We start from the raw sequence: 116,406 nt of genomic DNA, 5'->3' as shown, positions 1-116,406 counted from the left end.
GGGTCCCACCATCCTGTCTTCTTTAATTTTGTACAAACTTCTTTTCTTTTGTTTGCATAGTTGAGGAGGGTGCCTGTGATTAGGGTGGAGAGGGGCAGGCATGGAGGAAGGTGGGTGGGACACATGTTTCAGGGTTTTTTTTTTCTCCTGTGTCCACAGGGGAGCAAGAGGACCACTCCTAGGTGTCAAACTACAGCAGCACCTGGGGGTGGGGGACGGCCATTTGGTGACACCTTAGAGATCCCAACGTGAGGACCAGTGTCTCAAGGGTGTTCCCTGAGTGGTTTTGATAGTTCCCAGAAGTTATGGGTTTTGTTGCTCCAGGGTTGGGAGAAATCTTTCCAAGATCTACAGGCCAAGAAACATGTTGCAAAGCTTGGCCAGGAGAGTGGTCCAACCTGTTCTGCTGTCCATTCTCTGATGAGGCGGTCAGCATCCCCTGTGGCCTCGATGAGCTGGCCACCATGCCCCCGCCATGTGCAACTGGGCATGCTGTCCACTGCACGGGCGTCGGCAACTGAGGAGGCCCAGGCCCGATACTCACACTGCAAGGAAGGCCAGACCCCAACATGAGTCCAGCAGCCTAAATAGGAGTCCCCAGGAAACCTCACTGGGGTGACTTCAGTCCTAACTCTTGACCCAGTCAGTGCAGTGCCTTTCCATCTGTCAGCTGCACCAGCTAACACATGCCAGTGAATGCAAGCTGCATGGTCAGTTCTACTCCAACCCCATCTCATGCAAAACAGCTGCCCCAGCCTGACCCAGTCAGCTCATCACAGACCTGGTTCTCACACATACCAGTGGGTTCCATGGCCGAGTTGGGGTGACCCCAGTCACCCCAACCAGGCTTCTAGCCCTGGTCTTTGCACATGCCAACTTCCTGCACCGCAGCCTTCCCAGCCCATATCCTGTCTAGGTCTCGTGCACACTTGTCTGTGGTGCAGCTTAGCTCCGCCCCGCCTGCCCCTAGACGATGCTCACGCATGCCAACAGGGTGCCACCACCTTGTCCAGCCTGGCCCAGCCCCAGACCTGGTTCATACCTGAGGTCACCAGGTGCTACAGCCCAGCCTGGTCTAACCTGCCTGGCCCAGCCCAGATCTCACACTCACCAGCTGGGGCTGCAGCCAAGCAGGGAAGTTCCCTAAGCTCCCCTGCCAGGCTTGTTCCCAGCAACAGATCTTGCATGTACCAGCAGACATGCAGTGTGGCTAGCCCCCAGTCCTGGAACTTACCAGTGGGTACTGCAGTCTAGCCCAACTGGCCCGTACCCTTCCCAGCACTCACCAATGGGTGTTTCAGCCTAGCCAGCCTGGCCCACCCCTAGACACAGCCCTTTTTTTTTTAATATTTAAAATTTATTTTTTCATTGGAAAGTCAAATATACAGAGAGAAGGAGAAGCAGAGAGGAAGATCTTGTGTCTGCTGGTTCACTCCCCAAGTGGCTGCAGCATCTGGGACTGAGCCAATCTGAAGCAGCCAGGAGCCAGGAGCCTCTTCCGGGTCTCCCACACAGGTGCAGGGTTCCAAGGCTCTGGGCCATCCTCCACGGCTTTCCCAGGCCACAGGCAGGGAGCTGGATGGGAAGCGGGAGGTCCTGGGACCTGCTATGTGGTGCTGCAGGTTATACTGCCACCTGCAATGCCAGTACCCCAGACAGGCAGCAGTTCAAGTCCAGGCCGGGATGCTCTGTGATGACCCAAGTGCTTGGACCCCTACCACTCCAGTGGGAGACCCAGATGGAATTCCTGTGTGCTGGCTTCAGCATGGTTTGCTCTGGCCATGGCGGCCATCTGGGACGTGAGCCAGTAGCGCTCTCTCATTCTCTGACTCTGTCTTTCAAGTCAGTCAGTCAGTCAATCAATGAATCAATCTTTTAGAAAGAAAGAGTAAGATAAGCATTGTGGCAGAGTGGGTTGAGCTCTGGTTCATGTCCCAGAAAAGTGTAGCAGTGAATGGAAAATCATGTCTTCCTCTTTCTGTAACTCTATGTTTGTAACACACAAACACAGCTTCTGAGAAGAAAGTTAACTGCGACCTGCAGGGGTCTGGATTTCCCTCGCTAGGCCCCCTGGGTTTCCCTGGGCCCCCTCGCTAGGTAGGGAGTCGGGCATCCAGCAGGTGCTCATGGAGGTGCCCCGCAGCCGAGCATGTCAAACCCATGGGAGGCAGCACGCGCGCTTGTGGCAGAGGGACCTGAGGGCACTGAGACCTGTAGCTGGAAGGGCTCAAAGGTTGTCCATGTTGGCCCAGCCTGGGTGGGAGGTTAAAGGTGAAACAGCCAATTCTGTCCGGTGGATCAAAGGGTCACAAGTAGGTGACCTCTGCCCCGGACCCCGTGTGAGAGCAGCCAGCCGCCACCTGGCAGCCAGAGGAGGTCTGTGCAGGCAGCAGTGTGTGTGGAGGGGTATACATCACTCTCCAACCCTTGGCTTTTTGTAACTCTCCCTGCAGCCTTGCGTAAAGGGTTTACCTGAGACCAGGAAGCAGGGGCGGGATGCGGGGAGAAGGGGCGGCTTCCGGTTAGGAGGTTCAGGTGCTGCGGGAGGACTCCAAGCCTGGGGGAAGGGCAGCTCTGCCTGTTCCAGCACCCCTCCCCCACCACCCACCCTGACATCTGTTGTCTGTTTGTTTTTGGCTGTTTGTAGGCACCTGGCAAGCCCAGGGAGGGGGAGGCGGAGGGGGAGGGGGAGAGGAGAGGAGGGGGAGGAGAGGGAAGAGCTGTCTCCTGCAAAGGCTCCTCCCCTACTCCAGCCCCTGGGGAGGGGGCCGATTTTCATAAACAGTTCCCTTGCCTTCCTGTGGTCCAGAGGCAGGAAGGGACAGAGGAAGAACCCGGAAGTCACACCCCCACTCTGCTCTGAGCCAGGTGCTGGCAGACTTTGACCCCACCAGCTCCCCCAGCCTCACTTTCTCCCTTTGTAAAGTGGGCAAGTCAAGGCACTGCCTTCCACGTTCTGTGATGCCTGGAGCGTGCGCCCGTATCCTCACTGGCCTGCCTTCCCTGCCAGCCTAGGGGTTGACCCTCACCCACGGGCTTGAGCTGGAGGGAGCTCTGGGTGCAGACTCAAGGCCAGACATGGTCGGAGGGGGCCAAGGACTTTCTGCCCATCTGCTTCCAGAGCCTCTCTCATTGAACATGGCCTCCCTGTATTCTATGCTAAAGTTTTAAAAAAGAATCCCTCTGGGGCCAGCACAGTTAAGTCATCATCGCTTACAATGCTAGAATTTCCCAAGAGTGCTGGTTGGTGTGCTGGCTGCCCCGTTCTCCATCCAGCTGCCTGCTCACGTACCTGGGGAAGCAGCGGAGGAGGGCCCAGGGCTCCGTCCCCTGCACCCACGGGAGACCCAGATGGAACTCCTGTTTCAACCCACATGGACCATTGCTACCTTTTTTATATAGAGAGGAGGAAAGACAGAGAAGAAGGTCTTCTGTCCGATGGGTCACTCCCCAAATGGTCACTCCCCAAATGACCAGAGCTGAGCCAATCCGAAGCCAGGAGCCTGGAGCTTCTTCTGGGTCTCCCACGCAGGTGCAGGGTCCCAAGGCTTTGGGCCGTCCTCCACTGCTTTCCCAGGCCACAGGCAGGGAGCTGGATGGGAAGTGGGGCAGCCGGGACCCAAGCTAGCATCTACATGGGATCCTGGTATATGTCAGGATTTAGCCACTGAGCCATCCCACCAGCCCCCAAAATAAATCTTTGAATGAATGATTAAGTTTGGGGGACGGCCTTGTGGTGCGTCAGGCTTAGCGTCTGCCCGCAGTGCCCACATCTATGAGCGCCGTTTCAAGTCCCAGCCGCCCTATTTCTGATCCAGGTCCTTGTACCCACACGGGAAACCCACATGTAGTTTCAGGTTCCTGGGTTGGCCTGGACCACATCTGGCTGTTGTGACCATTTGGGGAGTGAATCAGCAGATGGAAGATTTCTCTCTTCCTCCCTGTGTCCCTCCTCTTCCTCTTCTTCCTCTTCATTTCTCCCTGTCCCGCTCTGCTTCTCTCTTTTCCAAATAAGTAGAATAGATCTTAAAAGAAACGGACAGGGGCCCAGCACAACGACCTAGTGGCTAAATCCTCGCCTTGCACACACCTGGATCCTATACAAGTACCAATGCATGTCCCGGCTGCTCCACTTCCCACCCAGCTCCCTGCCTGTGGCCTGGGAAAGCAGTGGAGGACGGCCCACAGCCTCGACCCTGCACCCGCATGGGAGACCTGGAGGAAGCTCCTGGCTCCTGGCTTCAGATTGGCTCCTGGCGATTGTGGCCACTTGGGGAATGAACCAGCTAACGGAAGATCTTCCTCTCTGTCTCTCCTCTCTGTAAATCTGACTTTGCGATAAAAATAAATCTTAAAAAATCGGAAAGGGAAGCAGACAGGTCTGCCCCGTACTGACGGGCTCCCTAGCTGTCCCTGGACCAGGCTTTGCCAGCAAGCAGGAGCTCATCTAGGTGGCAGGGGCCTGAGCCTGGAGCCAAACAGCCTGCTGCCTTCCGCCGTGTGTCAGCAGGACGCTGGTTCCAGAAGCGGGGCAGTGGGGACCCTGTCTGATATGTCCACCACGGGCCATGGAGGCGGTGGCACCCAGCACCCATGTACCCAGCGCCTGCCCGGCTGTCATCATGAGGTGGGGGTGGCCGGGAGCCTTACTGAGAAGTGGGGCTGCTTTCCTGCCTCTCCCTGCAGGCCTCCGCAGCTGGGAGGGAATGCCCATAGAAGTCCATTGCTGGGAGGGCCCAGGCTGCAGGGGCTGGCTGCCGAGGACAACGTGGCAGGGGCTCCCCACCCATCCCTGCAGCGGGAGACGGGGGGGGGGGGGCCCTCTTCCCCGAGAGCTTGGGGATGGACAGAGAGGAGGCGGCTGCAGCTCGCAGCTGCCAAGAGCAACATCTGGAAAGTTTCTTAGCAGCCTGCCCCCCCACCCCTCAGACGCTGGGGCAATGATGAGAAATGCAGGCTCTATCTCAGACACTCACTGAGAGCCAGCCGGGGCTGGGGGTTGGGGAGTGAGGAGGCAGAGAGGGGGAGAGGACGGCAGAGGCCCAAGGAGGGACGGAGGGTGGAGGGCAGGCTTGGGGCTACAAGGTCAAGGGCTCCCTCCACCCAGAGGGCGAAGGATGTCGTGGCACAGGCCCCTGTCCACCACTGCCAGCCTGGGCTATGTCCTTCCCGGCTAACCCCACTGGGACAAGGACTCAGGGGTCAAGGGTGCGACACAGGCCAGAGAACCAGGGCTGTGGGTGGGGAGCAGAACCAGGCAGCCGGAGCTCCATTCCCACCACGCCCGGGTCCCTCCGTCCCGTGCCTCGATTTTCCTCAAATGTAAGATGGGGACAGCGCAGGTGTCCTGGCCTGGAGGTGCAGCAGATACAGCTGGTGCTTCCAATAGACCAGCGTCCCCTCTCTATCCGACTCCGGCTTCGGGGTCCCAGCTCCCTCTGCCTCTGATTCATTTTGGCAAAGCAACAGATCAATGGTCCAAGAGCTTGGGCCCCTGCCACCCACATGGGAGACCCGGATGGAGCTCCTGGCTTTTGGCCTGGCCTGAAGTTGACTGAGCTATTTGGAGAGTGAATTAGCCAAGGGAAGCATTCTCTCTGCTTTTTCTTTCTGTGTTGCTATGCCTTTCAAATAAATAAAAGTAACTAAATAATTAAATAATCTTTGGCGTAAAAGAAAACCAACCACGTAATCACTTACAAATCAATCAACTGAACAAAATGAGATGAGGGGGACTGGTTGGCAGGTGGTCCAGCCTAAGCCTGCCACCCCCTGGGTGGGACAGCATCATGGTCCATGAGTCCTGGCCTCACTGCTAAGGCTCGCCCCGCGAGTGCAGTGGGCTCAGGGGCCCGGGGACCCAGATGGAGTTCTAGGCTCCCAGCTCTGTCTTGGGCCAGCCCCAGCTGTTGCGGGGATTTAGGGGTGCTGGTTGGGCTGTGTGTGTGTGTGTGTAGTGGGGAGGAGGGCCAGCCAAGGAGAGCTCTGTGTCCATCCGTTCATCTGCCCTTCACGGCAATGGTGCGGGCAGCGGCAGCCTCCGTGGGCTCCGAGGAGGGCGGTGTCTCGTGACCCTGTGGTGAGTGGATGTGGCTCCGAGCTTCAGCCTCTTCCTTCTCCTTTCTCAGCCCTGCCTGGAGCTCTCCGGGCCAAGGGCCTGTTTCCTTCCTGTCGCACCTCACCGGGAGGCGCCTGCCTCCTCCACCACCCGACCCTGCCCTCCACCCCCAGACTAGGAGACTGCATGTCCATGTCCCTTGTCCCTTCCACATGACCCGGCAGAGACCTCGCAGTGGCCTCAGAAGCCAGAGGGTCACTGGGTGCTCTGTAGTCTCTGGGGACATCACCTTTGTCTGACAGCCTCAGGACACACCCGCCCCTACCCAGCAGACGGCCGGATACGTCTGTGGCCTTGACATGGCCCCCTTCCCAGGTCCCTGGGGAGATGGCAAATTGCTGAGCCAGCCCAGGCCGAGAGGAGGGGGGCACTTCCTCCCCAGCCTTCAGGTCCCCACAAAGAGCTGAGATTTCCGCTCCGATAGCTAGCTTGCCCGCCCCGTGTGAGCCGGAGGACCCAGGCTGCTTTGTGCCTCACGGCTGGGGCAGAACACCTGCTTTCCACACGTTGTCTTGGCAACCCACACCTCATCACTGGGCAAGAAGGTGTATGCAAGCCAGCTTGGCCCCAAACCAAGGAGACGGAGAGGGCAAACTCGGGGGGCAACAAGGGACAGAGTGTCGCATGAGTGCTGAGCTCCCTTCACTTCTCAGGAGAAGCCCCCACACCCCCTCTTTCCCTTCCAATCAGACACCCAGCTTAGGATGCAGCAACCGAGGGGGAGCCCCAGGGCATGCCCAGAGCGCTCTGTCCAACGGGACTTCCGCAAGCACATGGGAACATGGAAACCTGTGTTTATTTTGGTACAAAAAAGTTTGTTTGAAGTCCATGTACACTTTTTTTTCATATTCTGAATTTCTCATGAACTTTTTGAAGATTTCTAGTATATGTGCCTATGTGTGGTGTGCCAACTTGTAGCATTTATTTTTAAAAGATTTATTTATTTATTTTAATTGGAAAGTCAGATATACAAAGAGGAGACAGAGAGGAAGATCTTCCGTCCGATGATTCACTCCCCAAGTGGCCACAATAGCTGGAGCTGAGCCAATCTTAAGATTTATATATTTATTTATATGAAAGTCCTGGCTTCAAACCCATCCAGCTGTGGCCATTGTAGCTATTTGGGGAGTTAACCAGTGGGTGGGAGATCTCTCCTTAAAAAAAAAAAAGTTTTAAAAATGTATTAATTTTTTTGAGCCAAACATGGTAGCCTAGTGGCTAAAGTCCTCGCCTTGCACATGCCAGCATCCCATATGGGCGCCGGTTCGTGTCCCGGTCGTTATACTTCCCATCCAGCTCCCTGCCTGTGGCCTGGGAAAGCAGTGGAGGACGGCCCAATGCATTGGGACCCCGCACCCGCGTGGGAGACCCGGGAGAGGCTCCTGGCTCCTGGTTTCGGATCGGCTCAGCACCGGCCACTGCAGCCACTTGGGGAGTGACCCATCGGACAGAAGATCTTCCTCTCTGTCTCTCCGCCTCTCTGTATATGTGACTTTTCAATAAAAAATGAGAAATATAAAAAAAAACACTTTTCATTTGAAAGATATAGCAAGAAGACATGTGGAGTGGGGAGATCTTCCATCCACTGGTAGACTCCGTCAAATGCTTGCTGTGAGCCAGGTTTGGGGGGGCTGAAGCCAGGGGCTCCAGCCAGGTGTCCCCCATGGGTGCCTGGGACCCCAGCCCTGGACAGTCCCTGCCGCCTCGCAGGGCGTGGGCCTGAGCTGGGAGCTGGAATCAGAGGACTTGAACCAGCCTCCAGCACCCGTGCCACCAACACCTGCCCTACAGACATCTTATTTTTCATCGCTTCATATGTTTTTTGTTTCTGAATTGAAAACACAAGTGAAAAATTCCCCAGGGGACGCAGTGAGAAGGGGCCTACTTTCCCTGTCGCCCACTTCCCCTGTCTGAGGGCGACTGCTGTGACCAGTGTGTCATGCTGCAGCTGGAGGTGGCCGGGGAGTCCACCGGCAAAGGCGAGTGTATTTACATAGTCGCAGTCTCAGATACACCTGCAAGCCATGCACATTCCTAAACTTGGCTGTGTGGTTTTTCTTTTTTTTTAACCCAACACGTTGCAGACCGTCTGACCTCATGACACGCAAGGCTACTCCACTCTTCTCCTTCAGAGGGGTCAAAACTTTTTTGTTCTTTTAACTTTGTAGACACTCTTTACGGAGATATAATATGAAGGTACTTTAAAAAGAAAAAACAGCACCCAATGTCCAGTAGCGTGGCGACTAAAGTCCTCGCCTTGCATGCACCAGCATTCCATAGGGCGCCGCTTCTAATCCCGACAGCCCCGCTTCCCACCCAGCTCCCTGCCTGTGGCCTGGGAAAGCAGTGGAGGACGGCCCAAAGCCTTGGGACCCTGCACCCACGTGGGAGACCTGGAGGAGGCTCCTGGCTCCTGGCTTTTCGGATTGGCTCAGCTCTGACGATTGTGGCCACTCTCCTTCTCTCTGCATATCTGACTTTCCAAAAAAGAGATTTATTTATGTTGGAAAGGTAGATTTACAGAGAAAAGGAAACAGAATGATCTTTCTCATCCACTGGTTCACTCCCCATGTGGCTATAAAAGCCCAATATGAGCCAACCCAAGCCAGGAGCTTCTTCCGGGGCTCTCTTGTGAGTGTGGGGGGGCCCAAGCCCTTCCACTGGCTTCTCAGTTGCATTAATAGGGAGCTGGATCAAAATTGGAGCAACTGGAAAAAAAATGGAACAGCTGGGACTCCAACTTGTGACCACATGAGATGCCAGCGTCACAGGCTGAGGATTAGGCCGCTACGCCATCACACCAGCCTCTATAGCCTTAATTGTATACTTTAATTTCTTGTGAGAGTAGGATAATTATACATATGTTGTAAAAATTAAAAAGTACCAACTGATGACAGAGTGAGAGAGACCTTCTTCCCAGCTCATCTCTCCAGAAACCCACGTGTCTCTCCTTCCTGCCGTGCGCTGGGTGATCTGACGGGCACACAGAACCACACTCCCGGGGCCAGGGAGGTGAGACAGGCTGAGACATCTCCGGCCTCCGGAACATTGCATGGCACATGGCAGGCTGTTTCATCTTTTAGTTTGAAAGTTTTATTTATTTTTATTGGAAAATCAGATATATATAGAGGAGAGACAGAGAGAAAGATCTTCCATCTGCTGATTCACTCCCCAAGTGGCCACAATAGCTGGGGCTGAGCTGAGCTGAAGCCAGGAGCCAGGAGCCTCTTCCAGGTCTCCCATGCGGGTGCAGGGTTCCAAGACTTTGGGCCGTCCTCCACTGCTTTCCCAGGCCACAGGCAGGGAGCTGGGTGGGAAGTGGAGCAGTTGGGATTAGAACCGGCGCCCACATGGGATGCTGGTGCATGCAAGATGAGGACTTTAGCTGCTAGGCTGCTGTACCGGGTCCTGGTTCTTTCATCCTAAGAAGGGTCCAGGGCTGGAGTGTGGCACAGTGGTTAGGCCACGTCTGGTATGCCAGGAACCTGCATCTGGGTACCTGGTTCAAATCCGGGCTACTGCACATCCGATCCAGCACCCAGCACATGCGCACCCTGGCAGGCAGCAGGTTTAAGGTGGCCCCTGCCACCCACCTGAGAAATGGGGGTTTGACTTCCCAGCTCCTGGCTCAACCCCATGCAGACGCCTGACTGTTGGCGGCATTTAGTGGGTAGGCCACGGGTGGACGGTCACTCTGCCTACTCGTTCTGTCCCTTTGAAATAAAACAAAAACATGAAAAATTTTAAGTTTGAAAAAAAGTTAAACAGTAAGATTATTTTGGTGCCAGAAAGTTGGGATCTGTTTTTTTTTTTAAACAGGATTTTCCACCGACTGGTTGCAGTAACTTTAGTCATGATATATACACGTATAAGCTAACTCTACACAACCTCTGTGACCCACCAGCAGAAAAAGAATGAAAGAAAAAGGCCTGGTCGACCTTTATGCAAAGTTGGGGTATCCCGGGAAACCCTCCCTGGCAGAGCCCCGGCACCTGAAATTGGGGTGTCTCCAAAGCACAGGGCGGCGGGACACGGGAGGCACTTTCTGCAACACTTTTAGCAGGTGGCCCATGGCTCCCGGCTGAGTGAAGAAAGGGGTATTGGAGGCTTGGGGTGTCCCCTTCTTCCAGTCCCAACGTTTGGGCCATGGGGTCAGGGGCACGTGCCCAACTGAAGCCCTGGTGAGGTTGAGGGGTACCGTGACCACACAGGGCTGCATGACGTCACGCGCCGGCGGGTTCTCACGGGTGGGGGCTGGGAGACGCACGGGATAGGGGTAGGGGAGGGGGATGGTCGGTGTGGACAAAGAGACTCCCGCGCACCGCCCCCCGGTCGGCCCCCGCGAGCGTGCGCGCGCGCCCCGGGGCCGGCCGGCCACATCTGGAATTCATTGCAGCAGCGCCGGAAAGGGGAGGAGAGGTGGGCGGAGCGAGCAGGGGGCCGAGGCGGCGGCTCTTCCCAAGCCCCGGGGACGCCGCCGAGCCCGGCCGGCAGCCGCAGCCCCAGACACGCCGCCCCGGGGCGGAGGGGCGACGCAGATGCCAAGGCCTCCCCAGGTGAGCGCGCAGGGTGCAGGGGCCATGCCGAAAGGGCGTGCCCCGGTGCCCTGAGGTCGCGGGATCGGAGCCGGGAGGCCGGGCTGGGGGTGGTGGGTGGTGTTGGGGGAGAGGGACCTGGGCGCGCAGGCGCCGCGCGTGTCCCCGCTGCACGGACGGGCCGGTCGCCGTGCGCCCTCGCCACGACTCCGGGCGGCTCCCACTGATCGGCCGCGAACCCCCAACCCTGCGCTCGCCGCCTTTCTCCGGGGGCAGGAAGTTGGCGCCGAGAAGGCGGAATCTTCGGAGCGCTGTCGGCTGGAGACTTCGGGAGGCTGGACGGTGTGCCGGGGCTTTGGGTGGGTGGCTGGAGAGTTGGGGGGAGGGATGAGGAGTTGGGGGCGGACTGGGTTTTGGAGGGGAGATGGGCAGACACCCCTCCAGGCTGTCCGGGGCCGAGCGGGAGGGAGTGATGCCGCACGCGGTGGAGCCTCCAGCCTAAGGGGCGAAGGCACACACCTCCCGAGGCAGGACAGCAGCTCGCCCGCCGGCAACGGCTGGACTTCGTGACTCAGTTTCCCCGCGCTGTGCCTCTCCTCGAGTCTCCTCCTCCCTCCCCCTTGAGGGGGGGCGTGGCTTTGTTTCTGGAAGGGAAGATTGTCTCCGTGGCTTCGGGCGCCTGCCCGTTGCCCTGGTCGGGCCCGGGGATGGGTGCTTGGATAAAAGGTGCGCGCGGCGCCGCAGGTCCCCGCGTGGCCCCCTCGCCCCTCGCCCCCTTCTTAGGCACGGGGTGACTCACCCGGGGATTTCCACCCCCTCCCACTCCTTGGCAGACGCTTCGGGCGCTGCGCACTGAACCCACAGGTCCCCGGCGTGACGCCGTGCCACGCCACGCCACGCCACGCCACGCGGGCGAGGCCCTGGGGACCCCGCCGACGGCACCTCCCGGGATCGCCCCATCTTCCTCCTCCCCAAGTCTTCCCGGGAAAGTGCGAATCAGGCCCTCTAGTGGGATCCGGGGGAGTCTCTTTCCAACCCAACCCCACCAAGTTGGAGGTGTGCGGGTCCCGCGCGCGCGTGTGGCGCGAGGAGGAGGCGCGGCCCCAGCGCCAGCGAGTGCGGATACCGCGCATTCCTCGGCCAGATAAGGAGGCCGAGAGTGCGGCGCGCAGGGCGAGGGGCGGGCCCGCCGTCGTCTCCGTGGAGACGGGAGCGCGTCTCTGCGCTCCCGCCAGGGCTGCACGGAGGCCGCGCGGCCGGTCTCCGGGGCTTCTGGGTCCCTTCCTTTTTGGATTCATTCCTGTGCTCGCACACACCCCGTGTCATCCCCGTAGGAGGCTGCGAAGGAGAGACGCGTGGGTCGCTGCCGCCGCAGCTAGACAGGAAGCACCCCCCCCAAAACAAAGTTTCATGATTTCCGATTGTAGCTGGGCTGTGAAGATGATACAGAATGCTTGGAGAGCCCGGTGTGCGCGCCAGCGGCCTTTACATTGAAACTTTGGTGGATGGAAACTGGGGGAAAGAATGAGTGTATGAGATGGCTGAGGCTGCCAGGTGGGGATGGGGAAAGGCATTGCGCAAGGGAAGGAGGCCCGGGGAGTGTCCCTGGAGGACCACGGCTGGGAGGGCCTGGGGGAGCAGGGTAGGGAGCCACGGAGGAACCGTGCCCCGTGGGAGCTCCGCCTGGTCTGCCTGGCCAGCAGAGAGGGAAGGCAGAAGCCCAGACAAGCGGGCGGGGAGGAGTGGGGATGTGACCAAGGGGTATCTGGGGGACCAGCAGGAAGTGGCACCACAGCATCTGTCATTTTGGAACTGAGGGAGCGGGCAGGGGCTTCCTCCAGCTTTTCCCCTCACCTAATCTCTGCCCACACAGCTGTGTGTCCGGGAGCTGCCTCCTGCACGCCCACTCTGCCATCCCCCCGCACGCCCACTCTCCCATCCCCCCGCACGCCCACTCTCCCATGCCCCCGCACGCCCACTCTGCCATCCCCCGCACGCCCACTCTCCCATGCCCCCGCACGCCCACTCTGCCATCCCCCCCGCACGCCCACTCTCCCATCCCCCCGCACGCCCACTCTGCCATCCCCCCTCACGCCCACTCTCCCATGCCCCCGCACGCCCACTCTGCCATCCCCCCTCACGCCCACTCTCCCATCCCCCCGCACGCCCACTCTCCCATGCCCCCGCACGCCCACTCTCCCATGCCCCCGCACGCCCACTCTGCCATCCCCCCGCACGCCCACTCTGCCATCCCCCCTCACGCCCACTCTCCCATCCCCCCGCACGCCCACTCTCCCATGCCCCCGCACGCCCACTCTCCCATGCCCCCGCACGCCCACTCTGCCATCCCCCCGCACGCCCACTCTCCCATGCCCCCGCACGCCCACTCTGCCATCCCCCCCGCATGCCCACTCTCCCATGCCCCCGCACGCCCACTCTGCCATCCCCCCCGCATGCCCACTCTCCCATCCCCCCCGCACGCCCACTCTCCCATCCCCCCGCACGCCCACTCTGCCATCCCCCCCGCACGCCCACTCTCCCATGCCCCCGCACGCCCACTCTGCCATCCCCCCCGCACGCCCACTCTCCCATGCCCCCGCACGCCCACTCTCCCATGCCCCCGCACGCCCACTCTGCCATCCCCCCGCACGCCCACTCTCCCATGCCCCCTCACGCCCACTCTCCCATCCCCCCGCACGCCCACTCTCCCATCCCCCCGCACGCCCACTCTCCCATGCCCCCTCACGCCCACTCTGCCATCCCCCCGCACGCCCACTCTCCCATGCCCCCTCACGCCCACTCTCCCATGCCCCCGCACGCCCACTCTGCCATCCCCCCGCACGCCCACTCTCCCATGCCCCCTCACGCCCACTCTCCCATGCCCCCTCACGCCCACTCTGCCATCCCCCCGCACGCCCACTCTCCCATGCCCCCTCACGCCCACTCTCCCATGCCCCCGCACGCCCACTCTCCCATCCCCCCGCACGCCCACTCTCCCATGCCCCCTCACGCCCACTCTGCCATCCCCCCGCACGCCCACTCTCCCATGCCCCCTCACGCCCACTCTCCCATGCCCCCTCACGCCCACTCTCCCATGCCCCCGCACGCCCACTCTCCCATCCCCCCGCACGCCCACTCTCCCATCCCCCCGCACGCCCTCTCTCCCATCCCCCCGCACGCCCACTCTGCCATCCCCCCTCACGCCCACGCTCCCATCCCCCCGCACGCCCACTCTGCCATCTCCCCGCACGCCCACTCTGCCATCCCCCCGCACGCCCACTCTCCCATGCCCCCGCACGCCCACTCTCCCATCCCCCCCGCACGCCCACTCTCCCATGCCCAGCATCCCATCACTTGCCCTGCTGGGGCCTGGACACACCCCTCCCCCCAAAGGGTGACTCAGGAGTGGCTGGGGGCACAAGTGAAGGAGGGGTGACCCCCTGTGGAAGGCGGTCCTGATTCTGGGGGGCCCCAGGAGGCCGGCCATGCAGGCTGTAGATTCCCCAGGCTCTCCCGCCAACCCCCTCCTGTTTCCCCTCTCTGGGAAGGCTGGGATCCTTTCCTTAGCAAAGTTGGGAGGTTGGGGGGGGGGAGGCAGGCGGGCGTAGAGCTGGGCTCCTTCCCCTCCCATCTCACTGGGAAGCAGCCCTTCCCTGCACACATACTCCTGGCTTGCCTGCAGAGCGCGGGAGTGCTACAACCCCCACCAACCCAGTGGCAATAGGGGTATCAGAGCTTTGGAGGGCAAGGGGGTGCCAGAATTGAGCATGTCTCTGATTGCTCCAGGAAGTGGCATTTAATCTTTACCACTGAAGGTGGACTGGGGAGGGGTAGCCCCGCGGGGTGAGGGGCCGACTGGGGGTGACTCATCCTGGCTGCTGGCCCACCCCCAGTGAGCCTCCCAGGCCTAGAATGGGACTTGGATCCTCAGTTAGGAACCCCAGGAGGGGCATGGGTCGGGGTGGGGACAGTCTGGGGGCGTCCGCTGGAGGTGACCCAGCGGCCAGGGCAGCAGTTCAGACTCCTCCTGCCCCCTCCCTGGGGACACCCACACAACCCTAACTTGTTCCCTAAGGAAATAAGTGAAACCTCCTCCTGGCCTCCACTCAGGCCCGCCCCCTTGCCCCACTGGGCCAATCAGAGGCAGAGGATGCAAAGCTCGCAGGCCAATGGGCAAGTGGCTCGGTGGCCCTGGGGTTGAAAACTGGGCCAGTCAAGGTGCAGGCCTTTTCCGGCCCGACGGGTGCTACCCAAGCCAGCTCCGAGGACAGGCGGCTGCTGCTGCAGCGGGCCGGCGGGCAGAGGGCATGGGGCAGCGCTGGGTCCTTGTCCGGCTGGGGAAACAAGGGGCCCTCTGTGTTGGCTATCAGGGCGGGGCCGAGGAGTCCCAACAAGCGCTTCTCTGTTCCTAAAGTAGGACGGATGTCCCTCCGCCATCGGGGGTGGCGTGGGGGAGCAGCTGTCTCCCTCAGGCCTGCAGCCAGGACACCATGCTCACCCCGCCCCAAGGGCTGGAAGCCCCCCACCACCCCCTGGAGGAACCTACCTAACCAGCGTTTGCTGCAAGGAGCCTCTGGCGCGCACACGTGGTCCTCCCAGGCCCCACTCCACCGCCTTCCCCAGCCAGGGCCTCCCACCCCCACAGCGGCTCCCTCCCCAGTGGTTTGGTCCAGTGTCCCTTGAAGGTGGTGGGTGGGGGCGTTGACTCGGTCACATTCGTGGAAGTCAATCCGTGTCCCTTGCCTCCTCCCCCTCCCCCTAGGGGCTCTGCACAGTTCACGGGCCTGCAGCAGTGGCTGCCCCCATCCTCCCAGTCCATCTCCCCCCACCCAGCCCTTCCCACACCGGATGTGACTTGAGAGATGAGGACTCCACCCTGCTTGTTCCAGGGGCCGCACATCTGGAGCTCATCTTGCTGAGGAGGGGCGCCAACACCCTGCCGGCTCCCCTGCACCCCGGGACTCCACGTCCTCCGCCCCCTCCCACAGCTGAGTGGGTGCTCATGGGAACTGGCAAGGTTGGGGACCCAGAGTCTCTGTGGGGGCACCCTGACAACTGGGCAGAGGAGAGCCCATGGGGGGGAGACACGTGCTGAGTCGACTCATGGCTTGAAAAGGGTTTTCCGGTCAGATGGGAGCCTCCCGCGGGCCACTTGCTCGCCTGACCTCCAGGGTCATCCCCAAGCTGGAAGATGAGGGTGACCCCTGGCAGGCTGGCATCTCAGGGCCGCCCGCCCCAGCGACTTTCCCCGAGACCCTGGCAGTGCCCGTGGCCTGCAGGCTCCGACTCGGCCCCAGAGCCCAGGCAGTGGGCAGGAAGGAGCAAGTGGATGGGGTGCTGTGCTAGCTACAGTGGCGGGAATCTCGCTGACCCCGGGGAGCCCTGTTGGGGGCCAGGGAGAGAAGACAGCTAGCCCCCTGCCCCCTGTGCCATAGAACCCACTCAGCACTTGCTGGGTGGGGGGTGAGGGAACGGTAAGTGTATCTACCTCGGGCCCGCCCCCTCCTGGCTGTCTTGGGACAGGGGGTAGCTTTGGGGGACCCGGAAAGCAGGGGTGCTGTGCCTGGGGCGGGAGCTCTGACCCGTCTGTGTCTGTGTCCCAGGCAGTGACAGCCTCCATGGCCCGGGCCGGCCGCTAAGCCCCACCATGGGCAACCTGTACTCGGAGTACCTGAGCCCTGACAAGGTCCTGCAGCACTACAATTTCACCAAGGAGACGCTGGACATGCAGGAGACTCCCTCCCGCCAGGTGGCCTCGGCCTTCATCATCCTGCTCTGCTGTGCCATTGTGCTGGAGAACCTGCTGGTGCTTGTGGCCGTGGCCCGCAACAGCAAGTTCCACTCGGCCATGTACCTCTTCCTGGGCAACCTGGCGGCCTCCGACCTACTGGCCGGCGTGGCCTTCGTGGCCAACACCTTGCTGTCGGGCCCCGTCACGCTGAGCCTCACACCCGTGCAGTGGTTCGCCCGCGAGGGCTCTGCTTTCATCACACTCTCGGCTTCCGTCTTCAGCCTGCTGGCCATCGCCATTGAGCGGCAGGTGGCCCTGGCCAAGGTCAAGTTGTACGGCAGTGACAAGAGCTGCCGTATGTTGTTGCTCATCGGGGCTTCGTGGGTCATCTCGCTGGTGCTGGGCGGCCTGCCCATCCTCGGCTGGAACTGCCTGGGCCAGCTGGACACCTGCTCCACCGTCCTGCCGCTCTACGCCAAGCCCTATGTCCTGGCCGTGGTGAGCATCTTCTCGGTCATCCTGCTGGCCATCGTGGCGCTGTACGTACGCATCTATTGCGTGGTCCGCTCCAGCCACGCCGACGTGGCTGGCCCGCAGACGCTGGCGCTGCTCAAGACGGTGACCATCGTGCTCGGTGTCTTTATTGTCTGCTGGCTACCCGCCTTCAGCATCCTCCTGCTGGACTATGCCTGCCCAGTCCGGGCCTGCCCCATCCTCTACAAAGCTCACTACTTCTTCGCCTTCGCCACCCTCAACTCGCTGCTCAACCCTGTGATCTACACGTGGCGCAGCCGGGACCTGCGGCGGGAGGTGCTGCGGCCGCTGCAGTGTTGGCGCCGGGCGGCCAGGGTGCCGGGCCGGCGGAGCGGGACCCCAGGGGGCCACCACCTCCTACCCCTGCGAAGCTCCAGCTCGCTGGAGAGAGGCGTGCACATGCCCACATCACCCACGTACTTAGAGAGCAACACGGTGGTCTGAGGGGCTGCCCCACCCGAGGCCCCCTCCATCCCCACCCTGGTCACAGCTGGAGTGGCCAGTGTTTAGGGGTGGGACAAGAACTTGGCAGGTGCCACCCTGGAGTTCCATCAAAGGGCGAAGGTGACAGCAGGTGGCCATGGAGGGCGGAGGCAGTGGATGGAGTCTGTCGTCACGTCCTGGCCACTCTGCCGTGGCCCACCCGCATTTCATGGCTGGCTGTCTCCTGCCACCGTCCCCCAACCTTGGGCCTCTCATTTGCTGTCCCCCCAGATTTGTGAGGGTCCTGACCATCCTCCCTGTCTCAGGTCCCCCTGAATCCACAGCTTCCCCAAATCCTATCACCTGCCACTTCTTGCCTGTCCCCCTTTCTGATGGGTGGGAAGGAAGCCACTAGCTATGTGGCGGAGGTGGTGAGGGGAAGGTACAGGGACAGGCCCAGCCCCTGTCATCCCCCCTGTCGTTTTCAGACCTCATGGGTTCATTTGCACTAACTGGGGACGCGGAGGAATCACCCAGGGCTGGAAAAACCGGTTTGCAGGGCCCGTGGGCGGGCACAGTGCAACTTAAAAGTACCTGGGGGAGGTGTTTCTAGGGGACCCTCACCGCCACCCCGCCCCAGAGATCCCACCTCCACCCAGGTACCAGATCACCCAAGACCGTGGCAGCCCTGAGCCGTCGCTGGTCCTCCGTGTTAGAGGGCAGGGTGGCTAGGGATGGCTCCTGGGGACACCAGCTCTCCCCTGCCCCAGCAGAAGGACCTGGAGAGCTGCTGTAGGTGGGTGGGAGGGACTTAGCGGTACGAATTGATATTTATGTGTGTCCGTGTGCTCGTGTGTGTGTGTGTGTGTGTGTGTACAAGTGTGTGACATCCAGACCCTGCGGCGTGGCCTGGCAGCTCAAGTCCTCGTCTTGAACGCACCCCAGGATCCCATTTGGGCGCCGGTTCTAATCCCGGCAGCTCCACTTCCCACCCAGCTCCCTGCCTGTGGCCTGGGAAAGCAGTGGAGGACGGCCCAAAGCCTTGGGACCCTGCACCCGCATGGGGGACCTGGAGGAAGTTCCTGGCTCCTGGCTTCGGATCAGCAGCTCCGGCCGTTGCACTCACTTGGGGAATGAATCACTGATTGGACTGAAGATCTTCCTCTCTGTCTCTCCTCCTCCCTATATATCTACTTTGTAATAAAAATAAATAAATCTTTTAAAAACAAATAAACAAAAAGGAAAACCAAGTGTGTGACATCTGTGATCTCTCCCTGCCACCTGTGCCCCCCAGCCCCACCCTGCAGCGTGGACGCTGAGCTGTCTCCCCCAGCCCCATTGCACGTCCCTGCCCCTGACCTGGCTGCCCAAGGGCAAGGGGTGCTGCTCTGCTCAGCCCTTCAGCGACGCCTCTTGGGTTCAGAGGCTGCAGCGTGTGCAGGTGGACTACGGGGGCCCAGGAGCCAATCGTGGGGCGTGTTGGGGGACTTGTCCCCCTCCCCCAGACTGCCCTCTCCCCTCCCCTGAGCCCCGGGGACTCAGGCCAATAAACTCTTGGTGTGCTGCCTGTGTCTTCCTGGGGTCGAGGCTTCCCTTTGAGCGGGCTCCTGGGTCCGCACCACGCCCCGCGCCTTCCCCGTGATTGGGGGGCGTAGAGGAAGTCTCCCGTCTTGGAAGAGATCCCTGAAGCTGAAGGTGGAGCCTGAGACCCCAGGGCACCCCAGGAGCTGGAGAGGGTCCTGGGTGGGCGTGGGGGAAGGTGGCTGCAGCAGACCTAGGAACACCCCCTCTCCAGGTCTGAAGGTCCCCCAACCCCCCGGGAGGCGGCAGTTGTAAACTCACACCACGGCCCCTCCACGGTGCCTGGGTTGGAGTACACCGCTGTGGCCCAGCCAGCTCCCTGGGGAGGTACTGGGTCCTCACCACCCACGGGGGAGACCCGGACACAGTGCCAGGCTCCTGGCTCATTCTCCACCCTGCCTTTTAAATAAAGGAACACTCTCGAGAGCTGTTGGTTCAGAGAGGTTAGGCAAGCTGCTCATGGTCACACAGCCCTAGCCAGGGCAACACCTGCATGTCTGATTTCCATATAGCCCACTGGGTCCGGATCTTGCAGGGGAAGGGGAGATAGAGAGAGGCCCTTTAAGCCTCTTGGCGGTGGCGACAGGGAGGGTCCCAGGTTCACCCAGGACCAGGAAAAGCCCGGTAAGATGTAGTTATAGGTAGGTGACGCTACCTTCTCCCAAAGGCGGGGCCCAGCAGCAACTTTGAAAACAGGCCTGCAACTGGCTCCTGCATTTTATTTGAAAGGCAGAGTTACAGTTAGAAAGGGAGGGAGAAATCCTTTTTTTTTTTTTTTTTTAAAGATTTATTTTTATTTTTATTACGAAGTCAGATATACTGAGACGAGGAGAGATAGAGAGGAAGTGGAGCTGCCGGGATTAGAACCAGCGGCCTTATGGGATCAAGGCGAGGACCTTAGCCACTATGCCACGCTGCCAAGCCCCCTTTTTTTTTTTTTAAGATTTATTTATTTTTATTACAAAGTCAGATATACCGAGAGGAGGAGAGACAGAGAGGAAGATCTTCCGTCCGATGATTCACTCCCCAAGTGACCACAACAGCTGGTGCTGCGCCTATCTGAAGCCAGGAGCCAGAAACCTCCTCCAGGTCTCCCACACGGGTGCAGGGTCCCCAGGCTTTGGGCCGTCCTCCATTGCTTTCCCAGGCCACAGGCAGGGAGCTGGATGGGAAGTGGGGCAGCCGGGACTTGAACCGGTATTTCCACCATGGGGTGCTGGTGCTAGACAGTGCCTCGGGGCTCACTCTGAGGCCTGGGTGTGGACGGTGGCTTCTGGGTCCAGCAGTGCAATGCTTCCTGGCCTGCGGTCCCCGTTGGAATTCCCCTCTAAGGGTTTCCAGATGACTTCTGCTAGGAACCCTGAGCTGTGGCCGATTGTGGGCTGACGCCAGGGAATTGTGTCGGCAAGGGAGGCAAAGGCCACTCCAGGTGAACATGACCCCAGTACCTACCTGCTTCTGACCCCTGCTTCTCCAGGCCCCTGCTCCAATGCCACGCCCTCCCCAGCCGTCCCTGACCTCTCCCCTCCCGTCAGCCCCTTGCCCGCTTTCTTACCTGTGTCAGCGTATCCGTCTCGCTGCGTGGAGATACCAACACCTTGCAGACAGACCTGCGCCTGCCCCATGCATCGGTAGCGCTCCAGCGTCTGAAACAGTCCATCCTGGGACTCCTGCACCTCCCGCTTGCCTTGCCTGCAACGCTCACACACACTAGGTCCTCCTGAAACGGTGAATGCGTGGAAGTCGGGGTGAATGCTAGCCCTGCGAATGGGAAGTGCTGGGAAGAAAACAAGGAGTCGCTGGTGTCCCAAAGCGGCCACGAGGGCCTTGCTTGCAGCGCCCCAGTTCAAGTCCCGGTGCACGCTGTAGGGGACAGGAGGTGAGGGCTCCAGTGCTGGGACCCTGCCGCCCATGTGGGAGGCCTGGGTGGCTCTTGGCTTCAACGAGGTCTGGCCCCATTGACGGCTCTCTTAGCAGATGTGTGTCTGTCACGCCACAGCTGCTGGGCCGAATATCCATTGCTGAACAATGTTTTGAAAACCCTCGTGTTCCTCCAAATCCCGACAGCCAGTGTCCACTCTCCCTGAGTTTTTGTGAAGGGATTGTTATATCTGACAAACAAAAGGGGGGAGCGTGAAACTGGACCGGTTGTGACTTATTCTGGTGGCAACTGTGGCAAGATGCGCACACACTATGGAGTTAGAAAAGCCAGATTCGGGCCCAGCACAGCGGCTGAAGTTCTCATGGGCACCAGTTCATGTCCTGGCGGCCCTGCTTCCCACCCAGCTCCCTGCCTGTGGCCTGGGAAAGCAGTGGAGGACGGCCCAGAGCCTTGGGACTCTGCAACTGTGTGGGAGACCTGAAAGAAGCTCCTGGCTCCTGGCTCCAGATCAGCTCAGCTCTGGCCGTTGTGGCCACTTGGGGAGTAAATCAATGGATGGAAGATCTTTTCTGTTTCTCTCCTCCTCTCTGTGTATCTACCTTTCCAATAACAATAGCCAATAATAATAGCAATACTATAAAGGCCAGATTTGAATCTGGAATCCAATGTGCTTGGGCCGGCCGCCTGACACTCTCAGGTTCGCCACCTGGAGAATGGTCCTGCTCATTGCAGCCTTGAAGGCAAACCCGTGCACAAAGCCACTGTGGAAACCCCGCGACTTCTTTAAAACAGCAGCTGTTCCCTAACCCTAGGACCAGGGACTGAGCCCAGAGAGCATCTTCCTTGACCCACAAGAAATCTTTAAAAATTTTGCAGAAGGGATGGCGTGCTAAATACAGTGGTTAGGTAAAGCCGCCACTGGTGATGCCAGCATTCCTTACTGAAGCTCTGGTTCCAGTCCCGGCAGCCCCGCTTCCCATCCAGCTCCCTGCTTGTGGCCTGGGAAAGCAGTGGAGGACGGCCCAAAGCCTTGGGACCCTGCACCCGCGTGGGAGACCCTGAAGAAGCTCCTGGCTTCTGGCTTCGGATCGGCTCAGCCCTGACCATTGCAGACATTTGGAGAGTGAACCAGTTGAAGGAACACTGATCTTCCTCTGTTTACCTTTCAAATACATAAATAATTTTAAAATAAACATTTTAGGAGTTTTTGAAAAACGGACCTTAAAGGTTTCATGGGTACAGACGTTTCTGAAATGCATGTGTGGTATTTTTCCATATAGCGTGTGTCAACAAATTTTTCCAAGGCCCCGTGTATGCATGCGTTGCAGTGCGTTTTTTCCCCCTAATTAAAAAAAAAATGTATTCACTCATTTGAAAGGCAGAGGAGAGACAGAGATCACCCCCTGCCGACGACCTGTCAAGGGCTACAGGAGGCTGGGTTTGGGCCACGGCAAAGCCAGGAGCCAGGAACTTCCTTTTGGGTCTCCAGTGTGGGTACCAATGACTCAAGTACTTGGGCCATCCTCTGCTGCTTTCCCAAGCGCAGTAGCAGGGAGCCAGATGAAAATCAGAACAGCTGGGACTCGAGCTGGTGCCCTAAATAGGGACACCGGTGTCGCAAGAGGTGGGCATACCTGCAATGCCACAGCACCAGCCTCGCGTTTTGGTGGGATTGTTTTTAGGTTGCCAGGAAAGCATTTTATTGGAGGAAACGTGCCTAGGCCAGGCCTCAGGTGCCCGCGGAGTGGGATTCGCACCATGCGTCTTGTGTTCCCCTTCACGGCCAGTGTGGGAGGCAAGCAAAGCGACCCAGCATCCCACACCGTGCAGGTGGTTCTGCAGCCTGCGACACAGTCTCCTAGGGCTTGAAGCTTGGCGGTGCTGCTGTTTGAAGCAGGTGTCTTTCAGGTTCTCCCGCTCAGTGCAGATACCTCAGTCAGGGGGAGGGGAGCAGGTGCAAACTTCCAAAGACCTCTGACTGGAGAAGCTCCCCCTACTCATTCAAGTGGTTTAGATGGTGGGATCATTGCCTTTGCCTGGGGGAGTCAGCTGTAGGGGTGTGGTTAGTGCAGTTAGCTGAAGGGATGGGGGCTCCTCAGGTGGAAACCCTGCAGGTCAAGGCCCTTATATCCACCAGCTCCGGCAAGCAGGACGAGTTTCCTTGCAATTCAGCTGCAGAGCCTGCGCGTCAGCCTTGGGGCTCTGCAGGAGGAGGGCAGTTCTGTGAGTGCTGAGGGTCCATTTTCTGCTCTGAGGGCCGGGGGCTTTTGTGGGTGGGGACCTGCAGGGGGAAGAGTGGGGAGAAAAGGGGGCAGAAGTGTCCCGGTGAACTACGTGGTGCGTGCTGTTGAACGTGTGGCTTCTCTTTAAGAATGTGTTCTGTTTGGAAAGCAGAGTTTGGGAGGGAGACGGATGGAGGCGTGCCATCCCTTCCCCAAATGGCAGCAGCAGAAGCTGCATCCTGGTCCTCCACGGGGGTTCAGGGGCCTCAGCCCTCAGGCTCTCTCATCCTTGGCTAAGCTTGCCAGGATGCGTGAGCAGGGAGCTGGATGAGCGGCACCCATGTGGGATGTTGGCGCTGCAGGCAGTGCAGCGTGACCCGTGGGGCCACCGTGCCGCCCCTGCAGCTTCCTCCAGGCCTGACACGCATGTTGTGTAGATTTGTGTGTTTGCCTGGGGTTGGAATGTATTTCTTGTTGACATTGTGCCACAAAGTTCCATGAATGGTCTTGCCGCTTTCCAGTGCTTTGACAAAGAGTAGTTCTTTGTGACATGAAGTATGAAGAGCCGTTCTCAGCGGTCCGTCGCTCGGTAGTCTTGCTGACACGCGGCCGCGTTGCACAGGGGTGTGTGCTCTGTGGTTTCTTCTGGGCTAAGAAGGATTAGAACTGCGTGCTCAACTGATCTCAAGATGTTGGCTATCCGACCCTTTATTGAAAAACTGTTGCAAAAGTTAACTTAGAAGCCCAGTGTGATGGCCTAGTGCCTAAATCTTCGCCTTGTACTGGCTGGGGTCCCATATAGGTGCCAGTTTGTATCCCGGCTGCCCCGCTTCCCACCCAGCTCCCTGCCTGTGGCCTGGGAAAGCAGTGGAGGACGGCCCAAAGCCTTGGGACCCTGCACCCGCGTGGGAGACCCAGAAGTTTTTTCTGGTTCCTGGCTTTGGAACAGCTCAGTTCCAGCCTTTGCAGCCACTTGGAGAGTGAACCAGTGGATGGAACATGTGTCTCTCCTTCTGTGTAAATATGCCTTTCCACTTAAAATTTTACGTGAGAATTTATAGCTAAAAAGTTCGAATTTCATCTGCTGGTTCACTCTCTAAATAGTAACAACAGCTGAAACCAGGAGCCAGCTTCCTCCAGGTCTCCCTTGCGGGTGCAGGGTCCCAAACACTTGGACTATCCCCGCTGCTGCCCCGTGCGTGAGCAGGGAGCTGGATGGCAAGTGGGGCAGGTGCTTCATGAATGGCTCTGCTGATGGGATGCCAGCACTACAGAACAGGCTTGGTTTACTCCACCACGGCGCCAGCCCCACTAAGAAGCTATTGGACCTCTGGGTGTAGAATTGCATGTGTAAGTCAGATACATAGAGGAGGTTAGACGGAGGAAGATCTTCCGTCCGATAATTTACTCCCCAAGTCACCACTTCGGCCAGTGCTGTGCCTATCCGAAGCCAGGAGCCAGGAGCCTCTCCTGGGTCTCCCACACGGGTGCGGGGTCCCAAGGCTTTGGGCCGTCCTCCACTGCTTTCCCAGGCCACAGGCTGGGAGCTCGGTGGGAAGTGGAGCAGCCGAGATTAGAACTGGCGCCCATATGGGATCCTGGAGCTTTCAAGACAAAGGCTTCAGCCGCTAGGCCACAGCTCTGGGCCCTTGTTTTTGGATCTTACTGTTCATGACATGACCTTCAGCTTTGGCCCGTTGTGAGTAAACGGTATCTTGGTGTTTTTGTGGGAGGACAAGCAGTTATTCCAGGACCCAACGGGCTGGATGCAGGTGGGAGGACTTGGCGATGGACCTGACCCTCTTGGCATGTGTGTGACATCGCATTGAGCTTTGTTTGCATCCCTGGGTGAGCCGGGGCAGCTGTGCTCATCAGCCAAGCCTCTTCCGTTCAGTTGAACCAGCTCTCTGGATTGAGGGCCTTGGGGGCGGGGGGAGCAGGGAGGGTTGGGTTGACCTTGAAAGCCCTGGGAAACTACTCAGGTGCCTTCAGTGAGGTGGAGAGGAAGTGGGGTAGTTTAGTGGTAGCTTGGGTAGGCTGCAGCTGCAAAGAGGGGTGGGGAGAGGCGCGAGGGGAGGCCCCGCAGGGGAATCCTGAGTTCCTGTTCTCTGGGAAGGCCCTAACTCTTAGTGGGAGAGGGCTGAAGTCCTGGCAGCCAGTCCCTCCTTCAGAGGTGGCTGAAGGAGCCCAGGGGGTGGGGCAGGGGCCCCTCCCAGCACCCTCTAGCGAACCAGTATCCTGGGATCCCATGCCTGCCTGCCTGGCTCGCAGGACCTCAGGGTCCTGTGAGATGAGAATGGCAAGCATTCCCCCGTGGAGCCCCGGAGTGGCCTCCTTAGGGCCTGGTGCCTAGGCCTTGATGTAGTCTGACCTCCTGGGGCAGTGCAGAGTGTTTAGCCCACGCGGTGGTCACTCCACTGCCCGCTGCTGCCGCTGCGCTGCGCTGTGCATGCAGTAGCCTTTGTTCTGGCAGCTGCCGGCACCTGGGCAGGGCTGGGCAGGGCTGGGCAGGGCTGGGCAGGGCAGGGCTGGGCTGGGCAGGGCTGGGCAGGGCTGGGCAGGGCTGGGCTGGGCAGGGCTGGGCTGGGCTGGGCAGAGCTGGGCAGGGCTGGGCAGGGCTGGGCTGGGCTGGGCAGAGCTGGGCAGGGCAGTGGGGAGTGTTCCTCCAGGGCAGGGAAATCAAGCAGCTTGCAGCTGAGACCTCTCACCAATTTCTTGAAGTGATTGATGGATTGGTTAGGAAGGCAGAGCTTTCACCTGCTGGTCCACTTCACAAATGCTGGCAAGGGCTGGGGGCTGGGCCAGCCAAGCCAAAGGCCCCGTCAGATCTCCCAGGTGGGCAGCAGGATGAAGCAGCTTGAACGTCACCTGCTGCCTCCTGGGAGGAGGGGGTGTGTCAGCAGGAAGTGGAGCAGGGCTGGGATTCCCACTGCTTTGCGATGGGCTGCAGGTGGCCCAACCCCCAAGCTGTGGCCTCACCTGCGGCCACAAGGCTAACCCCCCCTACAAGCCTTTCGGGTAAGTGGGTGGTTGGGGTGGGTGGGTGTCTGTGTGAAGGTAGCGGTGTAACGTGGGGTGTGGAGGTAGCCTCGGTAGCCCCTGATCTGTGCTCTCGTCAGCGGGGCACCCGTGACTGTGCAACCCCCTGATCTGTGCTCTCGTCAGCGGGGCACCCGTGACTGTGCAACCCCCTGATCTGTGCTCTCGTCAGCGGGGCACCCGTGACTGTGCAACCCCCTGATCTGTGCTCTCGTCAGCGGGGCACCCGTGACTGTGCAACCCCCTGATCTGTGCTCTCGTCAGCGGGGCACCCGTGACTGTGCAACCTGTCCTGCCCTGCGTCTCTCCTTCCACCCACCTGCCCACACCCCACACTCGGCATCACACACACCACTTGCGCCCACCTACCCCCAGTCTTGGCCCTCGTGACGATTTTGGGAGAGACAGCAGATGAAGCTCTTTGCTTGTAACTCTGCCTTTGAAATGTTTGTGTATAAGAGCCAGGATAAGGGGCCGAGGCCATGCGTCTTGCACGGAGCAGGTTGTGTAGGTAAGTGCCAGTCACTCTGGAGGGAAAGTCCAGTGGCTGGTGAGCGATGCTGGGAAGGAAGGCAAAAGTAGCCAGAAGCGGCTTTCTGGATTTTCCTATTGTGTTCAAAAATGTCACTGTAGACACCATCTTGCTTTGAGAGTAAGCAAAGTAGTTCTCAAAGTTGATGAAACTTCAGCACCCTGCTCATGTACCTGGGAAAGCAGTGGAGGAGGACCCAGGCACCCATGGGAGACCCTGGGGAAGCAGTGGAGGAGGGCCCAGTGCTCGGGCCCCTGCACCCACGGGAGAGATTGGATGGAGCTCCTGGCTTTGGCGCCCTCCACATGCGCCCCTCGGGTCCTTTGGGGAAGTGAGCCAATGGTGGATCAGCACTTTGTCTGACATCCTGCCTTTCAAATCATGTTGAAGGAGAGAGATCTTCCATCTACTGGCTCACTCCCCAAGTGAGCACAACGGCCGGAGCTCAGCTGATCTGAAGCCAGGAGCCAGGAACTTCTTCCAGGTCCCCCACGCGGGTGCAGGGTCCCAAAGCTTTGGGCCGTCCTCCACTGCTTTCCCAAATCACAGGCAGGGAGCTGGATGGGAAGTGGGGTCACTGGGATTAGAACAGACACCCATATGGGATCCTAGCATGTGCAAGGCGAAGACTTTAGCCCTAAGCTTACTGTGTCTAAAGAACTTACGTATTTCAAAACGTTAGAGAAGGAACTGTCAACCATGCACATGGTTGTGCAATAGATTTTTCTGGAACTTTTCATTTGTAAAACCAAGACTTAAGATTCTCTGAAAACACCCCTTTCCTCATTCTCTCCAGTTCTTGGTATCCAATATTTGTGGCTTTGTCTAAGAGCTTTGGCTACTCTAAGTTTCCTTTTTTTTTTTTTAAAGATTCATTCATTTTATTACAAAGTCAGATATACAGAGAGAAGAGGAGAGACAGAGAGGAAGATCTTCTGTCCGATGATTCACTCCCCAAGTGAGCTGCAACGGGCCGGTGCTGTGCCGATCCAAAACCAGGAGCCTGGAACTTCTTCTGGGCCTCCCACATGGGTGCAGGGTCCCAAAGCTTTGGGCCCGTCCTCGTCTGCTTTCCCAGGCCACAAGCAGGGAGCTGGATGGGAAGTGGAGCCGCCGCCGGGATTAGAACTGGCGCCCATATGGGATCCCGGGGCATTCAAGGCGAGCACCTCAGCCGCTAGGCTACGGCGCCGGGCCCCAAGTTTCCTTTTTTTATAGCAGATTTATAAAAAGGAGAGCCAGAAAACTGTGATCCACTGGTTCACTCCCCAAGTAGCCACAATAGGTGGAGCGGAGCGGATCTGAAGCCAGGAGCTTCTTCTGCGTCTCAAAGCTTTAGACTGTCCTCTACTGCTTTCCCAGGCCACAAGCATGGGGCTGGGTGGCAATCGGGGTCTCTGGGACATGAATAGGAACCTAGGTGGAATTCTAGAGCTTGCAAGAAGAGGATTAGCCAATGGAGCCGTCGCACTGGGCCTTCTTTTCATTTTCAGTCAAATCTTAGAGAAAAACCAGTGACAGAGGGAGAGGAGGAGAGACAGATGTATCTCCTGTCCACTGCCCAGGAGCCTGGCACTCCAGCTGGGCCGCCCGCAGGCTTCTAAGTTGATCGCAGATTGCAGTTAGCACTGCAGCCATTCTGCCTCAGGTTCTGTTTGCTGTTAATGCGCGTGGGGAGGCAAGACGGGCCACCCAAGGACTAAGGGTGGGCCGTGCCGCTGCTGTGAGGCCCAGCCGGAGCGCCAGGCAGGAGATGAAGCCCTGGCTTAGCCAGCCCCTTTTGTCCTAAGGCAAGCTGGCATCTCCAGCTGCCGCTTTGCCCTGGAGAGGAATATGGGCTGCTGCTGGCCTTGGCTATTTGTGAATAATGCTGTAACAGGAGTATGCTGCTCTCAAGATCCTGTTTTCAACCCTTTTTAAACATATTCCCAGAAGCCCGTTGCTGGATCATATGATAATTCTATTTTAAATGTTTTGAGGAACTCTCTCTCCCCACCCATTCAGTCTTCCCAGAAGGGTGTATGGGTTTACACTGTGAGCAATACAGCAGCGCTTCCAAGCTCTGTATCACCAAGGCGTAAAATGAACAGCGTCACGTTGCTATTAATGTTGGAAAGGCAGATTTAGAGAAGAGACAAAGATCTCCCATCTACTGGTTCACATCAGCTGGCCACAATGGCCAAAGCTGAGCTGATCCGGAGCCAGGAGTCTCCTCTGGGTCTCCCGCGTGGGTGCAGAGTCCCAAGGCTTTGGGCCGCTCTCCACTGCTCTCCCAGGTCATGAGCAGGAAGCCTGACTGGCTTGTGTGGGACACTGGTGCTGGCAGGTGGAGATGAGCTTGCTGGGCCACCATGCTGGGCCTTCTTGTGGTTCGGATTCGGATTTTCCTGCTGATGAGGGGACGTACTCCTGCTGAGTGTGCGTGTCCTGTGGGGAACTACCCACTCAAATCCTTCATCCACTTGTGCAGAGTTATTTGTGTTGGTGGTGGTATTAATTTCCATCTGTGCCATATCTCCTTATCAGAGTTGATTTTTCTCCCATCCAGCTTGTTTCCTCTCATTTCGGTTTCCCCTGCCAGCCATGTGTCAGCCGAAGGGAGTCCCATTTATCCTGTTACATTCCCTGTGTGTCTGACATGGCCCTGAAGCCACTTCCACACACAATATCCCGACACTTCCTCTCATTCTTCCCCGCTGGGTCTTACCTTTGGGTCTTTAACTCAATATATTTATATATATTTGATTGCAAAGTCAGGAGGAGAGACAGGGAGGGAGATCTTCCATGCTGACTCACCCCCCATGTGGCCGCAATGGCCGGAGCAGAGCCAATCCAGAGCCAGGAGCTTCTCCAGGTCTCCCACGCAGGTGCAGGCTTCCAAGGCTCTGGGCCGTCCTCCACTGCTTTCCCAGGCCACAGGCAGGGGGCTGGATGGGAAGTGGGGATGCTGGGATTAGAACAACACCCAAATCGGATCCTAGCACATGCAAGGTGAGGACTTTAGCCACTAGCCTACTTTGCCAGGCCCTCAACATAATCTTTTTAAGTGATTTGTTCGCAAGGTTGAGATCCAGAGGAGTGTGGGAGGAGAGCTGGCCAGCTTGCATGCTTTGCTGAACTGTGGATTCAGGCAGAAACTTGAGGCCTGGGGAAGCACATCTGGGCCATCCACGTGGAGGGGGGATCAAGCCTCTGGGGTCGTTTTCCCAGGTGTGTTAGCAGGGAGCTGGATTTGAAGTGGAGCTGCTGGGATGGTACCCAACGCTCTGATGCAGAATTTGAGCCTTGCAAGTCACGGCTTAGCCCACTGAGCCACCAGGCTGACCCCACGGTGAAAGACAGGAACCCAACTCTGTTGGGTGTGAGGCTATGGCGCCTTTCCCGCCTTGTTAGGGCGACGGTCTCTTGAACACTGGGGCTTTGGCAACAGCCAGGTGCCCCTGAACATGCCAGGTGGTCCTAGGCACTCGCTCTGGACCCCGGGCATCCTCCAGTAGGTTCTTTTTTGTGGATGTAGATGCCCAAGGTCACGATGGCCAGCTCCCAGAAGCGGGCTGTGCGGGAACTGGGGACTTGAACTCCGGCTTCGCATGTCCCTCCCTCCCTCCGACCCTGCAGGGGATGGCAGAAAATGAATGAAGGAATGAATGAACGGCCCTGCAGCTCCCGGTCCAGAGGGAGCCAGCCAGGGCTGCTGCCCGGGCGAGCCCACTGCTGGGCGCGGCCGGGGGTGGGCAGCGCCGCGTGCGCATGCGCGCCCCGCCTCCCGCCGTCCCCCTGCGCCCGGCCCCGCGTGGTACGCGCCGGCCTCTGGCTGGCCGCCCCTCCCCGTCGGTTTCCGCGCGAAAAGCCGGGGCGCCCCGCACTGCTCCCCGCTCCGCTGCCGTCCGCGATGCCGGCCCGCACCGCCCCCGCCCGCGTGCCCGCCCTGGCCGCCCCGGCCATCGCGCTGCCCGACCACGTCCGCCGGCGGTAGGTGCTGCGCGTGGGGGTGCGGGGCGCCGGGACTCGGGGTGCGGGGAGGTGGGGGTCGCGTCCCCTCGGGGCGCTGACAGCCGCGCACGCATGCGCCGGGCCGCGTGGGGCGCGCGCCGTGGGGTGCGCGCGGTGGCGCCCGGCGGTTGGCGCGGGGCAGGAGGGCACTTCCGGGCGCGCGCGCGCCTCCCTCGCCGTTTGGCGCCAAAACGGGTTGAGGGGGGGCCCCTCCGGTAGCTGCCCTGGTGACGCTCCCCCCGGCTCCCCGGCAGGGAACCCACTCGGCAGGTTGACTTTGTCCCGGCGCGGTGGTGGGCCGCCAGCCTGGGCGCGCAGGAAGTGGGCAGCCCCGCTGTGGTGGCCTCCGGACACCCCCAGGCCCTCCCTGAGACCCCGCGGCGTCCGCTTCCAGCGCCTGACCTTGCTCGGGCTCGGGGGGCTCGTCCCCGGCACCCCCGGAGCTTGGGCGTCCGGATCGTGGCCTCCGAAGGCGGTGGGGGTGGGCGCGCCATGGTGGGCCCCCACTTGGGGGAATCAGGGGGTGTGGGGGCTCCCTCCACTCACTGGGTCACCTGGTGGGAACTCTGGGGGGTCCTGGCCTTGTGGATGAAGCGTGCTCCACCCAGGGGGCCTGTGCCACGGCCGGGCGGCCTGCCGGCTGCTGAATGGACTTGGTCTGGGAACTCCATGTGCGCCCCAGTGCGCCCTTGTGTGTATAGAGGGGGTGGTGGCCCGTGCCTCCCCCAAAGAACATCCATCTTTTCCAGAAAGCCTGTGCCCTGTGAGGTATGCCAGGCAGGCCTGGACGCTTCCCTGGGCGGGGTGGGGGGGCGGTCATGCCAGACTTTACAGAAACCTGACACGAGATGGCAGGAGGCCACCCTGTTCCTTTTTTCTTCAGATGTGTGGAAGTTACTTGAGAGAGTTCCACGGAGATGGAACCAGGGATAGATGTTCTCATCTGCTGGTGGACTCTCCCCGTTGCACAAGGCCACCGGCAGGCTGGTCGGGTGGCAGGGCCCGGGGCCATCTTCCATGGCCTTCTCATGGTGGTGATGGGGGGCCTCCCGATGCCTAGCAGAGCAGCCTGGACGCCCAGCTAGTACCCTTGTGTGACGCCGGCGTCCCTGGCTGTGGCTTAATCCGTGCACCGTTAAACCACAGCCAGGGCGGTTGGTACCGAGACCCATCCCGCTCCCCGCCTCCTCCCTGCCTCGTGCTCCCCTTGTGTGAAAGGCAGAGATCCTTCCATTCCCTGGTTCACACAGCCTAGGGCTGGGCCAGCCTCGAGCCAGGAACCCTGAACCCACCGGTCTTCCTCCTGTGGAGTGGTGGTGGCCCAAGGGCTGGAGCCCCTACCGGCTCCCTCCCGCAGTGGGCTTGGACCACCCACCCCCGGGCCTCCCTGCGTCCTGGAACTGCCGCCCCAGAAGGGGTTAGTAAGAGGACCTGGACCGTGACGACCTTGAACAAGCCTCTCCCACGTCCCTAACTACGTTGGGCATACTGCGAACTCGTCAGATGGCAAGAGTAAGCATGGTTTTCCAAGGCCCCACGTAAGGTGGCCCACAGCTTCTTTGGCCTCGCTCCCATTTTGCTAATGGGTCACTAAGTATGGGAGATTCTCCATTGTCCTATTAAGGAAAACCCTGGGTTTAAGGCTCGTTTGAAAGGCAGAGTCCCAGAGGGACGATGGTGCTTTGGCATTCACTGGGTCACTTCTCAGACGACCCGCTGCGGACAAAGCCGGGAGCTTCTTCCGGGTCTCCCACGTGGGCGGCAGGGGCCCCAGCACCCGGGCCATCCTCCGCTGGTCTCCCAGGCCCTTAGGGAACTGGATTGGAAATGGAGCAGCCCAGACACGAACCCATGCCCCTATGGGATGCTGGTGTTGTGGGTGGGTGTTACCCCAGGCTTGGACCAATGACATTTAGTCCCCAAGAGTTCTTGCGAATGGGTCAAGGCGTTAAAGGCTGGGAAGCCTGTTAGTGGACAGGGCCTGGTCAAGTGTCTGCTGCCCGCGTTGGAGCGTTAGAATCCACAGTTCGCTTTAGGTTCCTCGTGGTAGTGTTCTTAAAACTGCCTGTAGCACTTGGAAAGGTGAGAGCTTCCGTTCACCGGGGTCGCTGCCCGCATGCCAGCAGCAACCGGGACTTACCTAAGCTGAAGCCAGGGCCCGAGCCCTCGGTTCAGATGGCCCCGCGTGGGTGGCTGGAACCGTGGACTTGCTGGGGTCAGAACACAGGGGACACTGATAGAGAACCCGGAGTGCCAAGCCACATCTTCCTTGCTGTGCCAAGCAAGCCGCCTCCCGTCTTGGCTTGTTGGGTTGCGTTTCTTGTCCCCACTGGGCCTATGTGTGAGATTGATTCAAGTGTGTGGGCTGCCACATGTGCCCCGCCTCCCAGCTGCAGTAAGCAAGAAGGTTGGACGTACAGCCAGGCCAGTGGTGAACCGGCACCCTACACGGCATCCTTGGTGGGTGTGTAAAATACACCTCCAGGCTCCTGTGTATCGTGTCTTTCTAGGCGAGCCAGTTTCCTTCCCAACGTTTTGTGTTGACACTGCCGACAGCCGGACCACCTGCTGCCCACTTGTCCCCCTGCTGCCCGTTTTTCATCAAGAGGGCAGTGTCGTTGCCGTCAATCATAAGTGGCTTCCAAACATGTGCCCTGGCTGGTGCATGGAGCTCGGGGACCCCACACTTTCCCAGCCTGTGCGTGCCTGCAAGCTGGCCAGCCAGTCTGCCCGTGGGCATGCACACCCCATACCGGGCTGCTCCCACAGCGCTGGAAGGCGGCAGGCCGGCCCTCCAGCCCCGCTGCTTCTCCAAGCTGGCCAGCCAGTCTGCCGGTGGTCTGGGTTCTAAGGATGGGGTGGCTTGCTGCACGGTAGGGGCTGCCTCTCATGCGAGAGTCGATGGGTGACTTTAGGAATCGTGGTTGTATCTATGGAGTCCCTGGTTGGTAGCTTTATTTTTCTTCCTCCTCCCTCCCAGGTATGACTGATTAGCCTCTAATTACAGCTCTTATCTCTCGGCCAAATGAGTGATTACATTGAGAGCTCCCGGCCGCTCCCAACAGGGAGTGTAGGATGGCCCCCTGTCCCTGTTCTGCTCCCCTGCTGTGGGGACTGAGCGCTTCAGGCGCTGCCCTACCTGGTCCACGGCTAAGGTCTGTAACCCCCTGGCGTCTCCCTGGCCAGGCTTCCTGTTGGTCCGTGCACTGGGGAGGAAGGTGGCTGCAGGGTGTTGAGGTGTCCAGCCTTGGTCACTTGTTGAGGGCGACCAGAGTGTGCAGATCTGACGCCCAGGCAGCCATTAGTGGAGGGTACGCACCAGTATGCTTCAAGATGTTCCTTACAGGAATCGGGGCCTGGCGTGGCCTAGCGACTAAAGGCCTTGCCTTGAACGCAGTGGGATCCCAGATGGGCGCCGGTTCTAATCCCAACTGCTCCACTTTCCATCCAGCTCCCTGCCTGTGGCCTGGGAAAGCAGTGGAGGACGGCCCAAAGCCTTGGGACCCTGCACCCGCGTGGGAGACCCAGAAGAGGCTCCTGGCTTTGGCTCAGCTGATCTGTGGTGGTTGCGGCTGCTTGGAGTGAGTCAGTGGATGGAAGATCTTTCTCCTCTTTCTATAACTGACTTTCTAATATAAATGAATCTGTAAAAAGGAATTAAAAGATAAGTTTGAAAGCGGCGAAGCTGTGGCACAGGGGGTTGATCGGCTGCTCGTGTTGCCTGCATCCCAGTCAGCCGCAGCTGGAGTCCTGGCTGCTCCACCTGCCACCCAGTTCCCTGCTTGGGGCAATGGGGGATGGCTGTAGCACTTTTGGGAGACCTGGGTGAGCTTCCTGATCTAAAGCTGACTGTTGTGGCTGTTGGCAGTGAACCAGCAGATGGGAGGTCGATCTGTCTGCCTCTCGCTCCCCATCATTCTGCTTCTTAAACCTTTTTAAACATTTAATTTTTATTGGAAAGTCAGATTTACAGAGAAGGAAGAATGGAGAAAAATCTTCGTCAGCTGGTTCACTCTCCAAGTGGCCGCAATGACCAGAGCTGAGCTGATCCGGAGCCAGGAGCCTCTTCCCTGGTCTCCAGTGCAGGTGCAGGGTCCCAAGGCTTTGGGCCGTCCTCCACTGCTTTCCCAGGCCACAGGCAGGGGCTGGGCCAGTGGGAAGCAGCCTGGAGCTCCGCCCAGGTCTCCCACTTCAGAGTCTTCCAGCCACGGGGCCTTACAGCATCGCCTGCCCTCCCGGGCACACGACCAAGGAGCTGGATGGGACTTAAACTGGCGGCTCCCTGGGGAATGTTAGTGCCCCGGTCATCTCTGACATGTCCTCGGCCATCAGGTGGCAAGGACGGTGACGTCAGGTCAGGTCCAAGTGAGTGTGGATGACAGGGTGGCGATGTGGTCTGTGTGTAGAGGACACATGGGTTGCCCACCCCCCATCCTTGGCCTCCAGCCGGCCCCTTGGGGAGTAACCGGCCTTGTGCTGGGCACCAGTGCCAGCCACTGTGCCAAGGCCTGCCATCCTGGGCGTGGAGCCCTGGACCTCTTGGCTCTGTTCCTGGCTGTCATCTCCCTTCTAGTACTTGCAGTCTGGGCAGTGGGGCCCTGGGAGAGGCTAGTTCCTCGCAGTTGTCTGTCCTAAGATTCTGTCGAGTCATAGGGCAGATCTTCCCAGATCTCGCACCTGCCGGTTCACTCCCCAAGTGGCTGGAGCCAGGCTGGTCAGAACACCCAGAGCTCTGGAACTCCTTCCAGTACTGCCACCATGGGGAGCTGGATCGGAGGTGGAGCTCAGACCAGGGAACCCCTTAGCAGATGGCAGCTTCTGGGCAGTAGGCTGACCCGCTGCTAGGACGGCTGTCATTTCTAGCTGTTGCTTCTTGGTCCTCAGACCTGCTTTCCCTACCGATCAGATGGGTCGGTGTGGAGCCCATGGACGGGTGCATTGGGTGCGCGGCAGGCATGGGTCTTACCGTTCCGTGGGTCAGGAGCCCGGCTCCGGCCTCCTGGGCCCGCCCCCTTCCCGAGGCTTCCTGCTCTCCCAGGGCCTGGGCCTCTGGCCTCGGTGGAGGTCAGTGCTGCCTCAGGGGGCCCAGTGTTTTGCAGGCGTGTCGCCCCATGCCCGGGGAGGCAGCAGAGGACCCCAGTGCCTGGGCTGCCACCATGCATGGGGGAGGCCCGTGTGCAACTCCAGGCTCCTGGTGTCACGGCGGCCATCTGGGGAGCGAGCAAGTCTCTCCCGCTGTCCTTGTAACTGTCCTTTAACGGAAGCACAGCTGGGGGGTGGTCTCTGGGCCGGGTTACCTGCCTGGCCAGCAGCTCCGTGACAAGATGGAGACCGACAGGCTCCCTGTTTCTACTTTGGTTTCAAGACATTCTCTAAATTTTCCTTTACAGTAAAAGGAAAGAAACAATGATCTTCCATCTGCTGGCTCGCTCCTGCCCCCCTCACCCCCAAATGGCCACAATTGCAGGAGCTGAGCTGATCCAATGGCTGGAGCCTCTTCCAGGTCTCCCATGTGGGTCAGGGTCCCAAGGCTTTGGGCCGTCCTCCACTGCTTTCCCAGGCCACAGGCAGGGAGCTGGATGGGAAGTGGAGCAGCGGGGACACATAGAGGATGCTGGTGTGCGCGGGCGGGCTAGCAGGTTAAGCCATCACGCCCGCCCCTGTAACAGCTGGAGACTGCATCAGGCTGGCTCCCTCTGCTGTGAGCCCTCAGCCCGGCTCCTCCTGGCTGTAGATGCCGGCTATCCTGGGGTGGGGCGGGGGCAGGGGCGCACGTGCGCTCCCCACATCTCCCTCAGTGCTGTTTCTGTGAAGCGGCTGTCCTGTAAATACATGACTAATCCCTCAGGGAAAGGAGGAAGCATGGTGAGTCACGGGGCCTGGGGCCTGGCAGGCGGCGATGTTACTCACGGCCCCTGCTGGGTCTTGCACAGCCGCCGCTCTGCTCAGGGGTCCCGGCGAGGGGCCATGGCGGGCCTTGCGGCAGGTAGGAGCTGCTGTGTCTCTCTCCCCAGGCGTGGGCTGCACGCGACATCCCTCCTGGGAGGCAGGCACACACCGAACTCTGGGCTCTCCCTGCCAGACGCCCCAGGCCTGCCCGGCTCCTCCTTCCTGTTCCGGGGCCAGGCAGGTTAAACCCAGTCTTCCCTGGGCAGGCCATCACCATCTGCCAGAAGGTTCCTTTTTCAGGCTTGGCCGGACTGGGTGTGCGGCACACTCCTGGGCGTCCATTAAGCCTTGTCCTCCAGCCCTGGGATAACCATGGTCGGGACTGTGCTGCCGTGTCCTGCCTGTGCCAGCCCCCGGGTGCTGCCATGACCATCCTGCCAGGAAGGTGCTCTGCGTAGTCCTGGGAGCCTTCTGACTGTGCATTTAATAGGCAGAGTTAGAGAGGGAGAGACAGATCCTCCATTCATCGGTTCACTCCCCAAGCTGTGCCAGTCTGAAGCCAGGAGCCGGGAGCTTCTTCAGTCTCCCCCGTGGGTGGCAGTGTCCCAGGCACCTGGGCCGTCCTCTGTGGCTTTCCCAGGTGCCTCAGCAGGGAGCTGGGTCAGGTGGAGCAGCGGGACTGGAAATGGTGCCCCATTAGAGATGCCAGCACTGCAGGTGGACATGTTGACCCCGCAGCACAGCGCCCAGGGCACCGTGGGACGTGACGCACAGGGTCTCACTCCTGTGAAGGCCAGTGATGAGTGCTCCGTGGGCACTGGCCGGCAGGTGCAGGGGAGCCGGGCTTCTGCTTGGGGCACCCTCCCTGTGTCCGTCTGCAGCCGGTGTGCTGGGCTGGGAGCGGCCTTTCCCCCTTGCCTCTCTGCCCTAGCTGGTTTATTTCAGGGAGGCAGGCCATCTTGTGATACAGCACTGGCTGCAAGCCCACGTGTGCCAGGCCGGAAGGTGAGGGCTGAGGTTGTGGGGGAGGAGCAGATGGTGTTTTGTGACCCCCTGTTTCCCCCGGGGGAACTGGCTCTGCCCTGCAGCGTGGCCCTGGTCTGTGCAGACCTCTCACAAGGCTGGTTGGTTGATTTGAAAGACGGAGTAGCATGTTTGTTCCCCGAGTGGCTGCAGCAGCCAGGGCTAGGCCAGGCATGTCGCAGGTGGAGCCTCGCCCACTGTGCCGCCGGAGCTGGCCCTGGTCTACACGGTGGTATGCCCTCGGACGGAAGCTCGTTGGTCCCGGGTAGAGAAGGTTGGCCTGAAGTCCCCGACAGGCTTGCACGAGGCCCCCAGCTGTGACCTGCTCCAGTCCCAGGAGCTCGAGAAAACGCCTTGTTGGGAAAGGCCTGTTGCATCTGGCCGTCAAACATGACTCCCCCCCACGGCACCCCCAAAGCACACCGTGTTCCCATGAGAGATGCCTTTTTTTTTTAAAGATTTATTCATTTTATTACAGCCAGATATACACAGAGGAGGAGAGACAGAGAGGAAGATCTTCGGTCCGATGATTCACTCCCCAAGTGAGCTGCAATGGGCCGGTGCACGCCGATCTGAAGCCGGGAACCAGGAACCTCTTCCGGGTCTCCCACGCGGGTGCAGGGTCCCAAGGCTTTGGGCCGTCCTCGACTGCTTTCCCAGGCCACAAGCAGGGAGCTGGATGGGAAGTGGAGCAGCTGGGATTAGAACCGGCGCCCACATGGGATCCCGGGGCTTTCAAGGCGAGGACTTTAGCCGCTAGGCCACGCCGCCGGGCCCGACAGATGCCTTTTTAAAAAGACTCGGTTTACTTGAAGGGGAGAAAAATGCTTCAGTCCACGGGTTCACTCCCCAGACGGCCACAGAGCTGACCTGGGTGGGGACAGAGCCAGGAGCCAGGGATCCCCATAGGCGCAGGGAAGGGGCCAGCCCCTTGGCCCGTCCTCCACTGCTCCCCGAGGCCCATAGGCAGGGGCTAGCTGGGAAACGGGGCAGCTGGGACACACGCCTGCTGCTCCTGTGGGACGCTGGCATTAAAGGTGGTAGCCAGCCCCACAGGTAGCTTGTCTGTGTGAACTGTGGTGGAACGTTCTAGATGTTAGAAGGGAGAAGGCCACCGTTTTCAAAGTCCTTTAAAACAGTGAAGATTCTTCTAGATGAAGAGTTGCCTAACAAGTGTTCTTTCTCTCCCCGCCCCCTCCCCTCTTTTTTTTTCTTGTTCCAGGCTCAAAGATTTGGAAGGAGACAGCTTGTCAGAAAAAGTAGGTCTACACCTTGACATTCGTCACCCAGCCAACTGTCAGGTTTCGGGGCTGGTGTCATTTAGTGTCTGATGGTGCGGCAGACAAGCTGGTCTGGGTCCCAAACCTTGCTGTTCTGGTAGCGCTTTCCAAAACGTTCACTGTATGAAAGGCAGATTGTGCTGGCTCACTCCTCCCAAGTGGCCGGTACCACAGCCCAGAACCTGAAGCTTCCTCCGGGTCTGCCACGTGGGCAGCAGGGTCCTGAGGCCCTGAGCTGTCTCGGCACTGTTCTCCCAGGCCACAGGCAGGGAGCTGGCTCGGAATCGGAGCAGCTGGGACTTGAACCTGCGCCCTAACGTGGCTTGCTACACCGTGGCACTGCTGTGGTCTGTTCTGATGCATACCAGTACAGAGTGAATCTCCCTTATCCTAAATGCCTGGGACCGGACGTATCAGATCTAGATCTGCTTAGTATTTTTGGAATATTTATACATCTACAAGTGGCCCCAACAGCCAGGGCTGGGCCAGGGCAAAGCCAGGAGCTGCAGCCAAGTGTCCCACACGAGTGGCAGGGGTCCAGGGCCTTGGGCGGTCTGCTGCTGCTCTCCCAGGCGCCTTAGCAGGCAGCTGGGTCAGAAGTGGATCAGCCCAGATTCAAACTGTGGCTCCCCTAGGACGCTACTGTTTGGCAGCTGCCTGACCCACTGCACACTGCCAGCCCCTGCTCCAGAGGGGGGCGCTGTGCCCTGGACAGAAGCTGATTTTTCACTGATGGATTTCCGGGGTGGGGTGGCAGTGGGGACGACCATGCTGCTGGTGGCTCAGTCCTGGCTGCTGCAGCCATTGGAGACGTGGCCGGGCGGCCTGCGGGGAGGGGGCGCAGGTAGAGAGGTAGGGTTGAGAGCCGGGTGTATCTTGGTCCCGCCAGGAATGCGTGAAGGAGAAGCTGAGTCTCCTGCATGAGTTTCTGCAGAAGGAGCTCCAGAGTCAGTTGTGTGACCTAGAGACGAAGTTGCGGAAGGAGGAGCTCTCTGAGGTGAGTCGGCGCTCTGCAGCCCGCCTCCCCGCCTTCCAGAAACACCTGCCGTGTGCCTGCGGGCCTGGCGTGGGACCCTGACCCCGCGTTGTGTCCCCCTGTGCTCACTGCCACTGGTTTGCATTCACTGCTACCCCAATTGTCCTTTCCCGCTGTAGGAGGGCTACCTGGCTAAAGTCCAATCCCTTTTAAATAAAGATTTGTACTCGGAGAACGGGGCCTTCAGCCGAGACGCCAAAGGCTGCGTAGCCAACGGGAACAGCCAGGCCAGCGGCCCGGAGAGGCGGGCAGGGATGGCGGAGCCCGGCAGCCCTGGCAAACCCAGCGCCAAAACGCGCACGCTCAGGAGAAGCAAGGCCGACGCTGAGGCCAAGTGTAAGGACGTGTTCCTGACCTTGGGAGGGGCGGCCGGGAGGGACGCGGCCTTTGGAGCCGGACACTGATTGTTGCATCCCCAGCCCCGGCCGGGGAGCCCTGCTTCCCTTCTGAGGCAACGCTCCCTAGCTTGGACTGCCGCCATCAAGGGGCATCTGGGGTTGTCTTGTTTTTAGGGTGATCTGACAATGCTCATCTCCCAGCAGAGCCGTATTTGGCCTTTAGATCTTGTCTCGGGGCCGGCGAAAGGCAACGTGGTGGTCTCAGCGCTGAGCAGGGGCCGCGGCGCCCCGTCAGCCGCGCCGTCACCAGGGTAAAAGGGCCCTGCTGTGGACTCGATTCCTGTTTGTGTTCAAAATCCTGTGATCCCTTGAGCATCCTAGAAGGGAGAGAACAGAATTCCTTCTGCTGTTTGCATCCTCCAATGGCTGCGACAGCCAGGACTGGGTCAGGCCGGAGCCAGGAGCTCCGTCCTGGTCTCTCCCATGATGCCAGGGGCCCCCCAGAATGCTCAGCTATCCCCTGCCGTCTTCCCAGGCCTGTTAGCAGGGAGCTCCACGGGAACAGCCGGGCTACGAGCTGACGCTCGGAGAGGCTGACCCATCAGCGCTGTGACTCTAGGCGACAGTCGACACTTGCTCGTAGGGCGGGCTTCATGTCCATGCCTGGCACTGCTCCAGCTGGGGCGGGTGTAACCTAGGCCAGGCGAGCAGTCTCCTCATGAGCCCCACTGTAAGTTGAGGACGTGTGCGTCTTCATGCTTGGTCAAAGACAAAACTTAGAGTGTTCTCTGCCCCCAACTACCACCAAAGATGGCCAGAAATACGTTCATCTACTTTTATTGGAAAGTCAGATCTACAGAGAAAGACAGAAGATCTTCCCTCCACTGATTCACTCCCCAAGTGGCCGCAGTGGCCAGAGCTGAGCCGATCTGAAGCCAGGAGCTTCCCTCAGGTCTCCCACACGGGTGCAGGGTCCCAAGGCTTTGGGCCGTCCTCCACTGCTTTCCCAGGCCACAGGCAGGGAGCTGGATGGGAAGTAGAGCAGCCAGGATTAGAAGCAGCGCGCATATTGGATCCCAGTGCATGCAAGGCGAGGAAAATCGCCACCAGGCTACTGCACTGGGCCCTACTTGCTGCTTCTAAAGTTAAACATACCTGTTGAAGTTTTGATGCTGGAGCAGGGTGACTCTTCTGGAAGTTTCTTAGAGTGCAGGACTGGAGCTCAGCTCTGACGCTTGGCAGCACACCTTCCAGAGGGGAGGGATGTCCTGTTTCCTTATCGGGAGCCGGTGGCCTGAGGTTGACCGGAACCAAAGCCAAATGGGGGCTCTGTCCTTGGCCCCCCGGACTTCCCGCAGTGCCCCAGCTCAGGGCCTGTCGCTTCATGGTGACTGTTTCTTCTCTTCCATCCCCCCTCCCCGACACAGTGGAAACCTTGCCCAGTCCCAGGGCTACTGCCCGAAGAACCACGAGGCAGACGACCATCACCTCGCACTTCACCAGGAGGTCAGCGGAGAGGGGTGGGCCGCGGGGCTCTGCGTGAACGGGGATGGTGAGGTGTGTCCCAGCCGTCCGGCTGGCTCAGCTGAGGGTCTTGACCTGGCCATGTTCACGGGCCATTTGTGAAGACCTCCTCTCTTGGCCTGTCCTTTCCCTGAAGAGCTCCGCTTCCTTGATGCTGTCTGGCTAGAATGCAGAGGAGAGATGGATGCCCATGTGGGATGCTGGCGCTGTAGTGCAGGGCTAGCCGGTTGAGCCGTCCTGGTGGCCCTCGTGCAGTAGTTTGTACATTTCGCCACTCCCCTTTGTCCGTTTCCCCATAAAGCGACAGGAGGGACTAGGGGCCCTGGGGGACCCCAATTTCTGGGTTGCGAGGTGGATGTTTTCAGCGGGTGTCCCCATGTGAGGCGCGTGGCTCCCTGTCCCGACACCAACAACCGTCAGGGAGCATGTTGGATGCTTCTGGCCGTCGCGTGACTACTGAACCCCAGTCGGGGCGCGTCTGTCCCGGGGGCGAGCTGGTCACTAGGCCTCAGTCTGAACTTGAGGAAGGAGTGCAAAATCAGACAAGCCCCCTCCCCTGCCCACCTGAGCTCGGGTCTGTGCAAGCTAAGGTCGGCTCCTCGTGTGTCGCAGCAGCCCTGCCAAGCGCAAGCCCGTGGAGGAGTCGGAGAAGGTGAGGTTGGATGAGTCCATTGACGAGGAGGACACGGATCAGGTAGGCTGTCCTGGAGCAGCGGGACTCGCTGGTGTGACCCGGCCCCGTGTGCCCTCCCGGTTAAGAAAAGCCCCAGCCAGGGCCAAGTCTGGAGGCAGGCAGTGGGAGGAGTTGTGTGCCTGTGTCAGATGCTGTGTGGCTTCATCAGTTGTGCTCACGTAGGCTTTTGTTGCCTGCACCTTAACCAGCAGGTCCACCTCACACCGTCGTCCCCTTTCCATCATAGTCACCAACTAGAATGTCCCAGCCCCAGAGGGGAAGTCACGTGAACCTAGGGAACGCAGGGTGCTGGGTAGGGTGCCCCTTGAGGAGAGCCTGCGCACATTGGGGTGTCGCCATCACTCGCTGATGCGAGTCCCATGGGATCACGCAGGCCAGCAACGGTGAACCTGGCTGTGGGCTGCCATGTCACCAGGGGATCCCCGTGCAGCAGGGCCTCCTGGGCCTTGTGGGGACTCCGGGGTGGGGCGTTGAGGCATTTCCCAGGGCTGGCTCTGAACACCAGGCACCCCCACCCGGCCCCAACCTTGTCTGTAGCTGCGTGAAGAGTGTTCAGTGTGGCCAACAGCCTGGCACTTTCTCTTCCCCCTCTCTGCCCTGTCCAGGACAAGCGACGGAGGTTGCGGTCCAAGGAGCGGTAGGCATGGTCCCGAGGTGCCCCGTCCCTCTGCCTGTGTGAGCTTGAGTTTAGAGGGGACTCCACAGAAAGCTTAGGCGAGAACTCGGTCACTGCCCTAGGAGGCCGTGCACCTGCCTGGGAGGATGCCGAGTGTGGGACCAGAGTGAGCTTTAAGACTTGTTCCTATTGGAGAGGCGGAGGTGGACACTGTCTATCCGCTGCTTCACGCCCCCTCACCCACCCCCCCAAAGAGCCTGCTTGCAGTGTGTGGCTGGGCCAGGCCAGAGCCAGGGGCCTGCAGTTCAGTGTGGATCTCTCCCATGTAGGAATGAAGGGACCCCCTAGTCATGGGCTGTCACACACTGTCCGTTAGCAGGAAGCTGGATTGGAAGCAGAGCCAGGGCTCGAACCCAGGCACTCCCAACGTGTGGTAGCTGTGGGTGTCCCGAGTGGGATCTTAGCCACCGTAGCAGACACCTGCCATCGCTCCCTACACAAAGTAGCGGTGGTCACCAGAAGTGGGTTTCAAGGTGGTACCCAGTACGGGATGTGCAGGGAGGCGCCTCCCCCGCCCTGAGACGCAGGCTGTATCAGGGTAACAGGAAGACAGGCGGTCCGGGAGCCCACGTCAGTCACCCCAGGGCGTCTGCTTTTCCAGAGCCCCAGAGCTTCCTCCTGCAGAGGAATGCGGAAAGGCGAGTCCGGGAGCCCACCACGCCGCCACTGCAGCCGACATGGAGGACAAGACCAGTAAAAGGGTAAAAATCCTCCTCACATCTCGGGGTGGGGTCGGGAGACGGCGTTGGCGGCCTGTGGGACAACCTTGACCTTAGCTCAGAACAAAACCTGGGTCACTTCTGAAGGATCCGTACTTGAAAGCCAGATAGACTAGAACACCCTTCTGGCCACATGGTCCCTCGCCAGATGGCCACAGGGGCGCCAGGTAGAGAACACAGCTGGGACCCGGGCCCTCTGCTGCCTGCCCGAGCTGAGTGGGGACCTGGCAGCCATGGCGGCAGTAGGGCTCGGATGTGGGGCTCCAGTGTCTCTGGCTGTGCCGTGCCCCAGGCTTGTCCCCTGGGAGCTGCTGGCCAGCCTCCCTGGCTCTTTACCATCCCTGGCTTGGCTGTGGAGGCAGCTCCGACTCGATGCCGCTGATGGGCATGGCAGGGGGTGCGATTATGGGGCACAGATCTGCTATTGAGCTCCGCCCCCCGTGGGTGCCGGGAGCCATTCGTCACGCTTGCAGAGCCGTCTTGGGCAGCACGCACCTCCTGTCCGTCCCCGGGCGAGCAGCTGTCGTCCTCCATCTGGGCCCTTGCAGTAGGAAGGGGGGCACTGTTTCTAACGTGACCAGCTTCTCTGCGCAAATCGCTGAGCATAAACTTGACATGGGTGATCTGGTAAGGTGTGTGCCTGGTTTTTCACTGAAGATTTATCTGAAAGGCAGAGGGGAAGAAAGTGGCATCTGGTTCACCCCCCAGATGGCTGCGGTGAGCTCGGCCCTTGCTCCGCTACCCCGATGTGGAGGGACGGGTGCCCCGAGTCCCTGGCCTGTCTGCTGCTTTCCCGGGTGCATTAGCAGGGCTTGGCTTACGCGTGGAGCAGCCGGGACTCCGGGGCTGTGATGTTGACGGCAGGTGTTGCAGGCACCTCACCTGCCGGGCCCCGTCTCCACGTGTCGCGTGGTCGTGGGAGGTGGCACCGCTCTGCACCCCCTGCGAGTCCTGGACCTCCTTTTGGTGTGACTGTCAGTAGGGGGACACAGTCCTTTTGCTTTTACATGTACATCCTTAAGTTCAGAAAATACTGTTGTGAAGGAAGATGGTCTTTTTAAACATCTGTTTTTATTGGAAAGTCAGATATACAAAGGAATACAGAGAGGAAGATCTGACTCACTCCCCAAATGGCCGCAACGGCCAGAGCTGAGCCAGTCCGAAGCCAGGAGCCGGGAGCTTCTTCCGGGTCTCCCACGAGGGTGCAGGGTCCCAGGCTTTGGGCCGTCCTCCACTGCTTTCCCAGGCCACAGGCAGGGAGCTGGGTGGGAAGTGGAGCTGCTGGAATATGAACCGGCACCCATGTGGGATCCCAGCGCGTGCAAGGCGAGGACTACAGCCACTAGGCTACTGTGCTGGGCCCCAAAGTTTCAAGTTTTAAAAAGTTGAAAGACAGTTGGAGGAGCAGGGTAGATGTCAATCCTGCTGCCACCGGCTCACTCCCTCGTGTGGCCACAGTGGTTCAGGGCTGAGCCAGAAACTGCGTCTGGTCTCCCATGGGGAGGGCAAGGGGCCCAGGTGCCTGGGCCACGCATCATCAACTTCCACCCAGTTCTGGGACACGTTTAGGAACTTTATTCCCACAGAACATGTCAGCACATTGAGGTCAAGTACAAAAAGCCCCTAACTTGTCTTGTTCTCTCTCCCTCAGAGAGAAAGGAGACGGCCTAGGAGTGAAACCATGCTGTGAGTACACCTGGTGTGCCCTGTGCCTCGTGCTGGCCAGCCTGGCACCATCACACATGTCCTGGGAAGGTGGCGGGCCACACCCAGCGTCCTGGGGACGCAGGCTTTGCTTCCTCCCCCCCGTGCCCCCCATTGGGGCAGCGTGAGGGCACTTCTCGGGTGGTAGGGAAGACGCCAAGCAAAGGCTTTGGTGCCACTTCTGTTCCTGGGACCAAATGTCAGACCCCACCCTCGGTGTTGGGTGTCCGCTGCTCTCGGGGGCAGGGGCTGGGCGGTCCCAAGGTCAAGGGGTGTCCCCAGCAAGGGGCTTGCTGCTGGCCGGAGCCCTTCAGGTTCCCATGGTGACACAGGGAGTCACAGGGCCAGGGCTAGAACCAGATGGGGTCCTTGGGCACCCGACACCCCCTCCCGCTCCCTCCAGGGTTTAAGGGCCCTGTGATTTTTAAGGGTCACGCTTAGGCCGTGTCTGTAACCACTCGCTGTGAGAAGGCTGGGGAACACAGCCCCAGAACTCGGAAGCGTAAAGCAGGCAGCATTCTGGGGCTTGGTCGCTGCTGGGTACAGCCAGGCTAGGTGGGGCCAGCTGCACTGACCGCCCAGACTGCGGAGAAAGCGGTGTGCAGTCGGGCCTCGGCCAGGTCCGCCACCAGGCTGGGGACCTGCTGCATTTGCTGGGGAAGTGGACACTTGGGGGCCGGTGCCCTGTCACCATCACGTTTTCAGTGGGTGACATGGAGCGTGTGGCAGTCCCTACTTATTGTAACAGCCCAGGTGCTGTGCCCCCCCACTGCTGGCTTCGAGCAAGCTGGGAAGCCCTCCTCCAGACTGGTCCGTGTGGCCTTAAATCCCAGCAGCTGTGGTCCTAGAGAGCAGGAGGTCCCGAGTGCCTGGGAGCCCCCATGACGGGAGACCCAGCAGAAGGGGCTGTCGGCTTCCACGGGCTGACCCACCTTGTGCCTGGGCCGTTTCTCATGGCAGGAAGCCTGGAGCAAGACTGGAGGAGGAGCCGGACCAAGAGGCCGGCCCGGGAACAGATGACAGAGGGGAGGAGGACACAAATGAGAAGGTGAGGCCCGAGAGCCCTGGTCCTGCAGGTCCTCCATCTCAGACAGCCTGTGGCCTGAGCGCCCTGGTCCTGCAGGTCCTCCATCTCAGACAGCCTGTGGCCCGAGAGCCCTGGTCCTGCGTGTCCTCCATCTCAGACAGCCTGTGGCCTGAGCGCCCTGGTCCTGCATGTCCTCCATCTCAGACAGCCTGTGGCCCAAGAGCCCTGGTCCTGCGTGTCCTCCATCTCAGCCTGTGGCCTGAGCGCCCTGGTCCTGCAGGTCCTCCATCTCAGCCTGTGGCCTGAGCGCCCTGGTCCTGCAGGTCCTCCATCTCAGACAGCCTGTGGCCTGAGCGCCCTGGTCCTGCAGGTCCTCCATCTCAGACAGCCTGTGGCCTGAGCGCCCTGGTCCTGCAGGTCCTCCATCTCAGCCTGTGGCCCGAGAGCCCTGGTCCTGCGTGTCAGTCTCGCTCTGACCTGTGGGCCACTGCACACTCAGGCGGTCTTTAAGATCAAAAAACCTTTTACTGTGCAAATATTTCAGTGCTCCAGAAAAGCAGGCCCGGGATCGGGGCCCTCTGCATGGCCCTTGTTCCTCAGCGATGACCAGCCCTGCAGCGGTTAGAGCTAAGGCCTGCCCCCTGACCTCACCCACCCTACAGGACTGGGCTATCTGGAGAATAGGCCCAGAGGCAGGAGGTTGTCAGTGCCAGCAGCCACGGCGTCTTGACTGCGCGTGACATTACCGTGTCTTCCTGGGCCGTGTCTGTTTCCCTCCAGCCCTGGGCCCAAAACAAAATCTGGGCGCTATCGAGCCACCACGTCCTGCAGTGTGGAGGCCTTGTCTTGTCCTGCTGCAAGCATCCTGGCGTGGACCTGCCCTGGGGCAAAGAACAAAGACCCCTGGGCTGTTGGTTCGATCCCGGGCACTGGCAGGAGCTGGGAGCCAGACACTTTGTCCAAATTTCCCCTGCGGGACTCGAGGCCTTGCCTGCTCCGGGGTGCCCGGGTCGGAAGCGGAGCCGCCGGGACTTGAGCTGGCTGGTATCCCAGGAGGCTGTTAGGCCAGTTTCTGTCATGTCCCCCCACACACCGCCCCCCCCCCCAGGTTTCTTGTCTTAGATAACTGACCTCTTGGGAATCATTCGAACCAAGTCTCTGGTCTTAAGATCTAAGATGTTAGATTCTGGGGGAACCAGGTGTTGTTGCCTAGACCCCTTCAGCCGGGTGTCAGTCGCGTGTCCCCCAGTCCAGACCCCGAAAGCTCTGTCCACATACAAAATACTTACACATAGCCTTCTCTCTCCACTCAGGAGGAAAAGAGGTATAAAACCACACCCAAAGAACCGTAAGTTCTAGAACATGAAGGGGACTTCCAGATGGCAAGGGTGGCACAGGACCCAGAAGTACTGGTTCTGTGTCGGGTGGCATCCTCGGGCAGTGAGGATGCGGCCATGCCCCCTTGCCCTGCTGGGCGGTTTGGGCATCAGTCGGGCGGGATGGATCTCAGTACGTCTGGAGGCAATTCAAAGAACAGGCTGTCTCGTGTTTTGTTTCTAGAACGGAGAAAAAAGTGGCCCGAACCAAAGTTGTGGTGAGCTCCAAGGTAGCAGGCGGGCCTTGGAAAGATGGAACGGGGCTGGGGTGGGGAGGGCAGCCTGGGGGCACCTCCCTGAGCACGTCTGTGGGTCCACGCCTGCCCCCCAGGCCCAGCCTCCCAAGTGCGTGCAGTGTGGGCAGTACCTGGATGACCCCGACCTCAAATACGAGCATCACCCCTCGGACGCGGTGAGTCCCTGGCCGTCCCCGCCCACCCTGGCCCGGCCCGGCCTCCGGCCCCCCGGCCTCACGGTCCCCCGTCCTGCAGCTGGAGGAGCCAGAGATGCTGACAAACGATAAGCTGTCCATCTTCGACGCCAACGAGTCTGGCTTTGAGAGTTACGAGGCCCTGCCCCAGCACAAGCTGACCTATTTCAGGTACGGGCCACACCTGCGTGCGTGTCTTGGTGGACGTGGGGACTCTGCCAGCTCGGCAGCTCTCGCAGGTGGAGGGCCAGGGGACCCTCCGGGTGTGCCTATGTGTGGCTTTGTCTCGGTGGTTGACACGGAGCAGTGTGGCCCCCGGCCGGAAGCGCTCGGATATCACGCAGCCAGGGTCTCTGGGTCCAGACATCCCGGTGACAGAACAAGCAAGCATTCCTGTCTGGTCACGCAGGTGGCTTTCCCTCCCCTGATGTGCTTGGTGCTGGAAGTGTTGGCAATTCTTTCTCTAAGCTAGATCTGGAGTGTTCTAGACGCATGAGTTATCTTGGGCCTGAAAACCTAGTCCAGACATCAAGTCTGGGTCCCTAGGAAGTTTATTTGCGTAGCCCATGGGGAACTTCAAACATGTCATTTTGCTTTTTGTCATTTTGCCTTGCCTGATCTGTAAAATAGGTTCTAGAAACGAGAACTCCCCCCACCCCATAACATCTTAATTTTGTTCAGGAAGCCTCATGGTGACAAGTAGGTAGGTTCCCAGCTGGGGTTCCCAGCCTGGTGCCTTCCAGAGGGTCCTGCTGCTCGCACAGGGCCGGGTTTGGGGTGGGGAATGGGGGAAGGGTGGTAGTGGGACAGGGAAGTGCCGCGGGTGGTGGAAGGGTGGTCCTGGCCAGGGGCACCCCCTTCCCCCTGGTGGCAGGGACGGCGGGCTCAGGGTAAGTGTGGAGGCTGTATGGCCAGCCTGGGAACATGGCTCGAGCAGGCAGGTTGACCAGTCGTGGCTCTAGGACAGGACCCCCGCATATGTTGTGACTAAAGCGCACACCTGTCCAGGGGGCTGATGGCTGTGTCTGTCCCACAAGCATCCCTAAGGTTCGAGTCCACACCAACACGGCCACAGCCATCCCTCCCTGAGCCTGGCCCCAAATGGGGCTGTGGAGCTCAGACACCGGTCCTTATGGAGCCCGCATGGAGCACATGGCGGCTCCCAGGGCAGGCGGTCATGCCCATAGCCCCCCTGTGGCATTCACAGAACAGGAGGCTCTGGGGCACGGGTGTCTCAGCCCCTCGTAAGCCTCCTGGAGAGCTGGGCCTCCGCTGAGGGGGCCTCCTGGTACCATCTCATGAGGCCTTCCCACCCCACCCTTGCTCGACATAGCAGAGGTGCCAGGCTCAGGGCATTCAGGTTTGGAGAGCTTAGGGGCTGCAGGCTGTTGGCTGCTGAGAGCCGCGATTCCCTCCCGAGGCCCCACGTGAGCGGCCTTGCGTTGGGGAGCATCAGACACAGATGCCCGGAGGTCCCCTTACGCTCGAGGCTGAGTCCCTCAAGGGAGGCACAGTGGCCTGGCACCCACCTTCCAGGATGGCCTCCTAGCCTGCTTTAGGGACGTGTGAGCTGTCTAGGAGATGCAGGTGGTATAAGGTACCACAGTGGCACGCCCTGGACAGGCGAGTCCACGGACATGAAGCATGTGGCTGGAGGCGGCGGAGTGAGGGGCTGCGTGAGGATGCTTGGGATGGTGGCTGGAGCTAGGGAGAGGCAGGGACCACGGGCAGAGCAGGCAGACCCCCCCGCTCTCCAGTTAAGAATTTGTTGACTTCATGTTCAGTTCCCTAACTGCTCATGACAGCCAGGCCAGGCTACAGCCGGGAGCCCAGAACTTAATCCAGATCTCGCGTGTGAGTGGCAGCCACCTCGTCCCCACTGCCTCCCAGGGTGTAGACGAGGGAGGAAGTGGGGCGTCTCACACGGCACCCTAACTCCGCTGCGCCCTGTGCCTGGCTCCTGATGGGCAGGTGGTGGGAGAGCGGCAGGGGCGTGCATGGGCAGGTGGGGTCCGACCGTGGACCAGGACACTGAGCTAACCCGGTGCCTGGCAGTCAGAAAGGGGCCCAAGTCTTGGGTCTGGAGCTCACACTTGACGCGTCTCCCCCCGCCCAGCGTGTACTGCAAGCATGGCCACTTGTGCCCCATCGACACCGGCCTCATTGAGGAGAATGTGGAGCTGTGTTTCTCAGGCTTCGCCAAGCCCATCTACGAGGAGAACCCGGCTCCCGACGGTACGTGCGCCCAGGAGCAAGGGCTGTGCAGCCACACTGCAGCTGAGCACCACCCGCCTGGTGGGCGTGTAGCCCTCCTAGGTGTTTTTCTGATATCTATCTGGTTTTGGACTGGTGTTCCATCCTGCAGTTCACACACTGAATGCTCAGTGGCCCAGGGCAGGTTAACCCCTGGCGCTTGGGCACTCGGCCCACATTTCCCGTGTGACTGGCGGGGACCGGAGCCATCCCCGGCTGCTTTGTAGGGTCTGCGTGGGCAGGAAGCTGCAGGCGGGCTGAATAGTCAAAGTGGCACCCTGCTCCCTGACTGTGCCAGCTTGCCTGGTCTTGGGCACCGGACGCAGATGGTGGCACTTGGCATGTCTCCTTCCTGGACACTCACCCGCTGTTTCCACTCCCAGGTGGCGTCAGTGGCAAGAACCTTGGCCCCATCAATGAGTGGTGGATCACGGGCTACGACGGTGGGGAGAAGGCGCTCATCGGGTTCAGCACCTGTGAGTACGAGGCCAGTCGTGGGCCGTCCCCCGGGTTGGAGGGACCTGCCCGCCCGCCTGCCCGCCCTGGGACGCCCGTCTGTTCAGTGCTACAAGCAGAGGTGGCGAGAGCCCACTTAGCTGATGTCTGGCCGGGGGGAGCCCTGGGTGTGGGAGCCCTGGGTGTGGGAGTGGCCGCTGCACCCTATTCGTGCGTGAGAACGGCTGGTCCCACCCGTGTGGGCACCATGGGAGGGATGGGTTCAGGGAGCTGTGCGGTAATTTAGCTTGCTGTGCACAGCGCTTGAATGTCACCCCAGCTCCGTCCCACCCTCGCAGCCTTTGCAGAGTACATCCTCATGGACCCCAGTCCCGATTACGCGCCCATCTTTGGGTTGATGCAAGAAAAAATCTACATCAGCAAGATTGTGGTCGAGTTCCTACAGGGCAACCCCGACGCCACCTACGAAGACCTCATCAACAAGATCGAGGTGAGGGGGTGGGGAGGCCCCTCGCTGCTGCCCAAACTTTTGGAGCTTCCGGGAGCACCAGGGAAGCTTCGTCACGTTTTTCCCTTCCTTCCAGACCACCGTGCCTCCCTCCTCGCTGAACCTGAACCGCTTCACGGAGGACTCCCTGCTGCGCCACGCCCAGTTTGTGGTGGGGCAGGTGGAGAGCTATGACGGAGCCAAGGACTTGGACGAGCAGCCCATCTTCCTGTCGCCCTGCATGCGTGACCTCATCAAGCTGGCTGGGGTCACCCTGGGGCAGAGGTGAGGGACTGGCCGGAAGGGAAGTGTGAGGACCGGGACAGGCTGTTCCGAGTTCTCACACAGAGCCTTCTGAAAGACGCAGACCGCCGTGTCCCCCCCACCCCGTGTCCCGCAGACCACCATCTCCCCCCCGCCCTGTATCCCGCAGGCGAGCAGAAAGACGCCAGTCCATCAGGCACTCCAACAAGGAGAAGGATAAGGGCCCCACGAAGGCCACCACCACCAAGCTCGTGTACCAGATCTTCGACACCTTCTTCGCCGAGCAGATAGAGAAGGACGACCGGGAGGACAAGGAGAACGCCTTCAAGCGGCGGCGCTGCGGGGTCTGCGAGGTACCTGGGGCTGGGCGACCTCGGCTGCCCCGGGCGGGGCTCCGGAGGCAGGAGAGCACAGGTGATGGCGCGTGGGACACACATGCATGAGTGGGTATGCCACCCTCCCGGGCGGGTAAGGCACAGAGGAGGCCGCCTGGCGTGGGGCCCTTAGAGGGCCTCTGTACCAGGTCATCTGACCTGTGAGCCCGATGTGACCTGACAGCCATGCAGCGGCCGGGCAGGCTCCGGAGCCTTCTGTGGTGCCCTTCCCCGCCCCCTCCTTGCTCGGGTTTCACTCCCCTCGTGTGTCTGGCGTGGGTCACTTGCAGACTTTGTTTGACGGTTGTTGGTGTCTTAGCCTGCTGTGTTGTCGGTTGATGGAACACTGAGACGATTCACCTTGACTGTTTTAACACCCATCACCCCCACCCCACCCAGTCTATAGGGGCCCCACACTTCAACACCAAAGCAGACCCCAATCCCTTCTGTAAAGTGCTGTGGTGTTGGCACGGAGCCCACGCACATCTTACCATGGACTTGGCTTCCTCTTGCGATGACTGAAGGCCCAGTGTGACGTCACGGCGGGCCCATGCCCTCCTCAGCACCTTTGGTTCCAACCTGTGGTTGGTTGAATCTTGGTGTGTAGAAGGTGCAGTGCGGGAGACGCTGTGCGGTATTGTATGTCGCTGAGCCTAGCTACTTGGAGGAGACGGCCGCGATGTGGGCCCAGAACACGGTGGCTGTCCTGGAGGGGCCTTGTCTCTGGTTCCTCTAAGGGACACGTGCACCTTAAAGCTGGAGTCCAGGACCCTCCGGGGCCAGCATCCCGTGTGGGCACTGGTTCATGTCCCGTCTGCTCCGCTTCCAACCTGATCTTGTGCAGAAGGTGGCCCAAGCCACCCACTTGAGTGACCCTAATGACGCCCCTGGCTTTGGCCCAGCTCAGCCCTGGCCTTGGCCGCCGTCTGGGGCGCAAACCCACGCTCAGGAGCTCTGTTCTCCTCCCTCGATAATCCCGACGTTCAAACCCTCAGGCAGCTGTGTGACCTGCTGTCCCGACGCTCTTCCAGGTGTGCCAGCAGCCCGAGTGTGGTAAGTGCAAGGCCTGCAGGGACATGGTCAAGTTCGGAGGCAGCGGCCGGAGCAAGCAGGCCTGCCAAGAGCGGAGGTGGGTGGGGCCGTTAGCAGATGTTGCCCTGCTGTGGGGGCGCACACGGGTGGGGCGGGCCGGCCCGTGAACCTGACGGCAGGCTGAGCTCAGCGACCCCACAGGTGCCCCAACATGGCCATGAAGGAGGCCGACGACGACGAGGAGGTGGACGACGACATCCCCGAGGTCCCATCGCCCCGCAAGATGCACCAGGGCAAAAAGAAGAAACAGAACAAGAACTGGATCACGTGGAGCGGAGAGGCCGTCAAGGTGACCCTCGGATGGCCCCAAGAGCCCTGCGTGGGGACTCTGCAAGGTCTCGTCACCAGCCCCCGAGGACGAGCCGGCTGTGCAGCCTGGCGGTCAGAATGGTCAGCCAAGACAACACCCGGCTTTCTGCCAGGAGGCAGCATGACCTGTCCAGGGGTTGAGGCCCGGCTGCCCGTGAGAGAGGCCCGGGTGGGATGCCTGGCTCCCCACTTCGCCCCAACCCAACTGTAGCAGAGTTCTCTGTGCCTCTATTTCTTTCAAGAGCTCTCCCACCTGCTGATTAACTCCCCAAAACAAAGCCAGGAACCCAGCACTCGATCCGAGCCTCCCATGTGGGTAACGGTCCCCAGCCTGTGGGCCGTCCTGCTTTCCCAAGCCGTTAGCAGGGAGTAGTTGGGAGTGGAGCATCCGGGACTAGAAGAGCACCATCCCGTGGCTGTGGCGTAGGCAGTGGTGTGCCCTGCTGGGCCACAGCGCTGGCCCCTCTGCCTCAAGGGGAGAGCATGGAACGCAGCTGGAGTCGGAGAATGGCCCTGTGGGGGCTGACGGGCGGGAGAGGAAGTGGGTCGGATTCTGTGGCAGGTGGGCCCCGGCAGGAGTTCTGCTAGCCAGGCTGCTGCCTGATGGTCGGCTTTACCTTGCAGGTCGAGGGAAAGAAGAACTATTACCAGAAGGTGTGCCTGGACGCGGAGACCCTGGAAGTGGGCGACTGTGTTTCCGTGATCCCGGACGACTCCTCCAAGCCCCTGTACCTGGCGAGGTTCGGCTCTTTGCCCCCTGGGTGTTGGTTGGGTGGCTTCCTCGTGAGACAGGTGGGAACACCCGCCTGACCTCGGAACCCAGAGAGCCCCATGCGCTTCGCAGTGCTCAGGGGAACAAGAAAGGCACGGAAACCCGGCTGCCGGCTGCCACGCACCCTGGGAAGGCAGCCGGGGCGAGGGTCGGGTCCTCGCTGCCTGCTGCCCGCTGTGGAGACCCTGAGGGAGTGCCAGGCTCCTGGTCCCTGCCCCGGCCACTGCAGGCATTCAAGGAGGACAGCAGTTGGTCTCCCTGCCTCTCGGGTAAATCCTAGAAATCTTAAAGGCGGGAGAACTCATGAAAATCACGCATACAAGGGACCTTGACAGAATTGTTGGGAAATGTAATGACAAATGATGCCTGTTTCAGAATCCTGCGCACCAAAAAGTTATCTTTAAATTGATTTTTCCCAGCTGTTTTTACAGAAATTTGTTTTTAGGGCTTGGCGGCGTGGCCTAGTGACTAAGGTCCTCGCCTTGATCCCATATGGCCGCTGGTTCTGATCCTGGCAGCTCCACTTCCTCTCTGTCTCTCCTCCTCTCAGTGTATCTGACTTTGTAATAAAAATAAAATAAATCTTTAAAAAAAAAATTGTTTCTATTGGAAAGGCAGAATTCACAAGAGATAGAAAAGACGGCTCTTCCATTTGCTAATTGACTCCCCAAGTGGCCATAATGGCCAGAGCTGAGTCTGGAGCCAGGAGCCCCCTCTGGGTCTCCCACACGGGTGCAGGGTCCCACAGCTTTGGGCTGTCTTCGATTACCTTCCCAGGTCACAGGCAGGGAGCTGGATGGGAAGCAGGGCCGCTGGGATTAGAACCGGCGCCCATATGGGATTCGGCGCTTTAACGGGGAGGATTAGCCTAGTTGTGGAAGGGCTGGTACTTCGGCGTACTGGGCTAATCTTCCCTGTTAAAGCCTGTAAGTGCCCCCTGGTGGGCAGGGTGGTATGTCTGAACTCCGGTCCGTGTCCTGCCCATAGAATCACGTCCTTGTGGGAGGATGGCAGCAGCGGACAGATGTTCCACGCGCACTGGTTCTGCGCCGGCAGCGACACGGTCCTGGGGGCCACGTCGGACCCGCTGGAGCTGTTCCTGGTGGACGAGTGTGAAGACATGCAGCTCTCCTACATCCACAGCAAAGTCAAGGTCTTCTACAAGGCGCCCTCAGAGAACTGGGCCATGGAGGTGAGTTCCCCGTCCCAGGCCACCGCTGTTGCCACCTCCCACGGGGCTCGGCTGACCATGGCCTCGCCCCCCACTGCACACAGGGAGGCATGGACCCCGAGTCTGTTCAGGCCGGCGATGACGACGGAAAGACCTATTTCTACCAGCTGTGGTACGACCAGGAGTATGCGAGATTTGAGTCCCCTCCCCAGACCCAGCCCACAGAAGACAACAAGTACAAGTGAGTGTGGGGCCAGGGGCCCCGGCAACCTGGCCCAGGGCCTGTCTTGGTCACTCGAGCCTTCCAGGAGCACCTGCCCACTCTAGGGGCACGTGCCTATCAGTGTGGGGGCGGGCGGGTCCTCCATCTGCCTCACGGCAGGCTCCCCGGTGCCCAGGTTCCCCCCATTGTCACTGGCAGCCAGGCCTGACCCACATCTGGCCCCCAAGCAGCGCACCGCAGGGGCTGCCTCTCTCACATCCTCCCCCTGCCAAAACCCTCTGGAAGTTGGGACAAGAGCATGCCTAGGCCTTCACTGCTCAACCTGCCCAGGTTGTCGTCCACCAGCCCCCTGGGCACTTACGGGAGGGACGGGGCTTGGTGCGGTACTTAGCACACTTTGGATCAGAGTGCCTGGGTTCGAGTCCCACCACTGCCTGCTCCCCTCTTGGGACGTGGAGGCCAGGTTCCAGACGTCTGGCTGCACAGGGTATTTGGGGAACATTGACAAATGGAAGATTGCTCCCAAGTAATTTATAAAAACTTTGTGAGAAGTTAAAGAGGGACTAGGCCTGTCCCTGCTGGCGCCGCTCTGCCTTGTTCGGGGGGCTGGGATCGCCCCCAGATTCCCTTCTGTGTCTCAGGGTGTCGGGCCCGGTCTCACGCTCCTGTGCTCCTCACTCTCCGGGCCAAGAGCTGCTAGGAGGGTGAGGTGCTGCGTGCCAGTCCTCGGCACCCCGTCCCTGTGCTCAGGTTCTGTGCCAGCTGCGCCCGCCTGGCGGAGATGAGGCAGAAGGAGATCCCTCGGGTGCTGGAGCAGCTCGAGGACCTGGACGCCCGCGTCCTGTACAGCTCCGCCACCAAGAACGGCGTCCTGTACCGCGTGGGCGACAGCGTGTACCTGCTGCCTGACGCCTTCACCTTTAAGTGAGTACTCGGCGGGCCGGAGAGTGCTGGGTGAGAGGGGTGCGTGGACTGGGGCCTCCTGGCACTGGAAGGAGAGATGTCGCAGTGCCTGGGGCAGCGCAGTCATCGGCTCCCTGGGTGCCCAGAGCTGACAGTTGCCCTACATTTCGGTCTCAGCCCCACACCTCCAAGGGGCTGCTGGGAGGTGTGACATGCCCTTCCTCCCTCGCCCACAGCCGCCCGTGGGAGTTGACCCACAGGATCCCCCGCCTCCCCCATGGAAGCGGGAGGGTTGCTGTGTGCTTGTTGCGGAGGGCGATGGGCTGGCAGGGAGCTGGGCTGGGCCATACCCGGGTCACTCCTGCTCCTGGCTCTGTGGCCATGGGACCATCACGGGCAGGCCCTGGCAGGAACCTGACCTTGATCTGGCCTCCCTTTCCAAGAGGCCAAGGCCGTCTGACTTGAGCCAGCGGTGGCGGTGGCCGGGCAGCCCCGTGTGAGGGTCTCCTGTCTGAGGTGCCCTCCCCACCCCCGCCCGCAGCATCAGGCCGTCCAGCCCCGTGAAGCGGTCGCGCAAGGAGCACCTGGATGAGGAGCTGTACCCAGAGCACTACCGCAAGTACTCGGACTACATCAAAGGCAGCAACCTGGACGCGCCCGAGCCCTACCGCATCGGCCGCATCAAGGAGATCTTCTGTGCCAAGAAGAGCAACGGCCGGCCCAACGAGGCCGACATCAAGATCCGGCTCAACAAGTTCTACAGGTGGGTCCGGCAGCGCAGCACGCACAGTCCGCACACATGGCACGGCCCCACCCCGGGTCCACAGGCACCCCTAGGTGTGGACACAGGACTGACGGGGAACCCCACAACCCGGGTGTTCGTTCACCCGGCCTTCTCCCCTCTTCCCCCGCAGGCCCGAGAACACGCACCGATCCACCCCTGCCAGCTACCACGCGGACATCAACCTGCTGTACTGGAGCAATGAGGAGGCCGTGGTGGACTTCAAGGCCGTGCAGGGCCGTTGCACCGTGGAGTACGGGGAGGACCTGCCCGAGTGCCTGCAGGACTACTCGGACGGCGGCCCCGACCGCTTCTACTTCCTGGAGGTGCGGGGGCCGGCAGGGTCAAGCGCAGGAAGCCAGCGGCCACGTTCAAGTTACCCTAGAGCTAAACACCCCGGTCTCTTTAAAAAGCGGTTGCTGGGAAAAGCACCACTTGGGTCCTAAGGCAGCTAAAATGTTCAGAACCATCGGGGTGCCCGACTCCCCAGCTCGGCGTGAGTTGACGAAAGGGGTTTCTCTCTCTGGGAGTTGCAGCCAGGACCCTCAGCCCCTTCAGCCCTCGGCTTCTCTCGTTTCGTACCTGCTCGTGCTGGGTTGAAGTGACACCTGTGTCGCCAGGCTCAGGGTGCACAGCCCGACAGATGCGCAGCTGCTGTGTGAAGATGGCTGTTTTTGGAAGGATGGAGAGAGGACGGAGCTCTCCCAGTCACTGGTTCGCATCCCGCATGGCTGCAATGACTGGGCCTGAGCCAGCCCATACCTTCTGAGTCTCCCATGGGGACAGCAGGGCCCTGCGTAGTCCGTGCTCCGCTGCTTTCCCGGGCCACAGGCAGGGAGCTGGATGGGAAGTGGAGCAGCCGGGACACGAACTGGCGCCCCTGTGGAACGCTGGCATCGTTGCAGGCGGCAGACCCCAAACACTAACACCTACCACTCGTGTTTCTGGGTGGAACAAGCCGCTGTCCGCCAGATGGGACACACATGTCCCTAGGCTGGGCTTCATTCAGGTTCCCAGCACTCGTTGAGTGGGTGCCTGGCCCAGCCCTGTCCGGCATCGGGGAGAAGTAGAGTGGCTGTGTTGAACAGGCCTCCCCGCTCTCCCCGACCAAGTCGCCTCCTTCCCTGGCAGGCGTACAACGCCAAGACCAAGAGCTTTGAGGACCCTCCGAACCACGCTCGCAGCCCTGGGGCCAAAGGGAAGGGCAAGGGCAAGGGTGAGTGTGCGTGCACCCCGGGCCGCCCCCCATCCTCAACTGTCCCGTGACCTAGGCGGCCCTCGTGCAGCGAGTGGGGACCCTGACCCCCTGTAATCCCCGCATCTCCCCAGGAAGAAGCAAGTCCTCTCCAACCAGCGAGCCAAGCAAGTCGGAGCTGGACATAAAGCTGTCGAAGCTGCGGACCCTGGATGTGTTTTCGGGCTGCGGGGGGCTATCGGAGGGGTTCCACCAGGCAGGTAAGCAGTGGGGTGCTTGTCCGGCACCCCCCACAGCCCCGGGGTGAGCCGGGCCGCAAGGCTCAACGCACGCCCACCTCTTGGCCTTCCCCCAGGCATCTCCGAGACGATGTGGGCCGTTGAAATGTGGGAGCCGGCGGCCCAGGCGTTCCGCCTCAACAACCCCGAGTCCACGGTGTTCACGGAGGACTGCAATGTGCTGCTCAAGCTGGTCATGGCTGGCGAGAAGACCAACTCGCTGGGCCAGAGGCTGCCGCAGAAGGGCGACGTGGAGATGCTGTGTGGTGGGCCGCCGTGCCAGGGCTTCAGCGGCATGAACCGCTTCAACTCGCGCACCTACTCCAAGTTCAAGAATTCGCTGGTGGTCTCCTTCCTCAGGTACACGGCAGGCCAGGAGCAGACCCCCGAGGAGTCCCAGTGGGCTCTGGCCCTGGCGCGGGTGGGAGTGACGGCCCCTGCACCCCGTCTCCCCTCGCAGCTACTGCGACTACTACCGGCCCCGCTACTTCCTGCTGGAGAACGTGCGAAACTTCGTGTCCTTCAAGCGCTCCATGGTCCTGAAGCTCACCTTACGCTGCCTGGTCCGCATGGGCTATCAGTGTACCTTTGGCGTGCTGCAGGTGTGTGGCTGGCGGGCAGGGCCACCACCCAGGCTGCTGCAGGCGACGCACACCGGGGGCCAGCACCCTGGCTGAGCTGCTGGCAATGCCTGGGGGAGGGGGTGTGTTCATGCCCCCCTGGAGCCTACAGGTGGCTCAGCGGCCACAGGGACCCCCACCCCAGGAGTTAGCCTGCTCAGTGAGTTAGGGACCCGCCCAGACGCACCGGGCTGACCGCGTGTCCGGCTCGCAGGCTGGCCAGTACGGCGTGGCGCAGACCCGGAGACGGGCCATCATCCTGGCCGCGGCGCCCGGTGAGAAGCTGCCCCTCTTCCCGGAGCCTCTGCACGTGTTCGCGCCCCGGGCCTGCCAGCTGAGCGTCGTGGTGGACGACAAGAAGTTTGTCAGCAACATCACCAGGTGCGAGGCCCCCGGGGGAGCTGGGTGTCGGAGGCTCTGAGATCCCAGTTCCCCGTGGACCAGGGCGTCCAGGCAGCCCCCCTAGGGGCCAGGAGCCCCGTCTGGGTCTCCCACGTGGTTGCAGGGGCCCCAGCGCTCTAGCTGTCCTGTGCCTTCCCAGGCGCATTAGCCGGGAGCTGCAGTGCCTGGGATGGTGGCACTGCAGGTGGTGACCGGACTTGTAATGCCACAACCCTGGTGTGAGTGAGTGTTTGCAGGGCATTCATCCCCCTTGCACAGAAGGGGGCCCAGAGACAGAAGTCTGCCCGGGTGCCCCAGGAAGCGGTGGGGCAGGGGTGGGGGGCCCGAGGCTGACAGCCCGCTCCCCTCGGGCCTGCTGCAGGCTGAGCTCGGGCCCCTTCCGCACCATCACGGTTCGGGACACCATGTCTGATCTCCCGGAGATCCGGAACGGGGCCTCGGCGCCCGAGATCTCCTACAACGGTGAGCCACAGTCCTGGTTCCAGCGGCAGCTCCGGGGCACGCAGTACCAGCCCATTCTCCGAGACCACATCTGCAAGGTAGTGCCCCCCCAGCACCCTTGGCAGGGCTGAGTCCTCCCCACACCTGGCACGTCCCTGCTGCTCCACAGCCCATGGCATCCCAGGCTATGGGTGGGGCTCACCTTGGGGTGCGAGCTGGGCGTCACGGCAGGTGACAGCAAGCCCTTCCACTCCCTCCCAGGACATGAGCGCCCTGGTGGCCGCCCGGATGCGATACGTCCCCCTGGCACCGGGTTCTGACTGGCGCGACCTGCCCAACATCGAGGTGCAGCTGGCTGATGGCACACTGGCCAAAAAACTGCGCTACACACACCACGACCCCAAGAACGGCCGTAGCAGCACGGGCGCCCTCCGCGGCGTGTGCTCCTGCGCGGAAGGTGGGGCCCGTGGTGGGAGGGCAGGGCGCCAGGCCCTCGCTCTGCCCGCCTGCCCCGTTACTGCAGCCCTGCCGCTGGCTTCTCTTTCAGCTGGCAAGGCCTGCGACCCCATGGCCCGGCAGTTCAACACTCTCATCCCCTGGTGTCTGCCCCACACCGGGAACCGGCACAACCACTGGGCCGGCCTCTACGGGCGGCTCGAGTGGGACGGCTTCTTCAGCACCACTGTCACCAACCCTGAGCCCATGGGCAAGCAGGTGGGTCGGCGTCGGGGCAGGGGGGCCCTCGGCCCACGGCCAGCGCCTGATCCACTGTGCTCCTGGCTCCCGTTCCCACAGGGCCGCGTGCTGCACCCGGAGCAGCACCGTGTGGTCAGCGTGCGGGAGTGCGCCCGCTCCCAGGGCTTCCCTGACACCTACCGGCTCTTCGGCAACATCCTGGACAAGCACCGGCAGGTGGGGAACGCCGTGCCACCCCCTCTGGCCAAAGCCATTGGCCTGGAGATCAAACAGTGTCTGTTGGCTAAAGCTCGGGAGAGCGTCTCAGGTACCGGGGCCGGGCAAGTGGGAGTGGGGGCGAGCAGCCAGCCACGGGCCTGGGTCACCGCCCCTTGCGTCTGCTTGCAGCCAAAATCGAGGAGGAGGAACAGAAGGTAGTTCTGGACTAGTCTGGCTGCCCGTCCCTGGGAACCTGTGGCACCCGTCGCCGTCCTGCGTCTCAGGTGGAGCCTGCCGGCTCACACGTGCGCCGGCTCAGACGTGCCGTCCGCAACCACGGCCGGCCTGAGCCCGCGCGGGACTCGCTCACCGGCCAGCGGCTTCACGGCGGCCCCTGTGTGGTCTCCTGTATGCGCTCTGGGTTCTTAAAGGTTTTTATATGCATATCAAATTGCCACCATTCGGGTGGGAATGAAGACTTTATGTAGTTTTTGTATGTTGTAATATTTCAAATAAATCTCTCCCTTAAATCGCTCTGGGGGTCAGCTCGTGACTGATGTTGAGGCAAATGGGGGGAGCCCAGGTGACACGGTGTGTCTTGGTGGGTGTCGGCTCCTCCTGACTGGGTTCTGGGCAGCAAGTCAAGTTTACACCGTGTGCCTATCAACGAAAGGGTGCCAAGGCCTTCTGGGCAGGAAGTGATGCTGGGTGACACAGCAGCCACTTTGGGACCCCAAGGACGTCTGGGACCATTGCACTGGGTCTTGGGGCAAGGGGGTGGGGGTCGCCGCTGAGCTGGGCATCCTGCGCTTTAGGTCCAGCTTGGTCCTTACTGTTGGATTCTGAAACTGACTGACTTCTGCCAACAAATGGGATGCAGGTGGAAGGGGTTCGGTTGTTTCACAAGAACTTGAGAAATGAAGGCGCTGGGCCTGGCGTGGTGGCCTCGTGGCTCAAGTCCTTATCTTGAACACACCGGAATCCCATATGGGCGCCAGTTCTAATCCCGGTGGCTCCGCTTCCCATCCAGCTCCCTGCCTGTGGCCTGGGAAAGCAGTGGAGGACGGCCCAGAGCCTTGGGAGACCCGGAAGAGGCTCCTGGCTTTGGATCTGCTCAACTGTTGCAGCCACTTGGGGAGTGAGCCAGTAGATGGAAGATCTCTCTCCTTCAACATGATTTGAAAGGCAGGATGTCAGAGAAAGTGCCGATCCACCATTGGCTCACTTCCCCGAAGGACCCAAGGGGCGCATGTGGAGGGCGCCAAAGCCAGGAGCTCCATCCAATCTCCCCCGTGGGTGCAGGGACCTGAGCACTGGGCCCTCTTCCACTGCTTCCCCAGGGTCTCCCCCGTGGGTGCAGGGGCCCTCCTCCACTGCTTTCCCAGGGTCTCCCGTGGGTGCAGGGGCCCGAGCACTGGGCCCTCTTCCACTGCTTTCCCAGGGTCTCCCGTGGGTGCAGGGGCCCGAGCACTGGGCCCTCTTCCACTGCTTCCCCAGGGTCTCTCCCGTGGGTGCAGGGGTCTGAGCACTGGAGCCCTCCTTTGCTGCCTTCCCAGGCCCAGTAGCAGGGTGCTGGATTGGAAGTGGAGTAGTTTACCCAGTGTGGGAGACCTGGAAGTTCCTGGCTGCTGAAATTGTTCCTAGCCTGACCCTGGCTGTCCTGGCCATTTGGGAAGTAAAGCAGCAGATCGAAGACCACTCTGTAACTCCGCCTTTCAAGTACATACTTGACTCTCAGGAACTTTACTCCCACAGCCCACAGGAGTAACAGCAGCAGCTGCCCCTACTCTAAAATGGCCTCGAAGATCAGTGTGCCCCCCTCCTGTCCAGATGGACCTGCTGGGCGCGGAGTGGTGCAGGCACCAGGGGGTGGGAACCCCGACAGACTGCTCACTCCTGCACCAGCTCCACTCACCCCTTGGGCGAAAAGAAGTTACTGCAAGGCAGCATCGCAGTCAGCGTAATGACATTTAATTTCCCCTTAACAAAAGAAATTATGTTGTCAGGAGTAAGATTTTATCAGGGTTGCTTGGTAGAGCCAAAAATACCTGTGCCCCCACGAGCCAGTTTTCTTGTCCCCTCTGGGGTCATTTGGCTCCTACTCAGATGCCGTGTGTGAGGGGGTTGTTAGCACACTGGCTTACGATACACCACCTGGCAGACTGGTACAGCGGTGAAGCTGGCATTCTCAATGCACTGTGGTTCAAGTCCCGGCAGCTCCACTTCCCATCCAGCTCCCTGCCTGTGGCCTGGGGAAGCAGTGGAGGACGGCCCAAGGCCTTGGGACCCTGCTCCCACGTGGGAGACCCGGAAAAGGCTCCTGGCTCCTGGCTGTGGATCGGCTCACTCCAGCCATTGCGGCCACTTGGAGTGAGCCATCAGATGGAAGATCTTCCTCTGTCTCTCCTCTCTGTATATCTGACTTTCCAATAAAAATAGGTAAATCTTCCCAAAAATTAGAGTAATAATTTCCTCCTGCCAATTGTTGGCACACAGAGTGTAAGTTCATATTTTGCATTTTTTTATTTGATAAGCAGATGTCCCATCTGACAGCTTACTCTCCCCAGATCCCCGAAATAGCTGGAGCTAGGCCGGGCAGCACCCGGCCGGGGTGCCTGCAGGGGCGTCTCCCCTCTAGCCGGGGCGCCTGCAGGGGCGTCTCCCCTTCACCCCGCACCCGGCCGGGGTGCCAGCAGGGGCGTCTCCCCTCTAGCCGGGGTGCCAGCAGGGGCGTCTCCCCTCTAGCCGGGGTGCCAGCAGGGGCGTCTCCCTGGGGCAGCACCCGGCCGGGGTGCCTGCAGGGGTGTCTCCCCTCTAGCCGGGGTGCCTGCAGGGGCGTCTCCCCTCTAGCCGGGGCGCCGGGAACCCGAGGGGAGCTCCCTCCGTCCCACAGGGGGCGCTGTGAGCACGGCGGCCGGGCCGCTCTGGGCGGCGAGGCGGCCACAGCGGAAGTCTCACTGCCCCCGGCTTCCGCCCTCCTGCCGAGCTCGGGGCTGCGTGGAGGAGAAGACGATGCCGACCGGAGACTTTGAGTGAGTCGGGGGGCGGTGTGGGGGGCGCCCGGCGGCCTCGGCGGCCCCGCTGACCGCTGCCCTGTCCCCCTGCAGCTCCAAGCCCAGCTGGGCCGACCAGGTGGAGGAGGAGGGCGAGGACGGTGAGTGCGGCCGGACCTGGGGTGCCCGGGGTGTGGACGCGTCCCGGCTGCGGTGAGGGGGCGCGGGGCCTGGGGGTCTGGAGGGTCTGGGGGCCCTGGGGGGCGCGGCTTCCGACGGGGGACCTTGTGGGGGACCCCCTTCCGACCGAGGGGCCCTGGGGCACGGCTTTCCCGCGGGGACCACCCTTCCTGCTCCGTGTCCCCCATACACCTGCGGATTCCCCCATATGTCTGTGGGTCCCTCCTTCCTCCCTGTGTCCCCCCATATGTCTGTGGGTCCCTCCTTCCTCCTTGTGTCCCCCCATATGTCTGTGGGTCCCTCCTTCCTCCGTGTCCCCATGTCTGTGGGTCCCTCCTTCCTCCCTGTGTCCCCCCATATGTCTGTGGGTCCCTCCTTCCTCCCTGTGTCCCCCCATATGTCTGTGGGTCCCTCCTTCCTCCGTGTGTCCCCCCATATGTCTGTGGGTCCCTCCTTCCTCCCTGTGTCCCCCCATATGTCTGTGGGTCCCTCCTTCCTCCCTGTGTCCCCCCATATGTCTGTGGGTCCCTCCTTCCTCCGTGTGTCCCCCCATATGTCTGTGGGTCCCTCCTTCCTCCCTGTGTCCCCCCATATGTCTGTGGGTCCCTCCTTCCTCCCTGTGTCCCCCCATATGTCTGTGGGTCCCTCCTTCTTCCCTGTGTCCCCCCATATGTCTGTGGGTCCCTCCTTCCTCCGTGTCCCCATGTCTGTGGGTCCCTCCTTCCTCCATGTCCCCATGTCTGTGGGTCCCACCTTCCTCCCTGTGTCCCCCCATATGTCTGTGGGTCCCTCCTTCCTCCCTGTGTCCCCCCATATGTCTGTGGGTCCCTCCTTCTTCCCTGTGTCCCCCCATATGTCTGTGGGTCCCTCCTTCTTCCCTGTGTGCCCCCATATGTCAGTGGGTCCCCCCTTCCTCCCTGTGTCCCCCTATATGTCTGTGGGTCCCCCCTTCCTCCCTGTGTCCCCCCATATACCTGCGGGGTCCCCCTTCCTCCACATGTGTGCCCGACCTTGAGGGGTCGTGACTCCCCACCCCTCTTCCCTGCAGACAAATGTGTCACCAGCGAGCTGCTCAAGGGGCTCCCCCTGGCGACCGGAGACAGCAGCCCGGAGCCGGAGCTGGTGCCGGGGGGTGAGTGCCCGCGCCCCTCCCTCCCTGTGCCCCCCTGCCCCGTGTCCTGGGGCTCAGCGCCCTCATGGTTCCCCCACTTCCCCCCAGCCCCACTGCCGCCCCCCAAGGAAGTCATCAGTGGCAACATCAAGACGGTGACGGAGTACAGGATTGACGAGGACGGCAGCAAGTTCAAGGTGGGGAGGGGAGGGGAGGGGAGCGTGACCCCCCAGGAACTGCAGGGGAGGGGAGGGGAGTGTGGCTCCCCCAGAACTGCAGGGCTGGGGAGGAGAGGGGTGCGTGGCCCCCCAGGAACTGCAGGGCTGGGGAGGAGAGGGGTGCGTGGCCCCCGGGAGCTGCAGGGCTGGGGAGGAGAGGGGTGCGTGGCCCCCGGGAGCTGCAGGGCTGGGGAGGGGAGGGCCCACCGACCGCCCCTCTTGCCGGCAGATTGTCCGCACCTTCAGGATTGAGACCCGAAAGGCCTCCAAGGCTGTTGCGAGGAGAAAGGTGAGGTGCCCCCTTTTTCTCCAGAGCCCTTTTGGGGTGGGGCGTTGGTATAACTTGCTGCACCAACTTGGTTGGTTCTGTGAAGTCCTGGGGGACTGGGGTGAGGTGGGGTACGGTTAGCAGTTACTCCTTTTCCATACCCCCAAACCACCCCCGACAGGAAAGAGCCAAGGGGCCTCTCTCGAGGGGGTCCCGGCAGCTCTCCCTGCCCCGTTAGTAGCTAACCCACAGCACACCTCCTACGGGATGGGTCATTCCCCCGGGGTTAGTGGGGACACAGGGCAGCAGCGGGGGTTTCTGGGTGCCTGCCCACTCGCCCACCCCTGGGTTCAGGTCTCTTGACCACCTTGGGGGCTGGCATGGTGCTTGGCCCAACCTGGGCTCACAGAGCAGGGCCTGTCGCCCCCTGCCATGCTGTGGGTGCTGTCGCCTGTCCTTGGCCTGACCCGGGCCGTGCCTGCTCTGTGCCTGCGGCCAGAACTGGAAGAAGTTTGGGAACTCGGAGTTTGACCCGCCAGGGCCCAACGTGGCCACCACCACGGTCAGCGACGACGTGTCCATGACTTTCATCACCAGCAAGGAGGTGTGTGTGGGGGACAGAGTGGAGCTGAGGCCGGGGGCTGTGGGGGACAGGGTGGAGCTGAGGCCGGGGGCTGTGGGGGACAGAGTGGAGCTGAGGCCGGGGGCTGTGGGGGACAGAGTGGAGCTGAGGCCGGGGGCTGTGGGGGGCTGTAAGGCGTCCCCTTGGGGACCCCACACACGCGCCTTCCACTGTTCACGCACACATGCCCTCCCCTGTCCCCGGGGCATCCCCTTGAGCCCCTGTACACACACGCGCCCTCCCGTCCCCAGGACCTGAACTGCCAGGAGGAGGAGGACCCCATGAGCAAGCTCAAGGGCCAGAAGATCGTGTCATGCCGCATCTGCAAGGGCGACCACTGGACCACGCGCTGCCCCTACAAGGACACGCTGGGGCCCATGCAGAAGGAGCTGGCCGAGCAGCTGGGCCTGTCCACCGGCGAGAAGGAGAAGCTGCCTGGAGGTGGGGGCCGCCACACTGTCCTGGGTGGCCGGGCCTGTGTCTCTGTGGCTGTGGGGTTCACACGGGACTATGTACCCCAAGTCCTTGAGCAGGGTTTGCTGGCTGCGCATTGGCTCTGGGTAGCCCCACTGTGGCCGTGAGGGGCGCTGGCCCTGTGTGGGGACCCTGGGCGTGGGGCGCAGGCCTGGCACGCTGCTGCTTGGTCTACAGAGCTGGAGCCCGTGCAGGCCGTCCAAAACAAGACTGGCAAGTATGTGCCGCCAAGCCTGCGGGACGGCGCCAGCCGCCGTGGCGAATCCATGCAGCCCAACCGCAGAGGTGAGGCCCTGGGCTGGGCCGGGCCGGGCCCCTGGGGGTGGGCGGGCACTCCTGGGCCTGACACTGAACTCCTGCCACACAGCCGATGACAACGCCACCATCCGTGTCACCAACCTGTCGGAGGACACGCGGGAGACCGACCTGCAGGAGCTCTTCCGGCCCTTTGGCTCCATCTCCCGCATCTACCTGGCCAAGGACAAGACCACGGGCCAGTCCAAGGTGGGTGGGTGGCCCGGGATGTGGGTGTGGGTGTGGGGACGCTGCGGCCCTGACCCGCCTCTGTCTCCAGGGCTTCGCCTTCATCAGCTTCCACCGCCGTGAAGACGCTGCCCGCGCCATCGCTGGGGTGTCAGGCTTCGGCTACGACCACCTCATCCTCAACGTCGAGTGGGCCAAGTACGTGGCCCCCTGCCCTGCCCGGCCCCCGGCCCCTCGCCCCCTGCCCGGCACGCATTCTGGGAAGCAGCTGTTTATTGGGCAGTTCACACACCTTTGGGGGAGACATCTCAGGATCCCGAGCCCCCCAACCTCATGTCACCCCTCCTCTCCCCAGGCCATCCACCAACTGAGCTGCTTGCTGCGGCGCCTCTGCTGGGACGCTGTGCGACAGATGCTGCCCTGGGGCGGGGTCTCTGAGGGCAGTAAAAGCCTTGAAGCGGCACGCGTGGACTGTTGTCATTGCGGCTGTGAGCTTTCTGCGTGGGCGGTCAGGCACAGCTCCGGGAGCTTGGGGGTGGCCACAGCCTCCAGGGCCATGCCTGGGCCGGAGCGCTGGCCCTGGGAGTCTCTGGGGTGGCATGGGCAGCGGCGGCAGCCCAGGCTCGGGGCCACGGCCATGTAGAGCAGAGGGTGGACGCACACCGCCAGCGGCGTGAGCACGCGCATCACCTGGAAGGCCAGGTAGGGCCCCAGCTCCAGGGCCTGCACGGCCTGCTGCGAGCTGGTGAAGTGCGGGCAGCGGGCCAGCCAGCGCCGCCGGGCGTCCACGTTGAGCACCTGAGTGATGTGGTAGGGCACATAGGAGCCAGCGTACAGGGCCACCCCGCCAGCCACCAGCGCCACCACCCGCAGCTTCTCGGGCGCGGTCATGCTGGGGCTGCGCAGCACGTCCCGGCCCAGGGCCCCGTAGGCCAGCAACGTGAGCAGCAGGGGCAGGCCGCCGCCCAGGGTGGCCAGCACCAGGCTGTAGACCCTGTAGGCCCCCAGGCGCTCGTCCGGCGCCGTGCCCAGGCACTTGGTGCAGGCCTCAGGAGCTGTGTCCTGCCCCGGTAAATGGCTGTCCTGGCTCTCCAGGCGGGAGAAGCTGAGTGTAGGCGCGGCCAGCAGGACTGCCAGGGTCCAGCCGGCCGCACTCACGGCCCAGGCGTGCTTGGGTCGCACATGGCTGCGTGTGAGGAATGGGTGCACGACCCCCAGGTAGCGGGTGAGGCTGATGCAGGTGACAAAGATGACGCTGCTCAGCAGGTTGCAGGTGAAGAGAAAGCGCTCCAGCAGACACGCCGCGGCCCCGTAGCGCCAGTGTTTGGGCGGGTACAGGTAGGCGGCCATCGGGGGCAGCGTCAGGGCGTAGAGCAGGTCGCTGATGGCCAGCTGGGCCGAGAAGACCACAGCCGGGCTCCAGGGCCTTGGCTCCCGGGTGCTGAAGCGGTACAGGGCCAGCCCGTTGCCAGCCATGGCCACCAGGAAGGTGGCCACCAGCAGGGGCCACAGGAAGTCCTCCTGGAACGCGCTGAGCTTGAGGGCAGCCTGGGTGGAGAAGTTGGCCGGGCACAGGCTGCCACCTGCAGGCAGAGGACCACCGGCTGAACCCAGGACTTCCTGCTGGGGCCCCTTCTGGGCAGTTTCCAGCACACCACCTCACCCAGCCAGTCACGTGGCCTGTGGTGGCAGTGCTGCCTTCCTGGCATGGACCTCAAGCATGGGGGGTGGGGATGTGCCCCAATTCTCCGCAACACTCTGTGTGGAGAGGACTCCCCAACCTTGACCTGGTAGGGAAGGGGCGCAGCCCAGCAAAGGCCCATCTGGGCCTGTCCCTGAGGTGTGGAGAGCAGGCGCCCTGCCCAGCCCGTTTGCTGCAGCTGGAGCCATCCCTCCCAGGGCCAGCTTCCCCCTGGCTCCCGGAGCACACGGGTGGGGGGGAGGGGGGCTGGTCCCCTTCCCACGGGCGCAGACCCTGCCCGCCCCGCTCCTCACCTGAACTGCGCGCCATGCTGCACAGCCTGCCGCCCTCCAGCCCCTGCTGAGCTGGCAGAGCTGGTCAGACGAACTTCCCCTTCGCCCCCGCCTGCCTCCCGGTTGCACCCTCCCCCAGGGAGGCGCCCTAACCCTCCCCACGCTCGACCAGGAGACGGACACAGGCCAGTTAAAGCCGTTTATTGGGGTGGGGAGCAGCTCCTTTATGAAAGGAAACCGAGGGCCGCATGGGTGGCGTCTCGGGCCCCAATCTGGGGCGTCCTGGGCACCTCGCACTCGGGGGCCTCACTTGGGGGGCCTGGCTCGGCCTCGCCCACGCTCCCGAGCAGCCCCGCCGGGCCCCTGCTTGGCCCGGGCACCCTGTGGACGACCCCAGGGTCTCGCAGGTCTGCGGTCAGCACTGGGGCGGCCTCGGTCTGGCTTCAGCTCCTTCTTCAGCCTCCGCTTTTTGCCAGGAGGCCCCAGGGGGCGCCGCTGCCTGGCCGCACCGGGGAACATGTCTGCAGAGGTGAGCAGAGGGATCAGGACGCCAGGCCACCCGCTCTACCCCCCTGGCTGCCCTCCAGGGCCGGCCACTCACCCTCATCAGGCTCCTCGCCCACAGCCTGGCGGAAATACTCGGCTTCGTCCTCTTCGTCCTCTTCCTCCTCGTGCTGTGCAGTGCCCTGCTCGGCCTCTGGCGCCCCAGGGTCTTCGGCGTCACTGTCCCCATCAGCACGGGCCCTCTTCATGCCCTTCAGGCTCTTCTTCCTGGGGTGGCAGGCAGCTCAGCAGGGCCGCAGGGTGGGCGGCCCGCCGGGTCCCCCCGCGTTCCCCCGGCCCCACACCTGTGTGCCTCACGCTGTTCCCGCTTGCGCTGCACGTTCTGGGCCTGCTGGGCCTGCCGCTGGGCCTTGAGCTGCAGCCGCTGCTCCTTGGCCGCCAGGATGGCCTGCAGCTCCTCCTCGCTCTTGTGCACTGGGAGGGGACACTGCTGGCTGAGACCCAGCCCGCCCCACCCCTGCAGCGGCCCACGCTGGCCTCACCCCCGGCGCCCAGCCACGGCCCACCCCGGCCTCACCGAAGCTGTGGAACAGCACATTGCCCTCGCCCACGCCCTCCTGGATCTTGATGAGCCGCAGTGTCATCCGAGGGCCGATCTGGGGGGGATGAGGGGAGCGTCAGGCGTGCCCCCCGGGCTGGGTGCTGCTGAGGGCCCGCCCCAGACTCACCTCAGTGAGGCGCACGGCGCTCTGCTGGGCCCGCATGTTGCCGCGCCCCGCCACGGCCTGTGGCAGCTCTGTGACGTTGTGCTCCCCGTCTGGCTCGGCCTCGCTCTCGGACAGCCCTGCACCCCTGTGGGGGACAGTGGGGCTCAGCGGGACCCAACGGGAGCCCCCAGCCCTCGGCCGCCTGGAGCCCCGCTCACGTGGCCAGCAGCTCGCTGATGTCCTGCAGGCGGCTCATGTTGGGGAACTTCTCCTGCAGCAGCTTCTTCATGCCCCGGCTGGCGCCCACAGGGACCACCTTGATGCTGCTGCGGGGGGCACAGGGCCGGGTCGTGTGTGGGGCGCCCAGGACCCCAGCCCGCCCAGCCCCTCCCAGGAGTGCGTCAGGGCGTTTACTTTGAGAGCAGGAGTCACAGACGTCAGCCTCCAGCTCGGAGCTCTCATCACCCGCACTGGGCGCCCCCTGACCCGCCCACCACCCTGGGCCACTCACTAGTGGCGGAAGTCCAGCTCCTGGGAGTCGGCATTGTAACTGATAAGAAGGCACCGTTTGATGGTGTTCAGGTTGACCTGCCAGAAGGGGCATGGGGGCCGTGAGCTGGCCCACCCGATAAACGCCCCGAGGGACCGCGTCCCTCCTGAGTCGTAACTGTACAACCCAGTGAGGCCCTTGGGCCTGGCACTGAGGCAGGGCTGCGAGCAGAGGCGCTTCACGGCCCCCCACCCCGGCCAGCACCTGTGCCCCGCGAGCCGCCCCTTTGTGGAGACACCTCAATCCCAGGGCCGCTGCCCCGCGGCAGCCTCAGTCTCCCCGCAGAGCCCCTGCTGCCCAGCCCACCTTGTGCACGTTGATGGAGGGAAACAGGTTCTGGAACATGCTGGCCATGAGTTTGACGTGCATGCCGTGGGGGCCGAAACTGTTGAGCACCAGCAGGGGCGGGTGTGTGAACTGCTGCTCGTGCATGCGGTGCCGGCGCAGGGAGGAGACCACGTCCCGCACCAGCGTGTACTGCGGGGTGGGGACAGTGAGCGGTGACCGCTGGGCCCCGCCGGCCCTCGCCCGTCTGCCCTCCCGCCCGTCCGCTCACCTTGTGGACCTGGAAGGTCAAGGTGGGGCCTCCGGGAAGACGCATCAGCTTCTGCAGGAGGGGGGAGCCAGCACGTGAGGGCGGCAGGGCAAGGGTGGGAACCAGGGGCGGGGTCCCCGCCGTCTCTTCAGAGCGTTTACTTTGAAGCCAGAATCATGGCAGTTCAGGGCGAAGGGGGTCATCATGAGACGGGGGCGAGGGCAGGGGGCGCGCTGCAGCCCCCACTCACCAAGTACACGGCCGTCTCCGTCTTGCTCAGGATCAGGAAGTGCGTGACGCCCAGCGGCCCCGCCACGGCCACGCAGTCCTTCAGGGAGTTCTTCTTCCGAACCTGGGGGCGGGGGAGGTGGATCCGAGGCTCGCAGCGTCGGCTCCTCAAAACGGGGTTCCTCTGCCCCTCCGTCACCCCGCTTCCATAGTCGTGCACCCCACCATGCCTCATGCACCCCGCTTCCGGCGCCGTGCGCCCCCCGGGGTGTGTGTATGGGGGCACACCCCGCCAGCTGCCCCTGGCTGCAGGAAGCGGCCACCCACCTGCAGGCGCGACGCGGTGAGCGGCTCCATGGCCCTCCGCACGTCCAGGCTCAGCTGCCGGACACTGCGGCCCGCGCGGCCACGCGCGAACACGAACGAGTGCGGCTGCGCCGCGTAGGCCTCGAGGTTGCGGAGCCGCGCCTGGGCGCGCGCGCGCTTCTGGTGCCGGGACTGCGGGGGGACGGGAGGTGGTGAGGGTCCCGGCGCGAGCACCCCGGTTCCCGACCCCGACACTGCGCACCCCGGTTCCCGACCCCGACACTGCGCACCCCGGGCTCCAAGGACCCCCCGACACTGCGCACCCCGGGCTCCAAGGACCCCCCGACACTGCGCACCCCGGGCTCCAAGGACCCCCCGACACTGCGCACCCCGGGCTCCAAGGACCCCCCGACACTGCGCACCCCGGTTCCCGACCCCGACACTGCGCACCCCGGTTCCCGACCCCGACACTGCGCACCCCGGTTCCCGACCCCGACACTGCGCACCCCGGGACCCCGGCCCGCGCTCTCCCCGGGCTCCCGGCCCGAGCAACCCGACCCCGAAACTCCGCGGCCCCCGGGCTCCCAGCACCCCGACCCGCGCCCCCGGGCTCCCAGCACCCCGACCCGCGCCCCCGGGGTCCCGCGCGTTACCCGCCCCGATTGCCCCATGGCGCCCGCCGCTCCACGAGGCCGCCTCGGCCCGCCGTTTCCGCTCGGCGCCTGCGTCGGCGTCCACTTCCGTCGCGGGGCCGTGACGTCGCGGAGGCGCAGGAGACGCCACGTGCCAGTTCCTACCGAAGCAGAGGCGGGGCCTGCGGCCAACCTGGGGCTTCTGGGGCCGCGGGTTCGAATCCTATCCCGCGCGTGTCTGCCAGCTGTGTCATTTTTGTAGCCACTTTCCGTCCCTCAGTCCTAAGGGATCTCAAAGCGACGATGATGACGTCCCCTCCGCTGAGGAGACGTCTTTAGCACACACACACCTGGGGGAGCAGCCCGTGGGGACAGGGAGGGTACGGGGCGGGGGATTTATGCGCATTCATCCCACACCAGCCCAACCCCATCCCCTGCTCCCCCGGAGCCCCTGGCTGCGGATGGTCTGAGAGATGGAAACTGCACGTCACCTATGGAAACAGGGCAAGGCCGAGGCTTGGCAAGCACTCCTCTCCTGCCTGTTGGCTCCAAGCCCCCGTCTTGGCCTCAGGCCTCTGGCTTCTTCTCCAGTCCTTGCTGTAGGGGGCAGGGCCGGACAGCCCTCTGCTCAGCTTCCCCCATCCGTGTCGTCTCCCTCGTGGTCCTCTCCGACTTCCTCCCCTCTCCCTGTCTCTCTTACCCCCACGTCTGTCCCTTCTCTGTCAGCCCCATCACGGGATGGTATCTCACTCCCTCTGCTGCTGATGGGGAAACCAGAGGGGCTGCGGGGGGAGCCCGGCCCAGCTTGGCGTATGGTTTAGGTCTGGGACATCCATTTCCTCTCTCAGCCGCAGAGGCCCCGCGGGTTCCTCACGAAACGGGTGGGGGAAGGAGACGATGCCCCCACAGCCATCCCGAGCTGAGCTGTGCCTCTCTGCTCGCCGGCCACGGGGCCGTGCTGCACACCAGGGACCCGGGCTGCGTGAGTCTCTCTCCCCACTCTTTCCTGTACCTGGAGCGGAACTGCCCTGTGTGTGTGTGTGTGTGTGTGTGAGAAAGAGAGCTCTTCCAGTTGCTGGTCTCCACTGGTGGCTGCGACAGCCAGGGGCTGCACCCAGGTCCCCCCTCGGGTAGCCCAAACACACGGGGTACCTTGCACTGCCTCACCCAGGTCATCATCGGGGCACTGGATGGAAGTGGGGCGGCCAGAGCACCCGCTGGTGTCCACATGGCAATGCGGGCGTGGTAGGCCCGCCGCAGCGCAGGCTGGCACACTGTTCATGCCTGAGTCTGTTGTCTTCAAACTTTCGATTTCTCGTTGAGAGACCGAGAGTTTCTCCTCCACGGGTTAATGTCCCTGGGGGCCCGCGCCAGGAAGGGCTGGGCCAGGCCCATTCCAATGACCTGGGCTGCAAGGTGGGGAGCGCAGGAACCTGTCTAGCTCCCGTTGGGGTGCCTGTCCACGGCCGTGGCTCTAGCCTGGGTGTTTGCAGGCCTGGGCCTGGGTCCGGGATTCCCCACTGTGCACCCCTTGCATGCAGCCTCCCACCCCCCGTGCCGCGGCGCCATGGCCGGAGGAAGGGCAGTGACCTGCCTTATCAGGCTCTGGTGGCCTGCGCTGGGGGGATCTGGTGAGTCTGCCTCTGTTCTCACATGGGAAATGCTAAATATTTACAATTGGGGATGCTGGGGGGGGGGTCGGGGCCTGGTCGGGCTTCCTCCCCAGCCTGCTGTCCCTTACCTCCGGCCAGCCTCGCCCCTGCTCTGAGTTTAGAGGCCCTCCTGGACGCCTGCAGTGCTGGTCCCTGCTCGCAGCTTTGCCGGACACTAGGGAGAGGTGAGAGGCTGGGAAATCTGCCAGTTTACGGGGGGGGATCCCCGACTTCCATCTGCCTGGGTGGGGGGCAGGGGTCCGGGGCCTTCCTCTCCCACCCCAGGCATAAAAGGCACCAGCTGTTGCTTGGGGGGGGGTTCAGCCTGTGCCTGCCTCACCCTTGGGATGCTGGGTGGTGCAGCTGGTCCTGGATGCCCACAGGCCCTGCACCCCTTGCCCCTTCACTTGTCTGCCCTCACCCCCTCCCCACCGTGCTCACAGGAGTTCAGGATGAGCCTCTGGGCCTTCGCACTTGCTGTTCCCTGGGCTGCGAGTGATGTCCCCGCTCTCTTGCTTCCTTCAGACCTTGGCAGCCCCCAAGCATTACCTATTCTGGGAGGCCTTCCGTAGCTCCTGGTGTGTGCAGCCGTTAGCATGACGTGGCACTCAGGACCCATGGGGGTGGTCGCAGGTGCACCTGACCCAGGCACGCAGGTCTCTGAGTGTGCCTGGAACTCAGGCCATGGTGGGGCCTGGGTGTAGGCTCCCCCATGTGGGTCCTCAGAAGCCCCGAGGGGACATGGCAGCCCCAGGGACACAGGGTTTGAAACATCAGAGGGAAGCATATGGACAAACTTGGGGAGCTAAGATACTGATGGGTCGGGGGGTGCCCAGGGAATCAGGTAATGTCAGACAGTGAGGAACATGCAGAAAGCTCACAGCAGCCTGGGGTGGCTGGAGGATTTTAAAGAAAAGTGTTAGGGGCCAGCATCACGACCTGGTGGATTAGCCACACCTGCAGCTGCCTGCGTCTGATATCAGAATGAAGATTCAAGTCCCAGCTTGTGGCCTGGGAAAGCAGTGGAGGACGGCCCAAAGCCTTGGGACCCTGCACCCGCGTGGGAGACCCGGAAGAGGCTCCTGGCTCCTGGCTTCAGATCGGCGCAGCCCTGGTCATGAGAGCTACCTGGGGAGTGAGCCAGCAGATGGAAGATCTTCACCCCTGTCATTCTGTCATTCATAGGCATGAATCTTTAGAGGAATCCATATCGTTTGAATTTCATTTGGAGGGCACAGAGACAAAGAAACTCCCCATGGGCAGGGTCACTCCCTCAAGCGGGGAGCCGGAGAGTTCTCACATGGGCGGTAGAGGCTGAGGGTGGCCTGAGCAGACAGCTGGAATACAGGCGGACACAGGAGCGCCCTGTGGGTGGCCCCAAGCGCCCTCAGGCTGCTGTGTGTGTTGGGGGCAGGGACTTCATTAGACCCAGGCTGCGGCTCTGGTAAGCAAACTGGGCTGCTGGGAGTGGGGCAGGTGTGACGGAGCAATGCAGGGTCTAAACAGGCCTGGCCTAGGGCTCAGCTCTGCTGCCTAGGAATGGGATGGTGGGGGGCATTCGGCCTCACCTCCCTGCTCTGCTGTATGGTAGCCACCCTAAGGTGCCTTCAGTGTATCTCCGGGTCTGGGCACTCGCCCCCGTGCCCTGGTCACAGCCACGGCCTCCTCCAGGAAGCCCTCCCTGTCTGCCCCGACCCCGTCTTGCTGGCCTCGAAGTTTTCCCCAATATCAAGTGTCCTCCCAGATATTCCAACGCTATAGTTGATTCTTGCTTACCGGGGCAGGGTTTCGTTTTAGGGGGCTGGGTATGGGGACTGGTTGGTCCCCAGGGGCCTGTACACAGCAGGCGGTCCAGCATGGTTTGATGGAAAGCTGCAGGGTGCCTGGAGCTGGGAGGAGAGCCCTGGGCGCGATCCACAGCCCCGCAGGTGCAGCTCCCCGCGTGTCCCCAGGCCTACACCTTTCCGACCCTCCCCTATGCCTTGCAGGTCAGCCATGGCGGCTCCCCGGCTGCCGCTGCTCCTGTTGCTGGGCGCGTCATGGTCATGGTCGTGGTCATGGGTACGGGCCGGCGCCCCCCGCTGCACCTACACCTTCGTGCTACCCCCGCAGAAGTTCACGGGCGCAGTGTGCTGGAGCGGCGCCGCGGCCAGGGCGCCGGGGGAGGCGGCCAACGCCAGCGAGCTGGCTGCGCTGCGGCTGCGTGTGGGCCGGCACGAGGAGCTGCTGCGAGAGCTGCAAAGGCGAGCCGCGGCCGACGGCGCCGTGGCCGGCGAGGTGCGCGCGCTGCGCAAGGAGAGCCGCGGCCTGAGCGCGCGTCTGGGCCAGCTGCGCGTCCAGCTGCAGCACGAGGCGGGGTCGGCGCCAGGGCCAGGGCCTGCAGCCACCGCTGCCACCACGGCCACCACCGCCACCCTGGCCCTGCTCGCCGAGCGCGTGCTCAACGCGTCGGCCGAGGCGCAGCACGCGGCCGCCCGCTTCCACCTGCTGGACGGCAAGTTTCGCGAGCTGGCGCAGCTGGTCAGCCAGCAGAGTGGCCTCATCGCCCGCCTGGAGCGCCTGTGCCCCGGGCAGCAGCAGCAGCAGCAGCAGGTAACTCCCCAGGACTGTCCATGCGCACTCAGCTTTGTTCCCTTAGGGAACTTGCCAAATGCGTACAGAGGGCAGCTTAACCGCTTTCTCCCCAGAGCCATGCTCTGGATACCTGGAGGCAGCGCCGGTGATGGCTCAAGCGCTCACATCCCTGACCCCCACGTGGGAGGCCCTAGGTTACATTTCCAGGGCTCTGCTTTGGCTCTTGCTTGCTGTGGGCACTTGGGGGGAGTGGGCTGGCAGCTGAGAGCACCCTCAAATAAATTAACAAACATGCTCCGTATGGATTTCAACATTTCATATTGAAACAAACTAGTTCCTAGCGTTTGCTCTCAAAAGTCCGAGAGGTGGGCATTTTCCACCCACTGGTTGACTCCCTCCAGGAGGCGGTGGGTCGCCAGCGTGGTGGAAAGGGGACAGAGCAGTCACCTGCTGCCTCTTGGGGGCACTGTGTGTGAGCAGGGAGACGGATTGGATGTGGAGGGACCCTCACCCCTTGGGCGCCCCGCAGGGGCTGAGGCTCAGGAGAAAGAGCTGGAGTGTGTAGGATTGACAATTTTTGCCCAGCCTAAGGGCAGAAGCACCGAGTCCTTTGTTTCGGGCCCATCGGGGTCTGGAGAGTCTTCCAGCACCCCGCGGCAGACCCTGGAGCAGGGAGGGACACGGCCTCCTGGGCCGTGGGCTGGCACGGCTATAGGTGACCTTCCTTGGTGACTGCAGGTCCCGCCGCCACCCCTGATACCCGTCGTGCCCATCAGCCTGGTGGGTGTTGGTACCAATCACACAAGCAGGAAGCCGACTCCAGCCCCGGAGGTGCAGACTCTGCGGCAGCAGGCACCCCTGGCCTCGCCTGTGGCTGCAGAGCCACCTGCTGTCCCCACCAAACCTGCAGGTAAAACTTGAGGGGCCCTGGCTGAGGGGCTGCGAGTCCAGCAAGGGACTGGCGGACTCCCCGACGATGCTGCTCCCTCTGTCCACAGGCCCGTGGCAGGACTGTGCGGAGGCCCACCGGGCAGGCCACCGGCAGAGCGGGGTGTACGAGCTGCAGCTGGGCCGGCACGTGCTGTCGGTGTGGTGCGAGCAGCAGCTGGAGGGCGGAGGCTGGACGGTCATCCAGAGGCGCCAGGATGGCTCGGTCAACTTCTTCACCACGTGGCAGCAGTACAAGGTGGCTGCTGGGTGGAGAGCCTGCTCCCGACCTGCCCCATCCCCTCCCTGACCCCTCTAACCCCTGCCACCCCTCACACACACAGGTGGGCTTTGGGCGGCCTGACGGTGAGCACTGGCTGGGCCTGGAACCGATACACCAGCTCACCAGCCGGGAAGACCACGAGCTGCTGGTGCTCATGGAGGACTGGGGAGGGCGTGGGGCCCGCGCCCGCTACGACAGCTTCTCCCTGGAGCCCGAGAGTGACCACTACCGCCTGCGGCTCGGCCAGTACCACGGCGATGCCGGAGACTCTCTTTCCTGGCACAATGACAAGCCCTTCAGCACCGTGGACAGAGACCGAGACTCTTATTCTGGTGAGAGAGCTGGGACTTTTATTCTTGTGAGAGAATGAAGGCAGGCAGAATCATTCTACCTGCCCACACTCACCCACTCTGGCTTGTATCAGAGTAAGCATTTAATCTAGCAAGAGAATAAGCAAAAGAACTTTTATTCTGATGAGGGGATGATGGGAAATCTAGATGAATCTACTGAAGCAAAGGCCTCTTACTTTGGTGAAAGCAGAGGGTGAGAGCCAGGAATGTTTTTCTAGAAAGGAAATAAAGATTCCCTCCCTTCCCCTGTAGCCTTTGCCAGACTCCTGGTTAGCAGGAAAAAAAAAAGTCTATGACTTGTACTTTGGTGAGGAGACAAAGAAGGAATTAAGACTATTATGCTGAAAGAGGGCAGTCAGGACCCATATTTTGTTGAGGAGATGGAGGAGCAGGGACTGGTCAAGGCTTTTATTCTGGTGAGGGGCCAAGGGATTCCACTCCTCTCTCTCTCTCTCCAGGGAACTGTGCTCTCTACCAGCGCGGAGGCTGGTGGTACCACGCCTGTGCCCACTCCAACCTCAACGGTGTCTGGCACCGTGGCGGCCACTACCGGAGCCGCTACCAGGATGGGGTGTACTGGGCAGAGTTCCGAGGCGGCGCGTATTCACTCAAGAAGGTGGCCATGCTGATCCGGCCGCTGAGGCCGTGATGGCCCCGGGTGGGGATGGGGGCAGCCGGCACGTGCGTCCCCACCTCTAGTCAGTGGGGTCCGGGAGCCGCCCTGTCCCCGCCCGCCCACACCCCGCAGTCTCCATCTTGGTCTTGTGTTTTAGAACAACGCAGTCTCGTCCAGACGGACTCTGGCTTGCATATGTGCCTTTGGTCACTCCTGGCGCTGGCCTTCCTCCGCCTCCTCCCCTGCCACCGCCTCCTCGTCCTCCTCCTCCTTGAGGTCCTCCAGGATAAGGTTGCCCAGCCCTTCCAGGAGGCCACACTGGCTCAGGCACGTGGCCACGGTGGAGCCGCTGCTGATGTGCAGGTTGCTAGGGTGCAGCACCTGGGGCAGGTGGTTCTGCTGCCGGCTCTTGGGGTGAGCGCAGGACATCCCTGGCACGTGGGGCTCTGGGGGGACGGGGGCACAGAGCAGGGCTGTCAGGGGAGTTGTGGGGGAGGGACCACAGGAAAGGGGGTGGGGAGGAGGCCCCAGCAGGCGGGAAAGTCACATGTGCTCAAGGCCCGCCAGCTCCCTGCCAGCTCCCTGCCAGCTCCCCCGAGGGGCCGCACCACAGCCTGCTGGGAGGTGGTGGCCAGGGCTGGCAGGAGCGGGGTGTCTCACCTCGGCGGTTGTAGCAGTCAGCGGCCGAGCAAGAGTGGGTGTGGGTGCTGCGGCGGTCGGTGTCCCGGTCCCAGCGTGGAGGGAGGATCCGCGTAGGATACACAGGAAAGCCACACCCATAGCAGGGGGACGGAGACCCCATCTGTGCCCAGCCCCTGGTGGTGGGTGGGCAGGCGGGGCGGTTATCAGGAGCGTGGCCAAGGCCAGGGTGGACGTGGCCAGGGTCTGGGGGGTGCGGCCAGCACTCACCGGAAGTTGTGTCTACACTTTGGGCAGTGGAACTCAGCCACACCCCACATCTTGTCAGCTGGCACTGGGTCGAAGCGCCTGCGGCATTTCCGGCACCGGGACACCTAGGGAGGAAGGCCGTGTCTGGGTAGTGGTGGTGGTGATGCCACTGCTGGCATGAGCTGCCCATCTTGGTGATCTGATAGCCACAAGAGAGGGGACATTGACACCATAGCAAGGAAGGAATGGGGGCTGGGGCCTCCCCTCCCCTCCCGGGGGCCCCTCAGAGGCCAGACCTTGTGAGGAGTCACCCTGCCCAGGCGGGACAGGACCAACGGGCCCTCACCTCTTTCCGCTGGGGCACGCGGCGCCACCAGACGTGGTCACAAGAGGAACAGGCAAATTGCCTGTCCACCGCAGGAATGAGGTCGTCCTGGGCCCGTTGGAACATGCGCAGGTTGGCCTGCGTCAGCGGCAGGAGGGAGGTGGCCACCTCCTGGGGGCAGGCAGGGCAGCCGTGATGCGGGTCGCCTTCCTCGCAAACCCTGCACCCATCCCCACGCAGGTTCCCCCACGCATGGCCTCCCCGCTCTCCTCCCCGGCCCACCTCACTGGCCTCTCACCTGGATGTCCCGGTCTTGCTTCATGTCTTCTGGGGGGTCCTGGGTGGAGATACCAGGGGGCAGAGATGGGGGTGGGGCGCGGAACCCATCTGGGCTGCCCTGCCCCTTCGCTGCTGAGGGAGGGCTTCATCTGGGCTTTGTGAAAAGCAGGTGCGGGCCAGGCCTCAGTTCCGGAGGGCAGCCCAGACACGCGGGCTCACCTGTTCTCTCCACGGCTCAGGTGGGGATGCAGAAACCTGTACCCCACCTGAGGGGGCTGGCCTGGACCCACCTTTGGCAGTCGTTGAAGTGTAGGTGGGGCCACACACACACAAACTCATCCATTGGTTCACTCCCCAAATGCCTGTATCAGTCAGGGCTGGGCCAGGCTGAAGCCAGGAGCTCCATCACGTGGGTCTCCCACGTGGGTGCAGGGACCCAGGCACTTGGGCCACATGCCTCCCAGGGTGCGCAGGGAGCTGGCTGGGACGAGGGGGAAGCACGCTCCAGCCGCGCACCCTGATCTGGGCTGCAGCTGTCCCAGGGAGCATGAGGCTAAACCTCCCCCCACCCCCGGACCCCTCTCAGCCTCTCTGGGAGGCCCCAGGGCTTCAGGCTGGTCCTTGGCCCTTGCCCTTACACAGGCACGGAGTCTCGTCCCAGCTGTCACTCCCCACATGGGGAGGGGCAATCAGAGCCCCAGCTGGGGTGATGTGGCAGGGTCAGACCCCAGCAGTGTGAACCCGCACCACTGTGTCTTGGTTTCCTTGTTTGACAGTAAAACGGTGATAAATGGTACGACCCAGCCTGGGCACTTGACGGGGCGGCGTGGCGAGCAGGTCCCAGACGTCACCAACGGCCACTCCAGATGAGGACCCGTGGCTTTAGTTCACTCTCATACAGTGTGCCAGAGGCCAGGTGGCCACGCTGCACACTGCAAGGCCAGCGCTTCATCTATTCTCTGCCGTCCTGGTCTTCCCTGGTCTGCTCCCTCCTCCCTGTCTTCCTCAAGCATGGGGTCACCTCCTCCAGGAAGACTCCTCTGACTTCTTGGGGGAGGGTCCCTGATGAGGGCATCGCCCTGGACCCTTGAGCACAATCAGCACTTAACAGGCACCTGCTGTTTGCAGGCTCCCAGGCCCAGCAGGTGGGGCTGAGCGTGGATGAAGTACAAGAGGGTAGGGGCAAGTCTCTGGGTCCTGAGCTGGGCCGGGTGGTGCCATGTCCCTTCCCGCCCATCACCCTAACCTTGGAGGGCCGGGGACACACTTACCTGGGCATCCAGGTCGTTACTGAGCTCCTGGCCATCTTGCTGTTTGACCCCTGGCGGGATTAGAGGAGGGCCCTTGAAGGGTGTTCGGGACCAGGCAGGGGGGTCCAGCCGGGACCCTGCCGGCCACGCCCCCTCGGCAGCCCCTTGGGTACCCAAGCTCACCGTATACTATGGAGCGACCCACCGCGGTGTGATCGCTCCCGAATCTCCTCATCAGAGTGCCGGCCTTCTTGGGCGACACCTTGCCATGGAACTTCTCCCGGAGGCGCCGGATGCTCTTCTCCAACTGGGCACGGAGGGGGACAGGTGAGCCCCGGAATGGGGGGGAGGGGTGAGCAGCCCCTCCCCCATCAGAAACGGCAGGAATTGAACTTTCCCCTGGTTTTGGCCTCGGCGCCCTCCCCCACCTCCCACCACCAAGGCCATTTCCTGGAAAAATCCAAAGTCCCTACAGGCGCTCGGGGGCAGGGACCTCACGAGGGGATGGATGGGACGCGCGTCCCGGCTTCCAGGGGGCGCCCAGGTAACCCCTGGCTTCTGACCCCTGACCCCGCGGCCTCCAAGGGGAGGCTCGTCCAAGGGGAGGCCGCGCTCCGCTCTCACGGGCTGCGGAAGGCGCGATCCAGGGCGAGGGGGCGCGAGCGCCCGCCAAGGAGGGACCTCAGCGATGGGGACTGGGGTGCCCCGCAGCTGCGAACCACCCCTCGGCGCCTGGCGCTGCCCCCTGCGGGAGCGGCCGTGGCCATCGCCTACCTCCACACCTTCCTGAGACATGGTGGCGGCGCGCAGGTCCCCGCGAGGGTCCGCACTGCGTGGCCCGGCCGCCCTCCTACCTGGGCGCGCCCGTCGGTCCCGCCGCCGCGCAGGGCAGGGGGCGGTTCCTGGCGGCCGGCTCCGCCCTTTCCTCCGGCCCCGTGTTTTCGCTTTCGATTCCACCTCGTCTCCGCCCTGGCTCCGCCTCTGGCGCCCCGGGCCGGGGGCTCCGCGCGCGGGGTCTGCGCCCTGCGGCGGAGCGCGCGCACCTTGGCGCGGGAGGCGGCGCGGCCTCCTCCGCAGCGGATCACATGTCCCCACGCTGCACGGGGTCCGCGTCTTCACGTCCCCCGTGCGGGCGGGGCCGCCTCCCGGGCCCCCAGCTCCCGGCGCGGCGGCGTTATCCCCTGGCGCCCAGTCTTGACCTGGTCCCTGGGACCTTTCCGAACCTCAGTGTATCGCTCTGCGAAATGGCCTGCATCCTAGAATTGAACCCAATAGACCACTTAGTAGCTCCTTGCAGGCCAGCTGGTCCCTGGGCCGCCCAGTGTGTGCCCACAGAAGGGGCAGGCAGGGTGTGTGAGGGACAGGGGGAGTGCTTGTGAAGAACACACCCTGATGGTGTTCATGGCACAGAGAGGAGAGAGATAGCACTCCCATTTGCTGATTCACTCCCTGAGTGTCTGCAATAGCCAGGGCTGGGCCAGGCTGAAGCCCGGAGCAGGCAACTAAGTCCGAGTCTCCCACGTGGGGTGGCGGGGGTCCAAGTCCTGTGTCACCACCTGCCGGAGCCAAGCCAAGCCGGGTACAGGGGTTAACTGTCAAGCCAAGTACCTGCCTTGGACTCTGCATTTCAAACTGCAAGTTTTCAGAGTCCCTCGGGCCTTCCCAATTCAAGTCCAGCACGGAGGCGGAGCAGGAAGGCCAGGGAGTGGGGCTGGGGGGAGGCGACAGGGTCTTAGCTCAGGGCTCTGAGCCAGCCATGGACCATCAGAGATGGCCACAGGGAGAAGGGACCGTGGTGGAGTCCCTGAGATGTGCAGTGTAGCTAGAAGACAGGAGGAGAGGCTGGGGGGCTTGGGGGGGCGCAGATTTTCAGCCCCAGCTCCTACCATGCCGGGGCCGTTTGGGGCTGAGTGGTCCTTTGTGGGGGATGCCTCCTGCATCTGCAGGGTACTGAGCTCCGACCCTGGCCTCCATGCTTCAGATGGTGTGGCATCTCCAACCCCGAATGTCCCAGACACGGCTAGGGCAAGGGCAAGTCGCCTGGCGGGACAGGATTGCAGCATTTGTTTCTCCCAATCCCACACTGCTGTCAATCAACAGGCACAGGCTCCTTCGCCAGACAGGCAAGTGTTTGCACACTGTGTACCAGCTACTACAGTATTTACAGAGAACCACGGCAATTCCTCAAAAACAGAAAAGCTCAGGGCGGACGTCAGATCCCAGGGCCTGGGTCTGAATTCCAGCTTCCTGCTGGAAGGGTCCTTGGGTTCCTGACACACACATAGGAGCCCAGATGGAGTTCCTTCCTGGCTCAGCTCTGGCTGGTATAGACAATTGGGGGAGTGAACCAGTGAATGGGAGCTCTCTCTCTTCCCACCTTTAAATAAATAATTCCTTGCCTAAAAATACAACTACCATCGGATTCATCAATCCCAATAATCCCACAACCAGCACGCGCCCCCAGGAGACCCATCTGGGAGACCCCGAGAGAGGTCCCAGCACTTCTGCCTAGCCAGCTCCAGCTTGGGAGTGAACCAGCAGGTGGAAGTGTCTTAGAAGAGATGCTACAATGCGAGGCGCCATGTGGTCAGCTGTTACATTGTATCGGTGCCCCTGTGCCTGGTGGTGGTAGAGCACCCTGCCTATGCAACACAAATGCCATCTTTCCCCACCCTCCACTTTCTTAAAAAAAGATTTATTTATTTTTATTGCAAAGTGAGATATACAGAGAGGAGGAGAGACAGAGAGCAAGATCTTTCATCCGCTGGTTCACTCCCTAAGTGGCCACAATAGCCGGAGCTGAGCAGATCCAAAGTCAGGAGCCAGGAGCTTCCTCTTGGTCTCCTACGTGGGTGCAATACGTCAGAATTGATCGAACAGACAAGAAGATGCTTACCATAGAAATGATTTTATTAAACTACACTGTGGCCATCACCCATGGTTTCAGAATGATGCATATTGTCTAAGAACATAGACTTTTATATTCTAGAGACCCAGTGTGACAAAGCCCTTGTCGCAAAGGCCAGGATAGGCAAGTTTTTGTTAATCACTATCTTGGAGGAGACTAGCAGTCTGTAAGGTTGGGTTTCGGATGTTACTTATTTTTATTGGAAAGGGATGTTAAATAAAGAAATTCCAAAGGGAAGAGCAGCATATTGGGACTTGGTTGTGTTAGGTTTTAAGTGCACTTACAGGTCTTACGTTGTTACACGCAGCTAATTCCCACAGCCAACCGGGAGCCGGAACACCAGACGCGATATTAGGAGGTTCTTTATTCCAGCAGGGTCGGAATGGGGACGCGGGTGGAGGGGGAGAAAACTGGAAGGGACATGTATCCTGCCATGGTGGTAAGATGGGGGGCTGCCAGGGCAGGGCAAGGGAAGAGGGAGGGGACTGGGGCAGGCGATGGGGAATGGGACGGAGTTGGCGGGAGAGCTAAGAGGAAGAGAGAGAGAGAGAGAGAGGGAGGGAGGGAGAGAGAGAGGGAGGGAGGGAGAGAGAGAGAGAGAGAGAGAGGGAGAGAGAAAGAGAGAGGGAGGGAGGGAGGGAGAGAGAGAGGGAGAGAGAGAGAGGGAGAGAGAGAGAGAGAGAGAGAGAGAGAGGGAGAGAGAGAGAGAGAGGGAGAGAGAGACAGAGGGTGAGAGGTCTCTGGGACCCTTTGTGTCATTCAGGTGAGCCTGCAAGTGGGCGGGAGTTGGGGGAAGGGACCTGGGAGAGGTTGGGGGCAAAACACGAACCAGCACCCATATGGGATTCCAGTGCAAGGCAAGGACTTTAGCCAGTAGGCTACCTCGCCGGGCCCAATCCAATTATTTTGAAAAGAAGAAAAGAAAAAAAAATCACATGCCAGAAACCCGGAAAGAGATCACAGAGAACAGGCATCTGAGGGGAAATGGCCTCTGGCGTTCTGTAACCTGAGCAGCCTGCAGAAAACGGCTGAAAGCGGAGAAACGCTTTCGCGACTGGGTTGGCGCAACCAGCGTCCGTGCTTTTCCAGGAATGCGTGCTGCTGCACACAAGTTGAACCACCTGTTCGGGGGCTCTGCTCCGATCAAGTCGCTGCGGGCTAAGGGACCCACCAGATGGTCAGTGGCTCCGCGGGGTGGGGGGTGGGGTCAGGCTGTCTGTGGGGCCTGGCGCTTTACAAGGAAGCATCCCAGCATCTTGAATGAACTTGCTCGCCCATCTCCCTCCCCCTTCTTAAGGAGATTTATTGGAAAGGCAGAGTGTTAGAGGGAAGCAGAGAGAGACAGACATCTGTTGGCTCACTCCTGAGTCCCTGAAATGGCCAGGGCTGGACTGGGCTGAAGCCAGGAGCCAGGAGTGTCATCTGATTCTCCCACATGGGTGCAGGGGCCCAAACACTTGGGCCATTTTTTGAGTTAGCTTCCCAGGAGCGTTAGCAGGGAGCTGGATGAGAAGCGAGTGGGTTGCTGTGTGGGTGGCAAGTGCCTGAATACTTGAGACCTCTGCCTACTGCCTCCCACCAGGAAACTAGTGCCAGAAACAGAGCCAGATGACAAGCTACTCCTCCACCTGTGAGCACCAGCATCCCATAGGGGCACCGGTTCTAGTCCCAGCTGCTCCACTTGTGATCCAGGCTTATGGGCTGGGAAGGCAGTGGAAGATGGCCCAAGGCCTTGGGTCCCACATGGGAGACATTGACGCACCTCCTGGCTTCAGATCAGCTCAGCTCCAGCCATTGCAGCTGTTTGGGGAGTCAATCAGTAGATGGAAGATCTTTTTTTGTCTCTCCTTCTCTGTGTAAATCTGCCTCTCCAATAAACAAAATACTAATAAATAACTTAAAAATAAGCAGATCCAAGACTTGAACCTGGGTACTTGGATCTGGACTGGCGAGTCCCAGGTTGCGGCCTGAGCACTGCCGAATGACCACCCATACGGTGACAGTCCAGCTGACCACCTGCTTGGGAAGGGGTGGGTCCAAGCACGCAGGAGGAGAGGTCCCTGGCAGAGGATAGTGCGTGCAAATGTCCTGTGGTTGGGACAATCAGCAAGGCTGAGAGAGGAAACCGGAGGAGACAGCGCCAGAGAAGTGAGGCAGCCTGAGTCTTTGCTCTTATAGAGTTATGTATTTATTTTATTGAAAGGCAGATTTACTGAGAGAAGGAGAGACAGAGAGGAAGATCTACCACTTGCTGGTTCACTTCCCAAGTGGCTGTATCAGGCAGAGCTGAGCCGATCTGAAGCCAGGAGCCAGGATTTTCTTCCAGGTCTCCCATGCAGGTGCAGGGTCCCAAGGCTTTCCCAGGCCACAGTCTCCACTGCTTTCCCAGGCCACAGGCAGGGAGCTGGATGGGAAGTGGGGCTGCCGGGAAATGAACTGGCGCCCACATGGGATCTCTGTGCATGCAAGGTGAGGACTTTAGCCACTAGACTACAGCACTGGGCCAAGTCCATGCTCTTTATTTGGGGGTTAAGCCAGGTGAGCCGGATCTCCTGGGAGACACCTGAGTCTCAGAACTGGCAGCCAGGGGTGGCCAGATGTTCCGAGAATTGCTGCAGCTGGTCCAGTAGCCTCCTCTTGGTCGCATTCTCTGCTGGCCAAGGCAGAAGAAATGTGCCCCTGGCCAGGACGTAGGTACGGCTGTGGGGTGGGTGAAGTGGGCCTGCTCCCCCCGGCAGCCTAGGGGCCCTCTCTCCGTACCCCTCTGTCCTCCCTCAGAGCTCTCACAGCCCCAGCTCTCTCTGTATCTCCACCCTGCTGGGATACCGTAACCTTTCCCTGGGTTCTGGCAGCAAACCGCAGTTAGCAACAGGATCCCCCAGAGTTGCTAAGTGTACAACCTGCACCCCTGCTTGGGGCGGCCCTGTGGACAAGCCCACTGGAGGTGCAGGCCTGGCACAGAGCAGAGGAGGGCACCCAGTCCTGACCGCCCCCAGGGAGCCCTACCACACACTCAGATCTGATCATCCACAGGCCGGATGTCTGAGCCATTGTCACGCCACCTGCAGTGCAGCCTGCGTGAGAAGTCGCCAGGCCGAGGCGGAAGCTTCAAGGAAGGATGCCTCCTGGGTTCGGCTGCATCTCTGGTGGTCCTGGCATTCCTGGCTGTACTCTCTTTACTCTTATCTTTATGGCTGGAATAATGCTATTGATGTGCGGCAAAGGCTCAATGTTCCTTTACAGTTCTATGAAGCCTTCTGACAGGAGACTGGACAAGGACAGCAAGCTGTATGGGGTAAAAACTATCAGGTCACTAGCTTTAATAAACCTACCTGGGACTGTTTTTGAGAATTCCTAAAAAGAAGATTATAGTAGAAATCTATAGCTTAAAAAGCCATACAGGAAGAAAAGCTAAGAAAAATAGACAAGTTAATATTAAAACCAATGTAAGGCACAAAACACAATGAGAGCTAACTGCTTAGTGATTAAAACTGCAGTTGGTGCCAAACTGCGTCCACAAGAAATAGCAACTGCAGTCTGAACAATCTTTTCTTGACAGACCCGCTTACCTCCCTGGAATAACTGTTTGTGGAAATGTAACCACATGAATAAACAAAGAGAATGTCCCTTTGCAATAATCTGTTGTATATAAGCTGATGCCTTACTTTTGCAAAATGCACTCAGATACAACTGCCTGGAGTTGTCGTGTCTGTTTGCCACTCGCCGAATCCTTGCCCGCCGTTCCCGAGGTCCTGTTCCCCTAGAACTGACTGCTCCCGGCCGAGCCGGTCCGTCGCAAGCCATGACCAGGTAGGACTTCTGTTTTGGCTACCCCAGGGAGTCCTGGCAGGTGGCATGGGACACAAACTTCTTCACCGTGGAGGAGGGCCTGGTTGGTGCCTGGAAAGACCCAGCAGATGAGGGGGCATGGCAGGGGCCTGCCCTAGACCGTCTCTTCCTCCCCTACCTGGTACATACCACTCTTAATGACGGCTTGGAGCCGCGTGTTGTAGTAGATATAGGGGTTGGTGACTGAGGCCTTCATAGATTCTAATTTTAGCTTGTCCACTGGGTGGGCAGAGGGCGGGTGGTGGGCTTGGTGTTGTCTCAGCCAGCAGACGGGTCTCCCCTCCCAACCCCCGTTGATTCCCACACTTATCAAAGTCCACACCAGCCTCACACACGGCCTCCTGCAGGTCCTCCTGCCTCAGCTGGCTGCCAACCTTCCTGAGGGACGGACACTGTTCTGGGGGACAGAGAGGGGAGAAGCCTGTCTCCCCTGCTTCAGCCCCTTATCTGAAGCCAGGAGGTAGGGCAAGGTGCCTGGAGCCTGCAGCCTGACAGTCCCAGGGCCTCCCTCCCGCAGATCTTTCGCAGGAAAGAGCTCTCAGTGGACAGGTTGTAGAAGGTGCTGCACCTGTGAGCTGCCAGTGGATGGGGACAGGAGACAGGTGAGAGCTCACTTAGCCACGTCCACAAATCTCCGCCCACCACAGGTCTGGCTCCAACCTCTTTCCACGCCCCACCGCCCCAGCCTTTCAGACTGGCCCTTTGTCCTGGTCCTTGTCCCTTGGCCTCATTGGGAGGGATTCCAGAAGGCCACGTCCCGTTCCTCATCCCCACAGCTGGACACGCAGTCAGCCCCAAGCCCCCTCCTCGCAAAGCTTGTGGTAGTCGTTGGAGACCAGGGCAGCCTGCAGCATGTGGTGCCCGCGAAAGCCCAACACCGTGTTCTCCTGGCAGGAGAGCCGGGGAGGGAAGGGACACTGACCTCGTGGCCGCTGACCATGACCTGGGGCATCCACATCAGAAGAGCCGACCTCAGGGTGCATGGCCCGTGTGCAAACACCCTCCCAGGCTGAGAGAAGGCCGGACGCTGGACTCTGTGCCCATACCCCACTGGGCTGCCCAGGGCCGCCCCATCTTCTCTGGGTGCAGGATGACAGCGCTGTCGCTAGAGCGGGTCTTGGTCCCCTACTGGAAGGCATACCTCTGCATGTTACTCGTGACCTGGGGAGGAGGGGGTGTGATTGGGGCTGGTGGAAGTCATTCTGGTGCAGCTCCAAACCCTAGCCCATCAGCGGGGGCCACGGAGGCCCAAGCCAGGCGGAGGGGTGGCTCGAGACCCCACAGGGACATGGCCGCTGGGTCCACATAGGTGCACCCAAAGGTCCAAGCACTTGGGCCGTCCTCTGCTAGCTCTGCAGGCCCATTAGCAGGCAGCTGGGTCAGAAGTGGAGCAGCCAGGACAGGAACTGGCACCCGTTGCTGAACGCGCTGCACCACAACACTAGCTCTGTTTCTGACAAGTTAACAGTCCCGTCTCTCAGGTGGCTCTGGAAAGACGACACACCCCTACAGTTCCTCAGTAAAGGACTTTGTGTCAAGTAGATGGTCCATGGAATGGCACGGAAGGAAAATGGGCAAGAGGATGCGGCGGGAGGCAGGCTGAGGTGGACAGGCCAGCTCCAGGTGGCCAGATGAGCATTGCTCTTGTAGATAAAACCTCCTGGCCCGTGGGTGAGCAGGATGAGGACTCGCTGTGTTCCATTGAGGCCACTGCCTACCCGCAGATGCAGAAGCTGGAGTTGGGTCGGTTCAGTGGGACGTACGCCATCGCCAAGTGGCTGCTGGAGAAGCGAGAGCTGGAGGCGGCTTCAAGTCCACTCAGGTGCTGGGGTCCTCGGAAAGTGGGGGACGGGCGCTGGCCGAGTTGCTGGAGCGCCTGGGGCCAACCGGAAGGAGCTGACCGCGGTGCTGGAGCTCTCCGGGGTGCTGTCTGTGGTGCTGACCTGGGTGCGCTGCATCCCACACCACAGACAACTGGGGTGGTCATCGAAGCGCTGACCTTCCGCCAAGAGGTACCCTTCGAAGGAGAGCAGGACCTCCACGTGCAAAGAGCTCAGAACGTCAAATGGCCCATCAACCGCAGCAGTGCCTACCAGCAGAGGCCCACAGAGGTAGGAGTGGCCGAGGGGCAGACGGGAGGACCACAGAGGTGGCACTTGACTGCGAGGCCATGGCCCTGCCAACCCAGCTCATAATCACTGATCTTATCTTTTAAAGATTTATTTATTTGGGGGCCCGGCGGTGTGGCCTAGCGGCTAAAGTCCTCGCCTTGAAAGCTCCAGGCTCCCATATGGGAGCTCGTTCTAATCCCGGCGGCTCCACTTCCCATCCAGCTCCCTGCTTGTGGCCTGGGAAAGCAGTCGAGGATGGCCCAAAGCCTTGGGACCCTGCACCCTCGTGGGAGACCTGGCTCCTGGCTTCAGATCGCCTCAACTCCAGCCACTGGGGCCCCTTGCGGAGTGAACCAACAGATGGCAGATCTTTCTGTCTCTCCTTCTCACTGTAAATTTGCCTTTCCAATAAAAATAAATACATTTTTAAGAGCTAAGGAGCTCAGGATCCTTACTGCAGGCATCAAGCCTGTGGTTCACCCAGTAAAGCCCACGTCCTGTTCCCAGCCCTAGACGTTCCTGTGTAAGTGGGGCAGACGAGACTGAAGAGACGTGGCCCACAGACTGTTTCGTGTGTTAAATCGGGGCTCGTACTATGGAGAACAGTACATAGAAGGGGGAGTAGGGATATGAGTGAATTGTACATTTAGACAAGGTGGGCAAGGAAGTTCTCCCCAAGAAGGTAACAACTGAAAGAAAAAAAAACATCAAAATACATGAGATTCAGCCAAAAAAGCAAGCAACCAAACAAAAGACAGAATGGATTGGAGTATTGAAGTTATACTTTCCAAGTTGGTGTCCTTATATAAGAGAGAATATATGGTATTTGTCCTTTTGTGATTGACTCATTTCGCTGAGCATAATGGTCTCTAGTTGGGACCACCTGGTTGTAAATAGAATAATTTCATTCTTCTTAATAGCTGAATAATATTCCATGGAGAAGACGTACCACAGCTTCTTTAACCACTCTTTTTTGGAAGCACATCTGGATTGTTTCCATGTCTTTGCTACTGTAGATTGTGCTGATGTAAACATAGGTTTACACATCCTCTTCTCACAAGCAGATTTCACTCCTTTTGGGTATATTCCTAGGAGCGGGATAGCTGGGTCATATGGCAGGTTTATTTGCACATACTGATTTGCACAGTGGTCGTACTCGCCTGCACTCCCACCAGCAGCGAAGGAGGATGCCTTGCTCCCCACAGGCACCTTAGGCCCCTGTGTCCCTTCCAAACCCCTTGAGCTCCTCTCGAACTCCACCTGCCCCGCCCCCTCCTCACCGTGCTCCCTCACGTCAAAGAAGGCATTGAACTTGTGTTTGATGGTGCTTTGGAAACTGGCTTCAATGACCCAGGTCCCCACACTGATAGCAAAAGTTAGGAGAGAGGCGACCGGGCAGGGGTGATCAGACACACACACACACCAGGGCTCACCACACGCACCTGACAAGTTCAGGGAGTGGAAGGAGTTGTTTCAGAAACCGTCTGAGGTCTGACAGTTCAGACTGATGAAAGGGGAAGAGGAGGGGCTGGCACTGCCCTCTGCTGGCCTGGCCTCCCAACTCTCGGCTCTGGGCCGTGCAGCAAAGCTTGATGTCCAGTGTGACTACTCTGTGTACAGGATCCATCTTGTGGTTCACGGCGAAGATTCGGTACTGAACTTGGGAAGATGCTGGGGTGCTGGGAGTGGGGTGTGGTAGACGTTAGGATTTGGGACAGTGTCTGTTGTGGGGAACCTTGGGCAGAGAGAGGCCTTGGAAGGTGGAGAAGACTTGAGAGGCATGTTGGATATTGGGGAAGGGTGTGGGGACCAGGATGGGTTAAGAGGCACTGCTAACCCTGAGCCACGTGCTTGGGGACTGTACCCAAGTGGTCAGGGGTGTAGATGCTTCTCTGTCTAGGTGAAGATGCAGCCACGCGGGCAGCCACCAGCACCACCTTCTCCGTGGACGGGGCATGGAGTTGGACGTCCAGTCGTCCTGCACGATCAGGTGCTGCTGCCCCAGTCTGTAGATTGCAGGGGACATCAGGCTCTCAGGAATCCAGGTGGAGGACAGTGGAGAGAGGTGCCCACACCCCTCAGGCTGTGTCAGGGCCTCCTTGCCTGGGCAGGCAAACTCCAGGGCCAGATCTTAGGAGGGAGAAGCAGCCAGGGCCCTGTAGGAACGAGGTAGCCTGAGCAGCTGTGCAGGCTGCTCCCAACACAATGGCGACCAGCCGAGGAGGGGGTCAGCTCAAGGTGCCAGCAGGGGGCAACCTTCGTCATGGGCACAGGGGCACCCTGTGGGCTAACGGTGGGCCCTTCTGGAAGTCCAGGTTTAGGTGACCTTGGATTTCTAAGTGAGATCTGCAGGTACACCCAGGCCCTAGAGCCTGGACAGGTACAGTACTGGGTGGGGTCTCCGTCCAAGGCTGGCCCCTGTCTCTACCTGCAGACCCCTAGCCTTGCTTTGTGATCCGCCCGCCTCCCTGCCCCTGGCCTGCCCCTCTCCGTGGGAGCCCTGGAGGTGGGGAGGCTATCGCCATATAGCGCAGGGTCAGGGACCCCAGGCTCCAAGGGAGGGCCTGGCTGGGATCGGCGGGGAGGAGCAGGAGCTGTGGCTTGCCCGCCCCGGCTCTGGTGAGTTGCCTTTGCGCCACCTCTAGTCTGAAACTGGCTGAAGTTTGGGATTGGGGGCAGGCGTGGGGGCTTTTCAAACACAGGCCATGTCAACATGCTATCTTATTTTGCAACCCAAACATGAATGAGCCAGCATCCACCCTAATTAGGGACCTTTTGGCAGCCCATAGGTTAAAGGCTTCCCTGCCCCAGGACCTTCCCTTAAAAAACAAGAATTGCAAAGGGCCTGAACAGTGGCGCTGTGGATTAAGCTGCCACTGGTAGCACCAGCACCCCATAGGAGATGCCGGTTCTAGTCCCGGCTGCTCCACTTCCCCTTCAGTTCCCTATTTACGGCCTGGGAAAGCAGCAGAGGACAGACCAAGTGCTTGGGTCCCTACGTGCAGGTGGGAAACCCAGAGGAAGCTCTCAGCTCCTGGTATTAGGACTGCCCAGCCCCGGCCAGCGCAGCCATTTGGGGAGTGAAGTAGTGGATGGGACATCTCTCTACTGCCTTTCAAATAAATAAAAATCAAAAATCATTTGAAATACACGGAGAGAGAGCTGCCCATGCGCTGTTTATTTCCCAAATGCCCTCAACGGCCAGGGCTGGGCGAGGTGGGAGCCAGTGTTGGGGATGCCAACTGGGTGTCCCAGGGGCCCAAACCTGGCTGCCTCCCAGGACGTGTGCTGTCGGGAAGCCGGGATGGGGAGCCGGGCTAAGACTGGAATTCCTGGTTTGCAATAGAGCGACTGGGGTTGCATCTTAGCTCGCCCTGGCTTCTGGTCTGTGTGCATGGTTTCCCTTTGCCTGCCAGAGATGCCCTGGCGTGGTAAATTGAGACCATTGTCCATTGTTCCCGAGACATGACAGGCCTCTGGGTGCAGAAGGCACCATCTGGAACCCAGGGAAGGAAACGCGTCATGCTGGAAGCACGCCTGGGAGAAGGCTCGCTCTGTCCACAAGTGGTGCCCGCCAGCAGCTGCGGGTGCCTGGTTAAGAGACTTGCAGCCGCCTGCATTCCTCAGAAACACTGGGGGTGGTGGACAACCGCTGTGACTCTGCTCCGCAGCCAAGCCTGCACCCCTCTCCCCGGCCCATGTCCGGCCTTGGCTGTGAGCCCGGCCCCCTGCTCGGCCTGCTGCAAACGCACAGATGAAATTCTCACTGGGGCAGTGTGAACACTTGTGAAGAACCTTCAGCCCCACCTGTCCCCCACCCCGCCACGCTGCAGGGGCAACTGAGGCCCGGTGGGCACGCACCCACCATCTAGTTCCTGTGTCTGGGAAACAAAGGGTGGGTGGGCAATATCCGCCCAGGGAGCCCTGCTGCCAGCCAGGGACTGTGCAAAGCGCTCCCTGCTCCTCCTGGGAGGCAGACACAGCAGTGGGCAGGATGGTCAGGTGCAGTGGGCTAAGGCCCCACTGCGGAGTCCACACCAGGGTCCTGGGGTCCCAGGCCCAGCTCTGCTCCTGGGAGGAACCCAGGCGAGGAGGAAGACCCCATCCAGGGCTGGGGACCCTGCACCTGCCTGGTTGATCCCGAAGAAGCTCCTGGCTCCGAACTGGCCCTGTGGGGAGTGAACCAGCAGATGGAAGAGCCCCTGTCTCCCTCCCCCTCTACTTCCCCACCTCCACATCTGCAGTTTAACAAATCCTACAAAAAGTGTGTGGGGGTCAGTGGCTAAATCCTCGCTTTGTAAGCGCTGGGATCCCACATGGGCACCAGTTTGTGTCCCGGCAGCCCTGCTTCCCACCCAGCTCCCTGTGGCCTGGGAACGCAGTGGAGGACGGCCCACAGCCTTGGGACCCTGGATCGTGTCCTCCGTTCCCCAGGCGTTTGGGAGAACCTGCCAAGCAAAAACGGTTTCTCAAACAAAAATAAAGTACAACAAAACGGAAAACCCTGATGATGAGGCTGGAGGACCCCTTCCCGAGCTGCGCAGGGGGAAGCTGGGGTCACACAGACCGTCCGGCCCCAGCCTGGCCCGGGGTCACTCGCCTGGCCTCGCGCGCCTGGTCAGCAGAGGGCGTCGGAGCGCCTCGGGCCTCCCGGGCAGGACGCCGGCCCCGTCCGCAGGAATGCGCCCAGCCGAGGGCGGGGACCTCGGCCGGGGCTCCGCGGCCTCCCCGCACCGCAGGTCCGCCCGCCTCGCCGCTCCCTGGGACCCGCGCGTTGGCACAGGTGCAGGCGGGGGCGGCGGGGCTCGGCGCCCAGGGCTGCTTCCCAGGAAAGGCGGGGCGGCGCTCAGACCTAGACATCCTGCTAACAGCACCCTACTGCGTGCCAGCACCTAGTAGGGTCTTGCTTCTGGGGAACCTCCACAAACAACAAAGTCCAGGCGGGAGGCGAGGCGCCTGCAGCCCCGGCCCAGCCTCCTGGGGATCCCCCTCCCCACCACAGGGAAACTTCTGGCTCCCTCTCTTGAACACCCCGCCCACCCGCAGGCCTTGCCCCCTAGTCTCCTTCCTCATCCCCCGGTCTCTGCACCCGGCCCGGCCCTCGGTCCTGGCGCAGAGAATTTTTCTGGCAAAGTTTGCTGCTGAGCAGGGGGAAGGCTGTCAGCACGCACATTTGGGGTTGATTACTGGCTGTGTGTGACTCTGGGTCTCTGGAAGCTGTGGAATTAGTGAAATCCTCCCCACTGCGGAGCTAGCTGCTTGCTTAGGGGGACTTGGGAAGTCCCGGAAGGCTTCCTGGAGGAAGTGGCGGCACCTGTGTTGAGACCAGAGGAGCTGCATCCGGTGGCCCATGTCGGTTCGGGGCCTAGCACTAAAGTCATTAGCAGAGAGCTGGACCAGAAGTAGAGCATCTCTTCCTCTCTGTATATCTGACTTTCCAATAATAAATAAATATATATTTACAAAATAAAAATAAAACAAGAAGTGGAGCATCTAGGCTGGCCTACACAGGATGCCAGCATCATAGGTGGTGCCCTAACCCACTGTCCCAGCACCCTGCCATCGCTAAGTACTTTGTTGTCACATAAGAGAAAGCATTGGGCTGTGTGTGCAGTAAGGATGGAAGCCCAGGCCACACGGAGAGGGACAGGTGCTGCGGTGTAGCCAGGACAGCCACGTCCTGTGGTGGGGCCCTGGCCGCTGGGGCCCTGGTGCTGACCCTGGGATGAGCCTGCAGCAGGCGAGGGCTCAGTTTGTTAAGTTGCTGTCACTCCCGCAGGAGACCTGGCTGGAGTGCCCGGCTCGGCTCTTGCTACTGATTCTGGGGAGTGAACCAGCAAGTGGAAAATGGTTCTCTCTCTCTGTCACCCTGCCTTTTAAATGATAAATACAGCTCTTTTTTAAAGATTTACTTTTATTTGAAAGGTAGTTTTACAGAGAAAGAGAGACACAGACAGAGTTCTTCTATCTGCTGGTTCTTTCCCCAAGTGGCCCCAATAGCCAGAGCTGAGTCAATCTGAAGCCAGGAGCCTCTTCCGGGTCTCCCACACGGGTGCAGGGTCCCAAGGCTTTGGGCCGTCCTCCACTGCTTTCCCAGGCCACAGGCAGGGAGCTGGGTGGGAAGTGGAGCAGCTGGGACAGGAACTGGTGCCCGCATAGGATGCTGGCACATGCAAGGCGAGGACTTCAGCCACTAGACTACCACTCCACGCCCAAGCTACTCATTTTCATCTGCTTAGCTCAGCACCCACTCAGAAGACAGTTGCATACGGTGTGGGGAGGCCTTGGAGGAAGCCAGGGCCAGAACCAGGCGTGGGTCAATGGGGCCTACTGGCTCGGGTAACTACAACTGGTACAATTGCAGATGCGCAGATTTTGGGGCCAAGCCGTGGCGCTTGCATCTGTGTGAGCTGGTGTGTGCGCGCAGGGCTCTTCCCAGCGGCCTTTTATGTAACAGCGAGAAGCAGGAGTGAGCCAGAGACCCTGCCAGCGCCAGCTCCCAGAGCGCACTGTAGATCCCCGTGCAGAGCTGCAGGCAGCAAGGCTGCGGGGGTGGCCAGGGGCTGCCCTCTGACCCTCACCACCCGGGGACACGCGGAAGCCGACCTGCTGTGGCTTTTACTGACCCAGCACGCAATCCCGACAACTCTCTGTCTTTTCTTTCGAACAGTGGCCAAAAACTCACAACTTCGAACTGACCATCCATAATGGTGGGTGCTCCCACCTGCTGCTCCACTCCCAGGCCGGGAGCCTGGAACTCCACCGCAGCCTCCCCTGTAGGCGCCGACGCCTACTCATCCTCCCTACCCACCCCACCCCATGTGCTAGTCAGCACGTAGCTGGCTGGGAGGCAGAGGTGAGGGCAAATCTAGACAGTCCTGATAAGGCACGCGGGAGTCCCCAGATGGTCACCGCTGTGCTAATAGGTGAGCTATGAGCAGAAAGCGAGAGGAGTTGGGGGCGGTTGCAAAGGCTGGCGTGGCTGAGATGGACCAGGACTGGGGTGTGGGGTGCGGGTGGTGGGTGCAGCCCTGGGGACCCAGGCGTTGGCATCCCAACACCTCCCTTGTGCACATTGGGCAATCCTTGCTGATCCGCACGGCGCGTTTGGCTCCAGTTTAACAGCCATTCTTCCCCTTCGCTGCATTTGTTTCTGTAGGGGTTACGATGATGCCTTGTGACATGGGACAGAAACACCACTCAGGCTGATTCAAGCAACAAAGGAATTTACCAGGCGGCTACTGAGGGGGAAGGAGCAACACAGCCACATGGAGGGGCGTAAGGTAGCTGTGACACCCCCTTGGAAGATGGTCAACCCCCCTCCTACCCTTCCCACCTCCCGTGCTGTGCCCCTCCTACGCCCCCAAAATAGAGTGAGCACAGTTTCCCCTTAGGGTTTCTAGGAAGGCTCTGCCGGCTTGGCAAAGTGGCTCTTCTGCTTTTTCTTATTTTTTTTTTCCTTTAGAAATGATTTATGGAAGGGAGTTTTGGAAAAAGCCAGGGAATGTTGGACATGAAATTCAAGACGCTGCAGGCTTTGGACCTGAGCTCAGCAGCGAGCTGGGAGCGCTGGATGGCTGTTGGTAATTCTTAAGAAAAAAAAAAGTTGGTTTTTTTTTTGAATTTTCTTTGGGGGAGATAACTTCCATTCACTGGTGTGTTCCCGTAACAGCCAGAGCTGATGTCAGCAGCCTGGAACTCCATCCCAGTCTCCCATATGGGTGGCAAGCACCCAACGACTTGATCATCACGGTTGCCTCCCGGGGGTGGGAGTGGGTGCTTGAGCAAGGAGCTGGGATGAGGGGGAGCCGGGCCGGGATCTGCACACAGGCACCGTGACCTAGGAGGTGGCTAGCTCAGCGGTCTCCTCACCCCTGCCCTGGATGCCCACACAGCTATGCAACATCGTCGTGGTGGCCCCAGGGGATGCATTTGCTTTTCTGCTTTGGCAACACACAAGTATGGCATCATGCAGGCTGCTGGGCAGACGGACAAGCATGCTGCGTGGGGGTCAGTGGTGACCACAGGGGCAATCCCAGATGGCAGCTGGAGGATCCCTTCGCCACACACAAGCTTGAGAGGGAGGGAAGATGAGCCTACACCCCAGAGCTGAGGTCTTGTTCGAGGACCATGGGATGGGCCTGGTGCGATAGCCACGTGGCTAACGTCCTTGTCTTGCATGCGCTGGGAACCCATATGGGCATTGGTTCTAATCCCAGCAGCTCCACTTCCCATCCAGCTCCCTGCTTGTGGCCTGGGAATGTGGTAGAGGAGCCTTGGGACCCTGCACCTGCGTGGGCCCGGAAGAGCTGGCTTTGGATCAGCTCAGCTCTGGCCGTTGTGGCCACTTGGGGAGTGAATCAGTAGATGGAAGATCTTCCTCTCCGTCTCTCCTCCTCTCTGTATATCTGACTTCCCAATACATTTAAGGAAAAAAAAAAAAAAAAGACCATGGGATGGGAGGGTTGCCTTCTGTTGCTGCCGATGGCTGGAGTCGCTGTAGTAGCTGTGAGGTTGCCATCCTAGAACACACTCAAACCACGTCTTAACCACAGCTGTCAGCCCATTAGCCAACTGTCTGGGGTCACCCATCGAATAACGGATCCAGCATTTCAACTCAGAGTCCAGGGGATGGTTCTAGTGTGGCTTTCAGGGCTGGTGCTGTGGCATAGCAAGTAAAGCCACCAGCTGATAGCAGCTTCCAGTACAGGTGCTGGTGCGTGTCCCGGCTGTTTTCCAGGTCTGATCTGGCTTCCTGCTAACGGCCTAAGCCTCAGAAGACCCTGACTGGGTCTCTGCCGTTCCTGTGGGAGATCCGGATGAAGTTCCTGGTTTGTAGCTTTGTCCTGACCCAGCCCTGGTCTTACCAACCATCTGGTGAGTGAACCAGTCAGTAGATGGGAGATTCTCTCTCTCTGTAACTCTTTCAAATAAAAAGATCTTTAAAATGTGGCTGGGTGGCCCAGCGCTCCAGCCTAATGGCTAAAGTTCTTGCCTTGCATGTGCTGGGATCCCATATGGACGCTGGTTTGCATCCCGGCCACTCTACTTCCCATCCAGCTCCCTGCCTGTGGCCTGGGGAAGCAGTCGAGGACGGCCCAAAGCCTTGGGACCCTGCACCCACGTGGGAGACCTGGAGGAGGTTCCTGGCTCCTGGCTTCGGACCGGCACAGCATCGGCCATTGTGGTCACTTGGGAGACACATTGTGTCTTACTTGGGACAGAGTACCATTCTGGTTTGGATTCTGGCTCCTCTCTAGACCCTAACTCCCTGCTCATACACACCCTGGGAGGCAGCAGTGAGATCAGCACGGAGGAGACCTGAGTGGAGTTCCTGGCTCTGGGCTTCAGCCCAGCTCAGCCCAGCCTGGCCCAGCTCAGCCCAGCTCAGCTCAGCCCAGCCCAGCTCAGCCCAGCCCAGTCCAGCCCAGCTCAATCCAGCCCAGCCCAGCCCAGCCCAGCCCAGCCCAGCTCAATCCAGCCCAGCCCAGCCCAGCCCAGCTCAGCCCAGCCCAGCTCAGCCCAGGGGCAGGGAGCGTAAGGAGGAAGACTCCTGTTTTCACGGACATTTAAGACATTGAGCTTCATTACATATTTGTTATAAATGCTAGCAAAGACACTTATTTTTTGCTGATGGGGTGTGTGGGCCCCTCAGACACGCGCGTGTGTGGTGTGTGTGTGTGTGTGTGTGTGGTTAGTGGGTAGGCATTGATTCTGACACCTCTGTGTTCCCAGGCCTGGAATCCTGTAGCCAAGAGGTTGGAGGGAATATTCTGTCTTGTTCTTCAAGGTCACCGCACGACTCCTCCTCCTCCAGGAAGCGTCCCCTGCCTTCCCAGGCCTGGACCTGGCTGCCCACTCTGGGGTCCTTACCCTGGGTTCCAGATTCTCTGTCTCCTCCCCCTCTTCCCCACCACCCCAGCCCGGGGCCTTTCTTGGGTTCCAGCCGTACTCAGACACAGGGAAACTGAGACTGTGTGTAGAATGAATGAGTGAATGGCAAGCGTGCACCGCCTATGAACTGGGCATGACCAGAGAGGCCTGGCTGTGCAGGGAGAGGGCCAGGCAGGGCCGGGCTCATCGTGGCCTCACCCGCGTGGGCAGGCAGCCACAAGCCAGGCACCGGATGCCCAGGCTGAGCAGGCGTGGCCAGCGGAAGAGGAGGCTGTGGGTGGCTGTCACGTACAGCTGGCCGGAGGGAGCCACCGTCTTGAGCACCATCAGTGGGCTGTAGCGGCTGTTGGTCTGTCTCCGCAGGGGCGGTCGGGACGCACCGATGACTTTGACGATGGCCTGTGGGGACGCAGCCCTGAGTTCTGGGACCCCTCCAGCCCAGCCTACCTCAGCTGCACCTGCCCGGCCACCCCCACTCACCCGGACCACGACCCGTGGGCTCTGCCCCACATAGCGAAAGAGCTGGCTGGAGGCCGGCAGGTAGACGTCCCGGAAGTAGTGCAGTGTGTCGGGGTCGGTGCCAGGGAACTCCTCACTGGACACCTGTGCCAGGAGCTTCCCTTCGAAGTCAGTGACCACGGGGCCTGGCTCCACCAGGGACACACTGGGGGCAGGCGGGGACAGCAGGGTCTGGCCCCCCACCCTCCCACCACCGCCCGGCCCTTCCTCCTCCCTGTCCTCTGGCTCCTGCACCCCCCAGCACCGCCATTCTCTTCCAACACCCCCGTCGCCTCCCATCTCACTAGATGTTGAACTGTCGCAGTTGGATGGCCAAACTCTCGAAGAAGCCCTCCAGGGCGAACTTGGAGGCTGCGTAGACATCGTTGAACACGACGCCTGCAGGGGTGGGGGTAGAGGCCTTTTGTGGATGCTGTGGGGGACGGGGTGCCTTTGGGAGGCAGAGCAAGGAGGATTTGGGATCAGGACTGGGTGCCAGGGGGGCAGGGCATCCTGTGAAGGAAGCACGGGGTCAGGAGGGAGTGTTCCTGTCTTCCTCACTCAGTCCCAGGAAAAGCCCCACGTCCCTCACTCCCAACCCCCTTGGGGGCCCTTGGGCAGGAGAATCCAGGGTTCCGGATGGCATGTTCCATTCAGTGGGGTCCCTGTGGATGCAGCTCCTGCCTGGCAGGTTGGAGGAGAGGAGGAGGGGAACGGGCCTAGGAAATGTCCAGGGTAGGAGATGGGAGACCATGGATTGGAAGTAGGTGGAAAACATCACTAATCCGTCCCTGTGCTGCTCTGCACTGAGCCTGAATCCTGAACCCAGACATCACTGAGTCAGTCCTAAACCCAGGTCTCGAGGGGCTCACGGGGTACACTCGACAAGGCAGCAGTCTCCGGAAAGCAACTCTAGGCTCACCCGAAATCTCAGCCCACACCTGTTTGCCATCGGACCAGCCTGGGGAGGGTTGCTAGGGCTCACCCTGGAGTCCCATGACACTGCTAACCACCACGATGTGGCCCCGTCGCCTCCTCTTCATGCTTGGAAGCACAGCTTTGACCAGACGGATGGCCCCGAAGAAGTTGGTGTCAAAGATACTCTGCATGGTAGCCACACTGAGTCCCTCTATGGGCCCCACCAGGCCCAGGCCAGCATTGTTCACTAGGAAGGGGACAGGGGACGCATGGTAACTTGAGGTTTCTCCCCACAACTCTTTCAGGGTCTCCACTCTGGGGGCAGCCCCTGGGTCACCCTAGCCTTTAGTCTAAGTGAAGGGCTAGCACAGGATGGACAGCTGGGGAAACTGGTGTTCCGTGAGCAGTTTCCCGCTTTTGTTGCAGGGTCCCTGGGTTCGTGGTGTGGGGAGGGAGCATTCCTTTCCAGACATGAGCAATGCGTGTCTAACCCCAAATGACGCCAGCACAGCCACACCCACCCTCCCTGGAAGACCATTCGGGGACTGCGAGTGGCATCTTCATCATCGTCTCTTCCCATGTGACTCATCCAAGTCATTCCCCCAGCCACATACAGTTTTCCCATATGTGAGAATTCAACTCCCACCTCCACATCTATTCCCAGTGTCCCTGCCAAGTGGACAGGGAGTCTGGGTTCTTGGCCAACAGATCCGCCCCTTCTAGCAAAGGTCACTCACAGGTTGCTGGCCAAGCAGGAGGGCTGGTACTTGGACTCAGGGGGTGGAGGGAGATCTCACCCTAAGCGAGGATGGGGAGAGGGACTCCAGGAACCCCCAGAAGTCTCACCCAGGACGTCCACATCGCCTCCTGGGATGCAGCTGAGACACTGGCCCACTGATTCGTCGCTGCACACGTCCAGGGAGGCCACGGTGAGCGTCTTCCCCAAGGCGTCCCCAGCAGCCTCCTCCAGTGCCCCCTTCTTCCCCAGGTCCCTCATGGTGGCAACCACTGCTGGCAGAGAAGAGTTGGAACAGATGCCAGGCTCTTGCCCAGCTGGGGACGGGTTTGCATGGGCAGTTGAGGAGGATTGGAGGCCTTCAAATGCGTGCACCGGGCTCTTCACAACCCCACACGCATGTGCACAAAGGCATTCGTATCTGTCCGTCTGCCTACCCCCATCCTCTCTTGATTCCTCCTTCCACCCACACTCTCATCCATCAATCAGTGCTGTCACCTGACCGTCCGTCTATCCGTCCATCCACCCATCCATCCAAAAATCCGTTCTTCCTTCATCCATGCTTCTGGCCCTCCATCTCCACGACCACCCTGCTGTCCACCTCCCACCCATCCTCCTCTTCTCTGTTCCTCCATCAGTTTGTCAACCTGAGCTCATGAAGGACACAATGGCTTCACACCATAAGGTTTGAGTTTGTTACTTAGCAACAGGTCCTAGGGGCGGTCCTGAGGCCCTAGGGGGCGGGACCATGACGAGCAGGCCCACTGTGCCCATTATGCAGATACCTATGGTGAAACTCAACACGGTAAAACTCCTGGCCCAGCCCACCTCTGGCAAGAGTTCGAAGATTCGCAGGCTGGTGTTGTGGCCCAACACGCTAACCCTCCAGCGCTGGCGTCCCATATGGGTGCCAGGTCACGGCCTGACTGCTCCACTTCCCATCCAGCTCCCTGTTTATGTCCTGGAAAGCACTGGAGGATGGATGAAAGCCTTGGGGCCCTGCACCCATGTGGGAGACCGGGAAGAAGCTCCTGGCTCCTGGCTTCAGATCAGCTGAACATCAGCCATGCAGCCACTTGGGGCCACTCGCATGTCCCCTACCAGCGGATGGAAGATCTTTCTCTCCTTCTATGACTCTGCCTTCCTGACAAAACCAAATAAATGTTTGAAAAAAAAAAAAAAATTGAACTTTGGTCTGTGTTAAGCTCATGCTGTTAAGTTCAGCTTCACCTACATGTTCACACACTCCTCCGTGTGCACGCACACACGCACACGAGGAGGGAGAGAGAGGGGGAGATCTCCCATCCTCTGACTCCTCACCCCCAAAGCCCAGAACTCCAGGTTCCCCACATGAACATCAGTGCCTTGAGTCCTTGAACCATCAGCTGCTACCTCCCAGCAAAGGCTCACCCCAGTCTGCTCGTTTCTAAAGTTACGGTGGTGCCGACTGTCACAGGAGTCACAACACATCACATGGAAAACACCTGGGACAGCTCTCGGCATGCGGTGAAAACGCAAGAAACCTCACCCTGACCTCTGCCTCCCTCCTGTGCCCACGGGGACACTGGTGGGCACACACACAGCTGTGTCATCTGGGGAGGGGGTGGTACGGCCAGGAAGACATTGTTTGGGATAGCCCCATCCCATAGTAGGATTCCTGTCCTGGCGGCCCCATTTCCGAGTCCGGCTGCCTGCTGGTGCACACCGTGGGAGCCTGCAGGTGTGGGGTGGAGCATCTGAGCTTCCGTCACCCAGATGGGCGATTCAGACGGAGTTCCTGGTCCCTGCTTTCAGACTGGTCCAACCCTGACTGTTGTGGGTGTTTGGAAAGTGAATCAGGGGGTGGAAGATCTCAGCCTCTTTCTTTCAAATAAACGAAGAATATTTTAAAAAGAGAGAGGGGAAAAAAAACCTCCCAAATCTCTTAAATGGAGGGCAGAGGCCTGGGAAGCGCCAATTGGGCCGAGCCTCTGACCCCGGCGGCCTCTTGCGTAGTAGCCCTTTAGCCTGCTTTGGCCCTAGCCTGTTCTGGGCCAGAGGTCTGCATGGTTGAGTGTTTCCTTCCACTGTGGCAGCAGGGCCAGGACCTAGAAGTTGAAACCACCTTCGAGGCCCCCAAGGTCAGGAGACTTAAGAGGCTTATCCCGGAGCAGGGATAATGTGGGGGAGGGATGGGGTGGGGTGGAACGGGAGGGGTACGTGATGGGGAAACCAAGTCTCCATCCTGGGAGAGCCTTGGAAGTCGTGACTTGCTTGTCTCCTGTCATGGCTTGCCGCCCGCTGCCACGTCTCACTTGCCCTACCAAGGCTCACCTGCCCGCTGCCACGTCTCACTTGCCCTACCAAGGCTCACCTGCCCGCTGCCACGTCTCACTTGCCCTACCAAGGCTCACCTGCCCGCTGCCACGTCTCACCTGCCCGCTGCCACGGCTTGCCACCCTACCACAGTTTGCCACCTCCTCCCACGGCTCGTCCACTCCTACCACAGCTCGCCCACCCCTACCACAGCTCGCCCACCCCCTAGCACGGCTCGCCCACCCCTAGCACGGCTCACCCACCCCCTAGCACGGCTCGCCCACCCCTAGCACAGCTCGCCCACCCCTAGCACAGATCGCCCACCCCCTAGCACAGCTCACCCACCCCTACCACAGATCGCCCACCCCCTAGCATGGCTTGCTTTCTTCCTACTACACTGTCCTCTTTTCTTCTTAAAACTTTTCATCCCACAAGTAGCTGTTTCTTCGGATCTGCTTCTCTCTGCTGTCTCTCCCCTTCCCCACTCCACCACTCCCCTGCGTGGCCACCACCCCAGTGGACGCCCAGAAATGACTCCTTGGAGGGAGAGGCAGTGTGCCTTCATGACCCTGTCCCCCTTACCGTGGTAGCGCTGCCTGGGGTCACGAGCCAGCTGCACGGCCAGCTCCAGGCCGATGCCCGAGGAGCAGCCGGAGATCAGGACCGTGCGGGGTGAAGAGGCCATGTTGATCTGCTGCCCGGACACATGACCTTGGCCGGCTGCACCTGCCCGGCTGCCCCAGCGGGACTCCTGTGCCCCCGCCTTAGCAGCTCCCTGATCTCCGGGCCCTCCCCTGCCGGCTGACCTGGAATAGGCAGCAAAGGATGTGGGGGTGAAAGCCCTCATCCCCTCTCCACCTGCTCCATTACTGACTGTTTTCTGAGGGCTTTTTCCTCTGGGTGGGGGGAAATGGGCCATTTTTCAGATTTTAAGTTTTTTTAAAAAGATTTATTTATTTTTATTGGAAAGTCAGATATACAGAGAGACAGAGAGGAAGATCTTCCGTCTGATGATTCACTCCCCAAGTGACCCCAATGGCCAGAGCTGCACGAATCTGAAGCCAGCAGTCGGGAGCCTCCTCCAGGTCTCTCAAGGCTTTGGACCGTCCTCTACTGCTTTCCCAGGCCACAAACAGGGAGCCGGATGGGAAGCAGGGCCTCCAGGATTAGAACCAGTGCCCATATGGGATCCTAGTGCGTTCAAGCCGAGCACTTTAGCTGCTGGGTCACCGTGCCAGGCCCAGGTTTTAAGTTTTAAAGTTCACTTTAACTTAATTGAAAAGGCGGGGAGAGAGAGACCTAGCACCATTGGTTCCTTAAATGGCTTGGAACAGCCAGGGCTGGGCTGGGCCAGGTGGAAGCCAGGACCTCCGACCCAGTCCCCGTGTGAGCCATCACTGCCACGCAGAGGGCCCTAGTGGGACGCTGGAGCCAGGGCTCGAACCACGCACTCCAGTGGGAACCTCAGGTGTCCCACGAGTTGTCTCAACCTCGATGCCCTGCCCCATCAGCCTTGAGTCTGTGTGTGTGTGTGTGTGTGTGTGTGTGTGTGTGTGTGTATTCATTCAGTCTTGCCTCTCTTCTGGTTGATGACAGAGTCCAGGCTATAGCTAGATGATGGCAGATTAGACCGCAGGGAGGACTTCCTGGCCAGGCAGGGCTGAGCGGGAGCCCTGAGGGGTGCCTTGTCAGGCCAGCCTCCCGTTATCCCGGGAGGAGGAGGGGTGGGGGCAGGGCCCCCATTCTTTCTCAGGCCGGATAGGGCCCCACCCACTCCTCTTCGGGGACACAGAGACTCTTTGTCTGCAGGGCCAGAGGCTGGGAGGCGGGCACTGCCCATGGGGGCCCTGCGGCGGCCGGGCAGGACCCAGGAGCCGCCCCTGTAGTTGGTCCCAACTTCATATCCTGCCTGTCCCAGCTTGTCCGAGTGAGCCAGCGCACGGAAGCGCTACCTGGCGCGAGAGGGGTGGGCGTGCGTCAGGGGAGGGGTGAGGGATTGGGGGACCCCAGGAATGGTAGCAATCTGTCCTTCCGTTCTGGGCAGCATTTAGGGGGCAGGCCCTGCCTTTCTTGTTGGGTGGGATTGCATGTGAGAGTTTGGGATGAGGCTGGGGCATCCATTCGGATCCCCTTCCCCCACGGGAGGAGACAAGGCTTGGGGTGCGCTGGGTCGCTGTGTGAAGCTATGCCTTTCTCAGACTCCAGGGTGAGCATGGGGCCTGACACGGAAGACCTCCTCTGAGGGGGCCTGCTGGGAAGAAAGGGTGTGGGGTCAGGCTGGGACCCCGGAGGCTAGGACTGGGTAGGAGTGACCCTGCACCATTCCACCGTGGAGTGGGACAGGACAGATCCGGCTCCCGCCCCGCGCTCCGCCCCCGTCGGCCAATCAGCGCCCAGCGCAAACTTCTCCAACTACCCACCCCGCGCCCCTCCCCGCCCCGGCTGTCGCCACCCTCGGCCCGCACCCCGGCGCCCCGCCTGAACAGAAAGCTGGAGCGCAGAGCGCGGCCCCGGGCGCGGTCTCCGACAGTCTCCCGCGAATACCGAGCGCAGCCGGCCGCCCGAGCCATTGGGAGTCGCCGGGCCCTGCAGCAGCCGCCCGCTCGGGTCCCCCGTTGCGCACGGGCGCCGCGCCCTGCAGCAGCCGCCCGCTCGGGCCCCCGCCTTGCGCACGGGCGCCGCGGGGATGGGCAGTCGGCGGGGCCCGGGCCAGCCGCGGGCCAGCCTCTGCCTGCTCCTGGGCGTGCTGCAGCTCCTGAGCGGCACGCAAGCCGGTGAGCTGGGAGGGAGGACGTGCGAGCTGCCCGGGCGCGAAGGGCAGAAAGGAGCGGGACCAGCCGCCTCCAAAGAGGCCATGGTGTGGTTTTGGGTAGGGGGGCTGGATGCGAAAGTCCGACTCTGGGCGATTTGTGGAGGGGTGAGGAACGGAGCGCCTGAGTTTACCGGGGGTGGAGGGCAGGCGTGCGCGTGTGCGCAGACATCTGGAGGGAAACCTTTTGCATGCGACTGTTGCCAGTGGTTGAAGCAGCTGGGTGACAGGGAGGTTGTGTGTGCTATGAGATACTCAGATGCGAGTGTGCAAGAGCGTCTGGCCACATCTGGCGCCGACACGGCATGGCTTGTGGAGAGCTGTGCTACAGGTGTGGTCGTCTCTGGCTGACCCTGCGCGGGGCGTGGCTGCTGAGGACAGGAGTGGCAGATGAAGGCGGAGGGGGGATGATGATGGGGAATGAAGGGGTGTTCTTAGAGAGTCCCCAGTCCCCTCTGTGTCTCCCCTAAGGGTCTCCCTGCCCCAAATCGGCGCTCGCTCATTTCCAGGGCCCCCCATCCCCACCCCTCCCCCACCCGGCGCGCCCCAGAGCCGTCAGCACCATGGACAGAGCCGCCCAGAGGGCGGTGGCCGAGGGGCGCGGCGGGGCGGGGCGCAGGGCGGGGGCGGGGTGACGAGTGCAACACCCACCCCCTCCCAGCTGCGAGCGCTTTAGATGTTTTTCCCTAGGAATTTCTCAGGGGGCCCCCCTAAGGGTCCCGGGAGCCCTCGCCAGGCTGGTGAGTCAGCGCTGACGCACGCCCAGCTGTGCACATCTGGCCTGGCGCCGCGCCCCGCCCCGCAGGGTTCTGAGCAGGGGGTTCCCCAGGGGTGCGGGAGAGGGAGGAGGTGGTGGCTCTCCCAGGGGTAGCCGCAGGGGGCTTCCCTGAGCTGAAGGATCCCAGGATAGACCCTCCAGGATAAATCCCCCCCAACAAGGTGAGCTTGGTTCCCCAGCCCCACACACCTCCCACCTCACACCCTGCTCTCTCATTTTTTCCAGCGTCCGTGGGAATGATCCCAAATTGGCCTGCGCCGGTTCCCACGCTCTCACATCCACGTGCTGGTTCAGGCATAGGCATCAGTCACAGTGGGAGCTCCCGGGGGCGCCACAAACGGGAAACACCTTGCCCACGCCCTGCGCACCCATCAGCTGCCAGCCACACCCAGCCACGTGGCCACACTGCCACACCATTAGGGCTTTTGTCACCCTCCTAACGTCTCAAATCCTCACCCTGGCAAACGGACAGGCTCACATCCCATGGCTCACATCCCATCATTCACTCACTTGGTCACACACACAGGTCACGCTGTGGACTGTTACCGTAACGGGCTCACCTGTGGCAGGGCTGGCTCACAGCCAGAGTCCACACTCACCTGGGCACACTCACCAATCAAACCGAGGCCCTCCATCACAGGCCACGTAGCTGCACACACGGACACCTTTACCCAGCTGTTCCCTGCTCCATTCAGAATCGCAGGGCAATGGTCACAAGCAAAGGCAGGTGCACACATTCGGCCGTCATGTCCTCTCACGTACCTGGAGACATCCCAGCCACACCCCATCAGCCTGGTTCTGGCTCGGTTCCCAGCGTCATCCTGGCAGCCGTGGCATGGGAATGGGGGCAGTGTATGTGGGGCTACTGTGGGCACAGGAGGACGTGGGCTGAGTCCCTGAGAGACCACCCACCTCCTGGTCCCTGCAGGGAGGACTCAATGGCTCTTGTGTGTACCCTTGTCACCAAGCCAGCTGTGGAAAGAAAGAGAGGTCAGTTTCTTCTGAAATGTCATTTACAGAGGAGACACGAGTTGGAGGCTGGAGCGTATGTGATTAGATGCAGGGAAGGTCTGGTGAGAGGCAGGGAGGGGAGTGGGACCCCTTCTCACAGCAGTCGGGCTGGGAGATCTGGGTCAGGGTGGAGGTGCCTCCGCGGGGGGTGAGGTCTTGCTCTCAGGCCTGGAGAGAGGGCAGCTGGGATGATTGTTCCATGGGGGAGTGACCTTTGTGGTCAGTGGAGCCTGGGAGCCCAGCTCTCTACCCCAAATGCCTCTTAATGATAGTTCGGTGCAGAGCAGGCAATTAGAGATGGGGGCTGAGGCGCATGCGGAGAGACACACATCACTTAGACATAGACACAGAGATGGGAAGAGGCAGTGATGGGAGAACACCGAGTGGGAGCGGATGGGGACATGGGGAAAGGGCGGTACAGAAAGTGGGGCAGGGAGAGGGTGGGAGGGGAGGAGAGAGGCCCAGCAAGAGGAAGTCTGGGCAGGAGGGGACGGGGCTGGGGGTGGCCGAGGCAGGGGCCCTGTGCAGCTTGGAGATCTGGGATGGGGTCCCTCATCCATGCCCCCCCAGCTCCCAGGGGTGAGCTCAGTCCATCCACCCCCTGGGATGGTGAGGTCGCGGCAGCTTTGGCCGTGTCTGGCTCCTGCCAAGGAGCAGGGTCAGGGGGGTTAGTGGGACGGTCCGGCCAGGGTCGGGGAGGGGACAGGCACAGGGCACTCTGAGCCCAGCAGTAGAAGCCCTCCTCTCCCCTCTACCGCTGCTGGCCCTCGCTGGGGCCATGTGGTCCCACTTAACACTGGCCTGGCTGCCTGGGGTGGGGCTGGGCAGATGGCCTGGATTCAGGTCTGTTGGGGCTGTCCCTTCTTAGACAGTGATAAGAGAAGGGGGGTGCAGGGAGGAGGTGAACAGAAAGAGGAGGCCATTGGAGAGACCACCGGTCAGCAGGGGGAGGTCAGAGGGAGGACGCTGGGCTGGGTAACCAAAGTCAGGGCGGGCAAGCCCAGAGTTCATGAGGATGGTCGCGGGGGCCAAGTCACTGGTGAGCGTGGATGAGGAGGTCAGGGAAGGTGCTAGCCAGAGGGAGGAGGCAGGGCCTGGACTCCCCAGGCAGCCCCTCCCTCAGCTCCATGCGGGTTTCCCCTGGCAAGGGGGCCGGCTGCAGGAAGTCGTCCTAGGGATCCAGCGCGGGGGAGTGGGGAGAGGGGGACAGTTGGGCTCTGGGGCATGGGCCAGGAGGCTTTGATTCATCCTTGAACTGGGTCAGCTTTTTTCTCACCAAAGAGTAAGGGGTGGGGGTGGGGCAGGGGAACACAGAAGTCAACAGGCTCATGCGGCTGGAACATCTGGGGCTGGGGGAGGTGCTGGGCCCAGGCCACCTCCTTCTGGAGCCATGATCTCACTGTGGGGGAGAGGGGGCAGAGGGCTGGGTCGCGACCGACCCCTATACCCTCCCCCAGACCTAGATGGATGGTGCCTGGAGTTTTGGTCTTGGTCTCACGCCTTCCCCCTGCTCTGGCTTCTCTCTGCAGCTGACCCTGTGGACGTGCTGAAGGCCGTGGGTGTGAAAGGGGGTCAGGCTGGGGCTCCCCAGGTGCCTGGCTTCTGCCCCCAGAGGGCTCCCGAGGGTGACCAGGCATTCGGAGTGGACAAGACCAGCATGCTTAGCGTCCCCACGAGGCAGCTTTTCCCAGGTGAGTTGGGGCAGGTAGGGGCTGTGGGCCCTCGTCCCCCAGGGGACATGCAGGTCTCCAGACAGCCTCCTGAGCTGGCGCTTTCCTCCGTCCACCCAGACGGGCCTTTTCCTGAGCAATTCTCTGTACTGATGACGTTGAGGGCCCAACCAGCCAACCAGTCGGTTCTTCTGTCTGTGTACGATGAGATAGGAGTTCGGCAGCTAGGCCTGGCGCTGGGGCCGGCTCTTAGCTTCCTGGGAGGCTCCCTGGAGGCCTTCCCCCAGCAGGTGCAGCTCATGGACGGCAGGTGAGTGTAGGCGTGTGGAGCGACAGGGGGGGCAGGGAGGTGGTGGGAAGCACCCCCCACTGAAGCTGGCCCCTTGCAGGTGGCACCGTGTGGCAGTCAGCGTCGACAGTGGGACGGTGACCCTGGTGGTCGACTGTGACCCTCAGGCCCCTGTGTTGCGCCGAGGGCTTCGAGGCATCAGTACAGCTGGACTCACTGTGCTGGGGACCCAGGAGGTCGGGGAGGACGCTTTCGAGGTAGGGGCCTGGCTGTGTGACTGCTCTGGGTTGAATCTGAAGACCTTGAGGGGGATGGTGAGCGTCCCAGGAGACAGCGGTGGGGAGAGTGCACCGGTGGGTGTGGGCACGGACGGTCGTTTGGGATGGAGTCCTTGTGGGATGCAGCCGGAACTTGGCCTGTGGTGGGAGGAGGATGTGGTTGTGGCCTCAGATGGTTCTGGTGGCTGTGGTGGCATGCAAGCCGGCTGTGCCTTTGGGCACTGACATGGCGTGGTGTCCTGTGACAGATACGTCACTCTGCAGAGTCCAGGGGCCTCATCTGTCTTGTGCCTCCGCTGATCCCAATGCACTGGGGGGGGGGGTTACCTGGTGCCAACGGGGGTGCTTCCAAAAGTTCGTGGAAAATAGGATGCAGGGGCTCGGCAGCGTGGCCTAGTGGCTAAGGTCCTCACCTTGATCCCATATGGCTGCTGGTTCTAATCCCGGCAGCTCCACTTCCTCTCTATCTCTCCTCCTCTCAGTATATCTGACTTTGTAATAAAAATAAAATAAATCTTTAAAAAAAAAAAAAGAAAAGAAAATAGGATGCAGAGGTTAATTTATTTTTGATGCTAAAAGGAAGCAAAGGCTTTCTCATTTGAATTTATTAACGAGAGCTTGAGGGATGAGGGAAGAAGAAAAGACACAAAAATGCAGAGTTCTCTTTGGCCGTTTTACTCCCCAGTGCCTGGAAGTGGCTGGGGCCAAGGATGGGTGCTGGGCACTCCATCCGGGTCTCCCATGCAGGTGTCGGACCCAAGCACATGAGCCCTGCTGCCTCCCGCAAACCTCAGACACAAACCTAGGCTCTCCGATGTTACTCGTTTTACTAAGACACAGAGACGTCCCCCATCTACTAGGTCACTCCTCAAATACACACAACAAGGGCTGCGCCATGCTGAAGCTGGGATCTGTCTGGGTTTCCCGTGTGAGAAGCAGGGCTTGGAAGCCGAGCCATCTCAATAGCGGGCTGAGTGGAGATCTCACCGTTCTGCCCAATGCCCAGCTCCAAGCGAACATCCTATGAACCATGCCCACCCCGGGCCGATGGGGAGGGGTCCAGCGAGTCGCTGAGCAGTGACGGCTGGGGTGACGCAGTCAGGGAAGCCCTGGCTGTTACAGGAATCCTAGCACTGCTTTTCTGGGCACTTGTCCCCTGTGGTGTCTGCTCACCGCAGAGCAGGAGCAGCTGTGCCTTTGGTGGGTAGGGGTACTTGGCAAGGTGAGCTCCGTATGCGATGCCCTGTTCTTTATGGTGGAAAGTGGGCTGTGATGGTGTCACCTTCTCCCTGTAGGGGTCACCTCGGAAAACTTATAGGGCCTGGGATGATGGTTCAATTGCTAATCCTCTCCCTTGAAAGTGCTGAGATCCCATATACGGGCACCAGTTCATGTCCCAGCTACTCCACTTCCCACCCAGCTCCCTGCCTGTGGCCTGGGAAAGCAGTGGAGGACGGCCCAAAGCCTTGGGACCCTGTACCCGCGTGGGAGACCCGGAAGAGGCTCCTGGCTCCTGGCTTCAGATTTGTGCAGCTCCGGCCGTTGTGGCCACTTGGGGAGTGAACTAGCGGATGGAAGATCTTTGTCTCTCCTCTCTATGGGTCTGTGTTTTCAATAAAAATAATTTTTTTTAAAAAAAGAAAGTTTATAGAAAGTTAGACGATAAGTTTTTCTTGGTGCCCCCAAACTGACAGGATTTTTAGAAAGTCCACAAACAGTGCATGTTATAAAAAAAAACTGTGTGGATTTCATCACGTGTGACGCCCAAAGTAGTTCATCTTTAAAGCCCACTTTTCTGCCAGCTCTCTCGTGTTGCCTCACATGCGGCAGGGATTCTGCCGGGGCAACCCCAAGACTCAAGATCAAGCAGAGCTATGTCGGGGAATGGGCCAGAGCCAGTGTGCAGCCGCACCCCCACCTTCTCTGACCCCCTCTTTCTTTCCCAGGGAGAGATCCAGGAACTTCTCCTGAGCCCCGATCCCCAAGCTGCCTTCCAGGCCTGTGAGCTCTACCTTCCCAGCTGCGACAAGCCGGATCCCACAGCCGCAGGGGTGAGTGAGCGCCCAGCCTGCGACTCCCTCCCTCCACAGGCCTGAGTCATCCTGGGCTCTGGGTCCCGGGAGGAAGTGGATCCTGGCTCTTAAACATGGGCTGTGCAACCTCTGACCCCACATCCAAGGCCTGAGTGGCCTTGACCCTGAATACCCTGTCACTGTGGCACTGTGGCTCCTGCTGGCCCAAGGGAGCTGCCGTTGACCTGGGGGGTCCTCTCCCCAGGCACCCCAGGGTGAGCCAGAAGCGTCTGCTGCTCCTCGACGCAAAGCAAAGGGGAAAGGAAAGAAGAAAGGGAGGGGCCGCAAGGGGAAGGGCAGAAAGAAGAAGAACCAGGAGGCTGGGACCGCCAGTCCACCTCCTGGCGCCCTGGAGAACCAGGTCAGAGACCCGCGCCCGCTGCCTCCCGCCATGATTGGCTCTGACCTCCAGCCCTTCTCCCCGGCTTCTCTCCGCTGAGGGGGTTGATGGCGGGTGGTTCTGTTTTTCCATCCCTGGATGCACAGCCAGATGAGTACCTTCAGCTTAAGAAGGGCTGCTATTCAATGGGACATTGTTAGTTGATTGGCGCTCTTGGTCATGGCTACTCCTGGGGCGAGCCCACACACTGGAAGGACCACTGGTCTTCCCTGATTTGGAAGGTCCTTGGAGGTTGTTCACTGGGGTCCGTATTGGGGCGTTCCTAGTGAAGTTCACTGTTGGAGGTCATCGACCCGAGGCCGCTGCTGGCTCATCAGCTTAGGGTTGATGACTGGGGGTCCTTAGCTTGGGGGCGGTTGTTGGGAGAACCAGCAAATGGAGGGAGTCATTGAGGGAGTGGTTTTTTGGGGGTCATCAGCTTGGGAGCCCCTCATGAGTGGTTAGTTAGAAAGCCCTTGCTTAGTATAATTACTGGCTTGTGACTTGCAGTTCGGCTCACTTTCGGGGAATTACTTTTATCTTTTTTGCTGGGCGGGTCACTGCTTGGGGAGCGCAGACCAGTGCTTCTAACTCGTGCGGCTTGTGAGTTGAGGATCACTGATTGAGAGGTGCCACTGGCTGTAGGAATAACTGAAACCCACCAGTGGGGGTCCTTGATACACAGGTCATCTCTCTTGACCTGGACCCCAGGAATGGCATGGCCCCTGGACCTCTGGCCTCACCCTCTTCCTCTGCCTTGACCCAGCTCCTCTGCAGCGGGCCAGGCCAGAAGGAGCTCCCCTCCCTCTCTGACGGTGGCCTGGCTGGCTGACCGCTGCACTCTGCCTTGGCCAAGGACATGTAGGTCAGGCTTTGGGAGTCTGATGACCCGGAGCAGCTGGGCCTTGACTTGATTTGAGAACTGGCCCAGCCCCACTTCTCCTCCATGGCCGACGGCGCCCCCTGCTGGTGATGGCGGTGCGCTAGGACCACTCACTGCTTCCGTTGACCTCTGAATGCCTCTCTGTTCCCCTCTCCAGACTGGGAGCTCCTGGGGGTGAGGGCAGCGTCCTCCTTCCCCCCTTCCCCTTCTCTTCATTGTCATTGGCCTCCCATCCCTGCTGCAGGCGTCCACTGCAGTCCTCGAGACAGCGGCTCTGAAACTGCTTCCCACCCCAGCACCGCTGGTCCCTGCCACCACCACCATCCCCACCGTGACTACCAGCCAAAACGTCAGCACCGCAGAGGTCGGCAGGAAGTGGGGGGGGGTGTTGGAAGCGGAGGCCCAGGGTTGAGGGGCTGTGGGTCCTACGGAGAAAGCGGGGGCCTGTTTCCATGTCTTCAGGAGAGCTTGGGGCCTGAGAGTGGACATGAGCTGGGGACCCCAGGGACTGAGGCAGCCGAAGATGAAGACGGCGATGAGGAAAGTGATCCCGGCATGGGCCCTGACTTTGGGGCAGCAGAGCAGCCGACTCTGACGGAGTTTCAGATCTTTCCTGTGAGTCCCGGGGGAGCTGGCTGGGGTGCGGGTGAAGCGACTCCCACCGAAGCCACCCTCGCTCTTCACTTTCCACCGACCTTGCCTCCAATGCTTTTGCAAAACGCAGTGCAGTTGGAAAGTATCAGCCTTGTCCCTCCCCTGTGCCAGGTTCTGTGGATAGGGCCATATGTTTGGGGACAGGTTAGGCTAAGCTGGAGGAGAAGGCCCAGGAAATGAAACTGCCTGCTTTGCAATGTTCAGGGCTGCAAGGGAGCCAGAGA

General features: G+C 60.8%; 8 protein-coding genes and 1 non-coding gene across 12 annotated transcripts in view; 5 read left to right on the top strand and 4 right to left on the bottom strand.

Moving 5' to 3' along the window:
• The first annotated feature begins 10,465 nt into the window (after positions 1–10,465).
• On the top strand, positions 10,466–17,397 carry S1PR2 (sphingosine-1-phosphate receptor 2). Its single transcript, XM_058657752.1, has 2 exons — positions 10,466–10,674; positions 16,257–17,397. The coding sequence occupies exon 2, from the start codon at positions 16,301–16,303 to the stop codon at positions 17,360–17,362; it is 1,062 nt and encodes a 353-aa protein (XP_058513735.1). The 5' UTR covers positions 10,466–10,674; positions 16,257–16,300; the 3' UTR covers positions 17,363–17,397.
• Positions 17,398–30,385: 12,988 nt separating this feature from the next.
• DNMT1 (DNA methyltransferase 1) lies at positions 30,386–61,650 on the top strand. Its single transcript, XM_058657609.1, has 37 exons — positions 30,386–30,569; positions 38,725–38,761; positions 39,672–39,779; positions 39,938–40,154; positions 41,584–41,662; positions 42,293–42,374; positions 42,980–43,011; positions 43,652–43,751; positions 45,421–45,455; positions 46,434–46,521; positions 47,814–47,848; positions 48,061–48,106; positions 48,208–48,288; positions 48,368–48,477; positions 50,423–50,541; positions 50,943–51,035; positions 51,354–51,505; positions 51,600–51,787; positions 51,936–52,119; positions 53,172–53,269; positions 53,374–53,521; positions 54,166–54,281; positions 55,301–55,505; positions 55,589–55,725; positions 56,458–56,631; positions 57,152–57,373; positions 57,525–57,717; positions 58,523–58,607; positions 58,721–58,846; positions 58,942–59,224; positions 59,325–59,466; positions 59,699–59,865; positions 60,248–60,425; positions 60,589–60,784; positions 60,875–61,041; positions 61,123–61,436; positions 61,506–61,650. Exons 1-37 carry the CDS (start codon positions 30,490–30,492, stop codon positions 61,648–61,650), a joined length of 4,962 nt encoding a protein of 1,653 aa, XP_058513592.1. The 5' UTR covers positions 30,386–30,489.
• A 2,497-nt stretch (positions 61,651–64,147) lies between these two features.
• EIF3G (eukaryotic translation initiation factor 3 subunit G) lies at positions 64,148–68,033 on the top strand. The gene is made up of 11 exons (XM_058658146.1): positions 64,148–64,253; positions 64,329–64,375; positions 65,443–65,526; positions 65,614–65,702; positions 65,953–66,012; positions 66,491–66,595; positions 66,865–67,054; positions 67,265–67,372; positions 67,455–67,591; positions 67,662–67,768; positions 67,926–68,033. The coding sequence occupies exons 1-11, from the start codon at positions 64,234–64,236 to the stop codon at positions 67,939–67,941; spliced, it is 963 nt and encodes a 320-aa protein (XP_058514129.1). The 5' UTR covers positions 64,148–64,233; the 3' UTR covers positions 67,942–68,033.
• On the bottom strand, positions 68,030–73,168 carry P2RY11 (purinergic receptor P2Y11). Of its 2 annotated transcripts, none has more exons than XM_004595733.2 (13): positions 73,028–73,168; positions 72,396–72,566; positions 72,091–72,192; positions 71,862–71,912; positions 71,612–71,782; positions 71,267–71,343; positions 70,974–71,081; positions 70,777–70,900; positions 70,626–70,704; positions 70,393–70,522; positions 70,146–70,315; positions 69,976–70,065; positions 68,030–69,153 (listed from the first exon to the last, which is right to left on the bottom strand). In XM_004595733.2, the coding sequence occupies exons 1-13, from the start codon at positions 73,043–73,045 to the stop codon at positions 68,048–68,050; spliced, it is 2,397 nt and encodes a 798-aa protein (XP_004595790.2). In that variant the 5' UTR covers positions 73,046–73,168; the 3' UTR covers positions 68,030–68,047. The 2 variants fall into 2 exon arrangements, with proteins under 2 accessions (XP_004595790.2, XP_058514132.1); XM_058658149.1 differs by having other exon boundaries at positions 68,932–69,153; positions 69,917–70,065.
• On the bottom strand, positions 71,974–72,058 carry LOC118760682 (small nucleolar RNA SNORD105). The gene has a single exon (XR_004996922.2). It is a non-coding gene; the product is annotated as a small nucleolar RNA SNORD105 (small nucleolar RNA).
• A 3,312-nt stretch (positions 73,169–76,480) lies between the features above and the next one.
• Positions 76,481–79,445, top strand: ANGPTL6 (angiopoietin like 6). Its single transcript, XM_004595732.2, has 5 exons — positions 76,481–77,250; positions 77,971–78,142; positions 78,231–78,418; positions 78,504–78,774; positions 79,251–79,445. The coding sequence occupies exons 1-5, from the start codon at positions 76,636–76,638 to the stop codon at positions 79,439–79,441; spliced, it is 1,437 nt and encodes a 478-aa protein (XP_004595789.2). The 5' UTR covers positions 76,481–76,635; the 3' UTR covers positions 79,442–79,445.
• A 111-nt stretch (positions 79,446–79,556) lies between these two features.
• SHFL (shiftless antiviral inhibitor of ribosomal frameshifting) lies at positions 79,557–83,067 on the bottom strand. The gene is made up of 8 exons (XM_004595731.2): positions 82,925–83,067; positions 82,334–82,457; positions 82,172–82,221; positions 80,920–80,958; positions 80,643–80,792; positions 80,318–80,421; positions 80,069–80,223; positions 79,557–79,854 (listed from the first exon to the last, which is right to left on the bottom strand). Exons 1-8 carry the CDS (start codon positions 82,943–82,945, stop codon positions 79,616–79,618), a joined length of 882 nt encoding a protein of 293 aa, XP_004595788.1. The 5' UTR covers positions 82,946–83,067; the 3' UTR covers positions 79,557–79,615.
• An 18,028-nt stretch (positions 83,068–101,095) lies between these two features.
• On the bottom strand, positions 101,096–106,044 carry RDH8 (retinol dehydrogenase 8). Its single transcript, XM_004595494.3, has 6 exons — positions 105,942–106,044; positions 103,175–103,336; positions 102,396–102,575; positions 101,716–101,809; positions 101,393–101,576; positions 101,096–101,311 (listed from the first exon to the last, which is right to left on the bottom strand). Exons 1-6 carry the CDS (start codon positions 106,042–106,044, stop codon positions 101,096–101,098), a joined length of 939 nt encoding a protein of 312 aa, XP_004595551.2.
• A 1,925-nt stretch (positions 106,045–107,969) lies between these two features.
• COL5A3 (collagen type V alpha 3 chain) overlaps positions 107,970–116,406 on the top strand; it is a 35,693-nt gene continuing 27,256 nt past the window's right edge. For 2 of the 3 annotated variants that reach the window (XR_009244477.1, XM_058658137.1), the window contains exons 1-8: positions 107,970–108,133; positions 111,487–111,648; positions 111,748–111,937; positions 112,017–112,173; positions 114,141–114,245; positions 114,472–114,627; positions 115,773–115,892; positions 115,991–116,143. Coding sequence is in view for 1 of the 3 variants with exons in the window: in XM_058658137.1 (XP_058514120.1) it covers positions 108,046–108,133; positions 111,487–111,648; positions 111,748–111,937; positions 112,017–112,173; positions 114,141–114,245; positions 114,472–114,627; positions 115,773–115,892; positions 115,991–116,143 (1,131 nt within the window). In the remaining 2 variants the exon portion in view is untranslated. The remainder of the gene's footprint in view (positions 108,134–111,486; positions 111,649–111,747; positions 111,938–112,016; positions 112,174–114,140; positions 114,246–114,471; positions 114,628–115,772; positions 115,893–115,990; positions 116,144–116,406) is intronic. The other variant, XR_009244478.1, reaches the window with a different exon arrangement.

The sequence above is a fragment of the Ochotona princeps genome, chromosome 33 (assembly GCF_030435755.1).
Source record: "Ochotona princeps isolate mOchPri1 chromosome 33, mOchPri1.hap1, whole genome shotgun sequence".
Lineage (NCBI taxonomy): Eukaryota > Metazoa > Chordata > Mammalia > Lagomorpha > Ochotonidae > Ochotona > Ochotona princeps.
Note: the sequence above shows the minus strand (reverse complement) of the source record. Positions and strands in the feature narration are given on the sequence as shown.

Bases quoted from the DNA above. Each gene is read 5' to 3' on its own strand.
- S1PR2 (XM_058657752.1), top strand. From the start codon at position 16,301: ATGGGCAACCTGTACTCGGAGTACCTGAGCCCTGACAAGGTCCTGCAG.
- DNMT1 (XM_058657609.1), top strand. From the start codon at position 30,490: ATGCCGGCCCGCACCGCCCCCGCCCGCGTGCCCGCCCTGGCCGCCCCG. The intron at 48,478-50,422 runs GTACGGGCCACA...CCCCCCGCCCAG, and splicing joins CACAAGCTGACCTATTTCAG to CGTGTACTGCAAGCATGGCC. The intron at 51,506-51,599 runs GTGAGGGGGTGG...CCTTCCTTCCAG, and splicing joins ACCTCATCAACAAGATCGAG to ACCACCGTGCCTCCCTCCTC.
- EIF3G (XM_058658146.1), top strand. From the start codon at position 64,234: ATGCCGACCGGAGACTTTGA. The intron at 64,254-64,328 runs GTGAGTCGGGGG...GTCCCCCTGCAG, and splicing joins ATGCCGACCGGAGACTTTGA to CTCCAAGCCCAGCTGGGCCG. The intron at 65,703-65,952 runs GTGGGGAGGGGA...TCTTGCCGGCAG, and splicing joins AGGACGGCAGCAAGTTCAAG to ATTGTCCGCACCTTCAGGAT.
- P2RY11 (XM_004595733.2), bottom strand. The intron at 70,523-70,625 runs GTGAGGCCGGGG...GTCCCCTCCCAG, and splicing joins TGTGCTGTTCCACAGCTTCG to TGCACAAGAGCGAGGAGGAG. The intron at 69,154-69,975 runs GCCGCCCCAGTG...CTCTGCCTGCAG, and splicing joins GGAGCTGAAGCCAGACCGAG to GTGGCAGCCTGTGCCCGGCC.
- ANGPTL6 (XM_004595732.2), top strand. From the start codon at position 76,636: ATGCCTTGCAGGTCAGCCATGGCGGCTCCCCGGCTGCCGCTGCTCCTG. The intron at 77,251-77,970 runs GTAACTCCCCAG...TGGTGACTGCAG, and splicing joins AGCAGCAGCAGCAGCAGCAG to GTCCCGCCGCCACCCCTGAT. The intron at 78,419-78,503 runs GTGGCTGCTGGG...TCACACACACAG, and splicing joins CCACGTGGCAGCAGTACAAG to GTGGGCTTTGGGCGGCCTGA.
- SHFL (XM_004595731.2), bottom strand. From the start codon at position 82,945: ATGTCTCAGGAAGGTGTGGAG. The intron at 82,222-82,333 runs GTGAGCTTGGGT...TAATCCCGCCAG, and splicing joins GGGTCGCTCCATAGTATACG to GGGTCAAACAGCAAGATGGC. The intron at 80,793-80,919 runs GTGAGAGGCCAG...GCCTGCCCCCAG, and splicing joins AGCAAGACCGGGACATCCAG to GAGGTGGCCACCTCCCTCCT.
- RDH8 (XM_004595494.3), bottom strand. From the start codon at position 106,044: ATGGCCTCTTCACCCCGCACGGTCCTGATCTCCGGCTGCTCCTCGGGC. The intron at 103,337-105,941 runs GTAAGGGGGACA...CTCTGCCAGCAG, and splicing joins CCCCAGGCAGCGCTACCACG to TGGTTGCCACCATGAGGGAC. The intron at 102,576-103,174 runs GTGAGACTTCTG...TCCCCTTCCTAG, and splicing joins AGGCGATGTGGACGTCCTGG to TGAACAATGCTGGCCTGGGC.